Source organism: Archocentrus centrarchus, chromosome 21 (assembly GCF_007364275.1).
Source record: "Archocentrus centrarchus isolate MPI-CPG fArcCen1 chromosome 21, fArcCen1, whole genome shotgun sequence".
Taxonomy (NCBI): domain Eukaryota; kingdom Metazoa; phylum Chordata; class Actinopteri; order Cichliformes; family Cichlidae; genus Archocentrus; species Archocentrus centrarchus.
This window is the reverse complement of record NC_044366.1, coordinates 20,522,593-20,665,476: the sequence shown is the minus strand read 5'-3', so window position 1 is coordinate 20,665,476 and position 142,884 is coordinate 20,522,593. Positions and strand designations below refer to the sequence as shown.

The window sequence follows — 142,884 nt, the reverse complement described above, 5'->3', positions numbered from 1 at the left end:
GCAGATGTGAGTTGGAGTTATATAAAGAACTGAATTCACTTAAAACAAAGTTGGCAAATGAGTGAGCAACAGTCCATTTAGAAGCTAAAACGTCACACACTTTAATCAGTAATTAAACACCCACTTCAAACTGAGATGTGTGAAATGTTAACTTATTTATGATCACAAACTGAGGTCAGATTATGAGTGTTCAGTTAGCCAGAAAAAAAATAAACGCAGCTTTGACTACAGATTGTGCTCTTCATTAGATTACATTAATGGAGAAAGAGGAAAAAAAAATGTGATCACTCAGCCGTCTGTTTGTGAGGGTAAACCTAAATTTGGCCACATCGCTGGCGAGCTTCAAGTTCCAGGGAGTTTTCATAAATATGTTCTCTCTGCTCCCCCTGCAGAAAAAAAGGAAACAAAACAGCAGCCAAAACATGAAAAACAATTTTGCTCAAAATAACCAAGTAACTAATCTAATCAAGCTGAAAAAAAAAAGAAAAGAAAAAAGCCTTCAACAGATGATTTTTATCTACCGATGTTGCTCTGGGAGATCGGGTGGTGTTTCTGTAAGGAAAAAAAAATGTTTTTATTACCATAAAACTGTATAAAAGAATGAAAGAAGACAACTTACTCTGAACGTTGTTGGCAGACTCCTATCAGAATGGTCAAAGCAGTAATTATAAAGATCAGGAAACACACACAAGGTACAATAACAGCTGCAGCAACATGGGTTTTATGTGGATTTCCAGCTTCAACATCCTCTGTAAAATTTAAAAAAGAGACTAATTTCAGTGCAGTTCTAATACTCAGTTAACTTATGCTCACTCTCATGGAAAAACAAAAGAGCTCAAACACTCACAAAGTTGTAACTGTGCTTTGTATCAAAGCCGGAAACTTGGAAGTTTTATTTTTAAGGAATATTCATGGAAGTACAGTGAGAGAGATAAGCTGGTACGGAATGTCCAACTCTTCCTGTTTCAGTGGCCCAAATGCTCCCACACTGTACTCAGTCATGATAGATGTGTAAGGAATGCTTGTTGGAGGTTATTTTTTTGTCGTTTTTCCCTGATCTAAAAACACTTCGAGACTTGATTTACTCACCTGTAATTATGAGCTCCCATTTCTGGTCGAAGACTCCTGAGTCTGTGGTCGTTGCACAAGTGTAGTTTCCTGTGTGATTTTTCTGGGCGCTCTCTATGATTAGTGCATACAGTTGGCTCTCTGAGGTGGACATGTTCACTTTCAGGCTGGCAGCTGCAGGATACTGGATCCATTTGCTGTCTAATGTTTTCTGGCTGCTGTTTGAGGTTCTCTGTAGCTTGAAGCTGAACAGATTATCTCCGTCCCTCATCCATGCCACTTGAATAAGGCAGTTAATTGACATATTGCTACATTGCAGGGTCACTGTGTTGCCAGTCATCTGGAAGATGCTGTTCCCATCTGAGAGGGTGAAAACAAAAATTAGGCCTAATTTTAGCTGCATCCACATTGTCATAATTACAATACTACATCAATAGAATTCTTTTTTTAAAGCCACATAAAATGTGTATAAATACAAAATGCAGTGATTTGCAAATCATATAAAACCCTATATTTGTCCATCCATCCATTTTCTCCTACTTATCATTTTCAGGGTCACAGGGACGAGAGGCAGGGTACACCCTGTACAGGTCACCAGCCTGTCGGTGGACCAGCACAGAGACCGACGATCATTCACACCTACAAGCGATTTACAATCACCAATTAACCTAACCCCAATAACTGTATGTCTTTGAAACCAAGGAAAATCCACGCAAACACGGGGAGAGCATGCAAACTCAGCTCAACACAGAAAACAAGGTGGGTTCAAACCCAAACGTTCTTACTGTGAGGAAACAGTGCTAACCACCATGCCACCATGCTTCCCCCCTGCATTTGTGACTGTTTTTTTTTTTTTTTTTTTAAAGAAACTCAAAGAATATATTTCAAGATTTGTTCCCACTTCAGTTACCTCTATTCCAGCTCTGCCTTTTCAAGCTTTTTCTGACTTGGTGCCATATAAAAGGACAGAGGAAAATAAAGTAAAAAATAACGCATTAAAGTTGTTGTGACTGAACTAAAATAGCAGCCTTGCTATGATGCAATGCCAGAATTAAAAATAACGCATCCCACATGTTCCGTTTCTGTTGTTACTGCTCTGTTGGTGTTTTTGTCAAAAGGTTCTCATAAGTTATATTCATTATCACAGAAAAGGTGCATGAATTTTACCTGCTTGCAAGGAAGTATACAAGATGCAACATATTAGAGCCAGGGTCCTGTTGATGCCCAAATATTTGGAAAAGTCTTCCATGCCAACTTGAAGGAAAGATGATTTAGAAACATGCTGACATTATAGCCGACTCATCATATAAAGAGTGAATTGTAAATATTTGTAACTAGTATTTTATTTAAATTGAGGTTCAAAATATAATTATCAAGAATATCTTGGACAGTGAAGCAGCAATAACAATAAACAATATAATAAAAAAATATAGCAACATACCATAGCAAAGTTTCATTCTCATTTCAGCCGAGAGCTTCTTTTTTAATTGCATTAAACTGAAGAGCAGTAGCCAAAGACTAGAATTTAAATAGATGTGACTGATCAGATACCTTAAATTGGCAGTAAGAGCGACCACATCCTGTTTAAACCTGCATGCAGTACAACAGAAACAACAACACCTTCTTACCAGTATTGAGTGTCATATGCTGTTTGTCCTTATCTCTATACTGCAAACAAGAAAACTATATTTGTAAAATGGCAGTAATTATACCAAAGAGCTTCTATGGTGGACATACAAGCAAAGTGTTCAGATTCAGCCTTGCCCAAGCACTTTATTAGTTTCCATACAGGAAGTGAATGAATTTGGTCTTTGGCCATGTGAGTGATGTGCTTTTTTTTGGTTGGTTGGTTGGATGATTCTGACAATTTGTTGACGCTGAAAAAATTACCATTTAGCACCATTAAAAAGTTAAACCCAACATTTTGATGCTGTTATTCGCATTTTAAATATTGCTTAGGTTCAAGTCATGATAACCCAAAAGACAAAAAAAAGATAAGATTTTTCCATTACCTGCAAATTATTTTATACAAATCCTAAAAGACATGTTTCATAATTTATACCTGCAGCTTCCACATGAGCCCATGCTTTCTGGGGGATGAGTCTTGAACTTCTACGAGCATCGACAAGATGCAAAAACATCCATCCATAGTTGTAACCAGCTATGAGGTCACCAAGGTCTGGTCCCATAGACAGTATAAAAGATGGACGTAGCTGCTGTGAATCACCCACTGGTTTCTGATGTCCTGTTCTGAAGCCTCGAGATGAACATTTGTGCCACTGCCATGTTGGTTTAATGATGTTATGAGAAAGGACTGTTAGACTGCACACTCATTGGCTAAACAACTTGTTAATCACAAGTCATTTGCCAGTGAGCATTATTTTTTGGGTTGTTTGTTTTGGGGGAGGGGCAGTTTTAGCCAGTAAGTAAGTTTAACCTCAGCTAATTCATGCTCTTAGTGTTTTCATTCACTTTGCCAGCTGATGAGCTGCAGTGGCAGTGTACTATTTGCTCTTATTGATTTTTGTTTTTTTTCTTCTGAACATTTTAAGAAAAACTTTCATAGGAAATTACCTCCTACATCAGTACCTGTAATTCAACAGTCTGCTGCCCTAAATTGTCTTAGTGAGTTGTACATGTTTATTTTTATTTCTTAATCATCCCCCCACTTCACACCTGTGACCACAGATAACTGAAATAGGTGTAATATGTTGCACATACTCATTGCACTTTTGTTTCTTGTTTTGCACTCTGCTGTCCTTTTCATTCATGACTTTAAACCATTTTATAAAGCACCTCTCATGTAGATGTGTTCTTTTTGAATGCAGTCCTGAGGGGCACACTGCAAAGTAAATGGACTAGTTCTTATACAGCGCTTTTCTACTCAATCAGAGCACTCAAAGCGCTTACACAACACGTTTACATTTACCCATGCACACCCATTCGTACAAGCACTTCCATATTAACTAAGCTAAGTGCTTTAATTATCTACCATTCACACTCCGACAGTTGCGTTAGAGAGCAACTTGGGGTTAAGTACCTTGTCCAAGGATACATTGGCATGTAGCCTGGAGTAGCCAGTAATCGAACCACTGACCTTCCGATCAGTAGGTGACTTGCTCTACCTACTGAGCTACAGCCACCCCAGTGTGACTCCAATTTTGGAATTTGATTTGTTGCTGCAGCACACTGTAAATGTGTATATATAGTGTATATATTCTCTCCTGAAATAATACTTTATATCTATGTCACCTGTTGAGATGTATCTTACTATCACCAGAGAGTGAAGCTCTTCTGTAAAGTTGCAGCAACATAAACTATGATTTTATTTCATTGGGAATTTGTGTATGTGATAAAACAAAAATGTGTTTTTTATACTTGCTCCTTGTTTTTTATATTTGCTGTCAAGTCTGTTGTTTAGTTATGGCATACACAGAAAACAAAAGTGATCGCTCTGTTTGTGGGCTTTTCATCACCAAGAATATTCAGTTAATGAATTTAGTTACTCTTTGATTTGGTTCTTTCCATAGCTCCTTTATTATTATCCTTTATTATGAGACGGTGTCAGAGGTGAATGCAGTGAGGACCCTAGAATGTTTAAATGCATCAAGTTTAAAGTTTGCCTTTCATATTAGACATAAACTGCAGCACGGTGAGCATACTGAATGGGTACTTGTTTTGAACGCCAAAAAAGTTTCCTTGGTAATTAAACACCCGCTACAATCTGGCAGATGAGTGAACTGTTAATTTATTTATAATTACAAGTGATGAGATCACATTATGACATATGTTCAGTTAGCCAGAAAAAAAATGCAATTTTAACTACAATTAATGCTCTTCAATAGAAAGCTATTTAAAACTGCTGGTAATCTAAAAACAAATAGTAAGTCTTTAGTATGTGTGATTCATATCACTCAGCCCTGTATTTGTAAGGGTGAATCTGAATTTTTACAGATCGTTGGTGACTTTCAATTTCCAGGTTTTCATAAACAGGTTCTCTCTGTTGCTGCTGCAGAAAAAAAAAGGAACAAAACAAAATGATGATAAGATTTAAGAAGCTTAAATCTGACGTGAATGCAGACATGCTGGTATGGGGTGATATGCCCCCATGCTAGTGGAGCTGAAACATGTTTATTTTGAGTGTTCAGATGCATGTCCATATGTTCAGTATTGACTGTATTGGACAAGGTGGCAGATCTGCTTTAACTTTATATCTATGGATTGTAGATAGACATTAAAAAAAAAAAAAACTTCTCAGCAAACAAGATGAAAACTATATTTACCAATCTTCTTGGAGGCTGGGTTAAATTTCTGTAAAAAAGAGACAATATGGTCATTTTTGGCAATGGTGTAAAATCATGTAAAAGAATGACTGAAGGCAACTTACTGTGAACGTCGTTTGCGGACTCCTCTCAGAATGATTAAAGCAGTAATTATAAAGATCAGGAAACATGGCACAGCAACAACTGCAGCGACATAGTTTTTATGTGGATCTGCTGAAAAATAAAACCGAAAACTGACTCATTTCACTGCAATTCTACTACTTAGTTAACTTATACTCACTGGCAAAAAAGCAGTTTAGTTTTTTTTGTTTGTTTTTTGGTGTGTGTTGGATCAAAGTTTTCAAAAAGGAAGTCAGAAGTGCTTACACATACCCTGTGGTCTCTGAAAAGACGTCAGACTCCCATAAAATGTGCCGTGTTGTAATTCTGCTTCTAAATCTTGGAAGCTTCATGTTTAAGAAATATTCATGTGAGGTTAAGAAATGCTACCAGACAATCTGACCGTAATATCTCTGCTGGTGTACGATACGCAAATATAAAAGCAATGCAAGTGCGGCCAGGGCTACGCAGCGCTGTTGTGTGTGAGTATGGAGACAACTGTATTTGAGTGTTCAACTTTCCCAAGAACAGCATTTGAGCAGTATTAGTGGAATTTCAAGTCTGCCCACACCTCTCTGAAACCTAACAAAATGCTGGTATTCCCATATAATCTTCAGGAAAAAAGAATGAGAGTGGGATAAGCTGGTATGGAATGTCCCACTGTTGCTCAGCTCCTCCTGATCAGTGGCCCACATGCTCCCACACTGTGTAAGGAATAGACTTACCTGTAATTAGGAGCTCCCATTTCTGTTCGAAGACTCCTGAGTCTGTGGTCGTTTCACAAGTGTAGTTTCCTGTGTGAGTTTTCTGGGCGCTCTCTATGATTAGTGCATACAGTTGGCTCTCTGAGGTGGACATGTTCACTTTCAGGCTGGCAGCTGCAAGGGACTGGATCCATTTGCTGTCTGAAGTTTTCTGGCTGCTGTTTGAGGTTCTCTGTGGCATGAAGCTGAACAGATTATCCCCGTCCTTCGCCCATGCCACTTGAACAAAGTGGTTAATTGACATATTGCTACATTGCAGGGTCACTGTGCTGCCAGCTGTCTGGGAGATGCTGTTCCCATCTGAGGGGGTGAAAAAAAATTTTAGGTCTAATTTTAGCTGCATCCACATCATCATAATTACAATACTACAGCGGCAGAAAAATGACATTTTCCAAAGATCTAAGCCTGAAATAAAATCTGTATAAAAACAAAATGGAGTGATTTGTGTATTTAATACAATCACAATATTTGTGATTGTATTAATTTAAAAAAAACAAACTATTTCAACATTTATCACTCTTGTACAACTTGAATTACACACATGTATATAACAATAGTACAGTGGTATAAAAAGCCCAGCTTGTGTTTACATTTTTGCAGCATCAGCATTTTGGGGGACAGGACTGTGGTTTAAAGGTTTGATAAATATGCTTATTTCCTCAGTCTGTAGAAACTTAGCTTTTAACTTTTAGCACAAAAACTAGAAAAAAATGGAGCGTACTGGTACGCAGCAATGTACCGACACAGCCACCAATAATCCTCCACTGTTACATCCCACAGGGCACATAGTTTAAGTTTCTTCAGCTTGCCTGTGGATGCTGTTTTCTCTGGATGTCACTCTGCAGCCCACCTCCATCCTAGCTCTGCCTTTTGTAGCCTTTTTGCACTTAATCAGTGTTTTATGCATGTAAAGTACTGTGAAAAATATTAGCCCCCTTCCTGATTTCTTATTTTTTGCATATTTGTCACACTTATATGCTTCACATCATCAAACGCACTTTTATATTAGACAACTATAACCTGAGTAGATACAAAATGCAGTTTTTATAAGATGATTTCATTTATCAAGGGAAAAAACTGCCCAAACCTACCTGTCCCTACACAAAAAAAAAAAAGTAATTTCTAAGGCCAAAGCCTTAGAAAAGTAATTTCTAAGGCTTTGGGACTCCAGCAAAACACAAATGGAGAAAACGTCTAACAGTGGTGAAGCTTCCTGGACATCGCTGGCTTAGCAAAATTACTCCAAGAGTGTATCAACAACTCATCCCGAAGGTCAGAAAAGAACCCTCTGTGGTATAAAGTCACATTTAAAGAACTGCAGGTCTCACATTCCTTGGTTAAGTCAATGTTCATGATTCAACAACAAGAAAGAGAGACTGGGCAAAAATGGCATCGATGAGTTTCAAAAAGCAAACTGCTCTTGACTAAAAGGAACACAAAGTCTAAGCTCACATCTGCCAACAGATTAGGTTTAGGGGCAATTACTGTTTCACATAGGCTCAAAGAAAGCCAGAAATAACAGTAACTACGGATGTCAGAAATAAATAACACTGAGCTTCTTTGTTACTAGTCAGACATGGATGTTTTTTTCCTCATGTAGCTCTTAGTAAAAAAGTGCAAAAAAAAAAATCTCAAATTGTTAAGCCGTTGTTACATCAAATTCTGCGACCCATCATATTCTGCGACCACAGGGGGCGATAGCGTACATCCCTCTGCATGTATGTGCTGAATACGAGCGAGAAGGACACTATTTTAGGGCTGCAACGATTCATCGATCAACTCGATTAAATCGATTCTAAAAATTTATCGACACAAATTTACTGTGTCGATGCTTCGTTTAAACTCTGCAGCGCTCAGCTGTCTCGGTGTAAACGGCGCTCCTCACTAGCATTAGCAGCATTAGTGCTGACGTTTTTTTGTCGGTTTATTGGGGGCTGGCAAACCAACATAGAACTGCATTACCGCCACCTACTGGACTGGAGTGTGAATCACTCACGTATACACAAGCACACATTCTAAAAAGCTCTCCGTCGCTGCGATGGATTTCATTTAACACAGAGTGGATCATCACTCGAGTTGCCACCTGTCTCGTAAAATACAGAACCCCGTATGTTACGGGACTCCGTGGAATACGGCTCCGTAACATGCCGTGTTCCGTACTTTACGGGATGGGTGGCAACTGTCGCTGACATGCATTTCCACGCCTCCACTGCTCTCTGTGTGTCTGTGTGTGTTGTGCTCGCTGAGAATTTCAGCTGCTATTTTTGTCTTTACTTCAGCTGTAGCTACCAGAACTGGTTTGCTAGCGAGCGCAGGCCATTAGCACTAGCGATGGTTCGGTACCGGAAGGCCTGCCCCCCAGGACCGAGGGGCTCCTTCAAAATATTTTTTATACTTTGATCCCTTATTAGTGACTAAATATAGACCTGCAGTAGAAACGTATTTTCGAGAATGCTTGTGAATACAAAGCATTACACCATTACTCACACATGCGCCATGGCTCCCGCAGCCACTAGTTTTTCAAAACACTCATAGCAGGCAGCGGTTTTAACTGCGCAAGCGCAAAGAGGCGAAGCTGTGACGGTGAGCTCAAGTAGTGAAAAAGGAAACGTTTTTCCAGCGTCCAAAACAGCAGCTTTTTCTTTTAGTAACCACCATTAAATCTGTGAAACAGCTGGAGGTCCTTCATCAAGCACCTGATCATCAAGTGTTAAGGTGAAGAAAAGAGAACTTTGTAGCTGCTCCATTCACCGCTGTTTGTTCACATGGCGAGAAACTGCATTACGGAAGTTAAAATATGCAGATAAACTGTTAATAAAAAAAAGTATTTCTTATCCGATTACTCGATTAATCGCTGGAATAATCGATAGAATACTCGATTACTAAAATAATCGTTTTATGCAGCCCTACACTATTTACGTAAACTGTGTAAGCACCAAAACAGGAGATTGTAAACCTTACGGAATATTATTTCGTTCGCACTGACGAAGGAAATGCGTTTTTTTTATTTGACATTGAACACAGCTGGACGGACCGTTGCATTGAATGCTTTTATTCTATCGTTTGAAATACATAAACCCACTACTACCCATCCTTCAATAAATTGGTAAACGATAAATAAATGTTTCCAAGCACTTTTTTGGGAAGGGGTTCAAACGATTTATAAGATTTTCTGCCACCCAGCTCAGCTCTCATTCAGCACGTACATGCAGAGGGATGTACGCTATCGCCCCCTGTGGTCGCAGAATATGATGGGTCGCAGAATTTGGTGTAACACCGTTCCTGTTATACTTATACTCAGGTTATACTCATTGTTAAAGCACGTGTACATAAATTTTACCTGCTTGTAAGAAAACAGAGACGATGCAGTATATTACAGCCAGTGTCCTGTTGACGCCCAAATATCTTGAAAAGTCTTCCATGCCACCTTGAAAAAAAGACTATTAGCAAATATGTTTTCAGTGTAGGTGATTCAGAATGTAAAGATAAAGATTCGAGATTATCAAGAATGGCCTGCACAGTGAAGCAGCAATAACTCAATCATTGATTTAGCACAAACATATCGTAGCAAAATTTCTGAGCACGAGGAATATTTAATCTCATTTCAGTCAAGAATTTATTTTTAACTACGTGAAACTGGAGCTTGTTAGCCGATGATTGGAGCTGAAATCGTGCTTGTAATCAAGTGCAGTGAACTGCTCATAAGAATTAGAAAGCTCATATCCTGTGTAAACCTTCATGTAAGAAACAGCAACATTTTCTTACCACTATTGAGTGTCATTCGCTGTTTGGTCCTTATCCCTGTGCTGCTCCTTTAACAGCTTTAATGTCACAAATAAAGAGAAAATGTCATATCTAATAACCATACTAATTATAACACAAAGCTTCTTTGCATGTATGCCCGCTGTACAGACAAACACGCAAAGATTCAACGGTATCTGAGTGCTTGAGCAATACCGCAGAAATGGCTTGCAAACAGGAAGTGGATGTCTCTGGTGTGTGGCCATGTGAGTGATACATTTTTTTTTTTTTGTTGGTTGTTGGGTGTTTGAAGTTGTGGAATATGCTGCGAGAGTACACCCAGACAATTGTTGACAGTGACGTGTTGTGGTATTTTTTTTTCCCACTCAGTATTGCGCTGTTCTAGTTACACCAGCACCACAGTAAGTGGCCACAGATCACATATCGTGTTTTTCTTTCTTTTTTCATATTTGAAAATGCACAAAAGTCCACTTGAAACTGTGAAGAGGAATCCCGTAATGAAGTTCCTTTTAGCGATTCAATACTTTGTGCTCAAATGTGGCACTAAAGGCAAGTTTCCATGCTGCATGGCTCAAGATATATGTGATGTGAAACTGCAGTGGCCTGACCTACAAAACAGCCTGCTTCTTTTGTACTTTTTCCAGCAGTACTTATGTTTTCTTGAAATGGCATTTTGCTTTGTCTAAGCTTGTTTTGAAGTCATTTCTCAAAACTATGTGAGATATAGTGATCATAAAAAGAAAACACGCCACCCGTTACTTCTAAGGTTTTATGTATCAGAATATAATAAAAATGTTAAGACGAAGAAAGCGCAAAGAGTTACATCTCAGACTCTACAGGCCTCAGTCAGTGTGTTAAAGAATAAAGTTCATGATGGTACAATTAGAAAAAGACTGAACAAGTATGGCTTATTGGGAAGGGTCATCAGGAGAAAGTCGCTTCTCTCTGAAAAAAATGTGACAGCACTGCTTAGGCTAGCAAACAAACAAACCAAAGATTTCTGGAGCTGTGTCCTTGAGGACAGATGAGACAAAAGTGGAGACGTCTGGTCATAATGCACAACACTGTGTCTGGGAAAAAAAAACAACCACAGTGTATCAGCAGAATTACAACGGTTAACCTAAATGACATTCTGTTATCATTAGAGAGCAGAGCAAAAACAAGGACCGCAAACCTCAGTAACCCTGTTGGAGAGCCTGCCCAGCACTCCATCTGACTCAGAGAGAGAAAAGGAGAAATAGCATGAGCTAAAAACCCAAAGCTTGCTGACCATGACAGTATAATCCCAAAGAACATGGAAGACAGTGTTTGCTATGACAAACTTTTTTCTTCAACACATCCTGAACTCTGAAGCTTTCCTGAAATTTCCTTTAGTCTTCAGGAATAATCCACATGTTCAGTTGTCCACACTGTGGACATTCAAACCTCTTCTTTGGATGTTGGTTACCATTTATTCTGTTATCTGTAACAATGATCCCACGGTGCTTGAGTAATGTTGAGGTCCGGACTCTGGGGAGGCCAATCCCTGACTGACAGAAAAATACACAAATACTATTTGAGTATGTTTTTACGAAATTAAGTTGCAGGACCGTACTTTTCTGTGTTCAGAATTCCATCAATTTTGACAAGATTTTCAACATCAATGACTGAAATGTAGCCCCAAACCATGACAGAGCCTCCACCATGTTTTAAAGATAGCTTGAGTGCATGTACTCCTCCATACATGCTGACCACAATTTGAACCAAAATTTTCACATTTGGATTAAGACCTGTTGCCAGTGATTTTGAGGCCAGTTCTTTTGTGATTTGAACCTCAGCCTTGTCTCCCTGTTTACCTTCCTTAAGAATGGCTCCTTAATAGCCATCCTTCCACTGAGACCATTTCTGAGGAGGTTTCAGGGAACAGTTTCTTTTGTTTGTTTGTTTGCACACATGGCCCAAACAGGAGGAAAAAAAAGATCATTTCTAAAGCCTCCCAAATGATACATGTTTGAGATTACTTTTATAAGGTAAAATCCTCTAGACTCTGAAAATGTAATTCTTCCCACAACTGAACCTGGGATTTGGGTGAATATTAAGAAATTCAGTGCATTTGATGACAGTTCTGTCATGATCACCTAGTAGATATTTGGTATTTTTGTTTGTTTTTTGTTCACCCTCTGGTTCTCTACTTGTACAGTTTTTTTATTGTTCCATGGACAAATGTTATTTGTAAATGCTAATGCAGGGCTGAGTTTTATCATGTTTGTTTATTTACCACATTAAACAGACACAGTTCAACATTGTAAGAAATATTTTTGTTACTGAGCAGCACGGTGGTGTGGTGGTTAGTACTGTTATAAATAATCTGGGTTTGATTCCGCCTTGGCCCGGGCCTCTTGCTGTGTGGAGTTTGCATGTTTTCCCCGTCTCTGTGCAGGTTTCCTCCCACAATCCAGAGACATGCAGTTACTGAGATTAGGTTAATGGCTCACAGGTGTGAATGGTTGTCTCCCACACTCTGTGTCAGCCCTGCAACAGGCTGGTGAGCTATACGGGGTGTACCCTGCATCTTACTGCCTTGTCAGCTGGGATAGGCTCCAGCCCCCACACAACCATGAAAGGGATAGGGGGCTTGATTAAAAGACATTTTAATTTTTTTACGAACTATAAAAGATAAGTTTGGTCAGTTAGAACATACAATTTAGTTCAACTGGTAATGGAGTAGTGCTTACTTAACAGGCTGAGTTAAATGGTGATTGCTTAAACTAAGTATCTTCAGTTACTGAAACTCTGTTATTAGTACATTCAACTTAGATCTTCCATTCCATTCCAAAAGGGCCTCAAGTACATTGGACATAGTCCACTGCACTTATTCAACTGGTTCATTACTTAAAAAATTAAACGCAACAAGTTACCTTGTTTTTTTTAAGTAGATTCAACTTATCTGGGTTTACAGTGTGCGTGTGTCTGCGTGTGTGTCACCTTTGTGTTTCAGGAAGTAATGAAGTACAAATACTTAATAACTGTAAAGTTGAATTTTCAGGGATCTGTACTTTACTTGAATATATATTAGGGATGGCACGATACCACTTTTTTATGTCCGATACCGATATTTTACATTTGGATATCGGCCGATACCGATATAAATCCGATATTTAAAATTGATCAAGGCATTTAAAAACATAAAAAAAAAAGGAGTCAACAGTCTCTCACACAACAAAATCAAAGTCTTTTAGTTGTCCCACATACAAGACTAAGGACCAGGGCGGGCAGAGCTTTTTAGGCAGTGGCACCAAAGCTCTGGAACTGTTTACCACTCCAGCTCCATTTAGCTGACTCTGTGGCATCACTTAAAAAATAGTTGAAAACTTTTCTGTTTAACCAGGCTTTCTGGTTTCTGACTTTCTTTTTTCTTTTAATATGGTAATGTTATGTTTTTAACATAGTGTTTTCTGGGGGTGGAGTGGGGGGTGATATTGTGTTTTAATTATTGTACAGCACTTTTCTGTCTGTGAAAAACGCTATATAAATAAACTTTACTTACTTACAACACTAACTATCACCTGAATCCTGTTGCTTCTGTGTGAGAAGCATGTTGCAAATTTCATTAGGGCTGCAACTATCGATTATTTTAGCAATTGTGTATTCTGTTTATATTGATTACCCAAGTAACTGGATAAGAAATACTTTTTTTCATATTAACAGTTCATCTGCATATTTTAACTTCCGTACTGCACTTTTTCCCTGTGTGAAACAAACAGGGTGGATTTCTTCACTTACTGATCAGGTGGTTGATGAAGGACCTCCAGCTGTTTCCCAGTAAAGGTTTAATGGAGGTTACAGGGACGAAAAGGCTTCTTTTGGACACTAGCAAAACATTTCCTTCTGCTCCATCAGAGCTCGCTGGCTCCACCTCTTTCCGCTTGTGCAGACAGACTACACGTAAATCAGCTCACTGCTGCTGTTGCGTCATCAGTGTTCACGTGAAAAACTAGGGGCTGCATGAGCGCAGTCTTGTAATGCTTTATATTTACAAGCATTCTCCTAAATACGTTTCTACTGCAGGTCTATATGTAGTCACAAATCAGGGATTAAAGTATCAAAAATATTTTGACGGCGAAGGGGTCCTTCCGGTACCGGACGGTCACCAGTGCTAATAGCTGCGCTCGCTAGCAGTATGTCCGGGAGCTGAAGTAGAGAAAAAATAACAGCTGATTCTCAGCACAGCGAGCACAACACACAAACAAGGCAGAGAGCGGTGGAGGCGGAAAAACATGTCACCGATGATCGCTCAGTGTCAAAGGGAATCCGTCGCAGTGACGGAGCATCTGAGGGGGTTGTTTTCTAAATCCTGATCCCCCACTCCATTCCAGTAGGTGGCGGTAATGCAGCTCTAAGCTGGTTTGGTCAACTGCAAACCCACAAGAAGAAGAAGAAGACGACTGAGCCCTGTAATGCAGCTAATGTGAGCGAAACGTTATTTAATGTATCGGATTACATTTTTTTATTTCTTTCCGATATCCGATCCAGTAATTTAGGCCAGTATCGGACCGATACCGATACTGAATATCGGATCGGCGCATCCCTAATATATATATTTTTTCACTTTTACTGTCTACATCTTTACATAAATCTCTTAATCTTGCTAACACATCCTGTCCAGCTCTATCTCTCTGACTAGCCAATCAATTCCTTGGTGTCCACTCTCACATACTTCCATGACCTTTGCCACCTCGCTTTTTGCCGTATGCCTTCTGGCACTCCTATCTGCTTTTTTCATCTCCATGACTATTCCAATTTTCTTTTCTAACATCTTTGTTTGAATACTTTCTTGTACTTCCTCTTTCCAACAATAAACATCCTTGTCTTCTTTCCAGTGTCCAAAGGATACACCAAACACCTTCTTGGCATTTTCCGCTGTACTTTCCCAGTCATCTGGTGACTCTCCCCTGCCACCCATAGCCTCTTTCAGTTCCTCCCTTAACACAGAGCAACATTCTTCCTTCTTCAACTTCCATATTGCCTTCACTCACTTCCTTATCTTGATGTCCAAAAACATCCTACAAATATTATCCGATGGTGCCAAGCTACATTATCGCAAAATCCACTACCGTGTGTTCTTCTGCATTCCTCTCGGTAACACCAATGAATCCAACTTACTCCATCCTGTGGGGCGTACACACCGACAACGCTGAACATTGCCCCGTCAATTTCCAGCTTCAAATACATGGTCCTGTCTAATACTCTCTTCACCTCCACAACACTATTCACATTCTCTTACTTCAAGTTTGGTCCTACTCAATTTTTCCTCCTGTCTGCATGATGGTAGAACAGTTTAAATCCACCTCCCATGCTCCTTGCCTTGCTGCTGCTCCCCTGTACACACAATATATCTACCTTCCTTCTCTCCATTATATCCACCCTCTCTCTACTTTTACTAGTCACAGGCCCTGCATTTAAAGTCCCTACTCTTACTTCCACATTCCCACCTTTCTTTGGTCTCTCTCTGCTTCTCATCTGCTTTCTTTCTTTGGTCTACCAGCATCCTGTTGGGCAGTCATTGTTTACCTAGCCAGGACTGAATCAATATTCACGCCACCACCCCACCACCACCACCATCATATTCTAGGGTCTTTACCCACAATACAAAGCGGCTTGAGGCGACTGTTTGTTGTGATTTGGCGCTATATTAATAGAACTTTATTGAACTGAATTGAATATCAGTACGTGGCAGACACTGTATGGGAATACTTCATCCTCCCTCCCAAAGTGTGATACCGATTGAGCCACCAGTGCTCTCCAGTCCACTATACTCTGACAAGTGGGTGTCCCTTCAGTCAGTCAGTTCTAAATAGTCTCATTTTAGCCCTATCATAAAGCACACATTATATTTATTTGCTTACAAGCAATCTGTACCACTTATCATTTTAGCTGAGGTTAGCTGAGCTAAGCAGCAAGACAAAAGGTAGGCCAGGGAGACCCCTAGTGGCTGCCGAGGTCCAAAGAATCTGCAGAGTCCACATAAAGAAAGAAATGTCTAAGTTTTCATCAGTCTGTACAAATAAGTAGGGTCTTGGAGCTGATCGAACCATCACCTTGAGCCCATGTGTCAGTCCTGTTGCACACCTCGCCACTGTCCTCTAACCCTAACCCTCAATGGGTTGCCAAAGATCTGGTGGGTATTTATCTTAATTATCTTTTTTTATTTTTTTGCATTTTACATTTTGAAAAAATGTATACAGTTCAAAATTGCATCCATGAATGAATGACCCTGAAATGAAAGCAACTGGACATTTCACCAAAGCCTCTTGAAAAAGAGGTGAGACATCTCCACAAGCCAAAAAAGAAGCAACTGAAATGAAACTGTCTTCAAAAAACTACCATGACCTGCATGACAGAGAACCCACACAGATTCTTATCAGCCAATGTTTAACCTGGCAAAGTTGAAATATTGCATTTTTTTTTTTTTTTACTTAGTGGCTATTTAAAAAAACCTACGCTGGCTGCAACTTTGTTCAGATTATGTGTGACATGCTTCTCACTTTTTTTTCAAATTGGAAAAATTCTGACCTAATCGGCTGTGGGAGGGCTGGTACAAAACACATTTGTTTCTAACGCAAATTTCACCCCCGACTGTGTGGCGGGGTTTTATTTTCTTTCCCTTTTTTTTCTTTTCTTCGTGACTCACCATTGTGCCGTTGCTAAAGCTTCAGTTTAGGGTGTGGATTACCAGTGTGGGTAGCTGTTATTAACAACAGTTTAGCATTAACCTCAAATAATCTGTGCTGTTGGTGTGTTTTTGAAGTATTTTATTTGAATCCTGCACTTCTCTTTTTAAAGCCCACATATCAGGACCTTTAATATGTTTTATTTACAGATGAATTGTATAGGTTTTTTACAGTAGCAGTCTACTCCCTGCCCTTTAAGATTTTTTAAAAATATTTTTTTATTGATATTTTCACACACATAACAACGGTGTTTGCATAAATCAGGGCACAATAGTGTCTACGTATTGTATACACCATTAACTGAAGGCTGCATATTATCAAGAGCAGTGAACATTAACAGATTACATCAAAAAAGTAATAATAATGATAATAATTAAAAGAAAAAAAGAAGAAAAAAAAAGAAATGGGGGGGTTACACTGACACAAAAAACTTCATAAATAGTGGCCATTTAGTGTGGAATTTATTCAAATTTCCATTATTTGTATGTCTAATTTTCTCCACTTTCAAAAAAAGACATGACCTCATTAATCCACTTAGTGCTAGATGGTGCTGCAGCTGATTACTTCCAACTGTCTTGCAGAGTATTGACTATATTCCTCCAGAAGACCAAAAATACCAATATGAGCTGAGGTGTCAATGGTTCTCGCGAGTACAGCAGACATGGTGTGAAAGTAAATTTGCCAAAAATTTGTCCCACTTTTAAAAAACCCGGTGTTTACACCCTCCATTAATGACCCCACTTTCTCCATATGGCATGATAAGGGACTAAAATGTTTTAAGGATCTTTATAAGGAAGGGTTATTTTGCTCCTTCACAGATCTGGCTTCCAAATTCAATCTTCCACCTTCAATTCTTTTTAGATACTTCCAGGCAAGGGCATGTGCAAAATCCTTATTTCCTAATTTCACTCACCTACCAACTGAGCAGCCATGGGGCAAACTTTTACAACTGATTCCCTCGCAAAGGTCACTAATTTCAAGGATTTATAGCATGATTCAATCATATGATGATTGCTTTAAGATTTTAATGTTGCATTTCTTTCCAAATATAAATCCTACATGAGTGCCTGTAATCAACCATTATGAAACATAGATGCCAAAGTGTGGTTTCAGTCAGTTGTGCATGGTTATTTTTTATGTCTTAAGCAGATATGACCACAAATAACTGATGTGTTTTTCTATGTTCCACAGACACACAGAGCGTCTTTGAATGGAAAATTTTTATTTAACTCGTGGTTGTTGTGCTTCAGTAATCAACATTTTGATACTTCCATTGATTCTTTTATTAACTGCATGCTCTGAGGGTGTTCGTTATGCTCCGTTGATACTGTTGAGACACAACCACCTGTTGTAAAGTTACAGAACTGCAAACTGTGTGTTGCACCGGCACTGGAATTTAAAGATATTCAGTTAGTGATATCGAAAAGCCATCAAGTCCTTTTTCACTGTGAAAACTGCTTACTCTATTTGCAGGCTGATTATCCCAAAGAATATTCAGTCAGGAAAATTAATTTCACTTTAATCTGGCCACAAACTAAGTGATTTCCAAATTCGCTCATTAAGCCAGTGTTTCTCAAACTGTGGGGTGTGCCCCATCGGTGGGACCCATGGTCATGACAGGTGGGGTGCGAGTGACCTGGGAGAAAAGTCATGCAGAACATGACTTCTTCATGTTGAACATCGGCTTAGCAGAACATGGAAATATTACCAGGTACATTAGCACAGCCACTGTCACCATCTGCTGAGTACATATATGGAGCCATCGTGCCGCCGCTTCGCCACAGAGGAGGAGCACCACCACCCCCGGGGGACTCTGCAGGGCCTCAAAAGATTTCATCTGGTGAAATGGGGCATGACAGGAAAAGTTTGAGAACCACTACATGAAACTGTGGGACAGTGTCAGACATGAATGCACTGAGAAGCTGTTTAAAGCCCTAATGTAGAAAAATAAACAGCACAACAACTGCCATCCAGGAGGTCACGAAAGAACCCAGAACAACATCTAAAGAACTGCAGGCCTCACCTGCCTCAGTTAAGGTCAGAGTTCATGATTCAGACTGGGCAAAAATGGCATCTTTGCTATTTCAGGACCCAGACAAGTTTGTGCCCTGAAGCTCAAACACACCAAGTCCACCTCCGAATGGTTCAAAAAATAAAACAAAAAAGAAGGTTTTTGAGATTGATTAAATTGATTCTTTGATATGATGTTAAACAGGCTAATTCAAAACAATTCTACAAAGAATCCAGCTCTTAGGTTTAGGGGCAATTACTATTTCACATAGGGCCAGGTAGGTTTGGATCGCTTTTTCCCTCAATAAATGAAACTTAAATGAAAATTTAAAACCGCATTTTAGATTCACCCAGGCTTTTTTAATATTTTGTTTTGATGTTTTGATGATCTGAAACACGTAAGTGTGACAAACCAGCAAAAAGATAAGGACTCAGGAAGGGGAAATACTTTTTCACAGCACTGAACCTGTGAGGCAAAAACTCAGCCTTCACACCGCTCGTTACGCACCATTTTAGACAGTTTTATTTTTAAGTCTTAGACCTCAATTACATCAATGAAGGTGATCAATAAACATATAATGGATTTTTCAGGAAGGTCACATTTTAAGAATTTCAAATAAAAGTCAACTTTCTCAGCAGTCAACTGCTCAAAAAAGACACACCCACACCCACACATACACACACACACACACAAACACACACACACACACACACACACACCCTGAGTCAGACAGCCCTCTTTCTTTCAGTGAAGCTGTAACGTGTTCACTTTACTAAGCGAGCAGCCTAAGATGACATTCTGTAAGTTGTGATTGCACAGTTACAAATGAATGTGTAAGCATGCATCCAGCAGGTAAAGGTTTATTTCACTCAGTACTTTAAGAGCTCCACAAACTGACATGTGGCAACTGTTGTGATTACACATTATGACAGGTGTTTAAGTAGCCAAGAAATGTAGCTTTAAGTACATTTAACCGGAGAGCCAAGATATAAAAAGAATTGATGTCTTCATCTACTGTACGTGATTCGTGTCACTCAGCCCTGTATTTGTAAGGTTGAACCTGAATTTGGCTACGTCGGTGGTGAGCTTCAAGTTCCAAGGTGTTTTCATAAATATCTTCTTGCTGGCCCTGCAAAAAAGAAAAAAGGGACGATAAGAAAATTAAGATAAGATCAACTGGAAAATGGCTGTGTTACAGCAGCCAAAAGGTGAAAACTTAGCTCACGAAATAAACACAGTATCACAGGATAAAATAGCTTAAAATAAACCCACTAAAGAAGGAACAGAAAACACGAAAAAGCGAAGAGCTCAGTGAATCAAAACCTAAGCATTATACAATGAGGAGCTTATATCTAATTAGTATGAGGCAATAAAGATGTTGTCTCTGTCCATATCTCTGCTTGATTTTGTGTATCTACAAATTATGCTCAAATGAAAAGACTAATTTCTCAAAAGAAAAGATTAAAATTATTATATTTACCTTTATTACAGAGGGAGATTTGGTATTTCTGTAGGAAAAAGCAAAGAAAAAATGATTCCAGCAGTGTAATGATGTTAGCACAAAACTGTGTAAAAAGCATGAATGAGGGAAACTTACTGCGAACATCGTTTGCAGACTCCTGTCAGAATGATCAACACGGTAATAATGAAGATCAGGAAACACACACAAGGTATAATAACTGCTGCAGAAATATGGATTTTAAAAGGATTTTCAGATTCTTCTGCAAAACAAAGAAAAGAACCAATTTCACTGTAGTTATAACACTCAGTTAACTTATGCTGCCTTCCCTGTACAATCCTTAACTTTATTAGAGCGCGTGTCATAAAGACAAGAAAAGACATTTTATAAGTCTGTCAAAAACTTGTCAGCTTGACAGAAGTGGCATGAACTTTGTGCTGCATGGTTTGATGAATGTGTTAAGCACGGTAAAAACAATATGGGTTGTCTGGTTTGTGTTAGATTTGCAGAAAGGAAGTCAGTACTGCTCACATGTACTCTGTGGTCTCTGAGAAGACCTCAGGCTCTCATGAAATGTGCCTTGTTGTACTTCTGCTTCATATCAAAATCTGAAACCTGGGAGCTTTACACTGCAGAAATGCAATGGGGAGGTAAATGAATAAATGTGAGGGCAATGCCAGAGCAGCCACAAGTGCCCAGCTCTTTTTCGTGTGAGTATAGAGGCAACTGTAGGAGAGCTCTCTCCCAGAAGAGCATTTAAGCAGTATTAAAGGAAGTTCAACCCTCCCTACAACCCTGAAAGCTCCCAAAGCATCAGCAATCCCATATGATCTCTGGGAAAAAAATGACAATAACTCTTGCCTTTGACAAAAACACAAATAGAGAGAGATAAGCTGTTATGGAAAGTGCCGTTGTTGCACCCTTCTTCCTGTTTCCATGCCTCACCTGCCCACTCACACAAAGCTCAGAGTCAAAATAAACAGTAGTTCCTCTTGCGGTTTATCCAATTGTGTAAGGAATGCTCGTGTTTCTGTCTGATCTAAAAACTTAGAAATAAGTAACTCACCATCATCATCATCAATTATAAGCTCCCATTTTTGCTCCAAAATTCCTTCAATCATGGAGGTTTCACAACTGTAGTTTCCTGTGTGAGTTTTCTGGGCACTCTCTATGATTAGTGCATACAGTTGGCTCTCTGAGGTGGACATGTTCAGGTTCAGTATGGCAGCTGCATGGGACCTTACACATCTGATGTTTGAGGCTTTCTGGCTGCTGTTTAAGGTTACACAGCTGCTGTTTGAGGTTCCATCTGACCTGAAAGTGAACAGATTATCCCCATTCCTTTTCCATGTCAATTGAGTGAAGCTGATAATTAAGTTATTGCTGCAGTTCAGGGTCACTGGGCTGCCAGCCGTCTTGCAGATTCTCGTCCCATCTGAGGGAAAAGAAAATCAGACTGTAGGCCTCATTTTTGCTGCAGCCACATCATCAGAATTGCAATACTGTCATTTCCAAAAACTTGAATGCAGCATAAAATGTGTACGAAATCAAAATGCATTGATTTGTAAATTGTTTAAACCCAAAGCAAAAGCATTTTTCTTATCTGTTTCACATTTAATATTTTTAATTTAGTGATTTTGAAATCACATAAGCCTGGTTTGCAGTTGCATTTTACAGGATCAGCATTCTGGGAACAGGACAACAGTTTGACATTCTGAGAAATGTGCTTATTTCCATTCTTGCTGAGATGAAGCTACAATCTGTGGATGGTTAGCTTTTAGACAGCTTGAAGACCAGAAATAGAAGCGTGCTGCTAGGTAAAAATGTACTGAGCAATCCACCGTCCATCCATCCATCTATCCATCCATTTTTCTTCTTCTGGTCCAGCATTCCACGACCAGGATGAAAACTAACGGACAAACTCTCCTTTCCATCACCACGGCATAGACCTTCCCGGGGAGGCTGAAGAGTGTGATCTCGCTATAGTTGGAGCACACCTCTTTAAGAAAGGGCTTAAAGATGGGAACCACCAAGTTAAGTTGGCTCATCCCATCCTGGTCTACCACATGGGTGCTGTTTTCCTCAATCCCAGTTCTGTCTTTTCAAGCTTTTTTTGATGTCATCAGTGTCATGTATCTATTTTAGAGGGGGAAAGAGCCAACTTGCCAAAAACTAAAGCATCAAAGCTGAAGTAACAATCTTCCTTTGATTATGGTGGTTGTGATTGAAATAATAATAATAAAAAGCCTTGCTAATAAAAAAGCCACAAATAAATTTTTTCTCCATTTATCTTCCAGTCTCAGAAAGGGAAAAAAATTTTTCTCAAATCTCAAATTGTCAAACTGTTCCTGTAGGTTATGCTCATTGCCACAGAAAGAGTAAATAAACGTTACCTGCTTGCAAGAATATAAAGATGAACCAGCATATTAGAGCCAAGGTCTTGTTGAAGCCCAAATATCTTGAAAGGTCTTCCATGCCAACTTGGAAAAAAATTAAAAAGATAATTCACAAATATGTTTTCAATATAGGTGACTCAGAATATAAAGGTTGAATTTTAAATATTTGTAACTGGCATTTTATTTACACTGAGATTCCAAATGTAATTATCAAGAATGTCCTGGACAGTGAAGCAGCAAGAAGTCAGTAAACTATGTTGCACAAAACATACAACAGCAACGTTTCTAAGCACATGACGAATTTATGCCCTCGTTAGAGCCGAGAATTAATTTTATTAAATGCATGAAACTGGAGAACATGAATTTCAATCAGACACGACTGTGTTCAAATACATTAAACTGCCAGTAAGACAGATCACATCCTGTGTAAACCTATATGCTGTATAGTAGAAAAAGCAACACCATTTTCCTACCAGTACTGAGCGTCCTGTGCTGTTTGGTCCTTTTCTCTATGCCGCACCTTTAACAGCTTTAATGTCACAAAAACAAGAAAGTGTCATATCTAACAGTCATAGTAATTATAACGCACAGCTTCTATGGCAGGCAGACATGCATAGTGTTAAGATTCGATCTTGCCCTTGTACTAACACAATACCACAGAAATAGGTTCCATGCAGGAAGTGAAAGACTTTGGTCGGTGGCCATGTGAGTTATATACTATCATCTGTTTGGTTGGGTTTTTGAAGTTGCAGGAGATACTGTGAGAGTACACTCTGACATTTGTTGGCGGTGACATATTGTAGTAACTTTTCCCACCCTGTAGCGCACTGTTCTATTTATATGAGCACCACTGCGAGATGCCACTTATAAAATATCACGTTCTTCCTTTGATTTTCACATTTGAAAATGCACAAAAGTCCACTTGAAGCTGTGAAGAGGAATCCGGTAATGAAGTCCCTTTTAGTGATTTACTACTTTGTGTTCAGATTTGGGACTAAAGGCAAGTTTCATGATGTATGTTAGGTGAACCTGTAACGGCCTGACCTACAAAACAGCCTACTTTTTTTTCCAACAGTGCTTCAGTTTTCTTGGCATGGCATTTTGCTTTGTCCAAGCTTGTTTTGTAACATCATCCATGAAAGCGTTCAAGATATAACTAAGATAGAAACACATCAGTGGAAGCCTGTGTTCAGGTGTTTGATTTCTACTCAGGTTTATCTTGAATTTGAGATTTAACGTTCTAAGCCACATGACATGTTTTGGGTTTGGGTTTAAAACCCTATCTGAGATGACATATATGCACATATTTTTCACGCAAGCATTCATACGCTAGAGGTAGCTTAACTTTAAAACATAATAGTCGACGCAGGTTTCAGCACAAACAGTAAACATGAGTCAGTTCATGTGGTTTTGCTCCCTGTTACTCACAATCTATGTGACTCTGACATGTGGATTCTGAGGCCTCGTGTTTATCGAAATGTACTGTTTTTAACTCTAGACAATACTAATCTTTCAGAGTAGAAGACCAAACCCAGACGCTGAATCCAGTCAGTACTGACTCACTTATGTATCAGCCTGTCATTTTAGACAGTGCTCTGTTTGATATGTTGTCCTCTAATTGAGCTTTCAGACAGTTACATTATGGGTTACGCTTTGCCCTGAAGAACTGTGAATGTGCCCAAAAAAAAAAAAAAATGCAGTTTGTCGGTTGGCTCCAAAATCAACATTACACCATCAGATGCTGTTATAGCCCGTTCCTCCTTCGTGATAAATGGGCTGCCTTTTTTCATAACCCTTTTTTTTTGTTAGTGACTCATCTGTTTGTGTTTTTTTTAGGGCATGAAGTCAGGAGTGTGGGTTCTGTGGAACAGGGCTTGCCAAGCTTAACCTCAGCTAATTAGAGTTTTTTGTCACTGAGAAGCTTTCCACAAGCTGGATAATCCCTCTGTCTCGTGGTCTGAAGTGTTGCACAGTGTGCCCCACAAATATTTAAAAACATCATGACACAATACACGCTGCACTTGTGAACTTCCTTTTGTAAAATGCATAACTAGAGAGCAGATGAGTAGAAGAGGCAAATTCTTCAGCTCGGGTGGACGATGTGTGATTTTCACAGTGTTTTGGTGCTTCTCCGCAGGTCAACAGGGGGAGTTTTGTTCATTTATAGCATGCGGGAATAAGCAAGGAAGCCGTTGCCATTTTGGCTACATGTTGGTCAAGTCACATGGTGTAAATTTAGTTTTTTAGTAGTTGCGATTTATATAGGCCTAACAAGAGGTGATTCATATTACTGCAAAATACCATAACAATGAACATGTGTTGCTGTGGTATGTGGGTTTTCACCATCTGAGAAGCAAACACTTGAGAGAAGAAAAATTGTTGTGTGGCTGCTCTTAAAGCAATAAAGCTTAAGAGGTAATAAACACGTTGGGGCTATCTGACTTGGTTTGGTTTTCCTCTGTTTTAGAATACCCATATTTTTTATCTTCATACAACTGTATGCTGCAAAATAAGTGCACAGGATGTGTTGATATCACAAGATCAATGTGATAACACAAGAGTGAAGTCCAGGATGTCACAATACCTTCAAAGAAGTTGCGCTTTGAATTGAATTTTAAAATGAGATGTTTTTAATTAAAAATGATTTAGAATGACTCACTCTTCAAATTACCAGAAGTACAATCATGCCATAGAACAGGCATATGAATATAATTACCTTTCACAATACTGCCCCTTAGTGGTGGCCATGGAGATCAGGTCAAATGTGAAGCTGTTGCTCTAAGGTGTGAAAGTAATCACTTCTCTTTTCTCTGTGTGTCAAACAGTGATGTGTTGTTGTACCTAGTTCCTAAAATAACTGGAAGGACTGCAAATATCAGTGCTGTAATTAATGATATACTGCAGTATTGCACAATGTTGATGTACTTCTATATACTTCTATTTACTTCATACATTAACTCCACTAGCTCTGATAACTTTAGTTACAGGTTACAAAAAGGAACTATAAAACAAATATAGTGATTATTACAGGTATTAGAAAAAAAAGTTTGCTTCATTAGAACAGCTGCAAAAATAAAGTGATAAGTATTAAAAACTGTCTTTCATCTCTTGTAAACAGAACAGGCAATAATAATAATAATAATAATAATAATAATAATAATAATAATAATAAAAAAATGTGAAGGCCAGAAAGGATGTGGAGCTCAAGAAGGAAATAAGACTTCTGGACTGTGCATAATACACAATAATTACTGTTTTGACAAAAGGTTTTTTTTTTTTTCATGTAGTCTGTGTTACACCAAGTTATAAGTAAACCTGAGCAGTTGCAACTTAATCCCACCCCACCCACTACTGACTCTACCTTACCCACTACACAACTACTCAGTTATTCACTCTTGATTCTTGATTGGAATTCTTCTCTATTTGTGTCTGGAGCTTTTCACTGTGCACTGTACATCTACAACTGCGTATATGACAAATAGGCCTTATCTTGAGTTTTGAGTTTACGGCCCATCTTGCTCAGTGTGCATCACTGGGTGTGTGCTCTGCAAGGAAACACTGACAAGACACTTCTTGACCACGTGTGACTTTTTATTGCGTTGGTTCACTTTTCAAAAGAAGACACTGCCACACATCTATCAGCAGAGAAGACTACAAGTTAGTAAAAAGTTGTTGTCTCTTTTTTCAAAGATTAATCATGTATTCTTACAAACATATAGGCAATGCAACAATCTTAAAATACACAGAACTATACATTACCAGCATACTGATGTACAAAAAGACCAAGAAGCACGCATTGATCAAAACATTGTTTTATGTGTATAATAATTCGGCAATTTATTAAAGGCTCAGGTACTGCTGCATTGGATTTTGGGAGGTGAGGAGATTACAGGAGTCCCAAAGGGGTCAAAGTTGCTCTTTCTTTGCATGTTTCTCTAGAGCCTTCTGATCAGACCCCCAAATCCAACACTTTGAGATGTGCGTGTTTGGCATAGAGGCACAGGTTGAGCATCAGCCTGCAATGCATGAATAAGTTCATGCCCACAAACATGAAGCTTAATGCACTGATGTCTGAACATGTTTAAATTAAAAGCTGTTATTTTACCATCATAGCTGTATTGCAGAGACATGGTGTTATCTGTGTGTGTGTGTGTGTGTGTGTGTGTGTGTGTGTGTGTGTGTGTGTGTGTGTGTGTGTGTGTGTGTGTGTGTGTGTGTGTACAGAGGGGTCACATACAGAAATGAAACTATTCATTAAAAAAAAATAGGAACTAAAACACGAAGTTCACAGTTACCAGAACAGTATAACCACTTCCAATAATTTACATTTACAGATAAGCCACAGTAAATCTTACAGTTGCACTGGTTTGACTAAAGAAATCCAGAGAATGTGTGAAGATTTGTAATAAACCCAAGGCATACTTTAAGGCTTAATGTACTTTGTAGTAAAGCTTTGCAGGGAAATGTGTCATCTTTCCTCGGATAGATGCACGATCCTGCTGCTGGGCATTTTCTGTCTGTAGTGGGCTTATGGGGTTAAATTTCAGTGTTATCACAATTAAAATGTGTGTTTCCACTAGACAGTAAAATAGCTAAAAACAGCTGCAAACTATGTACAATATTAGACACGTGATATATACAGCAGGCCTTAACTCCCCCTTCTCTCTGTATTAGTAAGCATATCACAACTATTGTCTTTTCTTAAGGGGTATGTTCTCTACTGTGTTCACATAAAATCAAGTCGATTTTTTTTTTTTTTTTTTTTTCACAGCCAGGTTAAGGATGCTTGTTTTCATTGATGAGCACAGTTTCTTTTATTGTTTCGCTTCCAACAATACTTTGTGCTGATGGTGCACGATCTTTATCGGCCGGACGCTTGTTTGTACAGCACGAAAAGAGAGGATTTGGTTTGAGGTCGCCGCTATAGTTCATTCTCTGATAGGGCAAAATGAGCTCTGTCCTCTTCCACGGACAGTTGATATCAAGGTACACAGTGTTCTTAAAGGCAACATAACATAAGCAAATCTCAAAAGAAGAGATGCAGAATCATATTGAAAAAGACATTCAGCATGTGGTCTTTTTTTTTCTCTTATTTTTTCCGTACTAACTCAGCTCTGGCTGCACTACCTGGTATATAAACATAAAAGAGAGAAATGCTCGAAAACTGATGCACATCTCTCTTTACTTGAAAGGATCCTGTGTACATTGATGCATAGATGAGGTGTTATGAGGGTTAAAGGCCTTGCGCAGAGCTGAAACCTCTGAATGTGCAAAAGAGGAGTGCTCTTGTCAACCTTAAAATGGACTCGTTCTGCTTCTTTACGAAGAGCTTTACAGGCTACACGTTAATGTACCGACACTTAGTCAGGTGTATTTTCTACACGAGAGCCTTCTCGCCCGCAAGGCTTGCAGCCATATGCTGCATTTGCAGTATGTGGTGTCCGAATGGGAATGAAAGTGAGTGCCTAACTACAGTGAAAGAACTGAATTGCAGACACACAAGTATACTGTAACCCCCTTTTCCCCTATCTACTCAAACCCTGTGTAAAAAGGTCTATTCCTCTAGTATATATGATTATAAGTCTTTCAATAGAAAAGATGTTTCTAAAAATTGAACAAAGATTGTCATCAAGTAAAAACATCCTCCCTTGCATGTGTCGTTTCAATATATTTTTAAATATAAGAACACGCTTGATAAAAAAAAAAAAAAAAAAAAGCTACTCCTCTTTTTAACAGCTACTCTTTTTTTGTATATTTCATTGTTATCACAAATATTTTTTTGTTTTGGGTTTTGTTTTTTGTTTTTTGTTTTTTTTTGTAGCTTGGTAGTCTTAAAGATTTTAGCCTGTTCCTGTTGATTATGTTTTTCATACATTTGGTTTCTGGCCTGCCTGTTCAAGAGTGTGCATTGTCTTGAGATAGGTGTGTGTGCTCTCTTTCACATTGAACATTTTTGTGTGTGCAGGTGTCTCACAGGTTCATACGGTGAGGTCGTCTGACCTGGCCCTGCTGCTGGCTTTGCTCAGTCGGCTCAGCGGCCTGTTGTCTTCTATCGTTTCTGCGGCCTCCGTTCCTGCCTCTGCTGGAGTTGCCCCCTCCCCATTCACCACCTCTTCTACCTCGATATCCTCTTCTGCAGCCAACTCCACCCTCTCTGCTTCCACCTCTGGTGGCTGCACCTCTTCGGCTTCCTCCTCGTGTAATGTCACCCCTCCTGTCTCAGTGGTCTGGGCATAGGAGGGCAGAGTCTCATCATACACCTTAGTGATGTCCTCCATGGGCAGCACTTCCTCCACTTTCTCATCCAACCCCGGGAAGGGTGGGGCCCCTCTGCCAGCCTCCATGCCCACCTCAGCAAGTGGGTAGAGGTGAGTTACAGGGGGAGCTTTCTCCTCCTCCAGGAGCCTGTAACCTTTCACTCTTTGCAGAGAGGGAACAGCCAAGGGGGGCAGGCTCTTCCCTTGTGGCGGCAGTGGGGCCGACCCCTCGCCTTGGGATGGACCTGGAGCCGGGGCTGGCTTTCGAAAGACAAAGCGAATCTTCTTCAGGCCCAAGTGGCTGATTTCCACAAAGTTTAGGAACAGTGAGACACAGGCCACAGCCAACATGAAGATGATAAAGACAGTCTTCTCTGTGGGGCGAGACACAAAGCAGTCCACCGTGTTGGGGCAGGGCCAGCGGCTGCATTTATATAACGGCAAGATGCGGAAGCCATACAGAAAGTACTGGCCGACCACAAAGCCCACTTCAAACAGTGTCTTGAAGATGATGTGGCAGATGTAGGTCCTCAACAGGGTGCCTTCCAGCCTGAACTTCTTGCTTCCTTTTGTGCTGGTCTCCTTAGTGGTGCGAACACTTCCCTGGTCAGGTGCCAGAGGGAGACGCTCTTCACTCAGCTCCTGTTGCCGGCTAAGTTCTGCCTCCTCCCGCTCTTTCCGTTTCTCCTCCATGTGGACATGGTGGACAGCATGGCCCACGTACACTAGAGATGGCGTGGACACAAAAATGATTTGCAGCACCCACAGGCGGATGTGGGAGATGGGGAAGGCCTCGTCATAGCACACATTCTCACATCCGGGCTGCTGTGTGTTGCAGACATAATCAGACTGCTCATCGCCCCACACAAACTCTGCCGCTGTGCCCAGGATGAGGATACGGAAGATGAAGAGCACCGTGAGCCACACCCGGCCGATCACCGTAGAGTGCTCGTTAACTTCCTCTAAAATATTACCCAGAAAGCTCCAGTCACCCATGATCGGTCCGTAGCACTGCAGAATGAAGGGTGGGGTAGGGAGGGACACGAAGGGTGCAGATGGACAGGGAGGGTGGGGTAGGCAGGACCAACAGGGGGAGGGGAAAAGAGGGTGCCAAAAGTAAGCTATTCATGAGAGTAAAAAAACTTGCAAATGTTTGAAAATCAAACTTAAGCTGGAATTTGATCATACTGTGTGTGTTTCTGTCAAAACTCAAAAAAGCTAAAATGTTGACACGTGCACGCATGCATACAAAGATTTTTTAAAACAAAAAACAAACAATATATGATATGAAATTAAACTTTAAACAAGGCATTGATTTAACTGTACTGATGGCTGTTTATTCTCATCGTAAACTGCACTGACCAAAGTTAACACTTGTGAATACTAAAACCTTTTTCTTTTGCTCAGGCTCTCAGAATGTAACACAGCTCCAAATAAACCAATAAAAGAATGATCAATAAGCAACATAAAGTACCCTTTCCTCGAATGTATAATAAATCTAATCAAATGGGCAACTTGCCACAGCTGCGGCTCCGGCGAAGTTGAGTCCTGTCCCGTTCTCTTGGCACCCAGCGGGGAAAAGTGAACTTTTTTCTGCCCTCTTTCCCACCTAAAGCCCTGTCCTTGTCGCCCCACTGAGCAGATGTGAATGAATCGGCTCTGATGGTTGGTTTTTAGTTTGCTGCAATATTTAAGCTTGGAGCCAGACGGCCTTTATTTGCCGGGCGACGTGTGGTGACGCAGGAGACAATAGGATCAACAAAACCAGAGTGGGGATGTATGGGAGCAGGCCTCAGGCTCCCACACCAACATGGCCACTGTACTGCCAGGGCACCGGGTCCACAGCTACATACATGCGACTTCCTCAAATATGCATACTGTGTAGCATGTGTAGCATGTGCCTCCAGCTGTGCTGGCCAACATTAGAGCAGAGAGGCAGGTCAGTAACTTTGAAGGAGAGCTTGTGTCCTCGTGCAGTAACACTGGACACTGTTGTTGATACTACTGCCTAAAGTGAGCACTGGGTTAATTTCAGCTATATAAGGTTTAGATACACTGAATGTGTTTTCTTTCTGATTTGAGGAAAGAGTAGCAGTGCTTTTCTACTTTTTAATTTTTGGAATGACCTTTTATTATTATATCAAACTTTAAAAGGAACAATACATTTAGATCCAGATTGCATGTACCATGGAATATTGGAAACATCTGAACAAATAAAATACTGCTTCTACACTTTTTTCCTTGGCCCTCCTCTCCAGCTTATCAAAATTGAGCACAAGGCTAAATTTTACTGATATATATATATAAAAAAAAGGGACAAACTAACTTCATCTCCAAAATCATACGGTGCATATAATCCTTTTTTCCTCTTCAACATATTAGAATGAGCACCTCTCAGTGACCTAAATAAATAAATAGATAGATATACAAGTTCTCATATGAATATATGACTCCAGACAGAGACTTTAGTTTAATGTGTGTGTGTAATTTTGTGGATTATACATTTTGCTTGTTTGCACTTTATTATTTGTAATCTTTCTGATTTAAAAATACCTCATTAATTTTTTTTTTGGTAAACACATTTAAAATTTTCATTTTTAGGTTCACACAATGTGAGTTTTTCATAATAAAGGTTTAATTTGAGTTTCCTTGTGTCTGTATATATATCATCGTATCTGTGTCATTTAGCGGGAATGTGAAAAATGTGATCCATTGTATGATCGTACACACTGAAATGTCTCTATTAGAGAGTTAGTCAAACTCTGCCAGCTCAGAGAAGAAAATCATTCAGCTGCAAACTTTGATCTCTGAGTCAGTCCACAGATGTTTGAACAGTGGAATAGCTGCAGCGGTGCCCAATGAGGTTCTTTTCCACTGTTTTGACAGTTAAATAATCAGCAAATCACCACTTGTTTCATAAGGTTATTGCATAAAACATAAACAAGGGTAAAGTGGTATTTGATCCTTAGTTTAAATTATTAATAAATAAGTCAAGAAAGCAGGAAAATACATATTGAAATGTTAGCAAAAATATTCTAAGTTTTGATTCACTCAGTTTGTCCTGATTTGTGGATTATATCAGTCATTAATATGAAGAACTTCACCAGTTTGAACTGGTTCATTAGCAGCAGCTGCTAAGACGACAAAGAAAAAGTCAAGTACTGTTTGTTCATAGAAAGAAGTCAGCAGACCAGAAAAAAGTGCCATCTTTCAGTCTCCACAGTTGGGGGGTATTGTCAAAAAGGTGAAAAATGGAGGACTTGTGACTGAGAAGGCAGACTGGCAAACCTAGAACAACCAGCAGCTGATACAATTACATTTTTGTCAGTAAATTCAAGAAAAGCAGTAAAGAAAATCATCGACAATTACCAGATACAACTTCAGTCGCAAAGTGAAGGATGAGTGTGGGTACAAAGGCAGAGCAGTACTTTAGAAAGTTTACATGGAGAAAGTCATGGAAAAAATACCAGCCAGACTGGACCAAAGATACTCTTTGAAGGCGCCTGTGTTTCTTACAAATGGCTAGGTGAACTTGTATTTATCAATTGAAATCATGCACTCTTAAGTGTGCACTGGAATTCAGCTTGATTATGGTTGTGCTGCCCTTGTTGTTCCGAGTTGGACCCCCCCTCCCCCTTTTGCCTTCAGAACTGCCTCAGTGTTTTGTGGCATAGATTCAAAAAAGTGCTGGAAACATTCCTCACATATTTTGGTCCATATTGACATGAGAGCATCGCACAGTTGCTGCAGATTTGTCAGCTGCGCTTCCATGATGCAAATCTCTTTTTCCGCCACATCCCAAAGTTGCTCTATTGGACTGAGATCTGGTGAGTACATTGTCATATTCAACAAATCAGTTTGAGACTATTCAAGCTTCGAGATATGACATGTTATCCTGGAAGCAGCCATCAGAAGGTGGTTAGCAGTAATACTCAGGTAGGCTGTGGTGTTTAGACAATGCTCATTTAGTACTAAGAGGGCAAAAGTGTATCAAGAAAATATCCCTCCACACATTACACTAATACCAAATGCCTGAACTGTTATACAGGGCAGGATGGAGCCATGCTTTCATTGTTCACTAATAATATTAATTTTCCTTGTCACTGGTACTAGCTCTGACAAATGACTTGTGCAAACCCACAGCTTCATGATGATCCCCCGACAAATGAAGTTAAATGAGTATCAAATGCGTATAGCTTTGTCTTTCCCAAGATGTGAACACACACAGCCACAGAAATATGATTTCTTTTTTTTTCACTCAAGTTTCTGTCAAATCCTGATTAAACTTATTTTAAAAGGAGAAACAAATTAATACCCAAATACACATGTAAGCAACACATTCTGGGAGAAAGTTGAGAAATTGCACATTTAGTGTCTGTGCACCGGTTGTGTCCCCTTTAAGCTGGCTCCCACTGAAGTTTAGGGTTCAGTTCATTTTGGTGATCACTTTCAGAGCTGCTCATAGTCAGAAGCCTCTCTGTATTAGTGAGCTTTAAATTCATATATAACCATCAGGTCTCTTACTGAAGCTTGCTGATCTAAGGAGGTTGTTGCTCCTAAGCTGTGGAACTCACCACCACAGGACTACGATCCTCAGACACTGTGCACGCTTGCTTTTTAGTTTTATCCATTCAAACTGTTTTAATTGTTGCATCTATGCCTTTTCATCTTATTATATTGTGCAGTACTTTCTGACTTTTGATCTTGAAAAGTGCTACAAACTTACTGCCTTTGTAGTATTTCTGTATGCAGTCATCATCATTAGCATCATGTTTTCTTAAGCCCAAATGTTTCTGTATGAGCATATCAGCATATAAGCAATTAAGAACAGGATGTTTTACATACCACATGCTGAGCTGAACCTGTTCTGTATCAACAGTGCAATTTCTTTTAATACTTTTATTATAAACCCCATTTGAACTTTGCATGAGTTTATTTGAAGAAAGCTTTTGTTTGTCCCTAATCTAAACTGTTGAAAACTAGCTCTCTTGGTAAAACACTGATGCACCGACTTAAAGGAAGGAACAGAACAATTACAGGGTAGTCAGAATCAGACAGTTACACAACTCACTTCCCTCTGCACAGTCAAATTTCCAGGTTCCACAAATGTTGTATATTCCCAGGGCCACATGAAAGTTGTTTGAACAATGCTTTTTTTTCTTAAAAGGTCTATGTGGCTATTCTGCTGTTTCTATACTAATTCTGTAAAAACCTCTTTTGTCATGTTTGCATATGGCTCAGTGAGTTTTGCCATTTGTTTATAAATGAGTCCAGATGTTGCTGCTTTGTGAGATGCATAACAGAAAATAGTAACCTTTATCAATTTCTAAAGAAGAATAATGAAAGAAATGAAGCTTGACTGATGTTGTTGTTTTTGCCATTTATTTTACAGATTTTTCAGATGGACACTGAAGGTGACCTCGTGTTTGAAAGTCACGTGTAAATGTATCGGTGCTCAAAGTTAGCACTCATTAATCAATAAAAGTCATCACTCCTTTTATGGGTGTCTCTCCTCTCTGCCCATGTTACAGCCTGCCCTCACTCTCTCTCAGCCAATGGCGTTCACAATCCTAGGTGACATCACCGGGCTGGTGAACTAGAAAGTCCACCTCTTGATGTCTGCTCTCTCATCTGTTGGTTGGTGGCAGATTTGGCCTCCGAACTGAGCTCCACTGATCCCACAGCTTTTCACAAGTGAATGATGTAATCGTTAGCAAAGCATGCGTGAGGCACTATCTTGCTGGGTTACATGTCCCCGAATCATTTATTAGAGTTTCTCTCTGCCTGACACGGCATCCAGGAACATCAGTGTGAATGTTGCCTGACTGTAGAGATACAACTTGTCTCCATGTGTCCACAAGCAGTGATATCTTCTCTTATAGAAATGTCCTCAACAAAAAGGCCAAATACTTGTTTCCTCTGGGCCCTGGGTGGCACATGGGCTCAGCCCGTTGTGATGGAGAACAGAAGCCATGTGTAGAGCCCTGTAGAGGCATCAGGGTGTATCCACTGAGCTGGGGGACCAGGGGACTCCCTTTAAAGAGCAGTGTGTTGGTATAGTGGACGCTTGCATGCTAAGCCCTACGGTGGGCCCGTGAATGGCTCTGGGATTTCGCACAAAGACATGATGTCATGATGCAGGGTGCGGACCCTATTGAGCACGTGCAGTGAGGCGTGAGGCCAGATTAGACCTCGAAGCAGGGCACCAACTGGATGTTAATCAGAACGCTAACACACTAACAAACATATCGTACGGCGATCTGCCTACAGCGTGATGGTGCCATGCGTTTCCTGCCCGCAGGGCCTTTGAAAGAGAGGAAGTAACTGAAATCTTGGGTTTGTAATGAACTTATCAGTCTGATGCAATTTAAGACATCTGTTTCATCTAACAATAAGCATTATGTGGTTCTAACACATGCTGGCAGGGGGTGGTTTGATCGTCCTTCCTATTGCCTTTCACACAATGAACATCTCCCACCACGCCCTGAGGAAAAACACTTTCAGAGGAGGAGTACTTTAGAACCAACTGAACCCTTTTTGTAAATGTGTGTAAGGAATCCATACAGTATATTTACACCTTCATCAGCAATGAAAGCAGAATGTAGTTTCTTCTTTCTGTTGTGTGTCTGGTTTGACCCCATCATGGGGTTACGTCCTTGCTGCAGTTAATGGCTGGACTCTCATCACTCTCTGTGGAAGTTGCCATCAGCAGGGGCTGCAGTGCACAGAGAAATATGCTATTCAGACTGCAAGCAAGTGCGCAAACTTTATATTTATTTATATTTTATATTATAAAATACTTTGATAAAAGGAGTTTCTTACAGGGTGAAGAAAAGAGAAACAGAAAACAAAATGCAGAAAAAGGAATAATAAGACTAGAAAATCAAGTCATGCTCTTATTGTCAGCTCAAATTAAAAGACAGGAAACATCAATGAATTAATCTTCTCTTTTTTTTTATGGGAATTGGTGACGTAGAGCATATAAAACCATCCCATAGGCTTAATCTTTATTATAAGTTCCTGCAGAGCCACAAGTCTGCTCTAATACTTTCCTGAAGACATCAAAGTTCAGCAGTCAGCTAAAATGCCCACATATTATGCACAGCAGTCCTCATGTATTACACACTTTGAAATTGATTTGTATAATCTAATGAAGTTGATAGGGGGCATCCTTGCTCAACAGAGGGCTTACAACCAGCAAATCTGAGCCTGCATGTCCACAAATGCAAAGAATGTTCAGTCGTGTTAGCTTCTCTGAGCCCTTGAAAATTAGAATTATTATAAGGTGAAAGGACTGAAGGCAGTGAGATCACGTCTTTCATTATATGCATTCACTTTTCATCCTCTCAGCAGAGGAGGATCCTCCACCACCAGCTGGTTTTACCGCTGGGCACAGCAACTGTTAGTGCCACTTTTTGGGCTCGCCTTCAAAGATTATCACTGACAAATGTCACGCTTTGACATGTATGTATAGAGTGCACATATGTATCATTGGTATTTGGCATAAAATGTTAAGAAAGGAAAGGTATGTTATTGGTATGCCTGACGAGATGAGATGAGATGAGATGAGATGAGATGAGATGAGATGAGATGAGATGAGATGAGATGAGATGAGATGAGGCTGGGCCATTGTAACACACTGATTTTTTTTTTTTTCTTCCAGCCATTCTGTGTCTATGCTTGGGATCATTGTCCTGCTGCATGACCCAATTTCAGTCAAGCTTTAGCTATTGGACAAATGGCCTCATATACAAGTCTAGAATACTTTGGTATTCTAGACTTGTATATGAGACTTGTATATTGAGTCAGTTCATGGCTGACTCAATGGCTGCAAGGTGCAAAAGTCTTGTGGCTGCAAAATAAAGCTCCCCTCCACCACCGTGCTTGGCAGTTGATCTGAGGTATTTGTGCTCATATGCTGCGCTTGGTTTTCACCAAACGTGAAACATTGTCTCCATTTTGATCTCATCAGTCCAAAGGACACTGTTTCACAGGGCTTGTGGTTTGTTCAGATGCTACTTTGCAAGCCTAAGCTATGTCATCATGTTCTTTTTAGACAGAAGAGGCTTTCTCTTGGTAACCCTCCCAAACAAGCCATATTTGTTCAGTCTTTTTTCTAATTATACTGCCGTGAATTTTATCATTTAGGCCTGTAGAGTCTGAGATGGGTTTTTTGCAGTTTCTCTGAGCATTGCACTGTTCAGCCTTGGGGTGAATTTGCTGGGATGTCCACTCCTAAGAAGACTGGCAACTGTCTTTTTTTTTTTTCCATCGATAATTTTATTAAATTTTCCAGTAAAAATTGAAATTACACCATTCAACCTGACACCAACATAATCAACAACAAAAACAAAAACAGAAACAAAAACAGAAAAAAAAAAAAAAAAGCCCTCTAGATACCTAACTGGATATATACATTATAAATATACAGGAGACATCACATCAATGCAAAGACTCGTGCCTTTTAACAACCTGATCTGATCATATTTGTCCATAGGTGGCCTCTTCTTCCTGAAATAAATCCACCTCTTTCACAAATGCCCACCAGGGTTTCCACACAGCTTCAAGTTCACTTTTCCCTTTTTGGAGATATGTTATGCGTTCCAAGGGTAGGGTCTTTAACATTTGTCTTATCCCTTGGTTGATACCTGGTCTTGTTTCTTTCCAGAGAAAAGCAAACAGTCTCTTAGCTTGCAGAAGACACATATCAATCATTAGTTGTTCACATTTGGTAAACATAATATTTTTAGGATACAGACCTAGTATAAAAAAACCCAGATCAAATGGAATGTCCTTTAAGATCAGACATTCTATAGTTTGTTTTTTTGCCATCCAAAATTTTTTTATCTCCCTACATTCCCAGAAACAACGAAATAGTGTCCCTATTCCATCTAAGTATTTTGTGCACGTGTCTGGTATATTAGTATCATATCGATTTAGATTAACTGGTGTGATATAAATTCACATTATCCATTTGTACTGAAGTAACCTTAAGCATGAATTAATTGTTTGCTTATGTGTTCTTAAGCAAAAAGAATGCCAATCTTCTATTGATAGATTTACCCTAGGTCTCTTTTCCAGGCTTCCAATTTACGTAAAGTCTTCTGGGGAGTGTGAGAGTATAAAGTTATAAAATTCAGAAAGTGCGCCTTGACTTAAGCTGTATTTGTAAACCATTTTTTCTAGCTGCGATTTTGGAGGCAATGATAAATCTTTATTTTTTGTTTTAATGTAACTTCTAAGCTGAAGATATTTAAAGAAATATTTCCTGTGTATTTTAAATTTCTGTCGAAGTTCCTCAAAAGACATCATGTAAGCTGAACCCGAATGATATAATTCTTGAATTTTGCCTATCCCATTCATTGCCCATTGTCTAAATATAAAATCTGCCCTCCCTAGGGTAAAGTCTTGATTTCCCCATATTGGAGTGAACTGTGATAATGTAATTGGTTCTTTTATGAATTTCTTTACATCATACCAAATTCTGATCATATTTTTAACAATAGGATTGTCAGTTTTCTCCAGCAGTCTGGGGGTTATATCAGAGAAGATGTATAAGGTAAGGGTGGAATTACCGAATCTGATTCCATTTCTGTCCATTGGGGGGAGTCCTTAGTGTTAAAGTAATATCTAATAGTCCTTAATTGGGCTGTCCAATAATACCACACTAAGTTTGGACACCGTAATCCTCCTTGCTCATGAGGTAAGTGTAATAACGACATTCTAACCCTAGCTCGCTTATTTTGTCATATGAAACCAGCAATTAACTTCCTGATTTTATTGAACCAGTTTGCAGGAGGCTGCAGGGGGACATTCTGAAAAATATACAGTATTTTTGGAAGAATATTCATCTTATAACTGTTGATCCTACCAATCAATGATAAGGGGAGGGGCATCCATCTACTGACACTTTCAGTGATTTCTTTTGTTAAACGTTCGTAGTCCTTCTTAATAATGATATCCAAATTTGTAAGTATTTAAATTCCCAAATAAGTAAATTTAACGACTTTGAAGTCTGAGCTTATTCCTGGAGCCGTTTCTTTTTCATCTAATAGCAATAATGAAGATTTAGCTTTATTAATGTTGTACCCTGAAATATGGCCAAACTCCTCCAAAAGCTTACATGTAAGTAATGTGGAAATGGAATTTTTTTAAGTTTGAAATAAATAGGATTATATCATCTGCATATAACGAAAGTTTGTGCTCTGCTTGTTTAATTGTAATTCCTGCTATAGATTGATGGGATCTTATAGCTATAGCAAGAGGCTCCACAGCTAAAGTAAATAACAGAGGGGATAAGGGACATCCTTGACGACATCCTCGTCTAATAGCAATTGGTTTAGACACGTTTTTATTTGTTAGTATTTCCGCAGTAGGATTTAAGTAAAGTAAGCTTATCTATTTTATAAAACTGCCTTTAATATTTTCCACTTGTGAATAGTCTTTCTCACAGTAGAATGACGCACTTCACATTGATTGGAAGTAGCCTTATAACTCTACCCAGACTGATGGGCAGCAACAATTGCTTCTTTAAGATCACTGCTGATGCTTTCCTCCTTGACATTGTGTTGAAACACACCTGAATACTGCCAAAATTTCTGCTTTTATCGAGGTCTTCAAACTTGCTAATGATCAGGTAATCAAGTGCATCTCTTACTCTCTTAATTCCTATGAGAGCAGTAAGGGTGTATTCATCTGAGGCTGTATTTAAATCATTTTAGAGTTTTTTTTTTTCACATGACCGTACGTCATCAGTTCAATAATTTTCCAAGCCCAGGTTGATCACACAGCATTTTAAAGAAAATGTTATTGTGTTTTTTTTCACGCTCTTTTAATCACATGAACTTCACATGAATCTTCTCTGTCATTCGTGGTTACGCACACACAGAGGACACATTCACTGCGGCTTTAAAGAGATGGTATCAGCGATGCCCTTCACAGATTACAACATGACCCGCCGGCAGCACTGTGTCTCATGACAGAGCAGAGCACTAAGACCTCAATGACATAAGGCTTATGTTTTTAAAGACAAAGATATAATTGTTTCTAAACGTGTTTGTTTAGTCTGCAAACATAAGTCAATGCATGTTTGTGTGAATATCTCAGTTTCATCATTTCCATTTGTGTTTTGGTGACCTACTGCCTCAGTGACAAAGTTTTTCCTCTGCCTAAGTTTTTTCTTTTTTTTTTTTTTTTGTTGTCTTCATGAGTCACCTGTTTGGAGCCTCTTCAGCGATTCTGAATGGGGGTTTTGACATTCAAACAGCATCACTTTATCAGCATCTGTCTTTGTTATGCTGCCACTTTCAGGCAAATTTTTCATTTACTTTGAAAACTGAGCTGGTGTTTCATCCCTGAAATGGTGAGAAAGTGTGAAATCATTCACAAAGGCATTCAAAATTCACTGAGTAAGCACTGGTGATACTGTGGCCCCTTGTTTCAGTACCCAACTGTGAGAAGATAGAAGAACACTTCAGTCTAAGAGCTGAACTACACTGAGGCCAAAAAGCATGTCAAGCAGTCGAGAGGAGTTAAAATACATGTATGTACACACATACCACATGCACAGACCCACTTGCATAAGCTGGATGAATCTACACATACACACCCAGGCTCTGCATGTGTCACATTTGGTCACGAGCCATAGCATTGTGTTTTTCAGGGCTGAGTTCTTGCACCCAGCAGGAATTGAGTTTCACCATTGTGTTTTGGAAAGTCAGATTTGTTGAATTTGGACCAGCCCACTGACCTTCATGTGTTCAGCTGGTCACACCGACATTAGCCTCATGGGACAGGGTCATTTAGGGCCTGGAAGTGCATAACCAGGCCCTCTGAACACACTTTACTACAGGAAATGGCAAACAAAAAAACTCACATGCATAAAACTCTGCATACTGAGAAAGTATAATGTGTCACTCCAAAGCCGAAGTTGCATTGACAAATTAAAGTTTGTTCACTGGTAAATATTTTTTACCGGTTATTGTGTGTTGGTTTTAGGCGAGCCAGATACAGACTGATTGTTGGTGAGATTACAAAAGGGAGCAGTGTGTTTAAATGGTGAGAAGACCAGACTGTTTAGACTAACTACCTGCATTTGTGCCTAAGGTTTCCCCTTCCATGTCCTGTTAACACCAGCAAACACCACCCTCCTGTGTCTGTGAGGGGCTTTGGTTGTTAAATGGGCCACTGAGATCTTTGTCTGGTGTTCAGATCCCAACTGTTTGCAGTCTGATAAACACTTTTAGGTAATATTTGATAAACTGTCACCAACGTCAGCTGCTTCAGCAGTCTGGTGCAGTCTCTTATTATCTTTATTAATTTTTTTTTTTTAGGAAAAGGATTTTGTGACTGCTTTCCTTTCATTCCATAATTCAGGATAGCGTCTATCATTGAGGTTATGATAATTAAACAGCTGAATATAAAGTCGAGATAATAACGCTTAGATTTTTTGTTCATATAGGTGAAAAGGTGTTCCCTCTAATCTTGCATTAAGAGACAATAAACAGAGGAACCCAAAATGAGTTCTGTCAGGTATAAATGAAGTGGCGTTGTGGGTGTTGGAGGTATAAGAAGTGGTCTGGGTGGATTACTTATTGACCCTACTTTACAGGACTGAACAGGAGCAACCACAGCTGTATCCTGCATTGCTCAATACATGCGTACTAAATGTTTTATACAAAGGGATGTCAGGTAAATCATTTATTGTACCTGCAAAGGCCCAGAAGGGAAATAGATTTCAACAAGTATTATAGAAACATTATCTGTGAGATCAGTGGATTTCAGCTTGAATATGTCATTCCTAAACTACACACACTTTCCCCGAACTTGAGTCAGAGGATATTAGATGTATTAGTCACAGACAGCCTGGGACCTGCAACTAGATTTTTTTTTTCCACAGGTTACAGGCTTTGAGTCCTGCATCAGGAAACAAGCTATCCTGAGAGCTTGATTGAGTTCAGCCCTAGAAGAGAGAGTGACAGAGAGAGATGGGTGAGACACAAGGCATGGATTGTTCTCACCATTCAAGAAAGAAGGGGCAGCTTCCTCTCTGTGCAACACCACGCACTATGAGAGCGGAGAACTGGTGCGCATACAATGGCGATGGGGTAAGTGGGGGAGGGCAGACAGGAGGTGTGAAAGGAGGAAGGATGTAAGTGCTGTGTGCAACTTTGTGAAGAACCTGGATGAGAAAAACGTACTTTAGAACTACTGCTCTGAAGAAAACTCCTTGACTCTTGTATACATATCTTGTTTTTTTCCCACAGCCTGAGCACAACCTTTCCAAAATGATGCATTCCTATACCAAAGCGACACTTAATTTTAGGATCCAGCTAAAATCATATAACATTCCAGTGCTTTGGAGCACGGAGCCTCTGCAGGTGGGGTGTGGATGAACACACCTGGCTTTTAAAGGAAGAGATGGCAGAAAAACCTTGGGAATCACTGTACTAGAGAGATTTGAATGTTCATTACCTCGCCCACTGATAGGTGGAGAGGTTATTTTTTCAGTGGCATTTGTCTGTCTGTCTGTCTGATAACTCTGAAAAGTATGAACGAATTTTGATGAAGAGAGTTGTTGGGGGTGGTACAAGGAACACTTGATTACATTTTGGTGGTGATCTGGAGCCCTATCTGGAACCGGAATTTTCTGAAAGGATTCTTTGCCATTGTGAGATGGGGACAATATTCACATATTTGTGTCTAACCCAGTGGTTCTCAAATCCAGGCCTCATGGCCCGGTGTCCTGCAGGTTTTAGATGTGTCTTTGCTTCAACACACCTGAGTCAAATATAGAAGTCATTAGCAGGACTCTTGAGAACTTGACTGCATACTGAGGAGGTAATTCAGCCATTTGATTCAGGTGCGTTGGATCAGGGACACATCTAAAACTTGCAGGACACCGGGCCATGAGGCCTGGATTTGAGAACCACTGGTCTAACCTTACAAGAATTAGTCCTCTAAAAAGCTACAACTCCTCTAAAAAGAATTAGGGTGTAACATGACCATAATTTCTGTCATATAGAAATTTGTTCATGATCAGAGGAGGATTCCAGATCTAATGATCCAGGATGCTGAAAATTATAAAAACTAATTCACTCCTATAGAATAAGAAATAAAGCCAGTGACCTGCAACTAACACCAAAATACTGCTGAACCTGATGGAGTATGGCAACCTTTGTTGGTATCTATTGCAGTGTAGTATCAGCACACAGAAAATTTGGGGTGGGCAAGGTATGTGCTGTACTGAGTGCCTACTTTACAATTATGTAATTAGACTTAGTGGGACAAACCCTTAAAATATGCTCTCCATAATTTTTACCTCACCCCACCGGTAGGTAACTTTGTGGAAATATTCCTTAGGGGCCCAAGAACGTATGATTCTGTTTTTTAAGGTCAAAGGTCAAGGTCACCAAAAATGTTCAAACATTAAAAAAAATCTCTATCTCATCATTGTCAAAAAAAAATTTCTATCACAATTAAATTTGGCACGCAGGTATAAACAATTTCTGTTGAAAATTTGTAGGGTTTTTTTTCCATTTTAAATTCAAATACCCACAACAATGTAAAGTGAACTACAAACCCTACACAAAAATCACACATATATACAGTTCACATGTCGGCTTGTTTTTCTTTTTTTCATGTAGTGTTTTTTAGTGGATGTTATTAGGGTACATAAACTGAATAAAACATATCCAGACTACATTTGTCATTATCTGTTCATGTGGATCTCATTTCTAAATAAAATATAAAATCATGTTTTATCATTTTAAAAAGCCAGTTAATTTACATTACTAGTCTTTGTGTATATTCTTATGATGGAGTATAACATCATTGGGTGGTATCTATTGTAGCTTAAATTTAGGGTGGGGAGGTATGCACTCTGCTGAGTGCCCTTCAAGTTTTTGGTGAGTCCATGTGAACTGTAGCCTCCGTTTCCTGTTCTTAGCTGACAGGAGTGGCAACAAGTGTGCTCCTCTGCTGCTGCAGCCCATCTGCTTCAAGGCTCAACATGTTGTACATTCAGAAATGCTCTTCTGCATAACTTGGTTGTAGCAAATTGTTATTTGAGGTACTGTCTTCCTGCCAGCTCAAAGCAGTCTGGCTGTTCTCCTCTGATCTCTGGCATCAACATGGCACTTTCTCCCGAAGAACTCCTGCTCGCTGGATCATTTCTCTTTTTCGGCTCATTCTCCGTGAACCCTAAAGACGGCTGTGCAGGAATATCCCAGTAGTTTCTGAAATAATCAGACCAGCCCATCTGGCACCAAAGACCATGCAATGTTCAAGGTCACTTAAATCACCTTTCTTCCTCATTCATACATTCTAAATGTTTCCATATGTTCTCTGGTGACTTTGTCTTACTGCTCAGGGGTTACTGGTTTTGAAACACAGCCACATGTGGTGAGAGTAGGCAGAACAAAAAAAAAGAAAGGTTGTTGTCGGTAACACCAAAATAATACCCTGTGAAAGATGCTAAAAAATTACAAAGGAAAATTGAGTGAGGTTTGTCAATATGAGCATCTTCTTTCATATGAAAGCATTAATTAATAACTTAAGTTGATTAGAACATGTTTAAGATTTAAGATTTGAAAGCCAGTTTTATTGTTTAATATTTAAAAAAAACAACACCCTGTACAGCTAAGCAACACTGGCCCTGTCCTGGGAATCAGCAAGGTGTTTTGGGGTTTTGAAACCTGTGAGGAAACAAAACAAAGGGAGGATGAAAGCAATGGTTTTTTGATAAAGTGCATGAAGGGTGACTAAGGTTCTGAGAAGTGCAAAGTAAGAATGAACCTGAGTGTGTGCATATCACTCAGGGCAGGAAGAGCAGCCTCAAGGACTGAATGTGATTTCATACATGGGTAACACCCTCTGTGTCTCTATCAAGGGAACCCATGGGCAGACACAGGATGATTTCATGCCTTCAAATCCTCTCAGTTAACCAGCCACCCAACACAATGTTATCTACAGATAGGAGTGCATGCGCGGTCAACCATCCACTGGCAACCACCATCAAGACTTTCTAGCATATGTTGAGCTGGCGGTGATTTATAACGTAATGTTGTTTCTTCAAAAGCATCTGGAACACTTTAACAATGAGCAGGAAGCCATAAACCACTGCCATAGAAAATGACAGAAAATACACAACAGCAATTCATGATTTTATTTAAATTGTCAAATCAGCTGTGAAACAGCTTTTTGCTTGTTATTCATTTGATTTGAGACAGTTACAGTAAAGGGTCCAGCAGGTGAAAAAAAGCACTGCTCTTGCCGCATGTCGCACTTCTGCTGGATCTGATGAACAAAGCTGTCCTTTCATTCACTGTTTGTTTTTAGGGATATATAGGAGGCACGCATATATATATACACCCCTCATCTGTCTGCAGCCATCATACAAACATAAAACACACACACTGGACAAAGTAAATCTGTTCACACACACACACACGCATGCATGCATGCATGTGTGCATGCGTGTGTGTGTGCACACAGCACCCATCTGTCCTCATGTCTGAGTTAGTCGTCTTGGGTGAGGGGTCATGTAGATATCCCTCTTCCTGCATTTGTTAGGCTCCTTCTCCGCTGCTGCACACTGGGATTCTATAATTCTACCTTGGTGGGGAAAAATATGGCATTAAGTCCATGTTTCCTTCGGCTCTTTCCATATCTTGATAACCTTGTTCTTAGGAGGGTGGAGAAGGAACTGACAAGGTCCTCTGTATGGATTCTGTTTGTTTTCATTCAACTTTCAGACATTCAATAATCTTATAAAAACTTTTGGAATAAAAACACTGAGAGACGACTTTATACCTCACGGATGGATTTTTGAGGCCTTGGAGTATTTTTTCACTGTGTACACTTTGGCTTCATAGTCCGGTGTTATGAACAACAATCATTGAGAAGGAGGAGCCATGGCTCAGTGAGCCAACCTGCACCAAATACCAAACCCTTAAATTTAGAATTTAAAATTCTTCTCCTCACATACAAGGTCTTGAATAATCAGGCACCATCTTATCTCAAAGACCTCATAGTCCCATATCACCCCAACAGAGCACTTCGCTCTCAGACTGCTGGCTTACTTGTGGTTCCTCGGATACTTAAGAGTAGAATGGGAGGCAGAGCCTTCAGCTTTCAGGCCCCTCTTCTGTGGAACCAGCTTCCAGCTTGGATTCGGGAGACAGACACCCTCTCTATTTTTAAGATTAGGCTTAAAACTTTCCTTTATGATAAAGCTTATAGTTAGGGCTGGATCAGGTGACCCTGAACCATCCCTTAGTTATGCTGCTATAGGCCTAGGCTGCTGGGGGTTCACATAATGCACTGTTTCTTCTCATTCACCTTATTTACTTTGTTTATACTCCACTCTGCATTTAATCATTAATTGATATTAATCTCTGGCTCTCTTCCACAGCATGTCTTTTTCTCTCCCCTCAGCCCAACCGGTCGCGGCAGATGACTGCCCCTCCCTGAGCCTGGTTCTGCTGGAGGTTTCTTCCTGTTAAAAGGGAGTTTTTCCTTTCCACTGTCGCCAAGTGCTTGCTCATAGGGGGTCGTTTTGACTGTTGGGTTTTCTCTGTAATTATTGTAGGGTCTTTACCCACAATACAAAGCGCCTTGAGGCAACTGTTTGTTGTGATTTGGCGCTATATAAATAAAATTGAATTGAATTGAATTGAATTGAATTGAATTCAAGCAGATCAATGACATTCAGCCACAGTAAACTTTACTGTTTACAACTGTGCTGTGGGCTATTACACAAACAGAAAACTTGTCAATGCAGATATATGCTCACACAGACAAAAACTGACAGCTAATTTTTATTTATTTGGGACAATGCACATTAATAAAACAATCAATACTTAGTACAGATTGTAAATGAGCCAGATTATAGCATATTTGCTAATTTGCATCTGTAGTCCCTAGGCAGAAGGACAAACAACAGAAAACGTCATGAATATACAATAGTAGTAAAAGACAACACATTGACAAACATTAAAACAATATACAAATGGAAAAAGAAAAAAGGAGAAAAAAAAAAAAAAAAAATTAGTGAAAGTGCGAACATGTATGGGAACTTTTAATGAACTGCTTAAGGTGCTTTTTAAAAGTACTGTAAGTGGAGCATTCTCTGATGTTAGTCGGTACAGTATTCCAGAAATGACCCCCTCTGACTGACAGAACCGTTTGTCCAAAGGTTGTTTTTCTACGGGGGATCTCAAGGTCTCCTCTGGAAGAGGCTCTGGTGCCAAAACCTCGGTCAGTTCTTGATTTAATGTATGTTGAAAGTGGAACTGGAGCTAGTCCATGAAGAACTTTATAGATCAAGCAGCTATTTTTAAATTTAATAAAATTTTCAAAATTGAGCATATTGTATTTTTCCAAAATATTACACTGATGATATGATAAGGGCTTTTGATCAAGGATTTTTATAGCCTTTTTAAATAATATTTCTATTGGTTTTAAGAACGTATCTCCAGTGAGTGACCAAGATGTAATGCAATAATCTATGTGTGATAATATCATTGAATGTAGAAAAACCTTAGCTGAAATAATTGTCATTGATGGTCTAATTTGTTTGAAGTTATTTAAATTAAATTTAATTATGCTTGCTGTAAGTTTTATATGTTTTTTAAAAGACAGTGTGGGATCCAGTGTGACCCCAAGGTACCTGAAATCCTGCACAAGATCAAGCTCTTCGCCCCCCAGGAACACACTAGACCGCTCCAGTTTTATAGGTTTTTTTGTAAACATCATTGTAACTGTTTTTTTCTTATTCAGCAGTAAGGAGGACTGAAGGAGCCAGTGTTGTATATTCTCCAAGGCTAATGTGAGGATTGAAGATGCTTCCTGTGGACTTTTGGCAGGTGTAAAAATAACAGCATCATCAGCGTACATTTGGAAGTGGACACTTTGACACACATTTGGCAAATCATTTATATACAAAGAAAACAGAACTGGTCCCAAAATAGAGCCCTGGGGAACCCCTGCTGGACAGTCAAGGTATGACGACATTGTGCCCCTGACAGACACAGACTGTCTCCTGTTGGATAAATAAGATTGAAACCAAGCTAATGCATCTTCGGCAAAGTTAAAATAAGTCAGTTTGGACAGAAGGACCTGATGGTCCACTGTATCAAATGCCTTCTTTAAATCTAGAAAGACTGCACCAACACAGGTGGTTTTATCAAGCAGGGATTTCACTGTTTCTATAAGGACACAATTTGCCGTCTCTGTGGAATGATGCTGGCGAAACCCGAACTGCATGGGGTGCAGAAGAGAATGGTGGCTGAGATGTTTGTTCAGCAGCTTGGCAATCCATTTTTCTGCAACCTTAGAAACAACAGGGAGGATGCTAATGGGACGATAGTTAGAAATATTTGATTTGTCTCCTGATTTAAAAATTGGTGAGACTATGGCAGCCTTCCAACTTGCTGGGACTGTTGCCATTCTGATGGATAAATTTATCAGATGTGTTATTGGACAAACCAGTGCATCTTTGTGTGTTTTTAAAAAGTGTGTGTCAAGCCCGTATGCATCTTTAGTTTTTGAAGCCCTCAAAAACTACTACTAAAGCTACTAACTGATCTTAGCAGCTGAGATCTGTGCAGGTCCTCCCATTTACTCTCCAATATTGTTTTTAAAAAGTCTCTTTACATATAAAGTAAAGGTAAAAGTAGAAAGTGTGCCACTTGTTTTGACAGCGTCTTTTCAAACTGTACCACTCTCACCACACGTGGCTGCTAAACCAGTAATTTACCTCCGAGCACCAACAGCAGTAAATACATTTGCTGGAGAACATATGGAAACATTTAGCAGCTAAACCCTCGGCCCTCGGGAGATGGTGGAGATTGAAACAAAACGAATACTTGCACTTTAATAATTTCTAATCCTCCTTACTGTAAATATAACATAAATCTGCTTATCTGCTAACCCATTCACCACATTAACTTGAAAGGTTATAATACCTGACTGACCACTTTTCTAGCTACACCTATTCAACTGCTCAGTAAAAAAATAATCTAATCAGCTAATCAGTGCATTTAGGTATGTAGACATGGTCAACACGACCTGTTGAAGTTCAAACTGAGCGTCAGAATGGAGAACAAGGGTGATTTTAGTGACTTTGAAGGTGGCATGGTTGTTGGTGCCAGACAGGCTGGTCTGAGTATTTTAGAAACTGCCGATCTGCTGGGATTTTCCTGCACAGCCATCTCTACGGTTTACAGAGAACGGTCTGAAAAATATCCAGTGAGCGTCAGTTCTCTGGGAGAAAATGCCTTGTTGATGCCAGATGTCAAAAGAGCTGATTGGAAGGCAGCAGTAACTCAAATAACCACTCATTACAACCAAAGGTAAGAAGAAGAGCATTTCTGAATGCACAACATGTCAAACCTTGAAGCAGATGGGCTTACAGCAGCAGAAGACCACACTAGCTACCACTCCTGTCAACTAAGAACATAAAACTGAGACTATAATTCACACAGGCTCACCTAAAGGGGATTGGAAAAACATAAACAACATGAAATCCATCCATGGATGCATCCTGCCTTGTATCAACGGTTCAGGCTGGTGGTGGTTTAATGGCATGGGGGATATTTTCTTGGCACACTTTGGACCCTTTAATGAGCATCATTGAAATGCCAAAGCCTATCAGCCTACCTACTGTTACTGCCCATGTCCATCTCTTTAAAAACCACAGTGTGCCCGTCTTTTGGTGGCTGCTTCCAGTAGTTAAAACATCATGTCACAAACCTCAAGTCATCTCTATGGAACCTTGTTTCCGCCACTAAAAAAAACAAACAAAAAAAAAAACCCATATGTAAGTTGAAATTTCAAGTTATTTTCTCAAAATTTTGAGATTTGGATGGAGATTTTTTTTTTTTTTTAGTGGCAGAAACAAGCTTCCATACATCTCAAACTGGTTTCTTGAACATGACAATGACTTCACTGTACTCAAATGACCTCCACAATCATCACATCTCAATGTAACAGAGCACGTTTGGGCTGCGGTGGACCGGGAACGTCACATCATGGATGTGCAGCCGACAAATCTGCAGCAACTCTGTGATGCTGTCGTGTCAATGTGGACAAAATCTGAGGAATGTTTCCAGTCAGTGCCACAAAGAATTAAGGCAGTTCTGGACCCAAAAGTGGGTCGTTTTCCCCATAAATAAATAATATGCATTGAACTTTGCTTCACTTCATATTTTTCACCTGGATGTCGGTGCTCCACCTGGATTGGCTCAACGAAACCCTTCAGTGGGACCCACATCACAGTTTGAGAACCACAGCATTATATACAATGGTTTTCCTGTTGTAGCTTCTGTTGTAGCTTGTTCTTATTCAACAAATGATTTATAGTGTTTAATATTATCCACTGTTATTAAACCTCATGATGTCTAATTTGGATTCAGTGCCTTTCTGATTCCCGTCCACTTGTACTGGCTTAACAGTAGCACGGGTAAAAAAAATTTTTTTAAATGGATTTATCACAAAATGCAAAACAAGAAGTAAAGATATTGTGGCTTTAGCCAGACTCTGTTCTGAATTTTCTGTTTTCCTACAGGCCCCCCTGATTGTTTCTTGTTGTCCCCTATACCACTCTGTTTACAATATCCTAGAAACACCCCTGCTTTGGCACACAATAAGGTTGTGAATATGCATATCCAAGCTTTTCATCATCAGTCCACCCAGTCTTGGGACAGCATTTCAATGAGGGCCAAACTGTTGCTGCTAAAAACAGTGCGGGTCTAATTCTGTGGAGACTTCTATGACGTCTAAATTACAACTACAGAGATATGGGCCCAATGCAGTTCCTCACTTGTTGATTCAAAGCTTTATCACCCTATGATGAGCAGACAGCGGGGCTAATCATTTAGTGCCTCAACCACGTGCTCTGCGCAGCTTGTCAATGGGGCAACAGTGGTTTAATAATAACCCGTAGTTCTCAGTAAATACAACTATGTTGATGAGAATAGGGTGAGGTCTGTGTTTCCATTTGTCTGGAAACATCTTGCCTTGAAAAACTATGTCCCTATCTCACTTTCAAGGCCTTCTTTAAACTTAACAACAGGTTAAGAAATGTTTAATAGTATCGCCCTTATTCTTAGGCCTCATTTACATGAGAACGTTTCCAGATGAAAACAGTAATGTTTTGATGTGTTTCGGCCTCCTGGTTACACGAGAATGGCGTGAAAACAATACTTTTTGAAAACGGGGGCACTGGCTCATGGGTTTGGTTGTTGCCAGGAGAACGGTACTTGTCTGACTGCACTGTGCCAAGTGTAAAGTTTGGTGGAGGGGGGATTATGGTGTGGGGTTGTTTTTCATGAGTTGGGCTTGGCAAGTTCCATAAAGACATGGATGAGTGAGTTTGTGTGGAAGAACTTGACTGGCCTGCGCAGATTCCTCACCTTAAACCAGTAGAATAGCTTTGGGCCAGCCAGGTCTTCTCATCCAACATCAGTGTCAGACCTCACAAATTCGCTTCTGGAAGAATGGTCAAAGCTTCCCATAACCAGTCCTAAATCTTGTGGAAAGCCTTCCCAGAACAGCTGTAGCAGCAAAGGGTGGGCCAACATCATATCACACCCTATGGATTTAGAATGGGATGTCACAGAAGTTCATATGCCTGTGAAGGCAGACAAGTGAATACTGTTGGCAGTATAGTGCATCTACTCACCTCCTCTTCATGCCATTCTCGGCTAATGCTAGACTCTAATTCAGTCAAGATTTTGCCTCTTATGGTCCCTGTCCTAGTATGAAATTTAATATACCCAAGATCTCCTTGTGTTTTTTTGGCTTCACTTACCCCAACATCAGGGTAAGTGGTCATATGAAGGTGGTTATCTTGAAAAGTTGAATTATCAGTCCAGCTATGGTCACATGAAAAATGTTAGCAGCATCTTATGCAAACATACATAAGTCTGATTTTACAAAGAAGATCAAACTATAATATTAGTAAAATATTAAGAGGTTAAACACATAGAAACATACCAGCTATGTATGAGTGTGTGTAACAGGAAAAGCAGTATATAATTAGTACAGTATTTAAATCACTGTATGAATGAGTGTGTGCTTTTAGAACTTTGGTCAGTAAGACTGGAAAAGACCTACTGTATTAATAAAGTTTAGTCTAGGTGAAGCCAGGAAGGAAAGTTGGCAAAGTGCTGTCTGTGTAAGTTAACAGAGTATCAATGCTCTGTCATTAAGACACAGAAGAATCTGATGGATTATTATTGTTAATCCATTAAATTATATTTAGATGTGTGTAAGACAGTTTTAGTTTCTTTCATCTGCAGCCCCAGTGATGTATAACAGCCTGAGAATAAACCAAAGATTAAATATAAAAACAAAATTTAAACATAGGCTTAGATTACATGTAAATTTGATGTAAAGTCCACAGGTGCAAATAGGTGTCCCATTTTAGGATCATATATTAAAGCATTTTTTTGCTGTTAACAAATAAAATCAAGGAATAAAGTTGCGTGTCTTACCGATGCTCATCAGGGAAAGACAAAGACATGCACAGAGGTCTGAGGGATCATCCAGGAATAGTGACAGAGTTTTCATGAAAAAAATGATTGGTCAGTAGGTGGTGATTTTATACGTGTTTATCTGTAATCTGGAAAATCTTCTGCAGACCTAATGTGTCTGCAGGATAAGTTACCATGGTAATATACCCTGATAAGGACTGAACCACCTTAGCCTTCATTTCTTTAAGCCCAACATTAGCTGGATAACCTCACTTCTCTGTACGGCCGTGGGGGTCCAGGGCCACTCAAAAAGATCACTGTGTCCCCTCAGCTGAGTTCTACTGTCATGCTTTTATAACTCAAGTAAAATTAAGCCATACGAGTTGGTACTGAAAATGCTGAATACCTACACTGGCATTAAGTTATCTGCACCAGTAGTAGCAGCATGACTGAGGACTGTGACCTTCTGGCCCTGTCTGCAGTAAAACCAGGCAAAATTCTGTCCTAGAAATCCTGGCATGACCTCACAAATACATTGCATGATTGCACCCACAAATGCAAGTTAAAACTCCACCATGTAAAAGAAATATATATATATAAATCAACAACATCAAGAAACATGGCCATTTTCTCTGGATCTGAGCTCATCTAGGATGGATTGAGGCAAAGTTGAAAAACTGCCCTGCGGTTTGACCATTTGAAATTTTGAATTATTTTTGGAAATAATATTCTGGGCTAAAGAATAGAGGGACCCATCTGGCTGAAATTATTTTAGCCACACAAAACAACCTTGACTGTTCCTGTTCAGAATTTCCCCACTCTGAATTCACCACTGACTCTGGAGTCAGTGGATTGCAAATACCAGTTAGAGGGTGCAAATAAGGTTGTGATCACCATGCGGGACTGCATGTCCATCAAGCCTGGCTTCCCTTGGACTCGGGTGAGGCAGGGCTGATATGCACAGGGGTCAGACTCTCAGGCTGTTGGGAAGGGTTACATTAATGCACCCTGGCAGTGTGGGATTTTTCCATCAGACACTCAAGTACAAATTCTGTACATTACGCTCACTCATAGAAATTCACATAAAGCGTTCCTCTCCGGCTCTTGATCTCGCTGACACACGCACGCACACACGTTCAGACCCATCCTGAGAAGCACTAAGTTACAAATCACTTCATGCTGTTATTGAATGGGAATGCTGTTCCACTTCTAAATCCATCCTGATGTGCAACACAATGGAAACGTCAGAATGTAGCCTTCAAACTGTGGAAAGCTTCGTAATTAGGAATTAGCAACAACTTTTCCATCCCTTCAAAAAAACTGACTGAAGCCTGAAGGGGTGTTAGATGCTCCACAGGCTTTTGTTCAAGGAACTGCAGAAATAAACAGTTAACTATTTTATTTATGACCAACAACCTTGGAAAGATGCAGAAGGAAAAAATGTATTCAGAAGCATTACACGCAAAGAATAGAAAAATGACATTTAATGCATGCATAAACAAGATACACATATATGGGCAGGGGTACTGCAGAGGTTCCAAGGTCATAGCTCCTGGACAGAAGTCGAGAAGTTTGTCATGAGATCCTTTTACTTGGTGCCCCTTCTATTTATACTTGCAAAAGCATTTTCCCAGTTATATGGTCAAAGGCACAGTTGTTGAAAAGGAGAATTCATTTCACTGATTAGGCCATGACATTGGGAGGGAAAAGAGGACCAAATCGAGAAATTAGGGCAAAAAATTATGGGAGTCTTTGATTGCAATGAAATAACAAGGTCAGTGAAAATACTCTTTAATGGAAACATTTGACATTTTGGCAAATAATCCTACTTACTTTCTTAACAAGAGCCTGAGTACCAAATCTGAAGGTGCAGCTGGCAACTTGTTAGCATAATACAAATCCTGAAGAGTACATCAAGGCTGGCTCAGTCCACAGATCTGTAGCAGGCACCTCTCAAAACTTTCATTTGTTTCATCTGCAGCAAATCCAAATAGTTAAAAATGAAACCGAGGTCACACGGGTCTACAAGGTAAAGAAAAGATAACAAAAGATTAGTGATAAAATCAACAGAATTATGTACAAATTAGCCGAGAGGCTGAGTTCCTATTTTTCATAGCTGTGACTTTGCTTCATCTTTTGTGCCATTAAATGGATAAATACCCGTGCTGACACTGATTTGGAAAAAGCAGATTGAGTAACAACACTGGTAATTGATGGTAATTTGATGGCTGTTAGGTGCTGTGTTGTTTCAGATGTTATGAACCACACTGAGCAGTAGCACTAACTCATTCCAACAGACTTTTTTCTTGAAGTTTTTTTTTTTTCATTTTCTCAAACCAGAACCTTGAAACAATTTGACTGAACAATCAAATCATTTCAAAACAGGATCATTTGACCACAATAGTTACATTTGCATTTACAGTTACATTTCAGATACACTCATGTCATGAGTGTATCTGAAACACCTAAAGGACAAGAGAGAGAGGGATGTTGGCTGTAAAAGTAGTAGTAGTTATCTGTCTGTATACGTTTGTGGTCTTACCACTTCATTAAAATCATTTAAATCGCCTTCAGCAAGGAGGAATTAAACCTAAAAATTCCTGTTATATAATATAACACGCATCTGCAGGCAGACACCAGAACAGAGGGTCCTCGGCTGACACTCACATCAGATCCAGCAAACAGGGAAACAAGGGAAGAGGAGGAGGAGGAGCTATTTTAGTTCTGTTTGTGACTCTTTGTTAGAATCCCAAACTTTACCAACTGGTTGCAGGCCAGTATCACTTTTGCGGGAGATGAAGGGAAACCTTGAGACCATCAAATGAACAAAGTCGGTACAGTATTTTGACCAAAATCTTATGACTGATTCTCCTATGACTGTGTTTATTGGCTTCCTGAAAACACACATTAGGACTAAGTTATTGGTCCCCAAATGAAAGAAAATTCCATTTTCACACATTTATTATATTAATTCATCAGTTTGTTTGTGCTTTAATATATAATTTGGAGTCATAAGAAAACATGGATACATGTATCATTACTTTAAAAAAAACTGCATTTACTGCACCTCAACATATTTTAAATTTTGCACTGTGGGAATTTCACCTAGAAATTGCAGCAGTAAACCTAAGGGACACAATGTAAACAACAACAACAGTCTTGAAGTTTACTCTAACAGGAATTGCCACTGATCCAAACAACAATTCAACTTCCCCTTCTGTTTCCAGAGATCGCTTCCCACCAAAAAATAGAGCACCAGGGATGTAAGAATTAAGGGGGAGTGCAGAGAGGAAAAGGAGGAGATGGAGGAGGAGGAGGAAGAGAGAGAGAGAAAAGGGAGGTCCATGGGGAAACAATGATGCCCTGCTTTTCTTCTTCTGCCCCTTGTGTGGACAAACAGCTTGCTGTTGGGACGACGCAACGTTCAGATGCCACCCAGCTGCTGCTGATGTTCACAAGAAGGTGGTCGAACAACAACACCGTGGTCATCTGCTCATCTTTGCATCTTCTGTCTACTGATATAAGGAAGACTTTTTTCAACTGAGGGACCATCTCTACCCGACTGAAAGCAGCTTCTCAAAGAACGACAGGACCGTGGGTAAGCAAAGAAGCTTTTACTCAAGTGAAAACTCCACAGTGAAATGATGCAGACATTCTGGTAAAGGCAGCGAGCATCCTACTAAAGCAGTGCAGGCGAGCAGTGATGAAGTCTCTGAGAGAGATGGTATCTTGAAGAGAGGGACGATGGAGAGGGAGGCCTGGTCTGTGTTAAATTCCCTGTCCTTCTCTGGCAGGTACAGCTGTCAACACACTCACCCTGACTCTTTTCATCTCGCTCGGGCTTTCTCTCTCTCTTCTCTCCTCATAACGTTCATATAAGACAAATATACTCAAACAAAGCACAGCACAGGGCACCTTAAAGCGTAGAGTCACCAATGTGTATCTACTCAATGTAGACTTTGAGGAATTGTTATCTCAGTGCTGTGGTAATTCTGATTTAATGCTAGCGCGATTTACTCAAACAGTTTCTGTTGTTCTACAGAGAAATGATCAAATCAGAATAATGAGCTGTCTGTGTGTACCAGTTATGCTTCTAAGTGTTCATACAGAAATACCACTCTAAAAACTAAAGGACTCTTTTGTTAACATAGACTTTCTATGAGCTGATGCTTTAAGAGCGGTGGAAGACTTTTAAATTCTTTGGTATCAGTGTAACAGAGTGCAATTAATCCTTTATAAGCAAGTCTTTAATAAAATCACAGAAGCCTCTTAAATATGTAAGCGGTATTTAATGTTGTAGATGATACAGTTTGGGGTTTTTTCCTTTACTTACTTCTGTGGCATTTTCTCACAGAGTAGCAGCGTAGATTTTATTTTAATTTACTCCCAAAAGTGCAGCTTCTTTTTATGAAATATAAACTTTAAGCGTGTCAAACTTCATAATAACAGACTTATAACTTCATGTGATTCTTGGGGAAACAATGATTAATTAATTAAAATAGGAAAGGGTCGTCACCTAAATGAGTATCTCCAGGAAAGTTGTTACTCTTACATGTGATTCCAGCAGGATCCTAAGCCTGAATTTGTCAGTTTTCCCCTGTTTGACACTGAAGATACACCACCGACAGCTGATACAGCCACTCTGAAAAGTAGCCACCAGCTTAGTGTGAATCCAGACTCCCTGCGCCACCATAAAAAAAGAGATTTGTGTAAATGTGTCTGCCAGTAAAAGATAAAAGATTATACAGCCCCGCTAATTTGAATCCTTTGCCAAGGATGAATGTAACATATATTAAAAAGACTGTCTTCAAATAAGTGAACAAAAAAAAGAAAAGAAAGATTGTGGATCAGGAGTTCATTAGGGATTGTTTTCCTCTGTGAAACACCTTGCAGCTGTCTGCCCTGAAGGTTCCAGCATAGTGCCATATGCAGCAGAACAATAGATCATAACAGGACTGTGGGTCTGTGTACAGTAGTGGGTAGATGAAGGGCCAGACAGCCATGTAAGGTAGCAGACAGCACATCGGCCTGCCGGCTTCTGCTGGTGTGACTGATATATGGCAGCCCAGATCCGAGCGTGTCTGTAAGAAGTGGCAACAGGTGACTCACATGAGTGGGAAGAATTCTCCCTCTCGTGCCAAATCAGATCCACTTTGTAGGTCACCCTACCCCAAACTAACCCCACCAGCATGCCAGTATAGCTAAACTTAAACATGCTCATCCTTGATTGTAATCCTGGCGCTCAGGGGAGAAGTCCTGCACCCAAGCAGCTGCTGCAGTACTGGGACTGACTCTCGAAATGTGTTAAAGTTCAAGCTCAAAAACAACTGTAGAAAAATAAATACGTGTGTGCATTATAACTGAGTAAAATAGCATCACAGAGTAAAAATAACCAACTGAGTGGCTGTGTATGCAAACTGTGCATGTGTGGCATCCTCTGTGCTGTTATTGGTATCTCTCTCAAGTGAGACTCAGATAACTTGTGTACATTTTTTAGTACATAGTGGTTCTGCAGTAAGACTTTACTATGGCTGTTTCACTGAAACACTGTCTGCTTTCAGTCACCTTTGTACAGACAGACCCACACAACAAGCAAACAGGAAACAATACAAACTCAGCCAAGGGTGAAGACAGCATTAATAAAGCAGTTGCTGGGGGGGCAGTCCAGAGAAGTAGTGTTAGAGATATCAAAAGCAATGTTATAGCTAATTGTCTACTCTAATCTAATTAGAGGAGTCAATAGAACTGAATATCATGAGAATATTAATACTTTTTTTTTTTTTTTGGCCACACCGGCTTTATTGGCAGTATAGAGAGACAGGAAATGGGGGAAAGACACAGGGGAAGACACGCAGGCAGATTATCGACAAGCTGGGACTTGAGCTCGCGCCGCCTGCACTTTAAGGCGGCATATGAATGTGGCTGCCTGCTCCACCGCTGAGCCACCCGGGCGCCCCAACATTAACACTTTTTAAAAGTAAGGATTTGTTGTTTATCATAATGTTTAGATTTGGTATTAAATTAAAAGCATATTAAAGCACTGAGGTGATTAAAAGAAAGCGTGTAACATTATTATGTAGGTTTTGTCTCTAAGAATATGTCTTTGTTAGACATTTTACTGCAGTAATTGACACAGTGTTATCATTTAATTTCTTCCGAGCGCTGATCATATTTCTGACACTGGAAATGCATCATATAAACACACCTCAAGACAGCGGATTTACAAAAACATCAGGCTTTATAGTTACTGGTTAAATCTCCTCAAATAAACCACATAAGCATGTTGTCCCCCCTGCCCCCCCCCCCCCCCCCCCCCCCCCCCCCCCCCCCAGTCTGGCTATGCAGTTAAAAGGGTGGCATATACCGGAAAAACATTAGGCCAAATTTGTCCCTTCGTAATGTAAGAAAGAAATGTGTTTTCCAGCAAAATCCTCTCAGACACAAACAACACAATTGTTCTTAGAGCCTAACACGTTTTCCTCTACTGATTATAGTCTAAACAATGCCCCATCAGAGGGAAGCAAGCCAGTAGAGAGTATAACTCACCATGTTACTGTCTGTGTGCTTGTGATGACAGCGCAGATCAACCAGCGTATCCTGATCCTCTGAGAGTATCCGGAGTCTGTCAAACATGGCTTAGTGCTGAAAGGTGCACATCGCCGGAGGAAAGTTTAAATCAACCCTGCCCCCTGTTGTTACTGGTCTGTGGATACACTGCAGGCTGAGGGGAGATGGAAAAAGACAGTTTAGTTTATAAAGGTCATCAGGACAATATCATCATTTTTTTAAGATTTAGAAATAACTGAGAGAATGTCCCTATCACTGTTTTGCGTTATGGCACTCAATGACTTTGTGATAGACATGGATTTATAGCCCCCGCTCCACTGTAAAGCAGTCCAAACAAAGCTTCATGGTCCTATAAGAGTCCTACCCCAGGCTTATAGCCTTGGGTCTTGTCACAGCCCTCACTGGTTCTTTAAGAAATGTCATTGCCCTGTAAGGCATCGCTGACGAGTGTGTCACAGCCTGTGGGATTTATTGTTGAGTTGCAAAGAAAACACATATTTTTCCTGCTGGTCTGCACCGAGTCACAGCAGCAGCCACCACCTCTCAGTGATGCAGTGAAGTAGCTGCTCCTTTTCTCCTAACCTCTCTCAGCTGCCTGGCTGATGTTCAGACCCTCCAGTTTAGTCTGACTGGAAATTACAATAAAGCTGTATACGGCTGGTCCAGTTGGGGTTGACCTTGAAGTGGTGAAACATCATAATTTTGTGCTTTAGTTCATACAAAGACATACAAATGACTTTATTGTTTAGTTTATCAGAAAATCCTTCCAGCAGTGACCATAAACTTTGTTTCTGTGAAGCTCCTTCAGTGCAAACTCAGATGCTTCGATCGGCGTCAAAGAGAATAAGTCAGAGGAGCGTGATGCTGCATTTACGCACTTTGCCATTCTGAATACCGCGTAACTAGATTGTCCATTATTTCTCCATTACTCTGCCACTGAGATTATAAACAGATATGACAGCTGCGATGGTCTACAGGCAAAGCAGGCCGCTTGGCAAAGCAAAGCCCTTGCTATGGCACTGGTATGATCCACAACCAGTGGCCGTAGAAGGTGCTTCGACAGAAATGGTTCATAGGAACGGCTCATCTGTAACCTCTATCCCTCTCACTTCTCGCTCATTTCAGTATCTTTCTCCTGCTGTCCACAGGAAATCATATTGTTTGAGATTGCTTCCTCTGACAGCAGGAAGAGGTATTCGAGGGAAGGAGATCATTGCCAAGAAATCATTGCCTTTCTCCAGTTGTTCGGAATTCCACTTTGTTTTCCTTTCTCATCACTTTGTAAGTACAGCATGTACCCAGACTGATGGACTATGCATCCTGGTCCAAAAGAGGTAGTTTACTCCATCAAATGCTGCATACAATAAATCAGTATCTGTAGATCTAACTGTGGAGCGCCCCACAGTTTTAGGACCACTGGTGTAAACCTTGTGAGGACATTTGAATATGAACTTTTGGCAGCCTTGAATCTGATATAGCATTAAACTACGAAACATAAAACACATTTTACTTCTTAAAGAACCTGTGACAAATAAGGATATTGTTTCACAAAATGACCCTTCCCTTCTGGATTTACTGCCAGTGTCTCTAATTTGAGATTCATTTAGAAAATGACATCCAAACCAGTAAGAGATTGCCACACAGTTTGACTTAAACCAGAGGGAAACCCTGGTAATGCACTGTTACCGGGGTTTGCACAGGTGGGAGAAGTCTGCTGTCAGTATTAGCTGATAAGAGCATGGCTGTTTTAATGCGCAGTCTCCTGCTATTGTGCTGGCTGGACTCTCACTTCCTCAACTCTCAGTCTGTTTGTGATTTACTTCCAGTAAAGATCATCAGTTTTTTTATCCATGTAAGGCTTTGAGCCAGCTGGTCTCCAGCTATTGAAGGTATCAGGTGTATGCTGGAAAAATAGCACAGCACAGTTTTCCTATGCTTGGCATATCAGCTTTGGGCGTGAATATTTCTTCTCCAAAATGTTGTCATAAGGGTGTTTTGTTTCCTACTGCTCTGTTCTGTAGAGATAGGGAGCACAATGCCCTGATTTTCCATCTTATTGCCATATATATACTTCATAGAGACACCAAGGGAGGGGGAGAGGCAGCTGGTCGTGGTCATTTAGACCAAATCTTGCTGTCACACATAACCAGTGTCAGTGTTAGACGGCCGATTCAAAACTGTGCACTGTGGACTAAACAGCTGCTTTCTATGGAAACAGCCACTCAAGGATTTCATTCAGGGAGCGATGAGAGATGGTAAGAAATTATATTAACATCCCATGAAGCTTTTTCCCTCTCTTATAGGGATTATACTGGGTAGTGTTTCCTACCATTAAAGTATATTAGTTTAAGATGCTCCTTTATACTGTATACTCCTGTATACATTTTCTACTACCTTACTTCAACTGTGTGACATGTTGGAAAAACCTGTCAACCTGAGATCTTCAGCCCTTTTTCCTTCCTGATGTTATACAAAGATGTTAATTGAGATGGTAACTGCACATTTTACTGCACAATTAACATCTCTTAATTGCGCAGTAAAAGCTAATCATAGCTGTATGTATGTGCAGCTCAGAGATGTCAGAAGTCACCTCTTGATGGAGTTTGACAGATTTTCCTAACCCCACAGTGATGGGGGTCATCTATGGCACCCATAAAGCTGTCTAGTAAACTGCCTTATAGGGTCATTCTCAGCTGAGACTTCCCAGCCTGTCACTGCCATGTTTGGATCTTACCCAGACTCTCAAAAATGCTTAAGTCAAGAGATTGGCTTGAAAAAAGAAGTCTGACTGACGCCTCCAGATAGATGAAGATTGGAATCTGCAGGAAGGTTTCATCCCAGAAAGGGAGGACAGTGGCCATCTAAGCCCTTGCTCTGAAGTTTTGAGTGATGTGCCATGGGGAAAATGGAAACTGTACAGCTCAGGTCAGGTCACAGCTTTAAAAAGGGCAAAGTCTTCCTGCACTGACTCCCCCCACCCGTGATGGAGGCCTGTTTCACTTTCTGTAATTTAATCTGTTTTAATCATTTGGCGCAGAACAAGAGGAAATGCAAACACGCATGATATAATGTTTAGTAATAATATTATTATTATTATTATTATTTACTTTTGCATGGCTGTCAAACTCTCTCTCCTCTCTCTCAGGGGAATATGGTTGTTCTCATGCCACAGTATCCAGCCCTGAAGCAATTCACAGGCAGAGAAGCTATTTTTGTGCATATAATGCCACTCATACACCCAGGTCATTCCATGCAGCAAGAATGCCGATGATCTACAGCTGTCTCTGATTGTCTACTTGTATTTCTTGTTTCCCTTTTCAACCTCCTCTCCTGCTCCATTCATCCTCCACCTCAGTGATTCCCCCTTCTCCCCTCTGCTGCACCCACTTTTCACCTTTCACACTGTCCCTCCCCACTTTTTGTGCTTCAGGTGTGTGTTCAGGCTGTAAGTAGTGATGGGGGACTGGAGTCTCCTGGGGAATTTCCTAGAGGAGGTCCAGGAACACTCCACTTCAGTCGGGAAGATCTGGCTCACCATCCTCTTCATCTTTCGCATCCTGGTGCTGGGCACAGCAGCAGAGTCGTCGTGGGGTGACGAGCAGAGTGATTTCCTTTGTGACACTCAGCAGCCTGGTTGCACCAATGTGTGTTATGACAAGGCCTTCCCCATCGCACACATCCGCTACTGGGTGCTGCAGATTGTCTTTGTCTCCACGCCCTCCCTCATCTACATGGGCCATGCCATGCACACGGTGCGCAGGGAGGAGAATCGGCGAAAGAGGGAGCAGGAGGAGAGAGAGGCGAGAGGGGAAGGTAGAGGAGACCTGGAGGGGGAAAAGGCGTATCTCCAGCAAAGGGAGAGCGGAAAAGAGATGGCGTCTGATGGGAGCAGCCGAGTACGCCTAAAAGGGGCACTGCTGCGGACTTATGTCCTGAGCATCTTGATCCGTACAATAATGGAGGTGACATTCGTTGTGGTGCAGTATCGTATCTATGGGGTGTTCCTCAATGCGTTGTACCAATGCAAAGAATTGCCCTGCCCTAACACAGTTAACTGCTACATGTCACGGCCCACAGAGAAGAATGTCTTCATCATCTTCATGCTGGTGGTGGCCGGCGTGTCTCTGCTGCTCTCTGTGTTGGAGCTCTACCATCTCGGCTGGAAGAGCTTCAAGAGGTGCATGCACAAAAAGATGATGCAAAAGAACAAGCACAGAGCTGTGACAGTAGCGGTGTCTGCAGCCTTGGAGTCTAATACCCCAACACAACCCTCAGCCTCCTGCACCCCACCTCCTGACTTCAACCAGTGCCTGACAGCCCCCAGCTCTATAAACCCCATGACCTCCATGGCCTCTCATCCCTTCAACACCAGGATGGCACTGCAGCAGAACTCAGCCAACTTGGCAACTGAGCGGCATCACAGCTGCGACAATCTGGAGGATGATGAAGACTTCCTCAGAATGAGATATGATCAGGTACCAGTGGAGCTGCCCAACAACTGCTCGCAACTGCCTCTGCTGCACTCAGTCTACCTGAAGGACAAACGGCGCCTAAGCAAGACCAGCGGCACCAGCAGCAGAGCTCGCCAAGATGACCTGGCAGTATAGAATCAAAAAGAGTGGTTGACGAGGAAGAGAGAGAGTTATTTCTCTATGACAGAGACGTTGGCTTAGGCTTAGACTGCAGGACCAAGGCCTTACACTTGATTACCAGTGACCACATTAAAAACTGATGCCAAGATCTGTGTAATGTAAACTTGACATGTGTGAGCTCTGTGTCCCGGAGCTCAAAACAAACTGCAAAACAAACTGTAAAGCAGAATAATGACAACAGGGTAACAGGTGTGATACCTGACTATTGCACATTATGAATAGAGAATCCTTTCACTATAAACAAAACTATCAGCATTTCAGTTATCTGCAGATTAGCCAATTTTGTCACAACCAACGGGGTTATCCCAAATGCAAAAATAAGAGAACAGGATCCCAATATGCTGTAAACTGTGAAGCTCTTCGATAAAGTGCCTTATCAAGTGTGAGAAATATCTATTTCTTTAGTAAAAACAATATTATTTAAAAGCCACGGTAGAGACTGTAATTTACATCACTTGTTGACCTGATTGCACTATACCTGCAGGTCAACAAACATAAAATGTAACTCATTAATAATAACACTGCAGTCTCAAAGTGTGTAAGTAAAACCAGTCAGAAGTCTTCTGCGTACAGAAATGAGAGAATGTAGCCACTTAAAGGACTTTCTTTTTGAAAGCTGCTCAAAGAAAAGGAGGAGGTCCTGCTCGGATGTTTTCACGAATGGATTCAGCCACTAGGTGGCAACAATGCACTAGCGTTTTTTCCGTTTCTCTCCCGGAGCCATTGTGTTAAACGTAAATGTTTTCCTAAGAAATGTGTGACTCAGTTGGTGTCTTTGAATGTATTTCCTTTCCATTGTCTTGCTCTTGTCACAGCAGAGTAACTGTGCAAGTGGTTCGTGACCATGATGTGAGTCAGCGTCTTTACAAGTAGAAGAGGATTTGTTTTTCACATAATGTACATTTGAAAAACTGTTGATCCTGCTGTACATTCACTGCAGTCTTTGGTTCTTTCACACAGACATTTATGCAATAATTGTCATCACTAACCCACAACAAATGAATAAACCATCAGCTGTACAATCTGCTGTGTTGTTCTCAGTGTGCGATTTATTCAGTGCTGTACAACACCAGTCTTTGATTTCCCCTCCATATCAACATAGCAAGACTTTAGCATATGTAAATACACAAACTAACCTGCTTGAATTGCAAAAGATCAGCATTTAGAACAAGTTACATTTAAATAACGTGCTTAATGTTGAAACGCTGTGTGATGCAACCGTGATGCAACTTCCAGATTAGATGAACAAAGATGAAGAGGCTCCAGCGTTTTTGAATCACTGGACCATCACTGCAGCGACTTTCAGTCTGTCGTCTTCAGAGAGGACCTGCAGGAGACAGATTGTGGAAGATGAGCAATGTTTACACAAACAGAGGCTGTCTCGCCATTTCTGCCAGGAAGCTGAGGCCTGGCATCCAGCTTGATCTGCCACAAGCTGAAGCTGAATTAGAAAATCTTTTTTTTTTTTTTTTTTTTTGTGGAATAAATTGAGTCAGAGCAGTATATCCAGGACTGCCTTATTCACTTAACCAATGTAACCAGCATATGACATTTGTTTTTATTTATTTATTTATTGAGTGATTGATTTTGAAGTTTAAAGATTGTGCACGAACCAATTATGGTGTAAAAAAGATATCAGTGGTCATACATAAAGAAAAGCTCAAAACAAAATTAAACACTAAAGCAAAATGAATACAAATGTAAACAATTCAAAGAACCTTATAAATTGAGATGCATTACAGTGAAATCCATAAATTGTTATTCATCTTTTCCCATTACAATCCTTTTAAGACATATTTCTGGATAAAATGAAGCCCAAAGAGATGTTCCTGAGTCCTTTATTTCAGTAATGATTAAGATATATATATATATATATATATATATATATATATATATATATATATATATATATATATATATATATATATATATATATATATATATATATATATATATAATATTAGCCTGTCACAAAAACACAGTGTGTTCCCATTTATTTAGTTCAATCTATGAAAATGGGAACATTAACAGTTTGACAGAATGAAATAGTATTTTTGCACCAACAAAGTGACTTCCAAAGAGCTTTTAGTCAAAAAAATTGTCAAATCTCAGCATGCTGTGCAGTGTGTCCTTAAACATTTTGAGGAAACTGGACAAGTGGAGGACAAAAGAAGAATTGGCAGGCCTAAAACAAAAGCTAACTACAGCAGATGAACAGAATTTGAAAGTCATGTCCTTAAGAAACAGGAAATAAAACACCTGACACTTGACCTGAGAGATGCATCTGGCCCTTCAGTTGATCCATCTACTGTTCACTGAAGCCTCATCAGAAATGGCCTCAGTGTATAAGGGTGGCTGCCAAGAAGACATTCTTAAGGTAGGGAAACACGGGGGAAAGGCTGATGTATGACAAATCATTGTCACTATGTACAGAGATCAGGAGAGAGGTACAACAGGCATAGCAGTCCATCTGTAAAACACAGTGGAGGCTCTGTCATGGTTTGGGGCTGCATTTCAGCCAGTGGTGTTGCGGATCCTGTCAAAATTGATTGTAAATTGGATTATGAATGCAGAAAAGTGCCATCAGATTTTGATCTGCCATACAATACCATGTGGAAAGAGTCTGATTGGCAGTGGTTTAATTTTTTAAAATGACAATAATCCCAAACACACTGCCAATGCAGTAAAAGCATACCTGGATAGAAAAACACACAGTGGAACACTATCAGTCACAGAATTGGGCTCCCCACAGCTCAGAACTTCACATTATTGACGCAGTGTGGGATCATCTTGACAGAGAACAGAGCAAAAGGCAGCCAACTTCCAAAGAAGAGCTCTGGATGTCCTTCAAGAAGCCTGGAGAACTATTCCTGAAGACTATCCATCCATCCAGTCCGTTTATCCAGGATTGGGTCGCGGGGGCAGCAGCCTAAGCAGAGAAGCCCCCAGCCACCTCCTTGCCTTGGGGGACCCCAAGGGTTTCCCAGGCCAGCCAAAAGATATAATCTCTCCAGCATGTCCTGGGTCTTCCCCAGGGCCTCCTCCAGGTAGGATATGCCCAGAACACCTCGCACAAGAGGCACCCAGGAAGCATCCTAGTCAGGTGCCCGAAGCACCTCAACTGGCTCCTTTCGATGTGGAGGAGCAGCGGCTCTACTCTGAGCCCCTCCCGAATGGCTGCACTCCGCACCCTATCTCTAGGGGAGAGGCCAGCCACCCTTCAGAGGAAGCTTGTATTCATGGTCTCGTTCTTTCAGTCACTACCCGAAGCACATGACCATAGGTGAGGGTAGGGATGTAGATTGACCAGTAAATCAACGCCTCCCACTCCACCGTCCTGAAGACTACTTAAAGATATTACAAGAAAGCTGTCTAAGATTTAAGTCTGTGGTAAAGAAATTGTTAGCATTGTAGACTCTGTTTTGGCCTTATAATACTGTATTTCTATTTATGCTTGCAGATCTTTCAATAATTCCAGTTTTCCTCGCAAAACACCCCCTCCTTCCCCTGAACATTGGAGGATCTGTGATGGAAGTGGTCCCCAGGTATGGGTACTTGGGCGTTCACCTAACTAATGACCTCGCCTGGGGCAACAACACTTCCAGTCTGGTCAGGAAGGCACACCGGCAACTCTACTTCCTCAGGAGGCTGAGGCACACTCAATTTACAATCAATTTTGACTCCTCATTCTACAGATGTGTGGTGGAGAGCGCCCTGGGCTCCTGCATTACTGTGTGGCACTGAAGCTGCTCTGCGGGAGAGATGAAAACTCTGCAGAGGGTGGTGAAGGCTGCACTGTTGGAGTCAGCTCCTCCACCAGCACAGACATTTACACCGCTAGATGCAGGAAAAGGGCCACCTGCATCCTGAAGGACCACATGCACCCAGCACGCACACTTTTTGTTCCACTCCCCTCAGGCAGAAGGCTGAGGAGTATCAAGAGCAGGACCGCCAGACTGAGGAACAGCTTCTTCCCTGAAGCTGTAAGACTGCTGAACTCTGGTGGGGCTGTGTAGCTGGACTACTCTTGCAAACCTCTGTATACACCCATGCTGCTGTTTCATACACTTATGCTGCTGTCATTTGCACAAGTCACTGCTGTGGCACCACGAGTCTCTACCAACACTTCACACCCTAAACTGTAATGCCATATATTTTTTTCTTTATATATGTATATATTTTCTTTATATTATTGTTACTTATATTTATATATTTTTTTTTTCATTACTAGAATGTCATAACTGTTACATGGGCAACACTGGGACCAGAGAACAGAATTTTGTTCCACTGCATGCAAATGCAATGTGAATGACAATAAAGAATCCTTGTAAATATAAAGACATAAGGGGTTGCTCAAGACTTTTGCACAGTACTGTGCATTTACAATTATCAATACAAGAATATGTAGCTGGACACCATGTATTCTGTCTTTTGGATGTAAATTGAAATCTATATTATACAAATAAAGAATTTCCAAGTGCATATCTCACAGCTTTCAACAGCTTGTTTGTTTTTACCTGATCATTGTTACCAGATTTAAATATATTTAATCTATAATGATAAAAAAAAATTACCTAAAAGTATTAAATCCTCCCATTTAAGGAGCTGGAGCCAACAATTATTTAATTATATTAATTACGTTAGTATTCGACATGCAGATACCTCATACTTCGATACTTCCTGTAGAGGGAAGTAGCGTACTTTAATACATGTTCTCCGCCGAAAATCATAAAGCAGAAGAGCGGCAACGCTTTAAAGGCGTGTCGGGAAATGTAGTTTTGTCTTCGTCTCCAGTTCCTTTTCTTCTATTGTGAAATGTCATTTGCCGGCCTACAGTTCCCGACACGGCCTTCAGCTGGAACCGGTGTCAACTTAGTTGCTGAATGACTGAAGTTTGTCGTCTCTTAAACGTTGTGTTTGTATTTTTTGGGTGTTTTTCTATTTTGTTTTGTTTTTCGAGCACTTTATTTTGTCTCTGTAAGTAATGCCATGCTTGTGTGGTAGCAGTGAGCTTCTCTGGTGGTGCAGTTAAGGAGGCTGGCAGCAGCGGCTCGGTGCTGTGTTAGTAAAGAGTTAACCTCTGTTAGCTGTTTGCCGAGCTCTGTTTTCGTAACGTGTTTCACTGACTTCCTGTTGCCTAACTTGTGCTGTGGAAACACCGCTAATCTCAGGTTATTTGGAAGTGTAATGGCGATTCTAGATAATATAACAAAAGAAAAAATGTTTGATAAGAAAAACGTCACATCCTGGGGAGCTCATTGCACCTGTGTTGCACCATCCAATACCGTTATCGACCTATTTTACGTCAGGGATGTAGTTGATTCTTGATGGTCATTATTCCGTATGTAGTAACTACTTCCGTTTTACTCAATATGCTACAGTTTGCCACTTCATCATCATCATCATCATCATCATCCCTAACGTCCCTGGACTGACAGCAGGTCTAACTGTACCAGGTAACGCAGGTTAGTATGGGTGCCGTAAGTGCAGGAATTAATTGACTAGTTTTAATTAATTAACAGAAGCTTGTCAGATGTGAGGATTTTGTTGCTTTTCTTGTGTTATTTAACTGAAACCTTTTGGCTTTTCTAAGTTTTTTATTGATAGGCTGACGAGGATTTGTGATTACTCGCTCATTAATGATTAATCATTGATGCTTTTTAAGCAAAAATATCCAAATAGTTTAGGAGAGTTTTAAATAGATTTTTTTTTATTTCAAAGTCTTTTAAAATCATAAACTTGATAGCTTTAATAGATAACAGGACCAAACTCCAACTTTTTGTTGTCGTGTTGTGTGAGGGACACAGAAATTCTTTCATTGAGATCCTGTACAATCTTGCTCTCAGTGGCTGTGTGGTGACAGTTTGTGTATTTTGTCCACAGTGCAGCCATGAGGGGACTTTGGGGTGGAGCAGCTGTCTTAGGTTCAGCATCCATGGCGTTTGCCTCGATGCTGTGGTCACAGCAGAAGACTGAACCAGAAAAGGATGCTACTGGTTGCAACTCTGACACAAATTCCAGTTCCCCCTACGAGCTAAAACTGGTCCAGATCTTGTTCCGGCACGGCGCTCGAACGCCCCTCAAATCAATACCTGATGTATTGGAGGTAAAACTGTCTTTCATTAAGAGCCTGTTTTTAGAAAATGTTGTTTCACACTAAATGTGGGGGGAAAGAAATCTGTAAATTCTTTGTTTCAAAAAGGCCCAGTGGGTGCCAGAACTTTTGGAGGCTCCACCGCACACCGACATCAGTTATGTAGTGACAAATCTTCAAGGTGGACCCAGGCCCTCATCTCCTATAGAAGACAGCTATCGGAGAAGCATCCTTACCGTGAGTTGATGTGCTTTGCGGCATTAAGTGCAGTCAGACAAGAGCAGAGCTGAAAGAGCAAAGTTACGTAACTGATGTAAGACTTTGTGGAAAGATAATAAAACGTGTATGTGTGTGCCACACTTGTTACTCTTCCCATTTCATGTAGCATTTCTCCATCTAGTGGCTCAAAGGTGTCACTGCAGATATCACTGGCCTAGGTTCATTCATTCATTCACCTCCTCTCTGTAATGCAGCTGAACTGTATGTAGAGCTTCCTAGTGACATATCGTGTCCGCGGAGCTGTTAGTTTCCTGTGCTGAGAGCTGCTTTGCTAAAGATTTTACTCCACTGGATTTAGCTTAGAAAACTAAATCCCCCAATATGGACACCAGCCATGTTTGTACCACATCCAGCCCGGACTCCCACATGTGATCGCCAGTGTGTGTCTGTTGGCCACATCTGTGAGTATAACTTGATCCTGTTTGATGTATTTGGCAGGGTGGCACATTCCCTGGTCAGCTGACCACACTGGGCATGCAGCAGCTGTATGAGCTGGGCAAAAGGCTAAGGAGGAGATACATTGAGGAGAGTGCCTTCCTTAGCTCCACATTTAACCCAGATGAGGTCTAGTAAGTGGTCCAAATCATAACGAGGAGCAAGAGCAAAAAAAAAAAAAAAAACACACATCTCTGTGCTCTGATGTTTTTGATAGATTGGGTTTATGAGTGCAAGTACAAAGGATATTAGTTTAAATGCTTTACTATTTTAGAACTGGGTGCCTTGCATGACCTATTTTTTTTCTTATTTTCTAGCGTGCGCTCCACTAATATTGTGAGGACCATTGAGTCTGCCAAGTGCCTGGTTGCGGGGCTCTTCCAGCAAAAACAAAAAGGTAGAGCAGAGATCTGTGCATGCAGGATGTTACTTATCCCATTTTCTATCTCATCTCATCAGTTTTTTTTTTTCTTCTTTTCTTTTTGCAATTTTCTGTTCTATTTGCAGAAATTGTGCCTATTTTAACAACGGAGGCAGAATCTGAAATTCTGTATCCTAACTATCACGGATGCAAGCTGCTCAAAATCCTTGGCGGGTATGAAGAGTGTGTTTTCATAGCAGGCACAGAGTCACATCAACCCTAAACCATCCTACTGGAATTTTAAATAATGTGTTGTGGAAACATTATGAGCAAAGTTGAGGTGTCTGTGACAGGTTGTCACAGTGTATCTGTGTTCTTTGCAGCCACCGCTGGGCAGAGTCGTCCACTCTGCCACACATTGCAGCAGACCTGCAGAGCATCCGGAGCGAGCTGGGGATCGCTGCTCACCAGAATGTTGACTTCATCCTCATTAGGGATGACATGGTTGCCAGAGAGGTGACACTACCACAGTTTGATTTATGTGACTTTTTGTTAGCGCTCACCACAAGGTATCAGAATACATAGGATTACTGTAAAGACTTGGTCAGGAAGCTGCAACCTCACAAGCTGCTGCTTATGTAAGATGAAACTCGGCATCAGATTGTCAGCATTTATCCATGCGTCACAATAAAGGCCCAAATCACATTTAATGAGTGTGAAGCCACTACAGGATTGGAGAGGTCTCATTATTGGACTTGTCTTTTTGTTGTTGTTGTTCCCACTAGTCAAAGCCAGTGGTGGTGTTGGGGTCCACCTGTCGTCATTTAATACTCACCTGTTTAAATAGAAATTAGAGTTTACTTTTTGAAGATTTGTGCTGCCCAGCACTGGCTGTGACTTGTTCCTTTACATTAACAGACACACGGCCTTCCCTGCCCTCAAGTGTTGTGCACCTGGAGGGATAAAGTGGAACAAAGAGCCGTGGATATGATGTGCCATATCTTTGAGCCCAGCAAGAGGTTAGATTAACCAAAGTCACCAGTCCAGGGGCTTATCTAAAAGGCCAGATTGAGATTTACCACTTGTGTATTCAGCTCCACAGGCTGCCTTTAATTCTCTTGCTATCTGTGATAGAGAGAATTTGCAGCTGTCTGTGGGACCCCTCCTGCAGGTATTGAGAGATAACATTGAGGAGAAACTACAGGGCACCTCATCAGAGCCAAGCAGGTTGGACACCTTGTGATGGGTGTGCATATTTCACACATAAACTTAACTATAGTCAGTCTTTAAATGGTTCACTCTTGAAATGTTCTCTGAAACAGGAAGATGCTTTTGTACTCAGCACATGACACCACTCTGATTCCTTGTCTGTTGGCTCTGGGGATTTTTGATATGAGATGGCCACCGTATGCTGCTGATCTCACTCTGGAGCTGCACCAGAACCGGAAGACTAATGAGGCCTTTGTTAAAGTGTCATATGTAGGCCAGGTAGGAGCTGAGAGTATGTCTAAGATAAGCAAAATAAACTTTATGATTTTCTGGGGTTTTTTTTTCCCCTCTTTAACCCCAAGTTGCTTTTGCTTTCTGTAGGATCAGCTCATACCGGGTTGTAGTGCAGTCTACTGCCCACTGCAGGAGTTCAAACAGGTCCTCTCAGCATACTCGTTGAGCCCCGAAGACTACGAGTCACGTTGTAACAGCACAGAAGGCTTGACCAAACCCTGAACCTTCAGCAAACCTTCACATAAACACACTGCTATCCATGAGATTACACTTTGACAGTGACTTTTACGTCCTCGATTCTCACTCCATCCAGCCAGCGTGTCATTATTGTATCACTGTCAGAGTGCGCTGGAGTACAGCCACTTTTGCAGATCTTTCAGGTTACAGCGCTTGGATTCAACATAGTTTTGTTACCATGGTAATCACATTAAAGGTGCTGTAAATGGTATTTTGAAGCACTGAACGATGCGGTAGAGCGCTGGCATCTAAGACCAAAACAATCAACCCCCCCCCCCCCCCCCCCCCCCCCCCCAACTCGTCTTTGCATTTCATTTAGAACCAGAAAGGTTGTGCACATGTGAACCAACAAAAAGCATCCAGCCCTAACCATCACTCTGTGCTCACATGGTAACAGCCATTAAATGACTGAGACATGCAGCATGCCCACTCACAAACGATGGCACTTATCCCATGTGGGGTTTTTTCCCCCTACATTCAGATTTAGTGCATTTAACAATGATATTTTGTGTTGACATCTTAGATTTACTAAATTGTTGGGAACCTTTTATTGCACTTGGTAATGTCATAAACTTATTATCATCTTGACTTCCCCCGCTGCTTCTGTTTTTGTTCTTTGTTTTATGAATGCAGGGAGGACAAACATTTTCAAAGGGAGGGACTCGTTCACTAACGCAGGTGTGGCCGGGCCGGCTACGAAAACAAAGAACAGAGACAGCACGCGGGAGGTCTGCAACGTCATCCTCTGAAAGAACACCATCGCGTCACTACATCTTCACAAATAATCGTTTGCTGCTGCGTAAAAGCTCAAAATCTGATACATATATATAGAACCTTTAAAATTATTATTACAGTGACAAGTGTGTGCAAAGTGAAAATGCAGGATAGATACTTGGTGCATGTGTATTATTTGAATACCGTTTTGCATTTGGTTAGGCTTAATGATTAAAGCTAGAGCTATTTTTTTCTTAGCGTCGACAGACCTCCACAAATGGCTTCATTTTTAACACTAAAACACTAACATCAGGTGAATTTTTTTTTTTTTCTCACCTGTGTGAAAATGAGAGTGATGGTGTTCCAAAGCTCACATTTGTGTTCTAGGGTTAAGAAGTCCAATGATTTCCTAAAACTGCTGGTGACTAAACTAAGCTGGAGTAACGTTTACATTTGTTGGGGACTCTACAATTGCAAATTGATTTGTTTCGCTAAGCGTTTACTGCATTGAGAAAATGTTTAGCATGTGTGAATGTGTTAAACCTGTATTTGTTCTAACTAATGGATATCTCACTCAATAAAATGGTATGGCTCTTATTTTTAATTGGCTTAGGACATGAGGCCTTTGTGGCACATAGGAACCTACACTGATACTTTTATCTTTTATGGGAAACAATATTCTCAGCCTTTCCTTTATATTTTCAAACAATTATTGCAGCTATATGATATATGGACGAGTTTATATAAGGTGGTCTGTCTGATTGCTGATTAAATTATTCCATCAAATCAGTTGAGCTCCCAGCTGTATTCATCATATTCTTTGGGGAAATGCAGTTTAATATACTGAATCAAGTCTTTGTGAAGGTGTGTGGAATATAGCACCTTTACATAGAACAGTAATTCTGTTACAGCACGTTTTGAATGAAATCTTTTGCCTTGTGAGACCACAGTGTAACGCATGTTTGAATACATGCCCATTATACAGACCTCAGTGTTACTGTGTTCCAGCAACACACCTCATACCTCATCTGTGGGAGTTTCCCTGACCTGCTGCTCATAATGATTTATTTTGATGTGGTGAGACATGAATACAGGTTTTAATCAATATGGAGTCTCTTTTTCTTTCAGCTCACATCTTGCAAGAGGCTCTGAACTATTCCCAGCAGCCAAAATAAAACTTTAAAACACAGGTTAGAAAAACCTCAAGGCCTCTTCTGAAGCCAGTTGAGAAGCTTTTGAATGCATCAAGCTTGAATCTATTTTAGAAGTGTGGTGTCCTCTGAAAATAGTCTCACTTTAGTACCTCCTGATAAAATGTCAACATATCAATGATGCTCCTTGGTATGACTTGCACTCCTCCTAGTTGAATGTTGGTAAGCTGGTTTGATATGTACAAGACAAAGAAACTAACCGGACCTCATAATTAAATTAGTGAAGACTCCTGTGAACACGAACACGCACGTGCGCACACACACACTCCATAGACATGTAAATACCAAAACAATATCTTTTATTTGTAGTCCATCACCACAGCCCTGGTAGGCTATTCTGCACCAAAGCCAATGGAGAAACACATGACAAGCTTATACAATAGAAAAAAGAGAGGAAGTCAACTGGATGGTAAGCAGTACGTGTTTACATTTCTGTGATCATGATCATTACCCAGAGTCAACAAGAGAGTCAAAACAAAACAGGAACACAACAGGAACAAGAACACAGCACATCTGGGTATTAGCAATATTATTCACTCTGGCGAATGCTGAGTCCTGAAAGTTTTGGAGCACAAAGTCAAATGTCATCCACAACTTGAAATGGACAGGAGATTATCATGGTGCTGCAAAGCTGCCAGGATCCTCACACTTAAATGTGTTGCTTTCAAATGGTAAAAATAGAGAAAGACGCTTTCTGCAGATGGTCCATGTTTGTGCTTTTTTAATAATACTATTATCTTAATGAGGTCATAGTTTGGTTTGTTATACACTGGAGTTACAAAGAAAATTAAAATAGACTAAAATTTGAATAGCCCACCAATGGTAAACAGTACAGTATTTTTAGGGGGCGTTCCTCCCCCAATGAAAGCTGGGTAAGAGGAGTTGAGAGGTCACTGATAGAATGCCTATACATACAGACACATACATACATACCACACAAACACACATTCTGTCAAGCACGCCAACGCACTCTCACGTATATACTGTACAGAAACAGTCAAAACAATGGAGCGAGAGACAAGATGGATTTCCACTAAAGTCTTCACAAAGCACAAATTCTTCTTTCCTTTCTCTTGTTCCATACCACTTTTGTGACAAATTTGTTTTTTAAATTTCAAAAAAGTAGACATATACTGTAGCATCTCCACGCTGACTTAGTTAGGTTTGATTCCTCTTTGATGTCAAAGTCATCTTTACAGTCAGATAGTCAAAAAAAAAAACACATGAACAGTTTTGCGAAACCGATGCACAACAATCCCATACATTCTGAAGTTCATGAGTCAAAATTAAATGTTCTTGTGGCAAAAGTACTCCAATGCGGCCCTGTCAGAGTCTCCGCTGGAATAGTTCCCACAGGACATTACCAGATGACTGGTTAGCTCCACTCCGCTCGTTTTCTGGGTACACCCTTTCGTTCATATTATACCTCCTTTACTTGAGTCCACCAGTTTTGTGAATACTCTCCACAGTTATCATTACTGCTTCCTTGTGTATTGTCCGAGAACATTCTAGATACAAGTTTTCTGTTGGATTAGAACATTCCAGGGCCCGGACTAAAGCCCATGTCCATGTCACGAGGCCTCATCTGACCCCCCATCATCATTGTCTGCTGTGGGGGGCCTCCCATGCCCTGCAGTGACATCATCATGTTAGGTGAGCCGCCACCTAACATGGGAAGGAAGGACCCTGCATGGGCCTTCCTTGTGGACCCATGTTCTCCATTGGCCCTCCACCTCCTCTCATTCTCATCATCTCATCAGGACTCAGATTCATGGGGGGATCTCGTAGTTTGGAAGGGTGCATATGAGGTCCTGGCCCAGGGCCAGGCCCCATGCCAAACACGGGCCCCATTTCTCGGCCCCCCATTCCTGGGAGCCTAGACGATGGACTCATAGGACCATCGCCAGGCATTCTGGGAAACATACCCATGCCATTACCTGGTTCCATTCCACTTCTTTGGTGTCCCATCATCCTTTGCATGTCCATCATCATCCCAGGAGGGAGACCCTTGTCTCCACCCATTCCTTGGTGAAACATTGCCTCTTGGACTGACTGAGGGTTTGGGAAACGCTCACCACGAGCTCCTGGACCAGCAAACATTCCCCCAGGTCCTCCAGGGAAACCCCGTGCTTCTCCCATACGAGGAGGCATATCATCAGGCCACCCCATTCCAGGCCTCGGGGGGCCCTCCATCTCAGGATTCATCATACCAGAGAAACCAGGCATTCTCTGCATATGTGGGGGCATACCCCTGGGACCAGGACCCATGCTCATGCGCTCTGGATAGTGATCTGGCGGCCCACCAGGTCCTCCCCATATCTCTCCTGGGCCCATCTGGTAAGGAGGTGGGGGTCCTCGCATCATGCCACGTGGACCATGGGGGTGCATCATCATATCTGGAGCAAGTGGCCGGTGTTGCATTTCTTGTTTCTTCCTCTTCTCTTCATAAAATTCCTGCTGCAGCTTCAACCACGCCACCTGTTCTGGGGTCATCTGGTCTCCATCTCCACATCCACCTGGACCTCCCATGTGCGGACCCATTTCGTCTTGTGGAAAGGGGGGCATGTCCCTCGGACCATGGGGTGGGCCAAAAGGTGGACCTTGTGGACGAGGTACTCCTGGCCCACTTGGTGGTCCAAGGCTCTGAGACTGTGCCATCATAGCCTGTAAGGGGCCCTGCTCAGGCCTCCGGGGTGCAGCATCAGGGCCTCCATCATGGGGTCCACCATGGGACTGTGGCGGGCCAGTTGGCGGGGCATCACGGTCATCAGGGAAGAGCATACGCTGAATATCTCGCAAGGTCTGCAGCGAGCGCTGCCGATGTTCTAACTGTTCTTGTGAAAGACCCTCTGTGTTGGCCTCCATGTTCAACAGCTCCTGGGCCAGCTGCTGCTGCTGCTGCTGTTGTTGGGGTGTCAGACCTGCTCCACCAGATCCTCCACCCTGTCCACTTTCACCTGACGTTGGGGGGTTGAGGCCTGCCTCTGCTTGGGTGACAGGGGCCTGGTCAGCTGGGGGTGTAGTGTTACTGGGGCTACTGCCGGGAATATTTTTGGATTCCATGCCTGTAGAGGATGAGCCTTCCTGCGGAAGAACACCAGATTGGCTCCCTTGATTCGAAGGCTGCGGTGGGGCAGGCTCTGCCATGCCAGGTAAGGATGGCTTGGATCCAGGCTGGTGGCTCTGATCTTGGGTGTGAGACGGAGGTTGCTGGGGAGGCTTGGAGTCATTTCGCAGGACATTTGCTGTATTGTTCTTTAACACATAGCAAGAGAAACAGGATTAAGATGTAGCAGTCTCAAGATAATGATGTTCATGTTCTTTGCAAGATATCTCTCTGATGAGATATTCTCTGATATATATATATAATATATATATATATATAATATATATATATATATATATATATATATATATATATATATATATATATATATATATAATATATATATATATATATATATATATATATATATATATATATATATATATATATATATATAAACACACACAGGGTTTGGACAATGAAACTGAAACACCTGTCATTTTAGTGTGGGAGGTTTCATGGCTAAATTGGACCAGCCTGGTGGCCAATCTTCATTAATTGCACATTGCACCAGTAAGAGCAGAGTGTGAAGGTTCAATTAGCAGGGTAAGAGCACAGTTTTGCTCAAAATATTGCAATGCACACAACATTATGGGTGACATACCAGAGTTCAAAAGAGGACAAATTGATGGTGCACGTCTTGCTGGAGCATCTGTGACCAAGACAGCAAGTCTTTGTGATGTATCAAGCGCCACGGTATCCAGGGTAATGTCAGCATACCACCAAGAAGGACGAACCACATCCAACAGGATTAACTGTGGACGCAAGAGGAAGCTGTCTGAAAGGGATATTCGGGTGCTAACCTGGACTGTATCCAAAAAAAATAAAACCACGGCTGCCCAAATCACGGCAGAATTAAATGTGCACCTCAGCTCTCCTGTTTCCATCAAAACTGTCCGTCGGGAGCTCCACAGGGTCAATATACATGGCCGGGCTGCTATAGCCAAACCTTTGGTCACTCATGCCAATGCCAAACGTCGGTTTCAATGGTGCAAGGAGCGCAAATCTTGGGCTGTGGACAATGTGAAACATGTATTGTTCTCTGATGAGTCCACCTTTACTGTTTTCCCCACATCCGGGAGAGTTACGGTGTGGAGAAGCCCCAAAGAAGCATACCACCCAGACTGTTGCATGCCCAGAGTGAAGTATGGGGGTGGATCAGTGATGGCATTCCCTTGGCCCAATACTTGTGCTAGATGGGCGTGTCATTGCCAAGGACTACCGAACCATTCTGGAGGACCATGTGCATCCAATGGTTCAAACATTGTATCCTGAAGGCGGTGCCGTGTATCAGGATGAGAAGGCACCAATACACACAGCAAGACTGATGAAAGATTGGTTTGATGAACATGAAAGTGAAGTTGAACATCTCCCATGGCCTGCACAGTCACCAGATCTAAATATTATTGAGCCACTTTGGGGTGTTTTGGAGGAGCGAGTCAGGAAACGTTTTCCTCCACCAGCATCGCATCATTACCTGGCCACTATCCTGCAAGAAGAATGGCTTAAAATCCCTCTGACCACTGTGCAGGACTTGTATATGTCATTCCCAAGACGAACTGACGCTGTATTGGCCACAAAAGGAGGCCTTACACCATACTAATAAATTATTGTGGTCTAAAACCAGGTGTTTCAGTTTCATTGTCCAACCCCTGTATGTATATATGTATATATGTGTATATATATATATATATATATATATATATATATATATATATATATCTCAACAGATCGATAGATATAGATATATATGAGAGACTGTAAACCAAGAGGAATCTTTACCAAGAGGAGGTGGGCTTTGTCCTTGTTGTTGGAGATGTTTTTCATGTGGAAGGCGATGATGTTTTCTGTATAGCCAGTAAGAACTGCTTCAGCTGCCCTGAGGACAAGGAGGCAGACGGTCAGATATCAGTCATCAGACACAATAGTGCGTGTGTGTGTGTCGGATGAATGAGTACTAGATGAGACCATGAAGGTAATACCAAGGTCAACAGACTAAGAAAACTATTATGTGCTCACACCTTCCACTGAGCATCTACATCTTTGATCTCCAACTCCCTACAGAGAGTGTTAATCTAAGCCAAGCATGTACTCCCACTGAGAAACACACGTGCTTGTGCAGATACACACAACAGATTTAGGCTGTAACTGAAAAAGTTGGGTGAAGGACAGGGGAGGAGGCCAAGTACCTTAGTCCCAAACATACAAACAGCTGCAACAAACATCAAAGGCTTATCCAATCACTAATGACGGGGCACAGTGATATACTTGAGGCAAATATCAGCGTTAGTAATTCTGTTTGAACTGTGTTGTTGAATGTTTTATAGGGCTGCAGCTATCGATTATTTTAGTAATGGAGTATTCTATTGATTATTCCATCAATTAATTGAGTAATCAAATAAGAAATACTGTTGTTTTATTAATGAGCAATAATAAATCTTCACAAGAGAAAAAACACAGGTCTTTTGAAATGAATTGCTCATTGGTTTCCATTTTAGAAACTGTAGTGTTTTTAATTGTTTAACCACATAAATCTGTCAAAAAAAAAAAAACCTTTAAATGTATTTACACCTCTATTTTTTAAAGAAAACATTTTCTTAAATGCAAAAATAATCACAAGTACAGTAATGAAAAATACAATAAGGTATGCATACAACCTAAACTAAGGCATAAAATAAAATAGCCTTTACCTCTTGGAAGGATTTCTTACATCAGGAGGAAGAAAAAAAAAAAACAGTTCTGATAGAGTTGTACCTCCTGGATGATGTAAATTTGGTGTGCACTCGTGTGTTTTTGTGCTTGTGTGTCTCTGCATGTTTAAGTGTGCTAGTGAATGAGTCAGAATGTGTGTCTGTAAGCCTTCAAAGGAGCATGAAGAAAAGCGAGCAGATCAACATTCTCAGACCTGAGGTTTGCCCTGTACTTTGATGCAACATTTCCTGCTGCAAAAAATGTATGTTCTGATGGTTTACAAGTTAAAGTTAATAATTAATGTTAATACTAATTCAGTGTCCAACCCAACAGCCCCAGGTCAGTGGCTCAAAGTTTTAATGGCCCATGTATATTTTTACTGGTCTTTGGAGAAATCTGCAAAATGATGCTTCTAAAGCCTTGAAATAAATATAGCCTAGCACACCTTTTAGACTCTCCCCTGCTTGCTGCAGGTATTGCTGCGATTTAAAGCAGGATGGCTGCCATCAGTCTTCCGCAAGTTGCCTGATTTAAACATCACGTTAGACTCAGTTAACAGTTCATCTGCACATTTTAACTGCTATAGCTTTACTGTAGATTTTCACCATGTAAAACAAACAGAAGTGGATGGGAGCAGCTTAACTTTTCTCCATGTTGGCACATATTGATCAGGTGGTGTACTAAAGGCTTGGTTACTCTTAGGGGGAAAGGCTGCGGGCATCCGGTCAAGGATGAGGCATTACTTGTCTTTTGTCGTTTATTTCAGTTCTGCTCACATTACAGTTCCTTTGTGCATGGTTTCTATAAAGTACACAACAAGAAAATACACTAATCAGGATTCAAATTATAAACCTGCACAATATGCTCAGTAATCTTCTTCCATCACTTATATACAGTTCAAACAGATAATAATAAGTAGCAAGCTACATCCTAAATGCCAAAGTAACTTCAGTAGGTCAGATAAAGAAGATAATTAACGGCTACATACATGACTATGGCGTCTGCAGGCGCCTACCGTTATCTTATTTCCACATTCGCAAGGTAAATATGCAATGTCTTACACGGAATTAGCTAATTACCACTGAACTCAGTTATTACCAATTCAACGCTACCAAATAATATCAACTCTTAAATGTCATCTACTTACAGTTAGCTGCACGCACACACAAAGCTCTCTTGAGTGGCCTAAACAACTTAAAGCTACTGGAAAGTCCGGTTTTGCTCGCTCACAGTCCTCCTGCACTCCATCGCCGTCCTGTGCTGCTGCTCTGCTAAGTCCCGGAATCCTGAAGCGCTGATTGGTCGATGCTGATTATGATTGGCAGGCGAGCCGGCCAATGATGTTCCAGATCAGCCTCTGATGCACCGGCAGACAAGTTTCCAGTCTTTTCCACAGGTGGTTTGATGAAGGACTCCTCCAGCTGTTTCCCAGTAAAGATTTTAATGGTGATTACAGGACCGAGGACGTTTTCTTTCAGTCCACCTGACCTCACTGTCTCACTAACGGCTGTGCCTCTTTGCTCTTCACCGTGTGTGTGTGTGTGTGTGTGTGTGTGTGAGAGAGTGAGAGGAAAACTATAATAGTCCAGAAGGCTTCACTTGTTCTTGTTCAGTGTGTATTTATGAAATTCCCCCAAGGGGGCTTTCAACGGCCCTTGGGCACACTGTTGAGAGAAAAGAAAAGAGAAAAGGGACTGTTAACAAAACTCGGAAAGGCAGACACTGTCTAAAGAAAGTTAAAAGCAATACTCTACCCAAAGTCTTTTTATTATCAATCTCCCTGTCTATGACTGAAAGATTTTTCCCCTTCCTTTTTCATAGTGACTTTGGGAAACACCAGGCCTTTTTAATGGAAGACACTTTGACATTATTCAGTAAGAAAAGCATAGGTCAAATTAATTATCTAACCACTTAAACAGACTCAAGTCATTGTTAATTGTAATCTCACCATGTTTGTTTATTTTTCCCAGTGTCTGAAATGTCTGCTTATAGTGCATTTTCTTTTTTTCAGCTCACTCAAGTGTTTCACACACAGACTTTATATGGGCAGACCGCCCAGGTATGTTAAGACCCGCCCAAATACATTCAGAGACTGCCTTTAGCATTTTTTTCTTCATCCATCTGAGAGAATGATGCCATCCACAATCAGTTCACCAGTTGACAATGCCTTTGCGTTTATTTTTAATTTTTGCTAACCCGATTCCCTGCCAGCAGGGTCGATGGCCTGGTTGAAAATGTAGCAATTTTCAACGTCATTCATCTGCTTTCCAAGCGGATCACATCCTGCAATTGGACAAACTCCAAATGTACTTAATTTATGATACAGCAATTTTGTCTGTTTGTGTCAGTATTTGTATTTGCCTACAGAAAATCTGTCCATAGGCAACTACTCCAACATGCTTGTGCAAAGTCCTCCAAAAACACAACAGCATGTAGCTTGACGTGAATGAAGTTGAACCCTGATTGGTTGACAAGCGGGTCGGAACAGGGAAGCCAGTGATAGCGGCATTCACCACAAACAGGAGCAGCACGAGAAGCTGCACAACACTTTGTTTCATTTCAGCTCTTTGTACGTTACAACTCTGCTCCTATCCTCAGCTGAGCTGATGGACCAACAAACAGCAGAAGCAAGAGTAGCCCAAAGACCAGTTGATTGTGACACTGCCCCCTGGTGACAGTAAACAACTACAACATGTACACAACAGTCTGCAAAGCTTTATTTTATGCAAAAAAAAAAGTAAAAAGCCAACACAAAACAACCATATTTTCCTTCCATTTACACATCAATATACAAGACCTATCATCTCACGGTGCTTGATAATATGAACAATCCACTATGAACTGATTTGGAGCAGACTAGCTGGTTCAATATTAGCTTTGATATATTGTATAAGCCTAAACTGTAAACCTAAACACTAAATCACAACTAAAAACACTGCCACCACTGCTTTCTTTGACCACCAGAGAGCACCAATATTTATCTAAAAAAAATTCTGTTGGTTGATATTTTGATTTTACAAGCAGACTTAAATTTCCTTTAAAAAAATGAGACTAATAACAGCTTTCAAAAAAAAACACCAGTTAGGTTAGTAATTGATACTTTCTGGATCTCTGAAGTGTGGCGGTAGAGCTGGTACTGTGACTCACACCAATCACTGTCTGCTGTGCGTGTTGGTGAGTGAGGACGAGAACTGCATGAGAATCCTGTTCAAGAGAGCAGCCAGTGAGATTACATTGTCATCCTGAAAATATTTAGGAGCTCTTCCAAAACACTCAGCATTGTAACTGGCTCCAGAGTCTCCCTGGGGAGAGGGAGGTGGAGTGGTGTTTGGGGTTGTGTTCCCCCCCACTTCTACTTCTATGGGGGGATGGTGGCGGCACTGGGAACCAGACAAATACACCGACTCCTGCTACAGCAGCAACACTCATCTCTCACTGGTCTACAGAAGGAGCAGTGATTTTTCGATCATTTTTGAAATGATTGTTAATGATTAGTGTAATGTTAATTCTCTTTGCGTTGCTGAGTCCATTGAAGTGTACCACTACACTAATGTGCCCTTACTGTGATACAACCCAGGAATGTTTGTCCTGTAAACCTATGTGAGAGTAACTATGCACTTATTGTATGTAACAAAAAAAAGTATGCATTACAACAAGCATGTATTTCATTGGTTTGCTTACAAACAACATCAGTTTACATTTTGTTATTGACTGGTTACATTTTGTTTATATTATTTGAGTTTATATTGAATTGTATTCCATATTATTTTGATTTTTGGTAATAGATGAAGACAGACGTGTTTACAAAGTATTTAGAACACATGAATGTGTAAAAAAAAATAAAGACTCGGCAGAAGCGGGAGAAGGAAACACACTGCTGTCGTCCATCTCATGATTTTCCTGTTCTTTTCAGGACAAACTATAATCTGTCGGCAGCCCACTCACCAGGGGCCTGTTACACATGCAAATGCAATGTGAATGGCAATAAAGAATCCTTGAATCCTTGTAAATATAAGGGGTGGCTTAAGACTTTTGCACAGTACTGTGCATTTGCAATTATCAATAAAGGAATATGTAGCTGGACACCATGTATTCTGTCTTTTGGATGTAAATTGAAATCTATATTATACAAATAAAGAATTTCCAAGTGCATATCTCACAGCTTCAACAGCTTGTTTGTTTTTACCTGATCATTGTTACAAAATTTAAATATATTTAATCTATAATGATAAAACAAATACCTAAAAGTTTTAAATCCTCCCATTTAAGGAGCTGGAACCAACAATTATTTAATTATATTAATTACGTTAGCATTCGACATGCAGATACCTCATACTTTGATACTTCCTTAATGCATTTTGGCAAGAACTGTGTGACTTTATTCACAGTAACATAGAAAAAAACTTTGTCTTATCGTGGAAGGCAGTACTGTTTGGTCTTGTTAAAAACTGTACACAGAGAAATAACTCTGGCTACTTGATAAACCTTCTATTGTTAATGTCAAAATATCATATTCATTGTTGCAAATACTCTGGAAGGAAACCACATTTTATTGCTTTTCACAATGAGGTCAAGCAATACATTCGGACAATCAAAGACTCAGACAAACAAAAGGCACTTGGAACCATTGAGGAATGTACTGCTTTGAATGTTTTCTTATGATCCTGAACCCCCCCTAGCATTCTCTTTTCTTTTCTGTTCATAAGTTAATTATCTCCTTGGACTGTGCAGTATGACTATTGTGTGTAGAATAGTCATACTGCACAGCTCCATGGTCCTCCATGCCCAGTTAATCAATCCTACCCGCCATATCCCAATTTGCCGCGATCCGAGAGTATAGACAGGGACCAGCTACTATCTGAGTTTATGGGAAGGATGTTGAGTGAGTTGCAGATCGTGAAAGACCAGGTAGCATCCCTGACACCCAGTAAGCCCCCCACCATCAGTGAGCCAACAAAGAGCCTTCCCCTCTTCTCATGACCCCTCTTCTGTTGTATATCAGACCTCCTCTTTCCCTCTTCAGTCGGAGAGGCCTCCCTTTGCCTCACATGCTGGTGAACCCACTCACTCCGGGCACCAGCAACCACAGATAGGTACACCCAATCTGGAGTATATGCCCCTACAGAGGCCTCAGCCTCACAGACCTCACTACGAAGCTTCCAGGCAGTCCAAAACGGTCCCGGCTGTTAGAGAATACACCTACCGTGGTCCTACACCCACAATACCAGACTTTGTGTCTAAGGATCCGAGTGAGTTCACGAGACTGAAGATAGCTCTGGATAATCTGCTACCACCTGATGCTACAGAGCTATTCCGATATCAGATTCTAATGGATCACCTGAAGTTGGAAGAAGCCCGCCTTATCGCAGATTCCTACCTCAACTCTCTGTTCCCCTACACCGACACCATGGCAGCTTTGAATGAGAGGTATGGCCAGCCACATAAACTGGCTCTCATGAAGATTGCGGAGGTGATGGATTCACCAAGTATTCGACGAGGAGATACTGGAGCATTTGAGAGATTCGCCTTACAGATCAGGTCCCTCGTTGGCATGCTTAACACTCTTGGCCCACAAGGGGAAGCGGAGCTATGATGCGGGTCGCATGTAGAGCGTGGATCCAGACGCATCATCGCTGTTGGCGCTGCGGATGTAAGCATCAGGCAGCCCAGCGCACACTGAAGAAACCCTGCAGTATCTGTAAGGGCCGTCACCTTCAGATCCTACATGAGGTTAACTCTAAGAGTGCTCGGGAGGATTCCTGCCTGATAAGCTCAGCGACCGATGTCTTATATCTGGACAAGCCCAACGAGTGCAGACAAGTCCTCCTCAAGGTTGTCAGAGTCCTGCTCCATCACCAAGGAAAGAGTCTTGACACTTATGCCGTGCTGAATGATGGGTCAGAACGTACCATCCTTCTCTCCAGTGCTGCCCTGACCCTTGGTATTCAAGGTACTGACGAAAGCTTAGCCCTAAGAACGATTCGCCAAGATGTCCAAACCATTAGTGGCTCCTCTGTATCCTTCCAGATATCCCCTGTATCCCGGCCGCATACAACCTTCCAGATTACCGCAGCCTTTACAGCTAACGGTCTTGGGCTGACTGACCACTCCTACCCAGCCACCGTTCTAGCTAAGTATAAGCACCTCAAAGGACTTCCTCTGCAGCCATTTGAACGGGTCCATCCTTTATTGCTCATTGGGGCAGACCACACCCACCTCATAGCACCTACTGCACCAGTTCGTCTTGGACCACCTGGGGGTCCAGCAGCCATTAAGACTCGGCTGGGATGGGTGCTACAAGGACCAACTCAGCTTGTGCAAAGACAGCTGTCACCACAACAGTGCCTTTTCCTCTCCCTCAGCCCTGCAGAGCTTGAACTTAAGAAGAACGTGGAAAGGTTGTGGCAGCTTGATGTCTTACCCTATCGTAGTGAGAAGCTGGCCACCAGATCCCGAGAGGATCAAGAAGCCCTTAACCTCCTAGAGGCCAAGACGACCAGGATTGAGGTGAATGGGATCGCTATGCCACACCATTGCTGCAGGAGAAGGACTTTCCTTGCTTCCAGGCCCCGGAAGAAGCGGTGATGCCCGGTCTTAGGAGCATGGAAAGACGCCTGGCCAAAGATCCTCTCAAGGCAGCCACGTACAATGCTGAGATTGATAAGTTAGTGGTCACAGGCACGTAACCAAGCTTCCCTCAGACACCACATCGACTGGAGAACGTTGGTACATCCCTCATCATATGGTCAACCACAATGGCAAAGACCGCATTGTGTTTAACTGTTCCTTCCAGTACGGTGGCCTCAACCTCAATGAATGGTTACTGCCTGGTCCCGCCTTGAGTTCCTCTCTCCTAGGTGTGCTCCTTCGGTTTAGGGAGCACAACGTCACCATCAGTGGAGACATACCTGGTATGTTTCACCAGGTGCTACTCTTGCTGGAAGACAAGCCTCTTTTACAGTTCCTGTGGCACCACATGAATAGAGAAGAACCCCCGGCGGTGAACGAGTGGCAAGTACTGCCCTTTGGGACCACTTGCAGTCCTTGTTGTGCATCCTTTGCTCTCCAGAAGCACGCTTTGTCACACAGTCATCCTGAGGAAGATGTGAGATTCTCAGTGGAGAGGTGCACTTATGTGGACAACTGTCTCCAGAGCTTCCCCTCAGCTACAGAAGCCCGTCATCTCCTTGATAAACTAAGAGATCTCCTAGCATCTGGCGGGTTTGATATCAGGCAGTGGGCCAGCAACCAACCTGAGGTCATTAGCCATCTTCCACTAAGTTGGAACTGTGGCTCTCCCACGACAAACCAGAGGCCACGGAATCCACCCTGGGTCTGAGCTGGTGTTGCGACACTGACCACCTAGGCTTCAAGGGCCGAAGGGCGACTTATGGTGCCCCTACAATGAGGAATATATACCGGGTTTTGGCCATGCAGTATGACCCCCTGGGGATCATCCTTCCTTTCACCACCCAGGCAAAGGTGATCGTCCAGCAGCTGTGGGACAAACAGAGGGAGTGGGATGACCCTGCACTCCCTGATCACCTTCTCCAAGCATGGAAGGTTTGGGAAGCTGAACTTCAGTACTTGCCACAGATGAAATTACCTAGGTGCTACACCCCAAGTACAATGGATCATCCGGAAGTGATCCACGAGATTCATGTCTTCTCAGATGCCTCTGAGAAGGCTTATGGTTCGGTAGCCTACCTGCGTTCAGTTGATTTGGCAGGCCAAGTGCACCTGTCCTTTCTTCTGGCCAGATCCCGGGTAGCCCCACGGAAGCAGCATTCTGTGCCCCGCCTGGAACTCTGTGCAGCTTTAACCGGAGCTCAGCTGGCAAAGGTGCTCATGAAGGAGCTCACCATAGCAATTCAGGAGGTCACCTACTGGACAGATTCCACCACAGTCCTACACTGGTTGAACTCAGAATCCTGCCACTTCAAGGTATTTGTGGGCACCAGAGTGGCTGAGATTCAGGAACTGACCAATTTGAAGGCATGGCGATATGTGGACTCAGCCAGAAACCCGGCTGATGACCTCACCAGAGGTAAGAGCCTGAGAGACTTACTTGGAGCCAGTCGCTGGACACAGGGCCCACAGTTCCTCCTACAGCCTCCCAGTGAATGGCCATTGAGTCCCTCTGAACCCGCCGGCAATTATGAGGCAGAGCTAAGGAAACCCGCCTTCTGTGGAGTGATAACCTCACCACCTCCTGGGACTGATGGAAGTAAGCACCGCAGTTGGCAGGACTTAGTAGAAGCAATAGCGGAGGAGCTCCACGGGGCAGCAGGTCTGACGGGACAGCCTCCAGCTAATACCTACAAAGAAGCTGAGTTCCTGGCTATGAGGCGAGTCCAGATTGACAGTTTCCCAGAGGATTATCAGCTCCTAAAGACAGGTAAACCCATTCCACATACCAGCCGATTATTGTGCCTCTCTCCTGAGTTTGACAACTCCTGCCTACTTATCCATGTTGGAGGCCGGTTGAGACGGAGTGAAGACCTTGATCGGGATACCGTACACCCCGTTGTCTTGGACTCCAACCACCCGAACACTAGACTCCTTATAAAGGACTATGACTGCCAACTTGGTCATCCTGGACCTGAGAGAGTGTTTGCAGAGCTCCGCCGAAAGGTATGGATCCTAAGAGGCAGGGAGGCGGTACGCAGACACCAAAGAACTTGCCTGGAATGTTGCAAATGGAGATCCAAACCAGCCTGCCAGAAGATGGTAGATCTTCCACCTCCACGCCTCAGGCTGTTCAAACCAGCATTTCACTCTACCGGCATAGATTGTTTTGGTCCCTTCATCGTCAAAGTAGGACGCCGTAATGAAAAGAGATGGGGTCTCTTGTTTAAATGTTTGACCACTAGGGCCATGCATCTGGAGGTACTAGCGGGAATGGACAGTGATGCCTTCCTAATGGCCCTTCGACGATTCATTGCCCGCCGTGGGAAACCTGCGGAACTGTACTCAGACCAAGGGACCAACTTCCGAGGTGGAGACACTGAACTCAGAGAGGCTTTCAATCAGCTCAGTCCGGAACTACAACAGCGCCTAGCTAAGCAACAGATCAGCTTTCATTACAACCCTCCTGCTGCACCACATTTTGGTGGGTATGGGAGCGGGAGATCCGTTCAGCTAAGACGGCACTTTATACCACCCTCGGTTCAGAGGCGGTCACTGAAGAAGTCCTAAGGACAGTCCTCATCGAAATTGAGGCCATCCTCAATTCTAAACCCCTCGGATATGTCTCGGCAGACATAGCAGACCTTGATCCTGTGACCCCCAACTGCTTGTTGATGGGGCGGCCTGATGGCTCACTTCCCCAGGTTGTGTACCCCAAGTCCGAGCTCCTGAGTAAGAGACGCTGGAAACACACACAAGTGCTGGCAGACAGATTCTGGGCGGCCTTTGTAAGAACCTACTTGCTTGGACTGCAAACCAGAGGGAAGTGGCAAAGTCCCACGCAAGACATCAGAGTGGGAATGGTTGTGATGCTGGTTGACCCCCAGTTACCTCAGTCATTGTGGCAGATTGGGAGAGTGGTCAATGTATTTCCAGGGCCAGATGGACGAGTCAGAACAGTGGAGGTACAGATAAAGGACCGCGTGTACACCAGACCTATCACCCGCTAAGTAGTGCTCCCAGAGATAACGGATCAAGAGGACCACCCCGACAAGCAAGATGGACAGTAAGTCGGCCTTTCCAGGGAGCAAATTTGGACTCAAATTTGGGGGCGGCAATGTTGGAAAGACCGACCTACTGGGCATGCACCAAGTAGCAGTGTAGCAGCAACGTAGCAGTAAGATCGGCAGTGGATGGCCAGTGCCGGAGTGGACTATGAGGGAAAACCTTAATGTGTTTAGTGTGCGTCATTGCTGAGGATGTGAGTGATCATTTAACTGCCTTTTTCTTTATTGTGTGTCGTACTTACGAGTAGCCTGAGTTGTAGGTGACGTAGTGTGATAAACTTACAGTTAAGTCCGATCCGTGATGAGCAGGAACAATGTTCCCTTTGTATTCCAATACAATTTCTCCTAGTGTAAACTGTGGGCAGACTTCACCCTTCAGCTCACATCCATGTAAGAATGTTTACCTTGCTTGTGCCATGCATGTTATGGTGATACTAGTTGTAAGCTAGCGGTTGGCTTGCCGACCCATTTGCCGAGGGGCATGTAGCGACATGTCTCCATGTTATGAGCCAGTGTAGCCACTAGATGGTAGTGTTGCATTACATTTGAATGTGAATTCCCTAATACCTGTAGAACTGTAGTGAAGTAGGAGAAATAGGTAGAATAGTGCAACTTCCTGACCTGTTGTCAGATGTTTAGTAAGTTGATGATGTTTATTCAGATTTATCTGTTTATTGAGTTTATTACTGTAAATATTATTTCTTTATTAATCTATTTCAGACCACACATACTATCACGCATGCCTACTGATGTTACTGTGCTGTTCGTATGCCAAAGCCTGATTAAAGTACACGACTGCATGTGATGGGCTGCTGAGTGTTCTGATCGACACACCGGGAAGACACCCAATATCACCTATACAGTCCTTTCTGCTAGCGCTATCTATCAGTACTTAAGTAGATTTTTCAGGTATCCGTTTTTTACTTGAGTATTTATTTTTCTGACTACTTTATACTTTTACTCCCTACATTTTTACACAAGTATCTGTACTTTCTACTTCTTACATTTTGAAAACAGACTCGTTACTTTAGGTTTAACACGTCTGAGAAAAGTTTGCATTTCCATCAAACATCAAACAATCTGAGCCTAAACGGAGGAATAATAACATATATGAGACAATCATACTGCGTGTCCTCCATCACCGGGGCTTATCGCGTACAAAGGGATTAAATACGCAAACCCATATAAATAATGTATCATAGCACTATAATCAGGGGTTACAGCGAGCCCGACCGAGTCCGTAAGTTGTACTCGCGAGACATAAACAGCTTAGCTAGCGCTACTGAAGAGGAGCGAGCATAAAGGGAGTAACCTGTGGCAGGTAAATGCAGCGTTTCTAAATGCTCAACAAATATCAGCAAACACACAAAGTGTATGCAGTTTGTCACACAGTGTGTCTGCTAGTTAAAAGAAGAGCTGCTGTATTTCAGGGAGAGATTTAAAGGGAAGGACTGCAAAACAACCTCAAGTATGCTAATTCTGTGTTATTCAAAGATTGTATGAAAATACTGCAGTTTAGCATGTAATAAACTGGTTAGGTTGTTGTACTGTATTTACAGTAAAGCTCTGTGTTGGACTGCTGCACAGAGGGTGTGTTCATGGTCAGAGTTACAGGTTACATCAGTGCAGCAGAGATGAGTTTGAATCAAAGCTGCCGATGCTGAGGTTTATTCACTGACTCCAACATTTCTACAGCCTGTATGCTGTCAGTGTAGGGGATGGAGATCAGCTCAGATAGCTGTGAAATACTGGGTTACATCTTTGTGAATTCAGTTCATCCACACAGAGCAGTAAACCTCAGAGCAGCAGCAGCAGGTCAGCTGATCACAGCCTGCACACCAACATCATTTACTGCAGCTCACAATAGAAAGTTGTGATTCTTCTGTACTTAAGTACAGAATGTCAGTACTTTTGCCACCTCTGTTTAAAATTAAACAATAACATTGTTGAGATGCATTGCATCTAAGTAATGGTTTGTGAACACATCGGCCGTGGCATTTCTTCCTTTCATAGTAGAAGTTGTTCATTTATAGTGACTTTGATATATTTATGGGAGTACTGAATGAAAGTAGTAGAAATTAGGGGATAGTACTCATAAAAGCAAAACAGATGGGAAAAGACGCCCATGGAGGACAGCAAAGGTCTCCGTCATAAGGTGCCTGCTACTTTGGCGTGCCCCCCTGCTACTCCAAAAACCATTTGAAAGCCCTGTGAATGGTAGCATATGATCGTCTACACTGAGCGGGAGGGGAGGGTCCACGGACACACTGCGCAGTGAGTAAACAAACACCAGAGAGGGAGGGGCTCCTGCAAAATGCGCTCGGAGAGAGGAAAGAGCCAGAGGAATTTTTTGGATAGCACAAATGGTCGCGGAGTTACGGTGAAAAGCCAGCACTTTATTTTGTCTCTGTAAGTAATGCCATGCTTGTGTGGTAGCAGTGAGCTTCTCTGGTGGTGCAGTTAAGGAGGCTGGCAGCAGCGGCTCGGTGCTGTGTTAGTAAAGAGTTAACCTCTGTTAGCTGTTTGCCGAGCTTTTTTTTTTTTTTTTTTTTTTTTTTTTTTTTGTGGAAGCCGCACGTGATTGGTCAAGATGAATGGTAGCATATGATCGTCTACACTGAGCGGGAGGGGAGAGTCCACGGACACACTGCGCAGTGAGTAAACAAACACCAGAGAGGGAGGGGCTCCTGCAAAATGCGCTCGGAGACAGGAAAGAGCCAGAGGAAGTTGCGAGTTACATAGAGGCTACACAGGGGAACGGTGAGGAAAAGCATAGCAAAGACTGGACATATTTTAACCTCCAAACATGTGAGACACAGCGTACTTCAAAAGTGCCGGCATTTGTGGACTTCCGGTCACAAATACCGTAATACCAATACATGACTGTGAAGTGCAATTTCTGAGCTTTCAGGAACCGTTTGAATTTTTTCTATAGCACAAATGGTCGCGGAGTTACAGCTGATCAAGTTTCTTTGACCAGGTGACTCTGAGGTGAGACGCTACGTCTTAATTAGCTGTTGTAAGGTCAGGAAACCCGCGATTCAGCAGCGATCGCCTGGCGTTAAAGGATTAATGTGATAGACAGAGTGTAGACTGCAAATTTACAATTTAATATTGAGCAGGCTGCACAAACAACCTACATAGGTACTGTATACGAATTGTTCATCCCTCAGTGTAATTAGAAGAACAAAACAGGGCAGGTCATCAGGCAGGAGAAACAGGATCAGCCCTTGTTTTTTCTGATTTCCAATCTTTTGTTTTATAATTTGTATTTGAAGCACTCTATTATATGTTGAGTATATAAAGAAATGTTTGATATCGGCCTAATGTACATTATTACATTAGTAATTCATTTTACACTTTTTTTTTTTAATTAAAATCTTAAGGAGCCATTTGGGAGCCGAAAGAGCCGGCTCTTCTTTGGGGGCCGAGCCTAAAGAGCCGGAATTCCCATCACTCGTGTAATGGCGATTCTACATAATATAACGAAAGAAAAAATGTTTGATAAGAAAAACGTCACATCCTGGGGAGCTCATTGCACCTGTGTTGCACCATCCAATACCGTTATCGACCTATTTTACGTCAGGGATGTAGTTGATTCTTGATGGTCATTATTCCGTATGTAGTAACTACTTCCGTTTTACTCAATATGCTACAGTTTGCCACTTCATCATCATCATCCCTAACGTCCCTGGACTGACAGCAGGTCTAACTGTACCAGGTAACGCAGGTTAGTATGGGTGCCGTAAGTGCAGGAATTAATTGACTAGTTTTAATTAATTAACAGAAGCTTGTCAGATGTGAGGATTTTGTTGCTTTTCTTGTGTTATTTAACTGAAACCTTTTGGCTTTTCTAAGTTTTTTATTGATAGGCTGACGAGGATTTGTGATTACTCGCTCATTCATGATTAATCATTGATGCTTTTTAAGCAAAAATATCCAAATAGTTTAGGAGAGTTTTAAATAGATTTTTTTTATTTCAAAGTCTTTTAAAATCATAAACTTGATAGCTTTAATAGATAACAGGACCAAACTCCAACTTTTTGTTGTCCTGTTGTGTGAGGGACACAGAAATTCTTTCATTGAGATCCTGTACAATCTTGCTCTCAGTGGCTGTGTGGTGACAGTTTGTGTATTTTGTCCACAGTGCAGCCATGAGGGGACTTTGGGGTGGAGCAGCTGTCTTGGTTCAGCATCCATGGCGTTTGCCTCGATGCTGTGGTCACAGCAGAAGACTGAACCAGAAAAGGATGCTACTGGTTGCAACTCTGACACAAATTCCAGTTCCCCCTACGAGCTAAAACTGGTCCAGATCTTGTTCCGGCACGGCGCTCGAACGCCCCTCAAATCAATACCTGATGTATTGGAGGTAAAACTGTCTTTCATTAAGAGCCTGTTTTTAGAAAATGATGTTTCACACTAAATGTGGGGGGAAAGAAATCTGTAAATTCTTTGTTTCAAAAAGGCCCAGTGGGTGCCAGAACTTTTGGAGGCTCCACCGCACACCGACATCAGTTATGTAGTGACAAATCTTCAAGGTGGACCCAGGCCCTCATCTCCTATAGAAGACAGCTATCGGAGAAGCATCCTTACCGTGAGTTGATGTGCTTTGCGGCATTAAGTGCAGTCAGACAAGAGCAGAGCTGAAAGAGCAAAGTTACGTAACTGATGTAAGACTTTGTGGAAAGATAATAAAACGTGTATGTGTGTGCCACACTTGTTACTCTTCCCATTTCATGTAGCATTTCTCCATCTAGTGGCTCAAAGGTGTCACTGCAGATATCACTGGCCTAGGTTCATTCATTCATTCACCTCCTCTCTGTAATGCAGCTGAACTGTATGTAGAGCTTCCTAGTGACATATCGTGTCCGCGGAGCTGTTAGTTTCCTGTGCTGAGAGCTGCTTTGCTAAAGAGGTTTAACTCCACTGGATTTAGCTTAGAAAACTAAATCCCCCAATATGGACACCAGCCATGTTTGTACCACATCCAGCCCGGACTCCCACATGTGATCGCCAGTGTGTGTCTGTTGGCCACATCTGTGAGTATAACTTGATCCTGTTTGATGTATTTGGCAGGGTGGCACATTCCCTGGTCAGCTGACCACACTGGGCATGCAGCAGCTGTATGAGCTGGGCAAAAGGCTAAGGAGGAGATACATTGAGGAGAGTGCCTTCCTTAGCTCCACATTTAACCCAGATGAGGTCTAGTAAGTGGTCCAAATCATAACGAGGAGCAAGAGCAAAAAAAAAAAAAAAAAAACACACATCTCTGTGCTCTGATGTTTTTGATAGATTGGGTTTATGAGTGCAAGTACAAAGGATATTAGTTTAAATGCTTTACTATTTTAGAACTGGGTGCCTTGCATGACCTATTTTTTTCTTATTTTCTAGCGTGCGCTCCACTAATATTGTGAGGACCATTGAGTCTGCCAAGTGCCTGGTTGCGGGGCTCTTCCAGCAAAAACAAAAAGGTAGAGCAGAGATCTGTGCATGCAGGATGTTACTTATCCCATTTTCTATCTCATCTCATCAGTTTTTTTTTTTCTTCTTTTCTTTTTGCAATTTTCTGTTCTATTTGCAGAAATTGTGCCTATTTTAACAACGGAGGCAGAATCTGAAATTCTGTATCCTAACTGTCGCGGATGCAAGCTGCTCAAAATCCTTGGCGGGTATGAAGAGTGTGTTTTCATAGCAGGCACAGAGTCACATCAACCCTAAACCATCCTACTGGAATTTTAAATAATGTGTTGTGGAAACATTATGAGCAGAGTTGAGGTGTCTGTGACAGGTTGTCACGGTGTATCTGTGTTTTGTGGCTGACACCGTGTGTGTTCTTTGCAGCCACCGCTGGGCAGAGTCGTCCACTCTGCCACACATTGCAGCAGACCTGCAGAGAATCCGGAGTGAGCTGGGGATCGCTGCTCACCAGAATGTTGACTTCATCCTCATTAGGGATGACATGGTTGCCAGAGAGGTGACACTACCACATTGTGATTTATGTGACTTTTTGTTAGCGCTGACCACAAGGTATCAGAATACATAGGATTACTGTAAAGACTTGGTCAGGAAGCTGCAACCTCACAAGCTGCTGCTTATGTAAGATGAAACTCGGCATCAGATTGTCAGCATTTATCCATGCGTCACAATAAAGGCCCAAATCACATTTAATGAGTGTGAAGCCACTACAGGATTGGAGATGTCTCATTATTGGACTTGTCTTTTTGTTGTTGTTGTTGTTCCCACTAGTCAAAGCCAATGGTGGTGTTGGGGTCCACCTGTCGTCATTTAATACTCACTCATACTCACCTGTTCAAGTGTTGTGCACCTGGAGGGATAAAGTGGAACAAAGAGCCGTGGATATGATGTGCCATATCTTTGAGCCCAGCAAGAGGTTAGATTAACCAAAGTCACCAGTCCAGGGGCTTATCTAAAAGGCCAGATTGAGATTTACCACTTGTGTATTCAGCTCCACAGGCTGCCTTTAATTCTCTTGCTATCTGTGATAGAGAGAATTTGCAGCTGTCTGTGGGACCCCTCCTGCAGGTATTGAGAGACAACATTGAGGAGAAACTACAGGGCACCTCATCAGAGCCAAGCAGGTTGGACACCTTGTGATGGGTGTGCATATTTCACACATAAACTTAACTATAGTCAGTCTTTAAATGGTTCACTCTTGAAATGTTCTCTGAAACAGGAAGATGCTTTTGTACTCAGCACATGACACCACTCTGATTCCTTGTCTGTTGGCTCTGGGGATTTTTGATATGAGATGGCCACCGTATGCTGCTGATCTCACTCTGGAGCTGCACCAGAACCGGAAGACTAATGAGGCCTTTGTTAAAGTGTCATATGTAGGCCAGGTAGGAGCTGAGAGTATGTCTAAGATAAGCAAAATAAACTTTATGATTTTCTGGGGGGGGGTTTTTCCCCTCTTTAACCCCAAGTTGCTTTTGCTTTCTGTAGGATCAGCTCATACCGGGTTGTAGTGCAGTCTACTGCCCACTGCAGGAGTTCAAACAGGTCCTCTCAGCATACTCGTTGAGCCCCGAAGACTACGAGTCACGTTGTAACAGCACAGAAGGCTTGACCAAACCCTGAACCTTCAGCAAACCTTCACATAAACACACTGCTATCCATGAGATTACACTTTGACAGTGAGCACGCCTCCTGCCTTTTTACATCCTCGATTCTCACTCCATCCAGCCAGCGTGTCATTATTGTATCACTGTCAGAGTGCGCTGGAGTACAGCCACTTTTGCAGATCTTTCAGGTTACACCGCTTGGATTCAACATAGTTTTGTTACCATGGTAATCACATTAAAGGTGCTGTAAATGATATTTTGAAGCACTGAACGATGCGGTAGAGCGCTGGCATCTAAGACCAAAACAATCAACCCCCCCCCAACTCGTCTTTGCATTTCATTTACAACCAGAAAGGTTGTGCACATGTGAACCAACAAAAAGCATCCAGCCCTAACCATCACTCTGTGCTCACATGGTAACAGCCATTAAATGACTGAGACATGCAGCATTTGAACACTCTGAACTGCATTCTGTGTTTTTATGAATGCAGGGAGGACAAACATTTTCAAAGGGAGGGACTCGTTCACTAACGCAGGTGTGGCCGGGCCGGCTACGAAAACAAAGAACAGAGACAGCACGCGGGAGGTCTGCAACGTCATCCTCTGAAAGAACACCATCGCGTCACTACATCTTCACAAATAATCGTTTGCTGCTGCGTAAAAGCTCAAAATCTGATACATATATATAGAACCTTTAAAATTATTATTACAGTGACAAGTGTGTGCAAAGTGAAAATGCAGGATAGATACTTGGTGCATGTGTATTATTTGAATGCCATTTTGCATTTGGTTTTGCATGATTAAAGCTAGAGCTATTTTATGGTTTTCTTAGTGTCGACCTGTGTGAAAATGAGAGTGATGGTGTTCCAAAGCTCACATTTGTGTTCTAGGGTTAAGAAGTCCAATGATTTCCTAAAACTGCTGGTGACTAAACTAAGCTGGAGTAACGTTTACATTTGTTGGGGACTCTACAATTGCAAATTGATTTGTTTCGCTAAGCGTTTGCTGCATTGAGAAAATGTTTAGCATGTGTGAATGTGTTAAACCTGTATTTATTCTAACTAATGGATATCTCACTCAATAAAATGGTATGGCTCTTACTTTTAATTGGCTTAGGAAATGAGGCCTTTGTGGCACATAGGAACCTACACTGATACTTTTATCTTTTATGGGAAACAATATTCTCAGCCTTTCCTTTATATTTTCAAACAATTATTGCAGCTATATGATATATGGACGAGTTTATATAATGTGGTCTGTCTGATTGCTGATTAAATTATTCCATCAAATCAGTTGAGCTCCCAGCTGTATTCATCATATTCTTTGGGGAAATGCAGTTTAATATACTGAATCAAGTCTTTGTGAAGGTGTGTGGAATATAGCACCTTTACATAGAACAGTAATTCTGTTACAGCACGTTTTGAATGAAATCTTTTGCCTTGTGAGACCACAGTGTAACGCATGTTTGAATACATGCCCATTATACAGACCTCAGTGTTACTGTGTTCCAGCAACACACCTCATACCTCATCTGTGGGAGTTTCCCTGACCTGCTGCTCATAATGATTTATTTTGATGTGGTGAGACATGAATACAGGTTTTAATCAATATGAAGTCTCTTTTTCTTTCAGCTCACATCTTGCAAGAGGCTCTGAACTATTCCCAGCAGCCAAAATAAAACTTTAAAACACAGGTTAGAAAAACCTCAAGGCCTCTTCTGAAGCCAGTTGAGAAGCTTTTGAATGCATCAAGCTTGAATCTATTTTAGAAGTGTGGTGTCCTCTGAAAATAGTCTCACTTTAGTACCTCCTGATAAAATGTCAACATATCAATGATGCGCCTTGGTATGACTTGCACTCCTCCTAGTTGAATGTTGGTAAGCTGGTTTGATATGTACAAGACAAAGAAACTAACCGGACCTCATAATTAAATTAGTGAAGACTCCTGTGAACACATACACAAACACGCACGTGCGCACACACACACTCCATAGACATGTAAATACCAAAACAATATCTTTTATTTGTAGTCCATCACCACAGCCCTGGTAGGCTATTCTGCACCAAAGCCAATGGAGAAACACATGACAAGCTTATACAATAGAGAAAAGAGAGGAAGTCAACTGGATGGTAAGCAGTACGTGTTTACATTTCTGTGTCTCACTCCGGACACCACACCTGCCTTACTAAAAAATTTTTGCAGATCTACCTAGCTCTAGTTCTATAATACCTGGCATACCTGCTGTGGCATACAGCCACTCCTGTCCTATTCTGCTGACCATCAGGAGATTATTGCTGTGGGAATGATCATTACCCAGAGTCAACAAGAGAGTCAAAACAAAACAGGAACACAACAGGAACAAGAACACAGCACATCTGGGTATTAGCAATATTATTCACTCTGGCGAATGCTGAGTCCTGAAAGTTTTGGAGCACAAAGTCAAATGTCATCCACAACTTGAAATGGACAGGAGATTATCATGGTGCTGCAAAGCTGCCAGGATCCTCACACTTAAATGTGTTGCTTTCAAATGGTAAAAATAGAGAAAGAAGACGCTTTCTGCAGATGGTCCATGTTTGTGCTTTTTTAATAATACTATTATCTTAATGAGGTCATAGTTTGGTTTGTTATACACTGGAGTTACAAAGAAAATTAAAATAGACTAAAATTTGAATAGCCCACCAATGGTAAACAGTACAGTATTTTTAGGGGGCGTTCCTCCCCCAATGAAAGCTGGGTAAGAGGAGTTGAGAGGTCACTGATAGAATGCCTATACATACAGACACATACATACATACCACACAAACACACATTCTGTCAAGCACGCCAACGCACTCTCACGTATATACTGTACAGAAACAGTCAAAACAATGGAGCGAGAGACAAGATGGATTTCCACTAAAGTCTTCACAAAGCACAAATTCTTCTTTCCTTTCTCTTGTTCCATACCACTTTTGTGACAAATTTGTTTTTTAAATTTCAAAAAAGTAGACATATACTGTAGCATCTCCACGCTGACTTAGTTAGGTTTGATTCCTCTTTGATGTCAAAGTCATCTTTACAGTCAGATAGTCAAAAAAAAACACATGAACAGTTTTGCGAAACCGATGCACAACAATCCCATACATTCTGAAGTTCATGAGTCAAAATTAAATGTTCTTGTGGCAAAAGTACTCCAATGCGGCCCTGTCAGAGTCTCCGCTGGAATAGTTCCCACAGGACATTACCAGATGACTGGTTAGCTCCACTCCGCTCGTTTTCTGGGTACACCCTTTCGTTCATATTATACCTCCTTTACTTGAGTCCACCAGTTTTGTGAATACTCTCCACAGTTATCATTACTCCTTCCTTGTGTATTGTCCGAGAACATTCTAGATACAAGTTTTCTGTTGGATTAGAACATTCCAGGGCCCGGACTAAAGCCCATGTCCATGTCACGAGGCCTCATCTGACCCCCCATCATCATTGTCTGCTGTGGGGGGCCTCCCATGCCCTGCAGTGACATCATCATGTTAGGTGAGCCGCCAGGGCCTGGGTGGGCCATTTGTCTCCCCTGCATCATCCCTCCCGGGCCCCCAGGGGACATCATTCGGTGCTGAGGGCCCATCATGCCTTGGCCCATGAATCCTGGTGGCCGCATTGAATTGTGGCCAGGGTTACCCATTGGCATGTCCTGAGGGCCCATTCCCCCAGGACCAGGACCCCCTGACATCCCCCCCATCCCCTGCATTGGCATCCCCATCCTTGGCGGACCATCACCCATCATCCCCTGCATGGGAAAGCCAGTGGGGTGTGGCGGTTTCCCCCCAGGATTGTCTCCTCCACCTCGAGGAAAGTAAGACAGAGTCTGGCTAGGCTTCTCTGACGGGATTATCCTGGACAGGTCAAACTCGGGAATGCCAGAAGCCCCCGGCCGCATTACCTCATGAAGATCTGCATCACTGAATCCACCTTGCATGTTATTGAACTCTGGCCCACCAGGGGTATTGGGTTTGCACATACCCCCATCACCCCCTCCCCCATGAGACATATTCCCCATCCGTCCTCCCATAGGTCCCTCTCCCTGGAAACCCATAGGATGGCCAGGGAAACCTTGGGGAACAGGACCATTGTGTGGAGAGAAGGGGCCTTGTTGTGATGGGGACTGAGTGAGGGGGTATCCCTGGCTTCGGTGTGGGTAACCCATGCGTCCCTGTGGCATCATTTGAGGATTGGCCATACCAGGGTCTTGAGGATTTGGTGGTATCATCATGCCATGAGGCATCATGCCTGGGCCCATATTAGGGGCATTGGGAGAGGGCATCTGTGGGGGCATGCCGTGTGAGAGAGGCTGGGATCCCATTGGATTCATACCTAGGGGGCTGAGAGCAGGCATAGGTCCAGCGTTTCCAGGCCCCATCATACGTGGATTGCCTTGGTGATTCATTGCCATACCTGTAAGCCAAAAAGAAGTGATTATATATCGAGAGTACAGGGACTCGTGAAGCAGCTCAAGTTCAGAGAAATTAAATTACAAATTACACAGAAGATATTTCGCATGTCTTACCATTATTGTTCCCTGAAGGCAGGTTAGGGGAGCGAGCTGGCGGTGAGTCATCATCAGAGCTGGCAACAGTCTTTATGGCATCATGGTAAAGTGGGGTGGAGCTGGGCATTGCAAACTTGGACATGCGTGACATCATGATGGAGAGAGGGTTCTGGGATAGTGTTGGTTCAGGGGGTATGGTGTAAGGACTACCAGACGGGACATTGCCTGGGAGGGACATGGAGCCAGATGGAGCCCCTGATGAAGGAGGGGCTGAGGGAGGGCCGTTACCACCTAGAAGATGACATTGTGAGAAAAAGATGAGACAACAAATGATAAAATACAGCAGTCAATATTTCTTTCTCTGCATTGTTTTAAATTATACTAACAGTGACACTCCTTGCAATTTACTGTGTAACTTCAGAATTAGTAAGCTGATCTAGCTTCTATATTATGTGGCCAGAAGAGGGAGGCACTGGACCATAACCCACCCAACCCCACCCCACAGATGTGTTCATCTGAAAGATCATATGAACATGAAAGATAACCACGTCAGATCTATATTGTTTTCAGTTTTTAGGCCGATTCTGTTTTCACAGGCTGAGTCACATTTGAAATGGGATTTTTTTTTTTTAAATTATCACCAACAGTAACTAAAATTCAACACCACATCATTTAAAAAACAAATCCCCAATATTAACTGAATGGAACTTAAATTTTCATTAAGTCTTTTCTTCTTAATAGGAAGAAGAGGTGCTAATTCCAAAAGAAAAGGAAAAAAATGAATACCTTGCTCCATGCTCGGCATCATATTCGGTGAGGTGATACTGAGGGGAGGCTTGCCACCCTGAGGGGGCACTCCAGGACTCTGCATGGGTGGTTTTGGTGAGGAGGCCCATCCTGGGGATGGGTTAGGAAGAGAAGGAGATCTCATATGAACAGGAGAGGCACCTGCTGAGCCCATCATGGAGTGGGGAGACTTCATTGGTGCAGAAGTTGGAGGTGCTGGGGGGGCAGCAGGACCTGTGGAACTGGTGAGCATGCCAGCTAGTTGGGACGGCGTTTGAGGGGATTTAAGATTAGCTGAGGGAGAGCCCATCATTGGGGACTGCACTTGCCTCAGAGGAGGGGATTTAAGTGGGTTAACACTGGGAGAGTTCCCACCTCCTGCTTGAACATTCAGATCTGCTGGCTTGCGGCCCCTCTGGCCTTGTGCAGGACCACCCGCAGAGGGGAGATGGTTAATACGGCCATTACCTCCAGTTGGTGTTGATCTGTGCTCTGGACCAAATGCTTGGTCTGCATGAGGACCTCTCATTCCTCCAGGACCCCCAGGGAAGGACCGCCCAGGCCCCATAGGAAAGTCTGCTGACTGTGTCTGCTCAGGGAAGGAAGGACCCTGCATGGGCCTGCCTTGTGGACCCATGTTCTCCATTGGCCCTCCACCTCCTCTCATTCTCATCATCTCATCAGGACTCAGATTCATGGGGGGATCTCGTAGTTTGGAAGGGTGCATATGAGGTCCTGGCCCAGGGCCAGGCCCCATGCCAAACTCGGGCCCCATTTCTCGGCCCCCCATTCCTGGGAGCCTAGACGATGGACTCATAGGACCATCGCCAGGCATTCTGGGAAACATACCCATGCCATTACCTGGTTCCATTCCACTTCTTTGGTGTCCCATCATCCTTTGCATGTCCATCATCATCCCAGGAGGGAGGCCCTTGTCTCCACCCATTCCTTGGTGAAACATTGCCTCTTGGACTGACTGAGGGTTTGGGAAACGCTCACCACGAGCTCCTGGACCACCAAACATTCCCCCAGGTCCTCCAGGGAAACCCCGTGCTTCTCCCATACGGGGAGGCATATCATCAGGCCACCCCATTCCAGGCCTCGGGGGGCCCTCCATCTCAGGATTCATCATACCAGAGAAACCAGGCATCCTCTGCATATGTGGGGGCATACCCCTGGGACCAGGACCCATGCTCATGCGCTCTGGATAGTGATCTGGCGGCCCACCAGGTCCTCCCCATATCTCTCCTGGGCCCATCTGGTAAGGAGGCGGGGGTCCTCGCATCATGCCACGTGGACCATGGGGGTGCATCATCATATCTGGAGCAAGTGGCCGATGTTGCATTTCTTGTTTCTTCCTCTTCTCTTCATAAAATTCCTGCTGCAGCTTCAACCACGCCACCTGTTCTGGGGTCATCTGGTCTCCATCTCCACATCCACCTGGACCTCCCATGTGCGGACCCATTTCGTCTTGTGGAAAGGGGGGCATGTCCCTCGGACCATGGGGTGGGCCAAAAGGTGGACCTTGTGGACGAGGTACTCCTGGCCCACTTGGTGGTCCAAGGCTCTGAGACTGTGCCATCATAGCCTGTAAGGGGCCCTGCTCAGGCCTCCGGGGTGCAGCATCAGGGCCTCCATCATGGGGTCCACCATGGGACTGTGGCGGGCCAGTTGGCGGGGCATCACGGTCATCAGGGAAGAGCATACGCTGAATATCTCGCAAGGTCTGCAGCGAGCGCTGCCGATGTTCTAACTGTTCTTGTGAAAGACCCTCTGTGTTGGCCTCCATGTTCAACAGCTCCTGGGCCAGCTGCTGCTGCTGCTGCTGTTGTTGGGGTGTCAGACCTGCTCCACCAGATCCTCCACCCTGTCCACTTTCACCTGACGTTGGGGGGTTGAGGCCTGCCTCTGGTTGGGTGACAGGGGCCTGGTCAGCTGGGGGTGTAGTGTTACTGGGGCTACTGCCGGGAATATTTTTGGATTCCATGCCTGTAGAGGATGAGCCTTCCTGCGGAAGAACACCAGATTGGCTCCCTTGATTTGAAGGCTGCGGTGGGGCAGGCTCTGCCATGCCAGGTAAGGACGGCTTGGATCCAGGCTGGTGGCTCTGATCTTGGGTGTGGGACGGAGGTTGCTGGGGAGGCTTGGAGTCATTTCGCAGGACATTTGCTGCATTGTTCTTTAACACATAGCAAGAGAAACAGGATTAAGATGTAACAGTCTCAAGATAATGATGATGTTCATGTTCTTTGGAAGATATCTCTCTCATATATATATATATATATATATATATATATATATATATATGAATGACTTTAAACCAAGAGGAATCTTTACCAAGAGGAGGTGGGCTTTGTCCTTGTTGTTGGAGATGTTTTTCATGTGGAAGGCGATGATGGTTTCTGTATGGCCAGTAAGAACTGCTTCAGCTGCCCTGAGGACAAGGAGGCAGACGGTCAGATATCAGTCATCAGACACAATAGTCCGTGTGTGTGTGTGTGTCGGATGAATGAGTACTAGATGAGACCATGAAGGTAATACCAAGGTCAACAGACTAAGAAAACTATTATGTGCTCACACCTTCCACTGAGCATCCACATCTTTGATCTCCAACTCCCTACAGAGAGTGTTAATCTAAGCCAAGCATGTACTCCCACTGAGAAACACACGTGCTTGTGCAGATACACACAACAGATTTAGGCTGTAACTGAAAAAGTTGGGTGAAGGACAGGGGAGGAGGCCAAGTACCTTAGTCCCAAACATACAAACAGCTGCAACAAACATCAAAGGCTTATCCAATCACTAATGACGGGGCACAGTGATATACTTGAGGCAAATATCAGCGTTAGTAATTCTGTTTGAACTGTGTTGTTGAATGTTTTATAGGGCTGCAGCTATCGATTATTTTAGTAATGGAGTATTCTATTGATTATTCCATCAATTAATTGAGTAATCAAATAAGAAATACTGCTGTTTTATTAATGAGCAATAATAAATCTTCACAAGAGAAAAAACACAGGTCTTTTGAAATGAATTGCTCATTGGTTTCCATTTTAGAAACTGCAGTGTTTTTAATTGTTTAACCACATAAATCTGTCAAAAAAAAAAAACCCTTTAAATGTATTTACACCTCTATTTTTGAAAGAAAACATTTTCTTAAATGCAAAAATAATCACAAGTACAGTAATGAAAAATACAATAAGGTATGCATACAACCTAAACTAAGGCATAAAATAAAATAGCCTTTACCTCTTGGAAGGATTTCTTACATCAGGAGGAAGAAAAAAAAAACAGTTCTGACAGAGTTGTACCTCCTGGATGACGTAAATTTGGTGTGCACTCGTGTGTTTTTGTGCTTGTGTGTCTCTGCATGTTTAAGTGTGCTAGTGAATGAGTCAGAATGTGTCTGTAAGCCTTCAAAGGAGCATGAAGAAAAGCGAGCAGATCAACATTCTCAGACCTGAGGTTTGCCCTGTACTTTGATGCAACATTTCCTGCTGCAAAAAATGTATGTTCTGATGGTTTACAAGTTAAAGTTAATAATTAATGTTAATACTAATTCAGTGTCCAACCCAACAGCCCCAGGTCAGTGGCTCAAAGTTTTAATGGCCCATGTATATTTTTACTGGTCTTTGGAGAAATCTGCAAAATGATGCTTCTAAAGCCTTGAAATAAATATAGCCTAGCACACCTTTTAGACTCTCCCCTGCTTGCTGCAGGTATTGCTGCGATTTAAAGCAGGATGGCTGCCATCAGTCTTCTGCAAGTTGCCTGATTTAAACATCACGTTAGACTCAGTTAACAGTTCATCTGCACATTTTAACTGCTGTAGCTTTACTGTAGATTTTCACCATGTAAAACAAACAGAAGTGGATGGGAGCAGCTTAACTTTTCTCCATGTTGGCACATATTGATCAGGTGGTTTGATGAAGGACTCCTCCAGCTGTTTCCCAGTAAAGATTTTAATGGTGATTACAGGACCGAGGATGTTTTCTTTCAGTCCACCTGAGCTCACTGTCTCACTAACGGCTGTGCCTCTTTGCTCTTCACCATGTATGTGTGTGTGTGTGTGTGTGTGTGTGCGTGTGTGTGTCTAGCTAGACTTCAGCTCCACGTCAAACTGTCATCCTGTTGCGTTATCCACACTTTTGTTGAAAAGCTGGGATCTGTACAGGCTTAATGTTGTAATACCTTTCATTCATACACATGCTCCTAAATACATTTCTATCGCAGGTCTATTTTTAGTTGCAAATGTGAGTGAAACGTTCACGCTTGGGATGGATGGATGGAATTTTTTATAATATTTATTTGAGTTACTCAATGAATCATTGCAGCCATAATGTTTTATGTTAAAAAAACTAAGCGAGGAGATGGTTTCATTAGTGTCTGTAAACTCAGTAATATTTAAAACTTAGACTCACAAACCAGCAAAAACAGCAATGTCCAATTTATAAGCCCCAATATTTGAAAGATATTAACTTATAAAAAAAAAAAAAAACTAACTCCTGGCTTCCTTACTTGTTTGCCATCTCTGTGGTGAAGACATAAACAAGTTTTGAGCCTGGTTTCTGGCCACTTGCAGGCTCTGTTGTGGAGCCTTGGCCTCCCAGTGTATTGTGGGAGGGTGTTGAGGAGCGACTGAGTCCAGCATTGGAGGTAGAATGTGTGACAGAGTCCTGGGGCTTCACATCACTGGAGTTACAGTCTGCAGGGAGACAACAGGGTAGACCATGACTTTAAGCACAGCCTTATGGGAAATGCAGTTCTATGGAAAAACTGCCATGAAGTCCAGTTGATTAATGGAGGCAATACTATACATGCTTGGATGCACATGTTAACACACTTACTGAAGAATCCTTTGTCATCTTCGTCACTTTCTCCCCCAGAGCACCAGTCAGCTCCACTGTACGGCTGCCTCCTCTCCGCAACACACATCCTCTTCACCCTGCTACTATCTGTAAACACACACAAAGCCATCAGTGCCCTTAGGTTTATCAGTGTGAGTGGCAATGAGGTACTGCAAAGTACATCTTTCAAGATGTCCAATTTGCATTCTCTTGGCAAATCATGTAGTATTGCCAAAGAACACAACAGATGGTCCGATAATACTGTACTGGCTACAGTGGTTCTTACCTTTTTCCTCACTGGTAGGTGTACCACTCTCTGGCTGTTCAAATGACTCCACAGAGGTGCTTCGCTCCCTTTTGACTTTCACCTTGGAGCTTGGGCCAGAGGTTAGGCCCTGGCCATTTTTAAGCCCCATTCCCCCTGCAACATTTTGAGTCCCTTTGGCACCAAGAGTCTTGGGATCACAGGGCGAGGGCTGTGATTGGCTGCCCGTGCTCCCTGGTTTGCCCTGATTGGGCATTTTAGAGTCCATCTGGGCGGCAGTGGAGGGGGACATGACAGGAGGTGATCGTACCATGGCCTCCGTCTTAGGTTTTGGGCTGAAAGACAAAGAACAGATAAAAAGACACATTTACACCATGAACTATTTCATGATAACTTCACAAAACAATGCAACAAGACATTCTGTGAACTTTAAATGTCACGTTTTGTCTTCATACATCACTTACTGACCTTGTTTCCATTAATGAAACATATAAACAAGGGGCAAATGGGCCATATGCAACAAAAGGCCTGGGGCATTAAGCTGGCTTATCTAGTAATCATTTTCAGGAATCAAGAATGAACCACGTGAGTCAAGGTTACATACTGAGACAGCTTGCCGTCCATGAGGTCTTAAATCTCCCACCACCCAGTTATAACATGTGCCGTGCCCCCCACCCAAATGTGGTACCCAAGCAGGGTGGTAGTGAGAAAACCAAAAGGAAAATGTGATTGTTCTTTTTGCTACCCCCCCCACTTGCAACTGCTAAACACAGCGTCAGTATGACAACCAACAGTTGGCATAGATGTCTGTGAACGCAAGATTAAATTACTGGTATGGGGAAGTCAGTGTACACAGATCTGGACTGCAGAGACAGGCCACCTACAAATGACTGCTGCTAACTAGTTCTGAGAGGAGTTCAGTTCAGGCAAGCAGGAAACATCCAACTGGCAGAGAACTTCTATACCACACCCTAATGTCTTTCTTTCTTCCTCATATACACACATACGCACGCGTGCACACACACACACACTTATACAAGTAGCATAAAACAAATGCCAACATGTCCAAAAAGTTCAGCCACAGCTTAGCGCACTATGTATGTACAGACAGACACACAGCCAGCAGAACAAGAAGGCAAAGCCATAACTTTGGCAGTCCGTGTAGTCATTTCCAGAGGCTCCAGAATCATGAGTCAGCAGGGAAAACTTCCAAGCACAGTGTACTCCCTGACCCTGGAGAAGCTCTGGATCACACATCAAGACCTTATGTGTAAACTAATAAATCACAAAAGATGATTTTACATTAGCATTACACCTGACCTACACCTCATTTCCACACCATATGGGTAAAGCAAATTGTCCAGGTTTGCACCACCTTCATCGCCGTGCCAAGATGCAATTCTTACTCATTTATTGCATATGATGCTTGCTTACAAGCCTTGCTGCACAACAGCCTTACAGTTAAAGACAACACAAGTGTAAATCATAGACCTTTATGTGTGGCATTTGCACATTCTTCTCAAATTTACGAGTTTACAACAGGTCATCATAACCCCCACCCACCCACCCACTGCATAGAAGACATGCATGTTAAATAGCGCCACATACTGCCTGTAATTACTAACCAAGCTACCAATCTTATGAATGGCTGCTTTAAATATTTAAGTTTGATCAAAACTTCACAACAGGAATTTATAAAGCATGAAAGTACTTTATAAATACTTGAAAGTATTAACATGTTATATAAATGCCATGGTGGAAGTTTCCTATAAATCTGCTCCTCATCGGCATTTTCAAAGAAAAAGAAAAAATCAAAATGCATTATGCACCTTGCAACTGGTAAGTTCTGAGATTTTGAAAACATACCAACTGCTCAGATTCGGTTGGTCTGGGCGATGTGGCTTACATACTCGGATTTCAACATGGTAAAGAGAAATGGAAATACAGGATAAGAGCCTTAAAAAGTATATAACATATTAGCTTTATTTGTAACACAAAAAGCAATAAGATGAGATCAGAACTGCAAATGAGGTGACTTTGTAAACGGCCAAGCCTTCCTCTTTATGAAGACGGCCCTGTGGGTAACCTGTGTGCCTCAGGGTCCATGTGGGGAGTGAGTGACTCTTCCTGTCGAGTGTGTGAGAAGTAGTAACATTACAAGCATTTAGCCACAGCCACTGCTGAAGTGCAAGCAGACAGAGGTAATTAAGTTAAAGTAATCAGCTAAAAGTGTCTAGATAGGCCCTTGTTTCTGTGTTAACAGCTATCCAAACACATTCTCTGTCTGCTGCTCCAGAAAAGTAAATCACGATCATGCAACAAGATTACTTACAGGTAGTTTCTAACTATGAGGCAGGTAAGAGAATAAAGACACTGCCTTAAACTAGGTCTTCCTACCATGTGTAGGAGTGGGGAAAATAGAAAAAGTAACAACTCTCCTGTCTTGCTGTGCTCATGTTTTGCCCTCATCCCCCCTAAATGTCGGCCGCGGCAGATGGCTGCCCCTCCCTGAGCCTGGTTCTGCCGGAGGGCTCTTCCTGTTAAAAGGGAGCTTTTCTTCTTCCCACCATCGCAAAGTGCTTGCTCATAGGGGATCATATGATTGGTGGGGTTTGGTTTTTTTTTCTCAAATACTGCAGGGTCTTTACCTTGCAGTATAAAGCACCTTGTGGTGGCTGTTTTTGTGATTTGGCGCTATATAAATAAACCTGAACTGAATTGAACTGAACTTGAATTGAACTCTGTGCAAGCATGCATCAGTAAGCGAGAGCTGTCCCATTCTTGACAGCTACAAGGGTTTAAAAGACATGTCAATGGTAAGCAGCGTAGCCAATCTTAAGCATATTTGACATCACAAATATGTTTATTTCTTACATTCAAATACTATTAAAAAAAATTAAAAAAAACTCTGGATTGTGCAGGCAATCATTTAAACAAAAAGACATCCTTCATATAGCCTCAGTGTTCCAGACTTTTCCTAAATCTGTTCTGAACAAAGGGCTAAGCGTTTGGATTTATGCTCTGCTCTCAACTGCTCTGGGACGACCATGGGTGATTTTTTCTTTTTTTTTTAATTACTTAGAACAGAATTGTCCTGGATAGAAGTTTGCACTTCCCCAGTAAACCCTGACTACATGTTATTGAAGCTAAATAAACATAGTTTAAACTAAACATAGTTTAGTTTAAATGTACCTCTTGATAAGCAGTCTGAATTAAATACACCATTTCCATCCATATTCAGATCAATATGTGCCAGTAAAATCTGGATTTCAGTCACTCACACACACACACACACACAAACACACACACACACACAAACTAGTTATTGTTTATTATTAGAACGGCAGTATCACAGGACTAGATCCACAGGTTGTCGGTGTGTGAATCCACCCACCTTTGTGTGTTGGTGGACGGGGAGTTCTTTAGCCTATTGGAGTGCATTGATGGGGCTCCCAAGACTACAGAACAGGGTGGAGTGATGAGCTGGTGAGGACTGCCTGTGTGTGTGAGCGGTGCTTTTGCACGCACGTTCCTGGAGCCAGGAACAGGATTCCCAATGTTCGACAGGTTTCCCCGACCGTCCTTGGCCTCCTCTCTCTCTTTCTTTCCTCGTTCCTTCTTGCTGAAATGTGTCGCTGCTGTACCTGCCGCCGCTGGCCTCTCCTCTTGGACCTCCAACATTCTCTCTACGTCCTTGTCTGTGTGGGTGTGTTTGCGCTTGTGTGTGTGTGTGTGTGTGTTTGCGCTTGTGTGTGTGTGTGTGTGTGTGTGTGTGTGTGTGTGTGTGTGTGTGTGTGTGTGTGTGTGTGTGTGTGTGTGTGTGTGTGTGTGTGTGAGAGTGAGAGGAAAACTATAATAGTCCAGAAGGCTTCACTTGTTCTTGTTCAGTGTGTATTTATGAAATTCCCCCAAGGGGGCTTTCAACGGCCCTTGGGCACACTGTTGAGAGAAAAGAAAAGAGAAAAGGGACTGTTAACAAAACTCGGAAAGGCAGACACTGTCTAAAGAAAGTTAAAAGCAATACTCTACCCAAAGTCTTTTTATTATCAATCTCCCTGTCTATGACTGAAAGATTTTTCCCCTCCCTTTTTCATAGTGACTTTGGGAAACACCAGGCCTTTTTAATGGAAGACACTTTGACATTATTCAGTAAGAAAAGCGTAGGTCAAATTAATTATCTAACCACTTAAACAGACTCAAGTCATTGTTAATTGTAACCTCACCATGTTTATTTTTCCCAGTGTCTGAAATGTCTGCTTATAGTGCATTTTCTTTCCTTCAGCTCACTCAAGTGTTTCACACACAGACTTTATATGGGCAGACCGCCCAGGTATGTTAAGACCCGCCCAAATACATTCAGAGACTGCCTTTAGCATTTTTTTCTTCATCCATCTGAGAGAATGATGCCATCCACAATCAGTTCACCAGTTGACAATGCCTTTGCGTTTATTTTTAATTTTTGCTAACCCGATTCCCTGCCAGCAGGGTCGATGGCCTGGTTGAAAATGTAGCAATTTTCAACGTCATTCATCTGCTTTCCAAGCGGATCACATCCTGCAATTGGACAAACTCCAAATGTACTTAATTTATGATACAGCAATTTTGTCTGTTTGTGTCAGTATTTGTATTTGCCTACAGAAAATCTGTCCATAGGCAACTACTCCAACATGCTTGTGCAAAGTCCTCCAAAAACACAACAGCATGTAGCTTGACGTGAATGAAGTTGAACCCTGATTGGTTGACAAGCGGGTCGGAACAGGGAAGCCAGTGATAGCGGCATTCACCACAAACAGGAGCAGCACGAGAAGCTGCACAACACTTTGTTTCATTTCAGCTCTTTGTAGTTACAACTCTGCTCCTATCCTCAGCTGAGCTGATGGACCAACAAACAGCAGAAGCAAGAGTAGCCCAAAGACCAGTTGATTGTGACACTGCCCCCTGGTGACAGTAAACAACTACAACATGTACACAACAGTTGCAAAGCTTTATTTTATGCAAAAAAAAAATGTAAAAAGCCAACACAAAACAACCATATTTTCCTTCCATTTACACATCAATATACAAGACCTATCATCTCACGGTGCTTGATAATATGAACAATCCACTATGAACTGATTTGGAGCAGACTAGCTGGTTCAATATTAGCTTTGATATATTGTATAAGCCTAAACTGTAAGCCTAAACACTAAATCACAACTAAAAACACTGCCACCACTGCTTTCTTTGACCACCAGAGAGCACCAATATTTATCTAAAAAAAATTCTGTTGGTTGATATTTTGATTTTACAAGCAGACTTAAATTTCCTTTAAAAAAATGAGACTAATAACAGCTTTCAAAAAAAAACACCAGTTAGGTTAGTAATTGATACTTTCTGGATCTCTGAAGTGTGGCGGTAGAGCTGGTACTGTGACTCACACCAATCACTGTCTGCTGTGCGTGTTGGTGAGTGAGGACGAGAACTGCATGAGAATCCTGTTCAAGAGAGCAGCCAGTGAGATTACATTGTCATCCTGAAAATATTTAGGAGCTCTTCCAAAACACTCAGCATTGTAACTGGCTCCAGAGTCTCCCTGGGGAGAGGGAGGTGGAGTGGTGTTTGGGGTTGTGTTCCCCCCCCCTTCTACTTCTATGGGGGGGTGGTGGCGGCACTGGGAACCAGACAAATACACCGACTCCTGCTACAGCAGCAACACTCATCTCTCACTGGTCTACAGAAGGAGCAGTGATTTACAACACAGGACCACGGATTACTGCACGCAGGCAGATGCTGGCTCCTCAACACAACCAGAAGCGGCTTGTAGATCCAAATGAAACCGATTAGATTAACCTTTAGATTTAAAAAAAAAAAATAATACACTGTATGCCACACTAGTGGAGATACTTCAAATAAGTGGTGGGCTCACTATTATACAGTATAGTATATTTGATAGTATATAAACAAAAGCAACTTTTCATATTTTTTTTTATTAAAGCATATGTAATTCTGCAGCATGAACAGAAACTTAACAAGAGCTTTTGTTAACATGACAGTCTCGCTATAAAAGTTCAGTTAAACTTTGCGTCTGAGTAATTACACACCATCAGCTGAAAAGGAAGTCAGAGGACAAGTTCTACTGTTAACATCTTGTTTCTGAAATCGTGAGGTTTTACTGGAGCGGAGTTTGGATTAAGGCAAGGATGACACAATGAGAGATGCCGTTGACTACCAGTTGCTTGCTAAAGTGAAGAACAAGTTTACATAAGTCATAGCAAACATGGCCTTCACAGCAAAGGCAGTAACAGTATGTTGAACTGTACGCTCTCCTCATAGACACAGAGGTTCAGACAAAGCAAAGCAACAAAGCTTTAATTTCTTGGCATTTGCCATCATTAAAAAAAAAAAATATATATATATATATATATATATATATATATATATATATATATATATATATATATATATATATATATATATATATATATATATAAAAATAAATTCAATTCAATGTCTGTTGCCAAGAAAAACCTGTAATTGGACGAACCTTCCTTCCCCCAAAAAGTTTAAATGTACAGTACAAGAAACTAAATGAGACATGAGTAAAGGCTACTTGTAAATGTGTCGTTTGATTGTGATTGTCGCTGTATTTAAACAGAAAATGCAACTTTATGAGAGGGTGCACATAAGTCCCTCATTTGTACATAAAAAAAAATGATGGAAGTAAGTAAAAAAAAATTGGAGACAGACATTCAAACACTATTTACTTTCATGGATTTGCACATCCGGCCAACTCCAGCACAAACTGGGCACGATTGTCAGCTATGGAAAGTTAGCCTCCTCTATTCCATCTCAAACGCCTTTTAACCATCCACACGCACTTCTCTTAACGCACAGTGAACCCTTTAGCATGAGGTGTCCAGCGCAATTTTAAAATGTTCAGACCTGTTGGAATCAGGTAATACTTGGCCTTGGTTCATTCCTTCACCGTGAAGTGAAACCACAGGACGAGAGCCTTGAGAGAGGAGTTTAAAAAATAAATAAATAAAAATAAAAATCACTTAAATCTATTTAGTTTGCTTTAGCAGATATAGTTTATATTATATCAAAGAACCACCCTTCTACTTCATTCAGCACCAACTTGCATGTATGCCCTGGAGGGGTTTCATCTAAATCCAAACCCCAATCATAAGCATATGTGCGTGATGCGAGTCTGCGAGTGTATGCGGAAGCAAACAGCAGGAACTGTCAATCATCTGTTCTCTCCAATCGCACGCTAACGAGACACTAATTGGAAAGCTTGCTGACATGACTGTCATAAGGAACACACACACACACACACACACACACACACACACACACACACACACACACACACACACACACACACACACACACGCACACACACACACAAACAAGAAAGCATCATAGAGGTAATCACAGAGATTTCTCTTCCTCCAGCTCCAGTAAAGATGCTGAACTGTCTATCACTGCAAACACAAGGAGGTGCAGTGCATGCAAGTTAATGGGAAAACAGTATAATGAGGCTCCAAAAAAGAGCTTTTTGCCTCTGATATAAATATAAAGTCGCACATAAAAAGGGGACAGAAAATAGTTCAATTCAACTAGATTTGGGCTTTCCAATGCGGGTGGCACTGAAAGAGTATTTTATTTTATGCTTATGTAACAGTCATCGTATGCTGCCTGCTTAGAGAGCAGACCCTTCCAATCTACGTCACCCAAATTCCTCTGAAGGGGGGGGAAGGCTTTATAGCAATGCAGTATCTACTGTATACTCCACTGATAAGGTGTAGGGATCAACAAGAACAAAGGAACCCTGACCTTGCTGTCAACCTAGTTACTGGCTGAAAATTTTAAACAACAAAGATTTTTTTTTTTTTTTTTTAAAGAGGGAAGGAAAAAAAAAAATACACACACACACTCACCCCATCTCTCTTCCCTCATCTCAGCCCTGCTGTTGGCTGTAAAAGGGCCTGCTGATGTTTCAGCCTTATTTATGCAAATCCCATTTTGCAGTTCAGTCACAATGGAGTATTGCTCCCTCTTTCTCACTCTTTAGCTTCCCTACCCGCTCTCCGTCTGTTCGGCCTCCATCTCAAGAATTGCTTTTGCCCGTTATTTGTTTAGGGTAATATCAAAAGCATTATTTCCACCTCTTCTCACAGTTTTCTGGAAGAATATACAAAATGCATGGCCATCTACAACTCACTGTACAATCTGAAGAAACAGCAGCCAACACAAAAAAAATATATAAATGAAATAAATAAATAACCCTACATCTCATCACAAGCTTACATACTCTTCAATTTAATGAAATGGTCACATTTCTAATAAAAGCTTATACCCAACAAAATGATTTTTTTTTTTTAATCTGACAGAGTGGTCAAATAGGGATGCACCTCGTCTCAAAATATGCCTCAAGTTCTCTTCTGAAAATGCATTTTAAACCTTCCAAAGGTTCAAACTGTTTGATTTCGTCTCTCAGAAGTTGAAGTGAAGATGATATTAAAGTAAGCTGGATAACTTCTGTTGAACAGAAGCCACAGGTGGTGATTATATAGGATAGCGACACATTGAATTTCTGCGCTTTTCCAAAGATCCACCTCGGCCTACTCAGTGAGTAATGGGAGAAAACGCAGAGCACAATTAGGTCTGTGTCAGATACTGTTACTGTGTGCTTATCGACATGCACTTGAAATGTAGGGCTGGACTATAAAATTTACATTGTACGCTCTAATTGTCTCCTCTTGAAGGACACTAAAATTCTCTAAATTTGTTTGCTCTACTTGTGAACTGAATTGAGTTTCTTTTTATGAAGGTTCTGAGCACTACTGCCTTACAGCTGGAGGGTCTGGGTTCGAATCCACCTTGGCTGGGGCCTTCCTGTGTGGAGTTTGCGTGTTCTCCCCGTGTTTGCGTGGATTTTCTCCGGGTACTCCGGTTACCTCCCACAGTCCAAAGACATGCAGTTAGTGGTGTTAGGTTAATTTGTGATTCTAAATTGCTCATAGGTGTGAATGGTTGTCTGTCTCTGTGTCAGCCCTGCGACAGGCTGGCGACCTGTACAGGGTGTACCGTGCCTATGACAGCTGGGATAGGCTCCAGCCTCCTGCGACCCTGAACAGGATAAGCAGGAGACAATGGATTCTGATGGTTCTGAGCAAAACAAAGGGGAGCAGACTCACTGAGACAGACTCAGAAAGTTGGTAATGTGGCTATGTAACATCACTTGCACAGCAATACTGAGCTAGAGCAAGCAAAACTTAGCAATAGTTAGCTTTAAAACACTAAAATTTTAGTTTATGTAAAATTTTCTGCAAATACATGATGTTCATGATGACAATGACGATGATGATATATGATGTATGACATGCAGCCTTAGCTCAAGTATTAAGTTTTCTTGTGCACAACTAGCTTCCTTATTATAGCTACTTCCTTCACATACCCATCTTAAAGAAGAGACTAAATTAAGGCAAACAGACTTAAAAATATATGAAAATGAGACAAAGGTATCTGTTGTACGTTAATACCACAGCTTGGGAAACACTTGCATGCTCACCTGTTGAGGTGACTTCCTGAAAACACTATGCCAACATGCCACACCCTGCATAGCACTCATTGTTTACACTTGGTGCACACAGAATGCAAAGAATGCCAAATGTCACTAAAGATAGAGGTGTGACATCACTGAAATAACATTTGACACTATATATGCTCTGAGACAGGAACACGGATGCACGCACAAATATGACTGTTTCCTTTTCTATTGAAAACAAGTTAGACGACAAACTTTTAAAGTTTTCCGCATTTTCCAAACTGTTAACTGCTCCCAGAGTCCAATATTTACACACCTCCATCCTTCTCCACCCTGTTTTTCTCCTTTTTTCCCAGCAGCTCACATGAGTTTAATACCGTTGCCCACTCCCTCCATTACTCCCAGTATCAGCTTTCCCACTGGTCCTGTACAACAACCTTCCCAACTCCCCCATCCTCAGTGCATGCTCTCCTCTGGTCTGCAGACAATGCCCCACCATCCCCTGGGAGGCGACATGTGTGTAATGTCACATTCTGTCATATCATATCGTGGTGACAGAAGCCTCACCGTATCCATCACAGTGATGGAAGTGGCAACAAAAACAGGAGGATGGGAAAGGGGTGTGATACGGTAGTTATTACACAAGTTGTTGTCTTCACGGAATGTGCGGGTGGGTGTCTGTCTCCCAGTCTTGTGCATGCACGTAGACACACACGCACACACACACACACACACACACACACACACACACGCTGACTCACTAGTGACACATCTGCTGGCGTAGCCTGGGCATGGTGCCATGTGTGGCGGCAGGACTGGCACTCAGCACTCTGGCCCGCTCTGATCTCCGTCTCTCACACACTTCACCCCGCACTTCCATGTCTGTCCATCTGCCCTCTGTCTCTGCATCCCTGGCTAAGTGACTGTGCCTTGCATTCACACACACACACACACACCTTTGTACTCAATATGAAACAAAGAAACAGGACAACTTGCAACAATGTGCCCATATTTCTATGACAGGAGTTGGTGCAAATTAAGGGGGTGCTAGTATCAAAACCTCAAAGTAAGATTTTTAAAGATATCAAGATAAAAAGCATTCTGCAATTTCACACCATTCAAATATAGTACATCTTGGACTTCACAGATGAAACAGCAAAGTTTATGCAACTTTTGGATTCCACATAAGACCTGGAACAATAAAGCACACCTGAAACATTTATACAAGAATAAACTTGGTTGTAAAACCCTTCAAAGTCATTGTGTCTCAACGTTAACCAGTCAGATCAAATTATAGCTGAAATATCTATTGTGTGTAAAGTATACTGTGTTAGCTGAAGTGAACTTGTGAATATGGGTGCATAAGCAATGGGTGAGGATTTAAGCCTTGCACCTAGAAACTGGTTGTACTTCAATAAACTGACTAGCAGATCTTAGAATATTAAGCCATGGTAGCTATGGCATTATCAAGTGTTTCACAGTAGACCCTGCCTTGATTGGTAAAAAGAAGAGGTCCATTAAACACTAATATCAGAGACCCTATTCTGGACCCATCCAAATTATACTGAGTCTAATCTGGTTTGGGTCTGTGAATGATTATGTTCACCCATCTGTCCATTTTCTTATGAGGGCTGTAAGCATATCCCAGCTGACAAAGAGGGGGAACGGCGAGTTAACAGAGAGACAGACAACCATACACTGTTGCTTCCAAACCTACAGCCATTTGTGTGTATGTGTGTGTGTCCCAGTAGATTTGCTTTCAGCTGTGACATCAAAATGCAGTGGAACACACCGCAGAGTACAAAGTGACTGAGGCAAAAGAAAACTGAAGCAAGGAAAAGAAAAAATTAAAAACTGCCTCTCTTTAAGTCTGCTTGTTAGCTGATGGTGCATCATCCTGCCAATTAAATGCTGGTGGTCTCTCTTTGGGTCGCTTCAGGTCAAATGTATTTCAGATCTAGTCCAATTATCTTAAGGTCCATTTAGGACTGTGTAAGAATCTTTCCAGATCCCCTCTGGATCCCTTTAGGATCAAAATTTTAAACCCATGAAGACCTCTAGTAGAACTGCTAATTAAGGCAGGAGCACTCCTGAAATCAGAAGTCCCTGCAGCAATATGGGCAGTAAACAGTAAGGCACATACACATTTTTCTTGCTAAAATGTGGCTTCTCTCATTTGCATCTCAGATAAGAATTAACACAGAAACGGCGCTCCGTTAAGGGAACCTCTGCTGCCCTCTGTGCAGACCCCTTCTTTCCTCCCTTCCCTTGACCGTGCTCTCTGGTCCGTGACTCCCTCCCTTCATCCGCACAGTCGCTCCCACACTCGGGCCACATTCCAACCTTGCTCATGCTGGGAGGACGTCTCCCTGTGACTACAAGCATTGTGGGAAATCCCAATGGCCCGGCCTTTCGGCAGCCATGTAGACCACTGAGGTAAAGAGGAAAAGAAATCTGCACTCCTCGCTTGCCGGTCAAGAAGCTCTTCTTGCAGGCGACTTGACATACGTGAAAATGTGTCATTAATGTCTTGAAACGAGACCTCACAACAAACAGCATCAAAATATTTTTTTTTTATTTTATTTATATTTAAAGCTCAAGTACACCCATTAGAAGCGGGAGAGATGACAACACACTGAGCAAAACCTCAAGCTGCCCAAAATATTTTCCATTTCTTTTTGTATATTACAGACCACAGCACACACAAGAAACATGGTTTGCAACCTTTCAAACCATGTAACATAGATCAGGCATCTTTACTGACCTGGCATTTTATAAAAAGAAACTATACTTTACACAAGAAAGCTCACACACGCGTGCACACACACACTATGAGTATAGTATAGATGTTCTAGCTTCATTCCTTTATCATACAACAAAATTAGCACTCTAGAGAGAATATGAGACAGATTGTGTCCCTGAATTACCCCAGTTTACACTGGTGTGTCATACCCATGGAATTTTAAACACACTGGCTAAGACCTGCCTAATTAAATATACAGACACAGAGCAATATACACGCAAATACCCATACTGGTGCGCAGAGAAATACCAACATGAGGCAGTACTTAGCTGTCCTAATAATGTCTGAGATCAACTGAGAACTCTGCTTCAAGTTTATAGCATGTGCTGTTCCCATGAGTCAATAATGGCATGCTCGTGTGCATTTCTGTCTAAGCTTCCTTTAGGTCCCTCCACAACTATGGAATCGCTGCAATAAGTAACTGCATGGCAACATACTGAAGCCATGCAAGTGCGATGTCCCTGGTGAACTAAAATGCAATCTGCAAATTAATGGTGATGCTTCTTAATCCTGATATAAGAGGCTTGCTGAACATCCTGCCTCATTTTTTAATGCAATTTACTCACCGATTACTTTTTTAAAACAACATTTTTAACTGCCAAAACACCTTTTCAGAAAATACATTTTCAGAATGAAGCTCACAGTTGTTTTGTTCGTCACATTCAAGGGATCTAAACCTGATTAAGAAACAACGCATTCAAGTCCTTCTCTTATGACCACGAGCAGGTGGCTCGAGTTACTCCACAGTGGGTAAAATCAAACACAGATGCACTAAAAGAAGTGCATCTTCACTGAAGAGAGCTAATACATGTCAAATCAACATCTGTATTGGGAAGTCTCTTGAGATTCCCATCTGAAGTGATGAGCTTATAATACAATAAACCACTGTATGTAATTTGTGCCACATCCAAGACATGTGACATTTGTAATTACAGGCAGCAACGTGTGAAAAATCCTCTTTGTCTGCCTCCTATAACAAAGCAGTTACAGTTACAGCTAAAGATAAAATCCATGATTACCTTTAACTTAGCTGATTTAGACAATTAAGGTGTTGGCATCTGATTTTGTTTGCTTGCAAACTACTATTTATATGCAACACAACAAAAGCTAATTTTCACTACTGGATATAGATGATGTAATTGCAATAATAAACAGTGGTGACTCTCTTGGAACACAGCATTAAATTGAGATTACTCCAAGAAAATGAAGAATGATGTTAGCAGTTTAGCTAGGTGGAACTGTGAAATTACCACTAGGCAACTAGCATCATACTGTTTCAGCTGCCATTGTCAGTCTGTATTCTTTTCCCAGGAGGCTCTTGCTAGCGCCTACTCCCTGGTACTATAATGTATCATGAAAGACTCCAGGTACGATTGACTGGGTAGCACCATGTAGTCTACCATGTCCCTTAGTCACAAAAACGCAGGATTTCATGCCTGTGTAATCATCTAAAGTGACACAGTGACCATCATGTGGTTTGAACCCTGGTTTATATGCGCCCTCGCCACAACTGGCAGCATGCACCACGCTTGCTGTTGTTTCAACTTGTTGTGGACCTCTCAACTTTTGTAACCTGGTGCATGTGCAGCCAGGTTGTGGACACGAGTGTACAGCCGTGTCAGTCTTTGGAGCCTATCCTAGCTGTCACAGGGAGGGAGGCGAGGTACACCCTGCACAAGTCACCAGTCGATTTCAGGGCTAACAGAGAGACAAACATTCCCGCTAAATGTTCACTCCTACAGCCAATTAGAATCACCAACTAATCTAACATGCATGTGTTTGGACTGTGGGAGGACGCATAGCACCCAGAGAGAACCCACACAGAGACAGGGAGAACATGCAGACTCCAGACAGAACAGTCCCAGCTTCCCAATGGGTTCCAACCCATCAACCATCTCACTGTGAAGTGGCACTGCTAAACCGCTGCACTACTATGTGATTTATTTTATTATAATTTCATATTTTCTCAATTAATTTTCTGGTTAGAAAACAGTGAAAGTAGTCTTAAAATGTCTCTGTTCGGCCCACATTATAAAACTAAGCATCGGTGGGAAGGCATCAGTTCTTCAACTGAGAAGCTTTATTTATTTGGTATTTTTCCTTAAAAATCGACTCAAATTAATGTTTGTTTTACATCAATATATCAACTTAGTTGCAAAACAATTTCCTGGCAAACATTATGCAGACTAATCACTTCAGCCATACAAACAATTTAACTCTATGAAGCTTTGTTTATTTCTCACAAACTAATTTGGAACAGTACATTTTTCTACAAAGCCCTGAAACGATCACTTATCAGAAGCTCTACTAAAGAATATAAAGGGTTGAACTACCAGAAGCTTCCTCTTATTTGCAGTGATTGCTTAGTCAAAGAACATTTGCCGATGAAGATTTGCCACAGCAGATGAATGAATTACAAGCTTTGAGTTGCCTGATAAAGATTTCAAAACTAAGCTCTTTGAATTGTGTTACATGCATTAAGTTTTAACTGAAAAAGTTGGATATCTTGTTGGATAACCAAAGAGAAAGAAATTAAACAATAATAAAATCCTAGTTACTGAGCTTTTAACATGGAACCTGCCTGCTGTGGCTGGATGCCATCAGCCTGGCTGTCTTGTTTTCATTAAAGCCATTTTCCCATACATGAAAACTTTGGAGGTTATCAGAATGGAACGTTGTCCAAAGTTGCACCTTCACGGATGTGGCACACAACAGGTACAGTCAGTGTTAGACTCTTCTCACTTCTGGAAACACTTTTGGTGGTTTTGATGAGGATGCTGTCTAAGTAAAACATGCAGAAACCAGGACACAGGATGACCACCCGCTACCTGTGAATTTACCAGACTATCATCTCACACTGGCACAATCAACATCACTCTGACTTTGTACTAGTGAGCTGGCAGGTTACAGAATAAGTAATGTGTGGTCCAACTGCGAGTAAGCGGGGTTAAAATCTGTCCTGGTGATATAGTAAGCTAGACTAACCAAAAACAGTCAGTCTGGTAGCAGGAAGGACCTCTGCCTGGTGGCTCACAGTGAGGTAAGCAGTTCACACAGTGAACCCCCCCCCCCCCCCCCCCCCCCCCCCCCCCCCCCCCCCCCCCCCCCCCCCCCCCCCCCCCCCCCCCCCCCCCCCCCCCCCCCCCCCCCCCCCCCCCCCCCCCCCCCCCCCCCCCCCCCCCCCCCCCCCCCCCCCCCCCCCCCCCCCCCCCCCCCCCCCCCCCCCCCCCCCCCCCCCCCCCCCAAACCACCACCAACCAGTTTCCACCTGAAAGCAGCTCTGTTTGAGAGCGCCCCTTCCCTCGTTGTAGAAGAAGCAGCCTGTCTGTGCCATAACTGTCAATCACAGCGGAGAAACATGAAAGCGATTGATTGGTACGTTCTGACTCAGTCAGACACATCCCTGAGGATCTTGTATGGGCAACAATCCCACCACACATCCACATGAGTCTTTGACCCCCCCCCCCCCCTACACTAAAATGATATGAAACGCAGCTATTAGAGAACACATTTATACATTCAGCTGCAAATGGTAGGAAAGCAGAAAGACTGACTACTAGAAACGGCTCCATGTTGTGAAATTACATCTTTCAGCCTTGGTATACCCACCCACCCCCCCATTTTATGTTATTACAGTCAATCTTCATATTTCCGATGACAAACCTAGTGATCAACATAGAGGCCAAACAGCCAATGCACTTGCTCTTGTACAACAGTATGTAGCAAACTGAGAATTTAGAGATTTTGCAGATTTGAAGTGTGTAATTTTATCCACTGAAAACACTGCGAACAACTGCTGCTGATCATGCTTCTACATCGAGAGAACTTTTTCTATTGTTTTAATACCATCATATTATCCATCCATCAATTCTATCTGTGTATCTTCACCCTGTTATTGTCTCCCATTCATCTTCCATTTTATCCCGTTTCACCTTCTATTGTTACTGGTCCTAACTGGCTTGTGTCGCGTAACCCAATTTAGAGCAGGAAGATTTTCCACTTTCTCGCTCTAAATGCCAATTCTGCTACCTAAACTTCATCGCCGATAAACCGGCTCGATCCGATACCAGGGCACGTTTTTCAAATAATATCTTGACAACCCACTGACTGGGACTAATTGTTGATTTTAATTCCACCGACTCCAAAAGAAAAACCGTGTTCACAATTTTATACCGAGAGTGAGAAACAGCATTACTAGAGATTAAAAAAATAAGCTGCTGTAGGCACCGATACGTATCAAATGCATTAAGTCCATATTTATAACTACTGAGAGAGAGAGAAAATATATCAACTGTCCATTATAATTGCCAGAGGGGGGAATGGGCAATATCAGCAGCAAAATACAAATCAATAGCCAAAGAAGTCAGAAGTTTCTTTTAACCTTCATCTGCTAACACCTACACTCTGAAACTTCCTGCAATGGCAAGCGTATTTTAGTGGTTCTGAGCAATCTTCGACAAACTGAGGAGTTAAAAATTGCTTTCTACGTATCTTGAACTAAATGAAAATATTTTCTGAGTGCAATTATAATTTTAGTGTATTAAACCATCATATTTCTACAGTTCTGGTGGGAACATCGAATGAGACTAAGCACAAGTGTAGGTGACAATCATGTTTTATAGGAGTTTGGTGTTTCAGTTGCCTTTAAGGCCACACTGTACTATAACAAATACTTGTAGTATAATTTAATACCGCTTAATGTCAAAAAAAGATACACATAATCTTACAATGGTAAGTTGAGGCTAAAAATGGCACTAATACACATTAAATGCCAGACTTTATTTTTCTTTCCCCTTGCGGACATCCTACAACTGTAAGAGTCATTCAAGAAATTAACTCAATTTCTTAATGAACTGAACGAATTTCTTTAATGAAACTGATCTTTCATTAGTGCAAATATTTATCATTTTTAAAAAAATGTCTTACAGAGGTAAAATAAACATTTTAAGCAGTAGAAAAAACAGACTCACTCTGGTATGGTCTAATCCACTATACAACAGGGGAGGGGACCCTCACCCGCCACCCACTACACAGTCAAAGAGACAAACTGCCTCTTCAACACATCCCTCCACGTCGTACACAACACAGGCTTTGCGAGTTTTAATTAGAAAACCCATGAAGCAAACAAATGCACAGAAACATGAGAGGCCAATACTCAGAGGCAAAAATAAATCCTTTGCCGCTTTACATCAATATCCACTTCCCTGCGTCCTTCACCTCGCTGTGGTTTTTGGTTAACGCACTTCAGATTAGATAGCAGATAAATAAACAGTGTGCACGGCGTTCTCAGGAAGAGCGCCCTGACCGTGTTGTGTCCTCAACATGTGCAGATCAGAGAATGAGACCAAACACTGCGCTGATAGTCCAAAGCACTGCGGCAATGAGGTCCCTTTTCCTCAAGCCGCTACCCTGAGCATCAGCGGCGGTCGGACAGGCTGACTGCGCCGCAATTCAAGGCTCCCTCATCAGAAAGCAGGCACCTCCACAGATAAATGTCAAGAGATAGTGACCGGTGTTAGAAAGCGCCAGCGCCTGACTTGTTATGGTTACATCACAGCAATGTTAAGCTATCAATTTATGGCACCAGATAGTTTCTGACAGCAATTATAGCGTGGAAAAAGCATTGGAGCTGAAAAACATGCATTTTGTGTTTTTTCAGCTCTCCTTATGATAAACACAAAGACCTTACTACTACACTGCACCCCCCCTGCATAACAGAAACTAAGTCATTTACCACATAGTAAGCAGTAAAATTTAGATTTTCAGACACTTTTAAGCATATATATATTTTTTTTTCCCATCATTTTTGAGAGGTATCGTGCTATTTATATAAATTTGAATACATTGAGGATTTTTTAAGGACAATTGAGAAACTTAAAACTGTAAATACAGTTCAACATAACCTAAAAAGGGATTGACTTCAGACACTGCCTTTATAATCCTGTCACTACTTGTTTTACTTACTTCTAACTAGTGAAAACAACAAGGAAGCCCATTTACAAGCATTTTGTCACCTTAGAGAAGACAAGGGGAGTGTGCGTGTAAGAAACTGTGTAATAAAGTATAATAAAAGAAGAGAGAGAGCCAGAGTTGAGTTGGGTTACCTCAGAAGCCCCCCTGCCCTTTCAGCAGGGCCTCATATGGAGAACCAGGCCTTCAGGTCCCCTGGGCACTGATGTCTGCTCTCCACTGGACTCCTCCCAGTCAGCCACGGAGGCTGTGCAGGAACCTGGCCCACTCACGACAACCTACAGCCACAAGTCATTCACACCTGGAACAGAGGGAGAGGACTTTGCTCAACAGGCGAAACACAAACAAGCAAACGGCAAGGAAAAGCACTCAGCGGCTTGTGTTGACAAGTCAGACATGTTGCAAACACATAAACAGTACAAAGCTGAGGTCATTAGGGGCTACAGTGACAGTGTATGCTCGCGTTTTTTAACCCAGACACGCATTTATTCTTCAGTTATCGACCAGTGTACACATAAGGGATTAGAAGAGCGTCTGTGACACTCTCTTAAGAGCTTCCTCACTTCTGTGCTTCCTTAAGGACTGCCAAAAATCCACAGCAGAAACAAAAATTTGATTTAGTGTTTTTTTTTTTTTTTTAAAGCCTCAACTACACAAAGCAAAAGAAAGGAAGCAGTGACGACAGAAAAGATGCATATGAAACTGCTTCAAGACTATGCAATGATGCACATTAATGGCAGACAGCAGTGTTGCCTAGCAATTGAAGAGACCCAGGAAGGTCTGCAGTTCAGTTTCAGCAACTGGTATGTATGCTCGAAAACTGTCCTCAGACTCTAAACCCCCTCACTGCTGGCTCAGAGTAACTAAACAGCATCTGAGAAAGGACTGCAACAAAGTGCAAAAGCTGCAGACTTCTCTTGAAATAATAAATAAATAAATAAAAACAAAGGGAAAACATTGCATCTAGCCGTTTACTGGAAATCTGATAAATGCTGTTTAAAATTACCAGTGAAGCAAAAGAAATCACTTGGTGAGAGGGAACACTGTAAGACTTTATTCATCAGGAGTAAATTCCCAAGTGGTGGCTGTCTTTTACTCTACATTTTTTACACTGTGGGACCTGTGGATTTCCCCCCTCCCTCCCAAGTTGCACAAGATTAATAAATGTAAAGAGTGATCGCATTTTTTTGCCATGTTTAACTCTTTGGTTGTGCCCAAGGTAGCACAGCACAATGCCACAAGTTACTCACGAACGGGCCTACTCGAGGAAGTCGTCCCTAAAATATACACAGACATACACAAACCTAAAAACTGCAAATAAACGTAAAAGCACGCAGCAACTACAGGGATTAGACTCCCCCCTGAAATCTCAGCGCCTCACTGGACAACTCTTGGCGGACAAAGTAATTCCATGGCGCTTGAAACTCCAGGAACTTTTTTTTTTCCTTTTTCCTAAAGAAGTTGTTCCTGTTTCGCCAGAGAACTGGGGGGGAAGGGAGGACTTCAGCACTCGCATTCATGGAGCCTCGGCCAGCGCAAACAAAGTCTTCCCCGAAGAGGGAGGCAGTGGACGGCGGCTGAGAGCGAGAACAACGACGTCGGCCACAAGCACACAAAAACACACATGTAGAAAATGAGATTCAGTCCTGTGTTTCGTTTGTTACTAGAACTACTCGGGCCCGCCTTGGACAAACGTTCATTTTCAAGTTCTGCCCGCTCCGTTAACAATGTAACAATTAAATCGCTCGGCAGATGATAGGGCTGGCCGACACAATCACCAGACGAGGCCTATAATCTCGTTTCGCGTTTATAAATCAATTCAAACACATTTTAAATAAAGAAAATACAATACCAATGGTGTGGTGCTCCCGAAGAATGCAGAACATGCATGCTGCATTGTATCCTTTTTTCATTTTCACGAAGCACGGGCGGTCCTCCAGTATAATGGGGTAAAAACCAATATTTCTCCGCGGGTTTTACACCATGCCGAAAACATCGTGAATAATCCGCTTTTGCTGCGCTGGAAAAATCGGCATTTACGGTTCAAAGGCTGCTCAACTGTCTGCCAGGCCAGACGCTACGTGGGTTTTGCTAGCCAGCCTTCGGGGACAGAGGCAGAGAAGAACGGATACCGGAGTGAGATGTCCCCGGGAGGAGGACCCGCGTGTGCCCGTTGCCAGGAGGCGAGCCGTGGTAGCGATACTTTCCAGCTAGATGTGAAAAGGGGAACACTCACCTGGAATGCTAGCTTAATTTCCGTTTTTCCCGAGCGACGAATTTACACCGCACACTTATCAAATCAAAACATTATCACGGTAACATTATAAAATAGGAATATGTCTCCCCCCCTTTTCGCCCGAGCTTTCCAGTGGTCCTACTCCATTACATCCCAGTCAAGATTTCCTGTTGTCGCTTCCCGCCCCCCTCTCCGTTGCAGCGAGATGGTTTAGCCCGAATTCTAAGCAGCAATTCTAGGTCAGGTCTGTGTGCCAGTGAGAATGTTACTGTCGGACAGCCGAGACTGTCCATCTCCATCTGACGCGGCAAACACTATAAAACACATCTGAAACCAGAGAACAAGGAAAAACACACCTAAGCTGTTACGTGGGATTGTTTTGCCGAGTAGTCTCCCATCACAGCAAATAACTCGAACTTCCCTATATGAAGGAACGTAGGCGTTAGCAGCTAAGCATCAAACTTGTGGAAGTTTTGATGCACCCCCCTCACCTGACTTCAACAAGGCGACACTGGTGTTTACAGGTGAAAGGGTTACTCGGAAGCTATTTCGACTCTATAGCTTTCATCCGAAAAGAGTTAATATAAGGCCTTGTTGCTTCTGTCTGTTTAATGTGATAGTGAACAGGAGAATTTAAAATTTTAGGAATTTAGCAGCTTTCTGTTTCTGTTCCTGACAATCTAGATAATCTCTTTACCTTTTAATGACGTTTAGGATCAAATATCTTTAGTTTCTCTTTTTCTTCTGTAATGCATGCATCTTTGCGTTCACTCCATCCTGTCAGGGAATTATGTTTGAACTTCCTTGCAGTTTGCAGCAGATGCTTTCTTGTATAACATTTAATCCTTAAACCCAAGCTAAACTTGATCATCACGGGGAGTTATGTCATTATATAGAAGTGGAGATATAATATCTTTTAATACCATAGTGTTACACTCAGTTGGTGGTTTCAGAAAGCTAATGGACCAGTGCTCCATTAAAAGCACTTGTCAGATGGTTGGATAGTTTCACAGACCTCCTCTATCTATACCTTTGTAGCTCTGAAACAGGAGGGTGGGGGCAGTGTCTGATCATTTTTGTAACTTTTCTAAAATGTAAAAGTTGTTAACACAGTTTTAGTTTCATGTGAAGAAACACCCATCCTGCTGTAATAACACAGACACGTGAACATATATGTCCATGTAAGAATATATACACAAATTCCTGTACAAATGTTAGTTTGGGGTTTACAGCACTATGCAAAAGCCTCGAGGTATCCCTCATTTCTTCATAATTTACTTCCAAGGAGTCAGATTTTCCTGTAATTTTCCAAAACAGTCTTCAGCAAAAGTTCTCCAGGCTTTCTGAAGGTCTTTCAACGTTTTGCTTTGGACATTGGCTGTTTTTTGGTTTTTTTTGTTCGTTTTGTTTTTGTTTTTTGTTTTTTGTTTTTTTGTTGTTAATTTTCAGTCCAGTCTTTCTACCTGACCATTTTTTTGTTTGTTTGTTTGTTAACCTACCAAACACTGGCCTATGAATCATTCAGGCATAAAAACGGAGCCTAACTCAAGGAATGAACCAATGTTGTATTTATACATAACAACGTAGCAAAGAACCAATTTTAAATTGTATCTTTAGGCACTTTGTTACAGTCGCAAAAATACATAATTTGTTCCCATTTCTTTAGTTGAATTTATGAAAAATGCCAAACATAACACAGTTTGACAGGCATAAAATAGTATATTTGCACCAACAAGGTGATCCCCAAAGAGCTATTAGCTGAAAACATAGCATTGTGTGTAACACTGTATGTCCTTAAAAAACTGAGCAAACTGGGCAGGTGGAGAACGAAAAGAAGAAGTGGCACAGAGTGGTGGTTACTGTATATGTTTACAGTGTACAGTATATATCCTATTTAGCAAAAGGCTTTATAGTGTTGTTGAATCGCACTGTGTTATAGTGTTGTGCAAAATTCTTGAACCACCCCTCATTTCTTTATATTTTGCCACGAAACTGAGGAATAGATGCAACTATTTGAAACATGTGCAATCTTGCATGGAAATACAGTATATAAGGCAAAACCTGAGTTTGAACAATTCTAACGAGTTTGGAAATCAATATATGGTGTGACCACCTTTATTGTTCAGCACAGCCTGAACTCTCTCAGGCAGCTTTCTTGTCATTTCTTTAACTAGTCTTCAGGAACAGTTCTCCAGGCTTCTTGAAGGACAGTCAAAGCTCTTCTTTGGATGTTGGCTGCCTTTTGCTCCATTCTCTAACAAGATAATCCCGCACTGCTTCTATAATGTTCAGTTGAGGTCCAGGTTCTCTGGAGGCCAATCCATGACTGATAGTGTTCCATTGCATGCTTGTATGCTTTTACTGCATTAGCAGTGTGTTTGGGGTCATTGTCGTGCTGAAAATGAAGTTGCTTCCAATCAGATTCTTTCCAGATGATATTGCATGGTGGATCTTTTCTACATTCATAGTTCCATCAGTTTTGACAAAAACGCCAGTGGCTGAAATGTACCTCCAAACCACTGTGTTTTACAGGTGGCTGTAGACACTCAATGATGTACCGCTCATCTGTACATAGTGATGATGATTTGAACCAAAAAATATTCAAATTTGGATTCATCACTCCATCAGACCTGTTGCCACTGATTTTCAGTCCAGTTCTTGTGTAATGTGGCAAAACTCATTTTTTTCTCCCTGTTTTCCTTCCCTAAGAATGGCTTCTTGTCAGCCATGATTCCACTGAGCCCATTTCTGCTGAGGCTTCAGTGAACAGTAGATGGATCTGAAGGGCCAGATGCATCTCTCAGGTCCTGTGTCAGGTCTCTGCTGGACTTTTTCCTATTTCTTAAGGGTGTGACTTTCATCTGCTGTAGATAGTTTTTTTTAGGCCTGCCACATATTCTGTCCTCCACTTGGCTCAGGACTTTTGCACAGTGCTGTACTCAGAGGTATTTGTCATGTTTTGTACATTAAATTCAAATTATTTGGAGATGGTTGCCACTAAGGATGCACTTTTGCAAATTTAATATTACTGAAAAAAAAAAGCGTAAACTAATAGCGGTTATTTTCTCAAGCTTGTTACTACGTTGCCCATTCATTCTCTCGCTTAACCTGGGGTTATTCACTAGTGTTCATGATAAGCTAATGTCATTAAAAATAGACAGATGCTACTTGATAGATAAAATTATGTCAAGCTACAGTATGCACGCACACACGAAAACATGCACACACACTCGTGATAGAGTGACTATCACAAGCCTCAGAGGAAGAGTGAAACATTAAGGACAAGCGATGCGAGAGTGGTCCTTCTCAATATTTAATCAAGATACATTTCAAATCTAACCCAGATGTATAATCAAGACAACTGGGGATTGAATGAATTGGTGTTTAAGTGCACACATTATTAGCCTGCCTGATTGTGTGTGCGTTTGTGTGCACACGTGCGTGCGCGTGTGTTCTGCTTCTTCTCTCTTTGTGGGAACTGATTTAGAGTCTCAAAGTGAAGATGTTTTTGCAAAGTGGAAGCTTTCTTCTTCAAGAGACCGTTTGAGGGTGAGGGCTCGGTTTTGTGTGCATGACAGTATAAACGTACTGTGTGAAAAGTAAAGACAGAACTGGGAGTGTGCTGTGCTTTCAAAAAAAGTGGTGTGTCACTAAATTTGAGTTGACACCAGGGACTCCTTTGCTCACAAGCCTCAAAATGTCAAAATACCTGGATAGTGCCTCACTGTAACACCAGACTTGTGGCGCTCTAGGGTTTTTTTGCTTGCATGCTTTGTGCACAAAATATATGAGAACTACTAATCAGATAGCTAATTGTTTTCTCTGTTGTTGAAATTTTAATAATGTGCAAAATCAGAATTTCCTAAAACTCAAAGTGAAGCCTCAAAACCCAAAGACACAGACAAGAGAAGAAAACCAACAGATACTTAGAGTGTTGAACACAAGGCATCTGGACTTTGGTTTATTACCTAAAGTATTTCTTTATGTGTATGTAAAGTGGTTGTTTGGTTTGTAAGTTGGCAATGTGTTTTTCTTTCTTTACTTCTTTCTCTCAAGGTACCATATGCTTCTCCATATTAAGCAAACATGGATGTCGAGCACCAGAGAGACTGAAGTCTTTTACACCTCTGAACTCTGTGCAGACGCACACTGTAAGAAGGACACAAAATCATGGGATGAGAGCTGCATATTTGTGACTTTTGACAAGCAGGCCATGGACGTGTTCGTGCATGCTAACAGAGATCAGTGACACACCACAAAGCTCTGTGTCTCTTCCTGTCTCTCTCTCACACACACATAAACACACACCTACACTCCCTCTCTCTGCGGTTCTCTGTATGTGTGTGTGTGTGTGTGTGTGCGTGTGTGTGTGTGTGTGTGTGTGTGTGTGTAAGCATGTGGGTGTGTGCATGTGTGTATGATAAACCCCACTGGTGGAGTAACAGTAGACTGGCAGTATTCCCAGAATGGGTTGCATTAGACATGCACACTAGCAAAGCTCTTCAGGTCGATGTTCTGGCCCTCCGACACTGCAACTCTCTGGCATGACTAACCCAGACTACTTTGGAAGCAGGAGAACAAAATCCAGATTCTGTCCTATGCTATGTTAATAGAACAGGGGAAAAACTGAATCGCATTTATTCCACTGTGTGTGCACGGCTGTCTGCCTGCATGCGTGGGTGTGCATGCATCATCTGTGTGTGTTTAAGCAGGACACCAACATTGACTGTTCACTTATCATATTACCATCTGCATTATTTAAAGCTTCGATAAACACTCTCATGCTGGGGAGACACACAGACAGAAAGGATGAAGTGGTCGGTCGGAGGTGCATTACATTTAATGGATAAAGACAGTAACTGTGACAAATTAACACAAAGAACATTAACAAATCTGGAAAATGGATAGTCAGAGAGCAGCGGCTGCGGGAAGAACGGGAGGCTGGGGGATGGCTTTCCGTATCCTCGGGGCTCCTGTGTTGGCTGACAGCAGGAGAAACTGGTTGCATTCGGGTCGGTTCATTAACAGGTTTGGCTGTGCGGCCGAGGAGACTAAGAACTGGATGGCTTATCAAAATACTGAGACAGTGAGCTCACACAGAAGTGAGGTCACTTACCAGAGTGTGGCAGCCTGACCAATCATCAGTCAGCCTATTATCATGGTATGCAGTGTTGCTATGAGTAACAGCGACAAGCACTGCCTTAAGGATCCCTAATGATGGCTGATGCACTGAGATGCTACCGCTCGGTCTGTTCCTCACTCCTGCCACCTGTCCATCTCTTTTCCACGCACTCTTGCTTTTCTCTCTGCTCTTCCCCGGTTGAACTTTTGGACACACTTTTTTGAGTAGAAGTTTCAGTATTTCAGCTCATTTCCTCCCTTCTGCCCTGCTGTCTTTTCCCCCCTCCTCCCTGTGTTTACTGTCCCCTGCAGCAGTGTTTTCCAACTCTTCCCCGTGGCAGGTTAGTGTAAACAAGCTGGAGGACTGAAACAATGTTAATTAACTGATCATTAACGAGTCGAGGCAGACCCTGGAGATGTAAGCAGTTGCCCACCCACCTGCGTCTCACCATTTCACTAACTGGACTGTTAATGACTAATCAGAGGCGAGAGCGATTACATCGCCTCCTAACGAGAAAGATTTATGATTGCGCGAGTCTATTATGCTTACATGGCAGAGGCCTTTACTGTGACGACAGGAAACAAACTCAGAGCTTGTGCTGGAAGATCAGATCCTGTACTTACCTAAAGTATCAATTTCAAATCCTACATTTAATATCTTTCAAATACAGCTTGTTGTAAACACTTTGCTGACAGTTAGGTTCCCAACCTGAAGGCTGGATCCAAAGGGTGACAGGATAAATCACTGTTGGGTGATTAATTTGAATTTATTTAAACTCAAGATATCATTGAGGGCTAGCTCTCATTTACAGTGATGTTGAGGAGAACTTTAAAATGTCCTAAAGGGTAAAAACAATTAGGCATGCACAGGAACCCAGTAAAATTAAACTAGGTACAAATGCAGTTAATTAAGGAAACAAGATTAAGATATGCAAGGCAATCCAATTTAAATATGTACCAAAAAAAAGCTAAATGGTTTGAGATCATGACTTCAATTTACCAAAAGCCACTAAAGAATAAATTTTTTCAAATGCATCTCAAAGAGCTCCAGGTTGCCAGAGAAACACTCAAAGTTTCTTCCAAGCTCAGTAAAGTCTTGAGGGACTTGCAGTGAAATGAGGTAGGAGAAAAAAGAAAAAGAAGATTTGCACCATTTTCTATTCATTTCTGTGCTGTTTTGTTTTATCTGAGACCTTCATGGATCTTAACCAACAATTTAAACTAAACCCTTTATTTAGATATAAGGATGGAGGTCCTGTCAGGGGAACAGAGACATCTGAAATGCACACCCTTGTCACTTCATTTGTCATAGCAGATGTGTTTTGAAGGAAATGGAAAGCTGGTTGCATGACATCGTCTGTCAACATGAGGGAAAGTTATGAATATGTCGATTCTGTATGAAGTTCACTGGAAACACATTTCATCTGTTTTCTTTTATCTGTTTCCATTGTGTGTTTTTTGTAGTGACTATGGCATTATTAAGCATAGGAAGGTAGGGCAGGTTTGGTTTAGTTCAAAAGAGCAAAGTGACTGAAACCGTGAGGCAAACATGGTTGTTAACATATAAATGAAACTGGGCGTGCCTTTGATACTTAAACCTAACCACAGGTGTGACATTAAAAAATGTCTGTGGGAATGCAGCCTCTGAACACGATCCAGGAAGGAACTGTGTTTGCCAGGACAAACTAATTATGTAATTGGGAAAAGTAATTTGTTTTTGTGACATGGAACAACAAGTAAAGTAGTCATAAAGCCAAGAAGTTGGCAAACAGTTGATAACAGTGCACTGTATAATCAAATTATGTTTCTATCTGAAGTTGAGGTTGTTTCTTACACGTTAAATTCATATTTATCTCCCATGGATTGTCTTAGATAGATACAACCCCAATTCCAAAAAGGCTGGGACACTGCAAGTGTAGCTAAAATCATCTACAGTGTATAAATTCATCAAAAGATTCAGAGAATCTGGAGAAATCTGTGCACCAGGGACAAGGATGAAAATTAATATTGAAAGCCCGTGATCTTAAGGCCCTCAAGCAGCACTGCATTAAAAAAAAAAGGCATAATTCTGCTATGGAAATCATTGCATGGACTCCGGAACACTTCCAAAAGTCACTATTTGTGAACACAGTTCATCATAACATGCAAAAATTCAGGTTAAATTGCGCATATTTCAGCAAGACAATGCTAAACCGCATACTGCAGCTATTATACCAGCACGGCTTTGTAGTGGAGGAGTCCAGGTGCAGATGAACTGGCCTGTCTGTAATCCAGACCTTTCACCAGATGAAAATATTTGGAGCGTCGTGTAATGAAAAATATGACAAAGGAGACCCAGGACTGTTTAGCAACCAGAATCTTATATCAGACAAGAACGGGACAACATTCCTCTCCCAAAGGTCCAGTAGCGGGTCTCCTCAGTTCACAGATTTTTACAGACTTTTGTTGTAAGTGGGGATGCCACACAGTGGTAAACATGACCCTGTCCCAACATTTTTTGTGACATGTTGCTGCCATCAAATGTAAAATTACCATTTCTTTTTTATTTTTAAACATTTGATATGTTCTATTGTGAATAAAACATGGTTTTATGCAGTTTCAAAATCATTGCATTCTGTTTTTGTTGACATTTTTCACAGTGTCCCAACTTTTTCAGAACTGGGGTTGTAGATATGTGTTATATGTAAGCATGTGTTTTGATTTGTTTTGAGCTATTTTGTATTTCAAGTCAGGGTGGGAAAAAAACTGATCATTGTTTTCCCTTTTTCTTCTATAATTTTACATTTCATACAGCAATGTTCAATAAATGTACAGTACATGTACAGCACACTCACCCATTCAAATGAATATATATATATATATCAAGTTATATAAATGTAACTTGAGCTGTACTCCACTGCAATAAATGCAGTGGAGTAAAAAGTGCAGAAAATACTCATATTAAGTATTAATACCACAATTATTTTTTCCTTAGGTAGTTACTCTACACAAGTAAATGCACTTAGTTATTTAATAGCACGGCTCAGGTCACACAGGGGATGGCAGATGTGGATGGCAGTAGTTGTGGGTGTGTGCACCCACTTTCAAACGCCACCCAAACAGACAAACACCCTGACTCACTGAGCGTATTCTCTTTCTCCCTCCTATCTTTGTGTATGAATGCTTACCGAGAGGAAACGATAGATGCAGACATTCCACAACCCATATTCCCCCTCACTCTATCTTGTTGCCATGGGAACCAAAGCAGACGGGAGACAGGTTCATATCGGCCTCCCTCAGGTCTCCAGTCACAGTCTCCTTCTCTCTTTCTCTCTCTCTCTATTTCTCTCTCTCTCCATGTGCTGTCAGAGCCGGCTGCTCCTGTGTGGGCCACTGATACTCGCTGATTAAAGGAAGTTATAATTTGATTTTCTCAGCAGGCGTCGTTTAATAGAGCAGTTTAACTAAAGCTGTGCCATCCCCAGGGCTTATAAAGGAGAGGGAGAGAAAGAAAAAGGGAGATACATATATATATAAAGAGAACGGGGGGGGGGGGGGGGGGGGGGGGGGGGGGGGGGGGGGTGAGAGAGAGAGTCATGCTAATCCCAAACACTGAGCAATCACCCCACCACTAAACTCTCCCACTCATTCTCTCGTTCTAATTCTGTTTGCCTATTTTGCCGTCTGTCTCCCTCTCTCCCCCTCAGTGCCTCGCTGTCTTTCTCTCTCTGTTTCTCTTGCTCTTCCTCCGCCTATTAATCTGTGCTTCCCTCTCCTCTCCTCTCCCTCCCTCATTCCTTCCTCCCTCCTTTTAGCGAAGCAAACATGGGAGGGCTGGCTACTCTATGTACAGGCTGCCTGTATTACTGGCCCAGTGTGATAATAGCGTTTAATTATCCTCTCAGCTAAAATCAGCCCCATCACTCTGTTTCTCTTTCCTTACCCCGCTTCCCTTCCAACTACTCCCCCCACCCACCACCACCCGTCTGTGGTGTGTCTAATACCCCCCCCCCCTCCACTCCCCCTCCACCCCCACTCCTCTGTGCATCTCTCTCTACCCTGCCACCACCACCGCTCCCCCGCCCTGTTCTCCAGCTATTTCAGACCCATTTAGCGGGATAAGCATCTTGAGACAGACAGAGGGGTTTTTGCTCTCTTTCAGAGAGAAGCGAGGAGAGGATATGGAGACTGGCATCTTGGTGCCCGCCTCAGAATACCAAACAGGGGCCCGGGCATCTTAATATGCAGTGTGGGACAGAGGCTGAGATCAAAGAGAGGCACAGACAGACAGAGAGATGGGTTGGGGGTAGGTGGGTGGTGGGGGATTCAGAGAGAGGAGGAGAGAGGCAGAGAGAGAGAGAGAGAGAGGTGAGAAAGGGAGGGAGTGAGTCCTCTCATTTCTCCTCATCTTAGCATCCTTTCCTTCACATCATCATTTATGCTCTGCTCTCCTGCGTCACTCCCCTGACCCTAAGAAAAATCGACAGCTTAATTACCACAGCGTGCAAATCTGCATGCGTGTCCATGCACTGATGTGTTTTTGTTCAGATGTGTGGATGCTGGGGAGCCTGTGTATGTGTACAAATCTTGCTCTGTATCCCCTTCATACACACACACACACACACACACACACACACATATGTGTGTGTGTGTGTGTGTGTGTGTGTGTGTTTGTTTGTGCACGGTGGGGGTTTGGATGGCAGATCTACCTCTGCCACCCACCCAGCCTCTCTATCTCCTCAGTCAATTAAGATCGTGAGTAGCTGTCCCTGAAGCGGTGTAGACAGGCTAAATGAAAAGGCAGTGGATGTGAAATATGAATCATTAGAATACTGCAAGGACAGGCTGGGGGGGGGACAGGAGGAAAAGGGTCTGGTGGAGCGATAAGGAGAAAAAGGAATGGAAAAGAAAGGGAGAGGAAGAATGAGAGAGCAGATAATAAAAGATTAACGTCACGCCTCTCAGAGTGGTGGAATTTCAAAACCCTCCAGATCAAATTATTTATCCCTGTCTATAAAGGCAGAGGAAGAGAGGGAAAGAGAGGAAGATCGGGGGACAAAAATGGGGGGGAACTGCTAGAGAGGAACAGAAGGAAAAAAGAGATGAGGAGAGGGAAGTGGAGTAGAAACGAAGAATGGCACAAAGACTTCTCTCACCCTCTTTGATGACGGAGCTGACAGGGAAACAAATGCTCTGTGTGTGTGTGTGTGTGTGTGTGTGTGTGTGTGTGTGTGTGTGTGTGTGTGTGTGTGCGCGCGCGCGCGTGCATGTGTGTTTGTGTATTGGTTCTAAGACAGAATAGAGGGAGAGACAGAAAGAGAGAAAGAGAGAGAAAGTGCAGGCAGATGTCTGCATTCACTCTGTGGGAGGCTCAAGGCTGTTTGCCGAGGACGGAGAGACAAGAGAGTGAAAGAGAGGAAAAAGAAAGAAAGATGGAGAGAGACAGAGAGGGTAGGATTAAATGAAACCTGTTTCCCTTTGATTCTTCACTAATTTGCGGCAAGATGAAGAGCACGGAGAACAAACCACCTACGCAGCACAGTGCCACACCAAAACACACACGCACACACACACCCCTCGCCTAATTCTCAATGGAGTTCAGTCTGACACACAAACACGCACAGTTACATTCATCTGTAATTCACTGCCTTGTGCCCTTCTCACCAACGACACTGACATTTCTCTACATGGACCGTGTAACCCCTGCTTGACTCCATTTCTCCTCTATTTTTAATTTTCCACTCATCCTTCTGCTCTCAACTACATTTTCCACTATCTACTTTTTTTTTCCTGAAGTGAAACCATTATAGCGCCGAGAATACCAGCAGACCGTGTTGCTCAGATACACATTGACTAAACACTCGGGCACGCACACATGCACACGCAGGCGCAAAGTCCTTCCTCATTAGCCCTGATTCCCCCTGAGTGACATCTTTAACAAAAGGATGCAGCCTCTGCCGCCATGGCAACAGCCTCCTCCATCTCTATGCGGTGCTTCGGTCTGTTTACATGATGGGATCTCACTCTTTTCTTTCTTCTCACTCCATCTCTCTCTCTCCCTTTCTATCTATCTATCAGCCTCATGCACTTTATCACTCCTCTCCTTCTCTTTCCCCCCCTTTTCCCTGCTTCCCACTCTATTTGTTTCTCTCTTGCTCTGCCTCCCCTCAGCATTTCTCCTTCCTTGTGTCTCCAGCTCCCCTTTCTTTCTTGCAATCATCTTGCCTGCTGCCTTGCTGTTATCTTTACCAGTCACCCCCCCCTCCACAAAACCCTTAAGGACATTCAGTAGAGACCACCTGCTTGCCAATCAGAAAGTGATATGTGGGTCTATGAGAGAGTGAGAGAGGGGGGCAAAGGGAAAAAGAAAGAAAAGAGTGACATAGATGAGTGTGTGAATGTGATTAAGTGTGTGTGTGTGTGTGTGTGTGTGTGTGTGTGTGTGTGTGTGTGTGTGTGTGTGTGTGTGTGTGTGTGTGTGTGTGTGTGTGTGTGTGTGTGTGTGTAACAGAGTGTGAGGGGGCTTCCAGGAGACTCTGATATCTAGGCCATGGGAGTCCAAGGCAGCCAGTGTGTCTGGTGTCACAGCAAATCAACTGTCAGCTGTACACCACCTGCCCGCCCACACGTGTGCAAAGGCACACACACGCACACACACACACACACACACACACACACATATAGATTCTCTCTCTCTGAGAAGAGAGAGAGAGCGAGACTAAGAATAGAACACCCGGAGAGTGTTGCCACTTTTTTCCTCCTCTTCCCTCTCTCTGCTCTCCTCCTGCCACCATCAGAGGTGTTTTGCAAGTGGCCTCCAACACGATAGGAATCTTTTCTGTCTTACACCTTCTCCCCAGAGCTCAGCCCGGCCCTTCTCTCCCACGGTGAAATGAATCACCTGCGCTGCTTTGCTTCCTCTCATCGTCTGTAGGTATACAGTAGCGGCTAAGATCTTCTGGTTTTTTTTTTGTTTTTTTTTATCCCCAAAAAAAAAAAAAAAAGCAGGCAGACGTCATTCACGGCCTTGTGCTTTCATTGATAAAGAAGGATAGAGGGGAAAGGGATGCGAAGTGGTGAAAACACAGGAGAGACGCTTCTGAGGAGGGATTCGATCCGAGGCCAGCGGGGGTGAATGCGGTTTCACAGGCCTCGACCACTAAAACATCTCATGGGAGGATTTCCAGGGCCTGTATCCACATTAATGCGTGCAACCTGCAGATATTAGGCAAGATGGAGCGCAAACGTCTCTGCTGCCTTTCAGTATACTGTTTGTGTGGATATCAGCACAAGGAGTGGTTAGGACCTGTGTACCAATTAAGATCACATGATACATAAACAGTGTTTGTGTGTATGTGTGTGTAGGGGCACGTATACAGAGAGATGTGTGAGTGCTTGCCTATTTGTAGTGAGTGTATTTATGTTTTTGTGTGTGTGTGTGTGTGTGTGTGTGTGTGTGTGTGTGTGTGTGTGTGTGTGTGTGTGTGTGTGTGGTATGCTGCTCTGAGTCTGGTCCCTCTGTTTCTCTGCTGTCTGTGGCCTCCTCTTCCCCATGAATACTAATGTGCTTCAAACCCCAGAGATCAACCCTCCTCCCCTTCCCTTCGCTCCCTCCCTCTATCCCTCCCTCCTCTACCAGCTTCCCTCCCTCTCTCCATCCCTGCCTTCCTTGGCCACAGTCTTCATTCATTTCTCCGCCCCCTTTACCTTTCAACTTTCCCCCTCTTTCATCTATCCTTTTACCCCCTCATCTTTTACTCCTCCCTAAATGCGCTTCCTTGCTTCCTCTTTCCCTGCCTTATTTCCTCATCCCTCCCCCTTCTGTTAGCCTGTCCACCCATTCATTTTTACTTCACACCTTCTTCTTCTCATTATTTCCTCTTCTCATATCACTTTTCCCTCCTGCTTTTTTTTGTTTTGCCTCATATTCATATTGCAAAATGCTTCTTCTTTTGTCATCACCATATTCCTTTGCTTATTTTTTTCTTTCCTTTTCTCCTCATCTCTGCTCCTCTTCAACTTTCCCATTCCCTCCTTACCACACACCTACTTTTTTGACTCACTTCCCTCTCCTCTCACCTCTCCCATATTTCCTCCTGCCTCGTCCCCTCCATTCTTTACAGTGCACCTTCTCAAGAGGACATGTAAATGAGGTCAGCACAGCCGACTGTATCAACCACATCACTCAGGTGTTGGCGTGGGTGTGCGCACAAATTAAACATGTGAGCCCGTGATTTTGTGTGTGTGTGTGAGTGTGTGCACTTGTGTACGTGCTCATTAAGGGCTGCATGCGTTCCCGTCTAAATAAAAAATTTCCTATCTTAAGCTGCAGTGAACCAAGTGCTCCAATTACATAAACGCCTTCACCCCAATACATTTTGACATCATGAAAATTATTCACGGCCTAATTCGTTTAAAATTGCATCCCGTTTCTTGGCCTCTTCCTTTTTTTTTTTTTTTAACCACAGGCCCTGGAAACAGATGATGAGCGAGGGTAAAGGGATGAGAGGAGCTTTCAGTTCCTTGTGTAACACAGAGGACTCGGCTCTGTAGCCTTCTGCTGCTGCTGCTGCTGACTGGACGTTGTCAAACTTTACTGCTTTTACACGCGCGCGCGCGCACACACACACACAAAGGTTGAGTGTAGAAGCAAAAACGCTGTGCCTGCCAACAGCAGAGCATGCATTCGTGAGAATGTGAGAAAGCCCAGGAGGGAGTAAAAGTGGGAGAAGAGATAAGGAGGAAAGTAAGGAAGAGAGAGGAAAGTTGTACAAGTTTTTAGGGCTCATCATTAAGATTGGAGTCAGTTCGGTTTCGGGATATTCCTGGTTGTGTCAGCAAACAGCAGATATGTGTGTGCCTGTGCGTCTTTTTGGTGCGCTTTGTTTGTTCAGCAGCAGCAGTGGGAATAATGAAGCCAGGGAAAAGGAATCCTGCAGGAATCCATCTCAGTCTGCATTCCTCCTGATGGGAAGCTGAGAGAGCAGTCAGAAGCAAAAAGCAACAGGCTACTGGAGGTTGACCCCCCCATGCATGCACACACACACACACACACACACACACACACACACACACACACACACACACACACACGCAATCTTAAGACAATAACATCCTCTACTGGGAAGAAAACACATAACACAGAGAAACAGTCCTGCAAAGGGACAATTGTGCATGCACAAACCCACCCACAGACGATGCTTGAAACACACACATAAATAGCACAAACAGGATTCAAGCAGATTGTTAGTAAACAGATTAAACTGGAGAAGCTATCCACGCTGACATACATGCACACGCACACACATATGCAGATGCACATAAGGTCTGCGTGTCTATATGAACACACAGACACACACACACAATTCACATTGTAGGACCACTTCAGGTTTCATCATCTTCTTTTCCTTTTTTTTTCTTTTTTTCCTCTTGAGAGCCGGCGAGAGGGGGGGGGGGGGAGCATTCCCTCTCTTTTGTTGCTGCTGGGGAGAGAGAGCACATATCCATACAGAACGCTCTCCCCAGCCCCATTCACACCCACACAGCTCCCTCCCTCCTCGCTCCACACACACACACACACACACACACACACATCCAAAAAGATACAACATCAAAGAGCCGACACTACCGAAGGATTACTTCAGCCACACACTGGCTCCTCAATCCGGGTCTGTTCCTCTTGTGGAACCCCCCTCCAGCCTGGCAGCACTTGGTACAGCCCAAGCATTCCTGCCAAGTAGCTTTCACACATGGAGGGGAAGCTTGTCTCAAGCAATTGCTGACAAGCTACAAACAAGACAGCCTCCCTTTTCCCTCTCTCCTCCCCCCGCCCCCCCCCCCCCCCCCCCCCCCTTCTCGCCCCAACAACCCACGTCCGCTTCGCTCTCCAACCATCCTCACTCCT

General features: G+C 42.0%; 9 protein-coding genes across 18 annotated transcripts; 3 read left to right on the top strand and 6 right to left on the bottom strand.

Moving 5' to 3' along the window:
• Positions 1-282: 282 nt before the first annotated feature.
• LOC115800104 (uncharacterized) lies at positions 283-2,514 on the bottom strand. The gene is made up of 6 exons (XM_030757355.1): positions 2,510-2,514; positions 2,236-2,322; positions 1,090-1,428; positions 620-749; positions 522-552; positions 283-386 (listed from the first exon to the last, which is right to left on the bottom strand). The coding sequence occupies exons 2-6, from the start codon at positions 2,315-2,317 to the stop codon at positions 315-317; spliced, it is 654 nt and encodes a 217-aa protein (XP_030613215.1). The 5' UTR covers positions 2,318-2,322; positions 2,510-2,514; the 3' UTR covers positions 283-314.
• Positions 2,515-4,796: 2,282 nt separating this feature from the next.
• On the bottom strand, positions 4,797-10,135 carry LOC115801211 (uncharacterized). Of its 3 annotated transcripts, none has more exons than XM_030758968.1 (6): positions 9,980-10,135; positions 9,555-9,654; positions 6,176-6,514; positions 5,456-5,564; positions 5,352-5,379; positions 4,797-5,077 (listed from the first exon to the last, which is right to left on the bottom strand). In XM_030758968.1, the coding sequence occupies exons 2-6, from the start codon at positions 9,634-9,636 to the stop codon at positions 4,979-4,981; spliced, it is 657 nt and encodes a 218-aa protein (XP_030614828.1). In that variant the 5' UTR covers positions 9,637-9,654; positions 9,980-10,135; the 3' UTR covers positions 4,797-4,978. The 3 variants fall into 3 exon arrangements, with proteins under 3 accessions (XP_030614828.1, XP_030614826.1, XP_030614827.1); XM_030758966.1 differs by having other exon boundaries at positions 9,555-9,641; XM_030758967.1 differs by having other exon boundaries at positions 5,456-5,561; positions 9,555-9,641.
• Positions 10,136-19,282: 9,147 nt separating this feature from the next.
• Positions 19,283-23,170, bottom strand: LOC115801239 (uncharacterized). The gene is made up of 6 exons (XM_030759001.1): positions 23,026-23,170; positions 22,550-22,636; positions 21,223-21,591; positions 20,295-20,418; positions 20,178-20,205; positions 19,283-19,826 (listed from the first exon to the last, which is right to left on the bottom strand). The coding sequence occupies exons 2-6, from the start codon at positions 22,629-22,631 to the stop codon at positions 19,728-19,730; spliced, it is 702 nt and encodes a 233-aa protein (XP_030614861.1). The 5' UTR covers positions 22,632-22,636; positions 23,026-23,170; the 3' UTR covers positions 19,283-19,727.
• A 5,212-nt stretch (positions 23,171-28,382) lies between these two features.
• gja8a (gap junction protein alpha 8 paralog a) lies at positions 28,383-29,812 on the bottom strand. The gene has a single exon (XM_030757777.1). The coding sequence runs from the start codon at positions 29,803-29,805 to the stop codon at positions 28,531-28,533; it is 1,275 nt and encodes a 424-aa protein (XP_030613637.1). The 5' UTR covers positions 29,806-29,812; the 3' UTR covers positions 28,383-28,530.
• Positions 29,813-55,700: 25,888 nt separating this feature from the next.
• On the top strand, positions 55,701-64,586 carry gja5a (gap junction protein, alpha 5a). 3 transcript variants are annotated; one of them, XM_030758729.1, is made up of 2 exons: positions 55,701-55,884; positions 62,284-64,586. In XM_030758729.1, the coding sequence occupies exon 2, from the start codon at positions 62,309-62,311 to the stop codon at positions 63,458-63,460; it is 1,152 nt and encodes a 383-aa protein (XP_030614589.1). In that variant the 5' UTR covers positions 55,701-55,884; positions 62,284-62,308; the 3' UTR covers positions 63,461-64,586. The 3 variants fall into 3 exon arrangements, with proteins under 3 accessions (XP_030614589.1, XP_030614588.1, XP_030614590.1); XM_030758728.1 differs by having other exon boundaries at positions 62,209-64,586; XM_030758730.1 differs by lacking the exon at positions 55,701-55,884 and adding an exon at positions 61,020-61,108.
• A 3,711-nt stretch (positions 64,587-68,297) lies between these two features.
• LOC115800826 (lysophosphatidic acid phosphatase type 6-like) lies at positions 68,298-97,548 on the top strand. 5 transcript variants are annotated; one of them, XM_030758371.1, is made up of 13 exons: positions 68,298-68,424; positions 68,887-68,970; positions 69,389-69,611; positions 69,708-69,836; positions 70,317-70,447; positions 70,631-70,710; positions 70,821-70,908; positions 71,058-71,190; positions 71,593-71,693; positions 71,809-71,901; positions 71,997-72,162; positions 72,265-72,441; positions 96,972-97,548. In XM_030758371.1, the coding sequence occupies exons 3-12, from the start codon at positions 69,396-69,398 to the stop codon at positions 72,397-72,399; spliced, it is 1,272 nt and encodes a 423-aa protein (XP_030614231.1). In that variant the 5' UTR covers positions 68,298-68,424; positions 68,887-68,970; positions 69,389-69,395; the 3' UTR covers positions 72,400-72,441; positions 96,972-97,548. The 5 variants fall into 5 exon arrangements, with proteins under 5 accessions (XP_030614231.1, XP_030614230.1, XP_030614236.1 ...); XM_030758370.1 differs by having other exon boundaries at positions 68,301-68,482; XM_030758372.1 differs by having other exon boundaries at positions 68,324-68,397.
• LOC115800825 (B-cell CLL/lymphoma 9 protein-like) lies at positions 75,983-80,814 on the bottom strand. Its single transcript, XM_030758369.1, has 3 exons — positions 80,780-80,814; positions 79,228-79,324; positions 75,983-77,594 (listed from the first exon to the last, which is right to left on the bottom strand). Exons 1-3 carry the CDS (start codon positions 80,797-80,799, stop codon positions 76,005-76,007), a joined length of 1,707 nt encoding a protein of 568 aa, XP_030614229.1. The 5' UTR covers positions 80,800-80,814; the 3' UTR covers positions 75,983-76,004.
• LOC115800827 (lysophosphatidic acid phosphatase type 6-like) lies at positions 93,979-96,978 on the top strand. The gene is given in 11 exon segments (XM_030758377.1): positions 93,979-94,010; positions 94,013-94,200; positions 94,297-94,425; positions 94,908-95,038; positions 95,223-95,302; positions 95,413-95,500; positions 95,673-95,805; positions 96,122-96,222; positions 96,338-96,430; positions 96,526-96,691; positions 96,795-96,978. Coding segments are annotated over 11 exon segments (1,269 nt in total). The 5' UTR covers positions 93,979-93,985; the 3' UTR covers positions 96,930-96,978.
• A 1,388-nt stretch (positions 97,549-98,936) lies between the features above and the next one.
• On the bottom strand, positions 98,937-128,025 carry bcl9 (BCL9 transcription coactivator). 2 transcript variants are annotated; one of them, XM_030758367.1, is made up of 10 exons: positions 127,881-128,025; positions 125,779-125,945; positions 110,734-111,278; positions 107,361-107,674; positions 107,075-107,182; positions 106,746-106,932; positions 104,565-104,661; positions 102,228-104,406; positions 101,460-101,732; positions 98,937-101,347 (listed from the first exon to the last, which is right to left on the bottom strand). In XM_030758367.1, the coding sequence occupies exons 3-10, from the start codon at positions 111,018-111,020 to the stop codon at positions 100,308-100,310; spliced, it is 4,485 nt and encodes a 1,494-aa protein (XP_030614227.1). In that variant the 5' UTR covers positions 111,021-111,278; positions 125,779-125,945; positions 127,881-128,025; the 3' UTR covers positions 98,937-100,307. The 2 variants fall into 2 exon arrangements, with proteins under 2 accessions (XP_030614227.1, XP_030614228.1); XM_030758368.1 differs by lacking the exon at positions 127,881-128,025 and adding an exon at positions 127,497-127,841.
• Positions 128,026-142,884: the final 14,859 nt, after the last annotated feature.

What these genes read in the sequence shown, in the direction of transcription:
- LOC115800826 (XM_030758371.1), top strand. Translation starts at nt 69,396, where the DNA reads ATGAGGGGACTTTGGGGTGGAGCAGCTGTCTTAGGTTCAGCATCCATG. An exon ending in ATCTTTGAGCCCAGCAAGAG is followed by an intron (nt 71,694 to 71,808) that starts GTTAGATTAACC and finishes TATCTGTGATAG; the next exon opens with AGAGAATTTGCAGCTGTCTG. An exon ending in AAGTGTCATATGTAGGCCAG is followed by an intron (nt 72,163 to 72,264) that starts GTAGGAGCTGAG and finishes TGCTTTCTGTAG; the next exon opens with GATCAGCTCATACCGGGTTG.
- LOC115800825 (XM_030758369.1), bottom strand. Translation starts at nt 80,799, where the DNA reads ATGTGCCAACATGGAGAAAA. An exon ending in ATGTGCCAACATGGAGAAAA is followed by an intron (nt 79,325 to 80,779) that starts GTTAAGCTGCTC and finishes CCTTGTCCTCAG; the next exon opens with GGCAGCTGAAGCAGTTCTTA. An exon ending in ACAAAGCCCACCTCCTCTTG is followed by an intron (nt 77,595 to 79,227) that starts GTAAAGATTCCT and finishes TATGTGTTAAAG; the next exon opens with AACAATACAGCAAATGTCCT.
- LOC115801239 (XM_030759001.1), bottom strand. Translation starts at nt 22,631, where the DNA reads ATGGAAGACCTTTCAAGATATTTGGGCTTCAACAAGACCTTGGCTCTA. An exon ending in CTTTATATTCTTGCAAGCAG is followed by an intron (nt 21,592 to 22,549) that starts GTAACGTTTATT and finishes CTTTTCCCTCAG; the next exon opens with ATGGGACGAGAATCTGCAAG. An exon ending in TATAATTGATGATGATGATG is followed by an intron (nt 20,419 to 21,222) that starts GTGAGTTACTTA and finishes TTTGTTTTGCAG; the next exon opens with AAGAATCTGAAAATCCTTTT.
- gja8a (XM_030757777.1), bottom strand. Translation starts at nt 29,805, where the DNA reads ATGGGTGACTGGAGCTTTCTGGGTAATATTTTAGAGGAAGTTAACGAG.
- LOC115801211 (XM_030758966.1), bottom strand. An exon ending in CTCTGTTTTCTTACAAGCAG is followed by an intron (nt 6,515 to 9,554) that starts GTAAAATTTATG and finishes TCACCCCCTCAG; the next exon opens with ATGGGAACAGCATCTCCCAG. An exon ending in GTCCGCAAACGACGTTCACA is followed by an intron (nt 5,380 to 5,455) that starts GTAAGTTGCCTT and finishes TCTTTTTTACAG; the next exon opens with AAATTTAACCCAGCCTCCAA.
- gja5a (XM_030758729.1), top strand. Translation starts at nt 62,309, where the DNA reads ATGGGGGACTGGAGTCTCCTGGGGAATTTCCTAGAGGAGGTCCAGGAA.
- bcl9 (XM_030758367.1), bottom strand. Translation starts at nt 111,020, where the DNA reads ATGTTGGAGGTCCAAGAGGAGAGGCCAGCGGCGGCAGGTACAGCAGCG. An exon ending in CCGTCCACCAACACACAAAG is followed by an intron (nt 107,675 to 110,733) that starts GTGGGTGGATTC and finishes TTTGTCTTTCAG; the next exon opens with CCCAAAACCTAAGACGGAGG. An exon ending in ACCTACCAGTGAGGAAAAAG is followed by an intron (nt 107,183 to 107,360) that starts GTAAGAACCACT and finishes GTGTGTTTACAG; the next exon opens with ATAGTAGCAGGGTGAAGAGG.
- LOC115800104 (XM_030757355.1), bottom strand. Translation starts at nt 2,317, where the DNA reads ATGGAAGACTTTTCCAAATATTTGGGCATCAACAGGACCCTGGCTCTA. An exon ending in GTATACTTCCTTGCAAGCAG is followed by an intron (nt 1,429 to 2,235) that starts GTAAAATTCATG and finishes TCACCCTCTCAG; the next exon opens with ATGGGAACAGCATCTTCCAG. An exon ending in ATGGGAGCTCATAATTACAG is followed by an intron (nt 750 to 1,089) that starts GTGAGTAAATCA and finishes TAAATTTTACAG; the next exon opens with AGGATGTTGAAGCTGGAAAT.